Raw genomic sequence first — 103,845 nt, forward strand, 5'->3', positions numbered from 1 at the left:
AACACACTTCAGGTAACAGACTGCAAAAATTCCTTCCTTTCCTGCTATCAGGGGTCCTTTTGCTGATTCTGCTTAACTTCATTTTACCATGGAAACCTGCAAATATGGTGAGACATACCTAACAGGAAAAGGCAAATCTTTCTCTTCTCTTCATAGAAACATACCAAAGGCTACAACGTCTCTTAATAACAGTAAACTTTACACAAAAATAAAAAAGGATGACTTATGTCAGCAACAAACTAAATGGTTGTTAGTTATGAAAATAACAGGGTTATTGTGATTACAAGTAGTTGTCTCTCTTGTTGTCGTCACATTTTTCAATTAACAAAGGAATTCTAAACTGAAATTACTATAGTTCAGAGACAAAAGATATCAGTACTTCCAGTCTGTTCAAGAGCAATACACTGTCTTCAGAATAACGTACTTCACGAGGACATACTTCAGCACACCCAAACCTCCTCAGATAACAGTCTATCCAAGGTTAGACTACAGGAACCTGCAACTTCTACAAATATTATAAAGCGTAATTTTACTTTTTTTAAGATACTTGCTTTTTTTTTTTGAGCAATGGCTTATGGCCTCAGAGAAGTGACTTAGGAAGCACGCCAGCTGCTTTTAAGAGTACGCTGACTGGTTTTCTTTCGCAGATTCTTTTCTCCACTGAGAACCAAAATGTTTTATAGCTGAGTTTCTAAGAATTTAGGTCCGTGATTTCCTTGTTAACAAGCCAAATGCATTATAGGCAATGATGAAAATCTGAGGATCAAAATATATATTGTGCACCTGCTGCTGCTGTGCTCTACATGGGGAATAGGTTATTTGTGTCCTTTGGTTACCAGTCTCAAGGACTTCAACTGCTAAAGTTTTTGATCCTGATAGGTAATAACCACTGCCGCTCTAACATTTCTGAATTACAAACTAGAAATAATTGTTCCACTTAAGTGATGGGATACAGCCTCCTTGAAGCAGAGCTAATAATCAAAGAGCAAGAATCACAGGTTCTTTAAAGCATAGGTATGCCAAGACATCACACCCAAAGGACAAAATCCTGTTGCAAAACTGCTGTAAAGCCACATGAAAGCTTGTTTTTAGAAAAAAAAAAGGAAGTTTAAACTTACAAAATGCTTACAAACAAAAATAGGAAGAGAACGCAATTTCTCTAACCAAAAGTGTTCACAAAACATCTAGCCAGCACTTCACTTTCTCTCTGAAAGAAACAGCATGAAAATACAAACATGTATCCACTTTGATGGTCTGTTTCCAGCTGTTTTATGGGATAGGGGATTCATTTTGCTCACTGATTGAATGACCTATATGGTCTATTTCATTTATGCAGCAAGTCGGTATCAACATTCCGTTTTGGGGGTTTAGATTTTGCTAACACACAACACTGAAACACAAGATTCTTAGGGACAAGGATGAGTACTTTTTGGAAAAAAGGTAATTAGAACAAAAATAACAATCAGACACCTAGCTTTCACGTACCCACAAGTTCAGACGTTTCGAATTACTTGTTGATTCTGAGTGGTCAAAGCTTCAAGTATAATGCTCTTCATAAAAAGAACATGCATTACTATGAATGGAATTGGGCAGCTGCAGCAGAACTTCTCACAATTCACCTGCTTCTCTAAGTAATTGCTACAAATTTAAACTCCCATAAAAATAACAGAAAATTTGGTGAAAGTTTCACTTTAAAATAAAATAGACAAACCATAAGCAAGAAATACTTATATGACACAAAATATGCCAGACTGCTACACAATGTAATATATGGATCTCCTTTCCCGGGAGGAAGAACATTTTATTATCACAAGTACAGATGCTAAGGCTGAATCCATAAGAGTTTTACTATGCAGACAAAGTAATGTAACTGCGTAAAATTGCTTCAGTAAATCAATGCCAGGAAACCAGTGTTAATTTTTAATTGTTTTGTTTTTTTTTATCACATATTTTAGTGGTACTTTTGGAGTTACTGATATCATTAAGGACTGTCTCTGTTGCTGTATCAAACTCTGGAGTAGCTACTTTGATTAGATAAAGTTTGCTGTGGGAAAAGTTTTCTGGTGTACTCATGCTGGAGAACTACAATGAGCAGTTCAGTGTAAGACCGTGTTGGAAAAATATTTATCATGAACTGGTGGTCAAATAAGCTAGTCTTAGAAATACACCTTTAAACTATGTAAGTGCCACTAGAGAAACGTCATTAGGAATAGCTACAACCCTAATTACTATATAAGCAAAAGTACATAAGATGTACCTGACCTAAGAAACCCCCTCTGACTCAGCTAGTGATGGATCACAATGTTTAGACATTAACTTGAAGAAAAAAAACCCTACATATCATTAAAGTCCATCCTCCCCAAGTGGAAGATAACAAGGGAATGTTAAAAAAATATCTAAATGTCATCTAAAGAGCAGTATGACAATTAACTGACCAAAAGCCCTTTTAATTCTTTTTGTTCTGCATTAAAGTCTGGAATCTATTAATAAGAGTGGAAAATTGAAACACTTGTCTTTTTCCCACTCTACACCAATGGAAGTCACTTCAGAAAGTTTGCTTATGTTTACTACTAGCTGTATCAGTTTGATTTCAAAATCCTCATATTCTTTATTGAAATTATTGCTTCCTTTAATTATGCAACACTTAATCCCTAGCTTTTCAACAGGCTTCTAGATCCTGACAGTTACAGAATGATCCTCAAAAAAATTCTGAAGTGATTTCTTCACATTTTAGTCCATTGCCCATGCTTAGTCTTTCTTTTGTCACCAAGCAGGTTGTATCTAGCATCATCAAGAGCTGCACATGCAAGACCATGCTCTCCAAGGCTATATAGCACTGGGCCACATACTCCCTTTTAGGTAAAGTCTAAAACTTCCTGTGCCCTGGTCTAAGAATGAGTCCAGTCCCACCCTCAATACAACAAACTAGGGCATTTAATTACTAATACAAGACGTGTTTGAGTTTGAACCCAGGAATGGAGAAGATAAATAATACACATTTTAAATTAGTCAGCCATTGTTCAGGGGGAGGGGTTGGGATGCGGTAATGGTTCTGGATGTTGCAATGCTCTCATAACAAAGAGCTGAACTGCGTAAGAATACAGAAAACTTGTGCCTAAGCTCTACTTCAGAACAGCAGAGGAAATCACAGAAGAAGATGAAAATATATCTATAGCTTTATTATCTTCCGAATACAAAATGTCTGTTGTATTGTATAAGGCAGTAACTCCATAGTTTCTTTGTATAAATATGTGCAAAATAATCTTTTATAGTTTTAAAAAATAAATTAGTGTTCTGTTCTCTTCTTGTTGTCTTTCCTTGTCTTTTTGTTCTTTCCTGTTTGTTTAGACGACTCTTCCTGAAATGAAAAACAAGCATTTCAAAATTTAAACAACATTCTTATATACAGCGAGTATTCTCTCAGGGTCACCCATGAGAACTATTTTTAATATGAACAGTGTTCACAGTTCACTGGGATTTATGAAAGTTTTGAGTTGTATAATACTAATCCACTCAGTTTTATTAATTTGTTTGCTTGTGTTGTTATTTAGAAAATTCAGCCTTCAGCAATGATAAAATATAGACACGGCTATGCCAACAGAAGCATATAATGTAAAAATAATCTAAGCCATTTCCACTCAAAGAAGAGGTTACCAATAAAGGAATACTTCTCCACACTATACTGCAGAACTTCTACTGTGGATAGGGCCTTATCAAGAGATAAGACTGTACACCAGTGCATTAAAACTGCTTCCCTAAGTAAAACAAACCTATTGTGGGAGAAACAATAGTCGTGCTGGATCAACACTGTGATATACAGCATAGTCTTGACTGCCAGTTCTGAAAAACAAGACTTTTCTTCAGTAGGCATGCATTGCAAGCACTCCGCAAAAGGGTAAAAGAATCGGCCACTACATCTGACAGAACGTGAGGTATTTTCATCGACTTCTTTTTACCTTTTGCACATGGGAGGGAAATGGACCCTAATGGGATATTTGAACTCTACTGTTCTGAAGAGAGTTAGCTGAAAAAATACTCTTTTCAAGAGTCACATCTATGGTACTAGAATATTAATTACCACAAGTTCCATCTGCTATTTTTCTGATAGACATTGCTAACAAAACATGTTAATACACAATGAAGAAATACAGTCTGGTTTGTTAAAATGGGGGGGGGGGGGGGGGGGGGGGAAGAGAAGTAATTTTTGGTACTAAACCTTCTCATGAGGGTAAATGCTTAAAAATCTGGTTAGTTTCCTTTTATTTTGTAAGCAATGCTTTCAAGTAAGAGAAGACTGATAAACTGCTGAGAAGGTAAATCAGTAAGTACATACAAGCACCTCTAAAATGCAAAAAGTACATACCTAAAAGGTGCAGGGAGGGGAATGGGGAAGAATGCTCAGCTTTCAGCCACAGCAATCTTAGATGCTTTCGTATGTAAAGGAAAACTGACAGTTGCATACTTTTTCAAGTATTCATCAGTAATTATTTCCTACTGTCTTAAACTTTATTGTTAGCAATTACCTACGATAGACATACCTAATATGCCGTTCTGAGGATGAAGAAATGTTGGAAAAAGCAAGAATATTAGATGATTAAATGACCTAAGTCCCTTAAGAAGCAAAATGCCATTTAAAGACATTTGGAACTTTGTCCCCTCCTTATTTAAGCTCCCTTGGATCATTTTCCCATAATCTTTTTTCTAACAGTTAATGTTACTTTGAATTCTTCTAGTTTAGATTTTTTTTAATGGTGTCTATCATCTACAATTCTGAAAACTTCTTTGGGTCCAACAAAGCTTTCGATTTTCAAAATGCCTACTAGTTAGAGGAATCCCCAAGCTCAGTCTGCCTACACACTAGAACTGGTGGCACAGCTAAGCATGAAGAGCAGCAGCTTCCAGTTTTCTGAATACAAAGAAAGAAGCACTTCTCTTTCCCATCCTCTTGCAACCCTCAAATTTGTCTTCTGGATCAATGTCCTCAAATGCTGCTACCCCTCTATTGCACATCTCACACTTATAAACCAGGTCGCTAACTTCTTGGAAGTTCTTTGTGAGTGTTTGCACTGATCCTATCAGTGCATCAAAACAATCAGGGGATGACACAAGCAGAATTACTTTACTTCTTGCTTCATCAAACAGTGACAATTTACTCAAGTTCATATACAAATGCCTTCATTCTAAGTAGCAGAAACTTACCACTGAAGGTACATAGTTGTATTCTACAAGTACATTCCTTGCACAATTGTTTATATGTTTAAAACGATCTGGTCCCAAGAGAATACCTCCATACCAGCGGGACACCACAACTAACACATTGTGGACATTCAAAATCTGTTTGAAAAGAAAAACGGAAGAAAAGATGTTGTTATTTTTTTAATTGAATTAATTTTACTGTGGACACCATGTGGAACATGGAAGTCTACTATCTTACATTTTTAACAACTTACTGTCAGGTCTGTGTCACACATGTTATCAGAAGGTAACAAATAAAGGCAAGTCAGCAGTTAAGTTTCCCTCTAAAGCTCACACCCAAAGATAAATTCAAAGTAAAAAGAGTCAATATATCCCTCAGAAAGGGTGCAAAGCTAACTCCTGTGCACTAGTTGCTCATCCATGTGTTAAAAGCTTCAGGGATTACTTCAACGGAAAACTACTGTGGTACATTTATTATTCTCTGATATGATGAACTATTATTTCCAGAGAGCCTGTGTCACTAAGCAGGCTGTCTATCCACATTTTTGGAATCGGTGGTGGATGAGGCCAATAACAGCAGGGGGAGAAGCATTATGCATATGGATACCTAAAATGCCATAAGCTAGTACTGTTACCATGTGCAGGACTTAGCAACTTAACCTAGCATGTGGATAATACATATAAAACTCTGCATTTTCCAGGTTTGATGCCTAATCACTTACAACCAAGCAGTTGCTTTCTGAATTCAAAAAGGCATATATAAAGTTCACACAAGTTAAAATAATTGTATTAGCAGTTAGGACTGAAAGGAACTCAATGACCTTTATATAGCTTTTTTAAGACTGTGAGTAACAAAATCAAGTAGAGCTAAGCAGGAGTGAAAATTCCTTTTACTGCAATTAAGGGCAAGAAAAACGGAAGGCCTTCAACAGCTTTATTTTTCACAACATCTAAATGTGATTTGACTAGACTTGAAAACCACGTTGCATTCCACCTTGCAGCAATTCCTTCTTCAAGATCTCCCCATCATCAGCAAGCACTAGTAACACTGGGAATGCCGACTGACTAGGTTTCTGAGAGAAACACATCTTTGAGCAACCTGGTCTAGTGGTAGTTGTCCCCTACCGTGGCAGGAGGCTTGGAACTAGATAATCTTTAAGGTCCTTGTTCATAGTAAAAACAGGATGCCAAACATGGTTGCTAAAATTTCTAACTCTAAGTTTGAAAGAATTAATCTAAAATACAGTTTCTTGTAACCAGAAAGTGCTATCTTGACTGAAGTGTTAGGTTTATCTGGAGTGAGACAAGATTTCTATTGCAAGAGAATAATTCTAACTACAGCAACAATAACTGTATTAAACCAACTAATTTTCATGCCCATATTGTATGTCATAAGTGCTTATAACAGAAAAACTACAAGACCTATGACCATATGTAAATCAGTCATAAACTACTTTAATCTTTTCCACAAGTGAAAACTTCTCTGATCCCTGTAGCAATACTTTTCCAAAACAAAATCATTCCCAGTAACTAGGACTACAGATTGAGAGAGATGATCCCTATAACCTAGACACATTCACATTTGATAGGGGAAACTTGATGTCACTTCCTAAACTGTATTTTTATGGAATGTTAAGTGCCTGGACACTTTAAGCCTGACAGCTCTCAAAAGTGTACATTAATATGCTCAGAACAAGCTGATAAGCTCAGAACAAAATGAAGTACAGTAACTGCAAAATTGTTTCTCCACATTATTTTCATTACAATAATGTTTTCACTTACCACATATACCTACATATATTATATAACATAAGTTTTCCTTCCCAAGTTAGGTTTGAATTACTTAGGAAGTTTCAAAAAGTTGTAAATGAAAAATCTCAGAGTATTTCCATCAATTACTTTTTTTTTTCAATTTTTTCCAGAAAAAAAAACCTTTGAAGTAAAAAAAAAAAATTGTAATTTAAAAACACTTTAATACAGTCTCCAGGAATAAGAATACAACACATGAAGCAACAGAAAATGTAAGCAAGCAAAGGACAGGAAAAGAAAACTCCTGTTTGTGACAGCGACATCAATTTAAAAATCAAAATTAATAACAGTACTTAGTGTGCTTCTATAACTGACCTGAGGCACTGCATAAGATGTATCCAGCTGTCCCCTGTAATTATATTTAATTTATGTTTTCACTATGGCTCACATCATGCCAGTGAATCAAAATTTATCAATCTCAATTCGCATTTAGTAGCAACTTTCTCAAATAAATATTATTTCAACATTAAAAAACTAAAGTATATGTAAGTATGAAGGCTAAGATCCAGAACCTGAACAAAGAAATAGACAAAATTGTTAAAACAACTTAAACCCTTCAATCCCACTACCTTTTCCATTTTAAGCTCCACACTGCAAGTTCAAATATAAGTGTTTTTTTATTACAAATATTTGAGGAAACTAAATGAAAGGCTGTGCATAGCTCAACTCTTACATTCTGTCAGCTTCCTCCCGTCTTCATTTTCAATATACCTTACACCACACAGTAAGCACAGGAATCAACACTTATTTATCTTTTAAAACATCCAAACTATTACTACCACCACCTGTTCCTGATCCAAGACTTGGAAAGGCTGTAGGCTGGGGTTTTTTTTCACTTTTAAGAAAGAAATCATCTATTTGTCTACAAGCACAACAGTAATTAAAATAATCATGTACAAGTTTATTCACATTACGGTGGTTTTAAAATCTGTTCAGGACTTCCAGAAGTGAAAGATTAATTTCTGTAACCTGCATAAGATGAAGAAGGCGTCCACCTGCTGCTGTCTCCCCATCATCTTCACAATCCTGTAAGAATGTCTGCTTATCTTCACAGTATATCCTTAAAAAAATAAAAGAAATAAAAAAAACTAACATGAAATAGATTTTAAAAAAGTCAAACAACTAAATAATATTTTGGCATGATTAATGATGTATCAGAAATGATGAGGGTGGTGAGGCACTGGAACAGGTTGCCCAGAGAAGTTGTGGATACCCCATCCTTGACAGCGTTCAAGGTCAGGCTGGATGGGGCTTTGAGCAACCTGGTCTAGTGGAAGGTGTCCCTGACCATGGCAGGGGGGTTGGAACTGGATGATCTTTAAGGTCCCTTCCAACTCAAACCATTCTATGATTTATGAACTTTCATACACACGTGTATGAATTCTATTTCTCTGCTAAGGACACTTACATGAAAACAGGATGAGGCTCAGGGTAAACCACAAATACTTATCTGTACAGCAGAACAACTTTTGAGAAGTCTTTATTTAGACTTCAGCTACTTCACATTTACAATGGTAATGACTCTGGAGTTAAGTCAGAAAAATCCTCAGGTTTTTAGCCTAATAATTACACCTAGCTGAAACCAACTCTGTCAGACACAGGTTCAAATTATGGTACACACAAACAAGTTGTAACAACTTGGACAAAAGCATTGCAAGTAATTAGTTAGGTCTACATTTCAGCAGTAGTGTGAAACTAGTAGTGAAGTTCACCTTCAGATTCTCCATGCCATCTCCTTCATCAGGGATCACTCCAGGAAATTTGGGGTGAGCAGGACAGCTGCTCAGCTCTAATTTTCCAGAAGTAATGCTCTGAGGTCAACTGTTTGTTACCAGCTGATTTCACAACTTTCAAACTTAGTTAATAAACACATGATACAATGACAAAGAAGCTTTCAATGAGGAAGATGTACTAAATGACAAATACGAAGCAAAGTTTCTGTTGCTTTTTTAAAGTTTATTTAGATAGTATGAGTGAAAGAAGCCAGATAATAATCAGCAACAACAGAAATCCCTTCTCTTCAAAAACATTCTGCTTAGGTAGATTTTTTGGTAAACTTTCACTTGCTCTCATTTGACGATTCATTAGGATCACGCCAGAATGTGTATGAATGGATCAGTCTATAAATGCTTTAAATGTCTAGTTCTCCAGCAATGAAAGGGGCTCCTTTTACTGTAATTTATATTCCTCAGAAAACTCACATCACTATCTGGACTGAGACCAATTCATTTCACATAAGCTGTGCTCACAAAAGTTGCCAGAGACAGACCACTACCAAACTAATATTTACCTGTTTCTCATTTTCCCTGGAGTTTCTGGTATTTCAGTTGAATTTCGTATGCCAGATGTCTGCATCAGGCTTTATGTTTCAACTCTTATTTCAACTAAAAATTTTAAGCTATTTCTAAATATAAGGTTGGGGGGAAAAGAAGTTACTTCACCCACGTAAAAACACATTTAGTTAAAGATGTTCTAGCATTTCCATATTCACACATACTATGCAAAATATAAAAACACATGTTCAAACCCACTTTGTTTTTTTCACTAATGTTGCTTTACTATCTTAACATATTTCCTTCTATATGTTTAACTTTCTCGACCTCAAATTCAAAATAAAGCCTAAAACTTTTACCATACAAATAAGAAACTCACTCCCGTAAAGACTTAACAGCAAGGAATTATTTGATGAATTCATCTTTCCTCATGTTCTTTACTCCTTTATCAAAGAATGCTAAAAAAAACCAAAAAAACCCCAAAAAACACAGCCCCCGAAAAACCAAACCACTTTTCATCTCTCACCTGTATGCATGTATGTTGTGGGTTGCACTTGCAATTTTCTTATTCTCATATAATTTTTCAAGAACTCTTTTTACCTTTAAAAAAACAGAGATAAGATTCCTTTTAGAATGGGAATTTCATACACACCATCTCATCTCTATGATGCTATTATTATCTCTGCTAAACAAGTATCTCAATACCAAAAAGAAAATTTTTCTTTTTTTTTTTTTTTTTACACTTCAGTGTAAAATTAACATTCAGTGTTGTAACTCAAGAAGTGGCTTCTCAGTACTCTATTGCTAGTTTCAAATCATTTTTTTCTGTGATACTGAGAACAGCTGTTCCTTGAAGGAATGTACCTTCAAAGGTCACCTAGTCCAAGCCCTCTACAATGAGCAGGGACATCTTCAACTAGATCAGGTTGCCCAAAACCACATCCAGCCTGGCCTTGAATGCCTCCAGGGGTGGCTCATCCACCACCTCTCTGGGAAACCTGTGCCAGTGTTCCACCACCCTCAATACAAAGATTTTTTTCCTCATATACAGCCTGAATCTCCCCTCTTTTAGTTTAAAACAATTAGCCCTCATCCTATCACAAGAGGCCCTGCTAAAAAGTCTCTCCCCATTTTTCTTACAGGCCTCTTTTCCTGAAGATGCAGAAGTGTCAAATTGCTTTACTACACAAGAGATGGTAAGATCTAGAAAACTTTTTTAATCATTATGAAGTATCAATTACACCTGATGACTTTTTCTCAACTATAACACTAAGCTGTAAGCTGGAATATAACACAACTGCTTTCACCTATTTCAGGAAAACGTGTGATGTTTAGAAAGCTCTATTACATTTTGAATTTCTCCCTCTCCTCAAATATAATTTTTTCCTCAGAGTTTCCATTTCACAGAAAGAATAATGATTACAAAAAAGTTCCATTATGGGTCTGAAAGAGTCAGTATTTCCCAGAAAAGATATTTCCACCATGTTCATCCCTCTGATCTTAAGAAGTACCAAATTCAAAACATTTATCAGTATTAGTTCATCTTCTCTTTTAATTAAACAAGCTAGCAATTGTTCAACCCTTTCCAATTTCGTCTAGCAAAAAAGAAAGCTTTGATCAAGACACTGTTGTAGCACATAATAAAAAAATCAATATTACTTTGAACAAAACATTACTGAAGTTGAGAAAGCTTGGGAAAACATGCTTGGTGAACAAATTGCCTTCCGTTCCAGGGAAAAACGTCTCTGAGGAGCAATCAATATACATATTTAATTTCTATCTTAGCTATACTGTGCTATTTGCAATTCTTCTGGCAAAAATCCACAAATTTGCAATGACAAAAATCACCTCAGATATGAGACCTCTATGAAAAAACTCCTATTATTAACAGAGAATGTTGCTTCAGACACCTGTTTTTTCCTTTTCCTGCGCTCCCAAGGGGAATATGGACTTAGGGTACTACACATATTAAATGATCATCACCTTTGACATTACTTATTTGTCACCTACCAGGCTCCTAAAAATATACCTTAATGATTCATTACATGTATTAGCAATGAGCCTCCAAGACAGGCATCTTATAGCTAAGCAACAGTTTATCCTTTTTCCCATTGTAGCTCCTGAGCCTTTTTTTTTTTTTCTTCTGTTCCAATCTCTATTATTCCTGCTTTAGGAAATTAAGGGATGCAATTCTTTACATGTCAGTGAGGCATCTGCTCATAAAAGATGTAAGATGCTTAAACAGACCAGTTCTTCTCACTTACTAAATCAATGTCAAATCCAAGAACCACATAACTGTCAAATTTCAGAATAAGCCAAACTGAGACAAGGAAAAGCAGTGGCACCAAATTATAGCCTACTACCTGAAATATGCCTATCACTTTCTGTTGAATGCTAGCTAAGGTATCTAACATACCAGCTAGAACTCTTCTGCAACAGACAGTCACTGATGCAATGCCACCAGCTCAGAAGCTCTCCATGAAGGATGCAGGGAACTAAAGACCAACAAGTCTTATGTCCATACTAGTCAAGATAACAAAGGGGAAGCAAAACCAAAAAAAAACCCCACAGCTCAAAATATTACAGCTTTTGTATACAGAAATATACCTCAAAGCCCTGTCAATCTGTTAATACTCTTTCAGGGACACTGAACATGTAGTAGATCACCTGGAATTTTAAAACGCATTTGACAAAATCCTTTACCAAAAATTCTTAAAATAAAAGCTAGAATTGTATAAAAGGAAAGAGAAAGATTTTCTCAAGGTTTAACTCTCAGTTAATGACAAGAAAACATGAGTAGTTCAGTACTTTCTCCACTAAATAGGGATCATCAAATGAGACTGATGTTAATGAATGCAAAGTGATGTACAAAGTGACTTCACACTAGTTATTAGCATTTGCAAAAAGAGATCCTGGAGTTATAAAAGACATTTCTATGAAAGCACCAGCTCAGGGCTCAGTAGAGGTCAAAAAAGTAAACTAAAAGGTAATACTAGGAAAAGAACATGGAAAACAGAAGAACTCTTCAGGCCACTATAAATCCTTGGAGTGACTGCATCTTTAGTGCGGTGCATAGTTCTGTTCTGCATCTCAAAGTTAGAGCATGCATTATATGTACCAAAAGATACTGGGAGTCTTCAGCCCATAAAACCAGAAAACTAAGGTCTATTAAAACTGATAGATGTCTATGAAGTCCAACTGCACAGAGAAAGTAGAGAGGGGCAATAAAGTTTTGAGTGACTGGATCACAGCAAACATGGGAAGTCATATTTTCATACAATGCTGTGGATTCTGAAAGTTAATTCTGGTGCTAGAAGCAATGGAATAAATTCCACCTAACAGTAAAGAATAGCAGGATGCACTGCAGAGCGGATATGTAGAGCTATTTATTTGGCAGTGACGGCGAGAAACTATGGCCATTCAGACAATATTAGCACAGGAAGATGCGAATACAGACAGACTGACATATCTGGCTAATCCCAAGTATCTCAGTAATATTTTGTCAAGCTCAAAATTCAGACAGAAAGAGTAGTATTGATCTTACTAACTTGTCTGGGTGTCACCACAGGAGCCAGATGTGCCTGGAAAGTACTCCTTCGATCTGTAATTGGGTTTCCGTGATGTATGGGTGGCAGTTCTTCATCTACTGATCACAAATAAGGAAGTGTTTGTTTTAAGAGTACTGAAAATATGCATATGGCTACATAAGTAAAGAATGTCTCAACTTTATAAAAGGGATTTGTTGAAGTAAAGTACACAAGATGATATACAGAACCATTTTCTGGTTTATTTTCTTCTTACAATTGTTTTTAATCCTTAATATAATTTTAATGTTACTAATTTTACTCGAAGGCTGCATAGACAACCAGAATCTTAAGGGCTCTCTCTTCTGAACTATTAATCAGAATTAACAAGGGCATATTTTTTTACCTTCTTGACTTTCAGATGTAATGTAATTTAACATTTTAATTGGATCTTCATGAATGGGCTGAAAATCTAGGTCAAAATCATCTCCACCATCTTCATCAACTTCTTCACTGGTTTTCTTAATATTTGGTTCTGTTAAGATAGAAGTAGCAGAATTTATTACACATTTTTTTGTGAGACAAGTAAGACAAAATTCCAGTCTTTTTCCCAAAACCTCTGGCTTTTCAGTTCAAAGTCTGTCATTAAAAAATTATGAAACACAGAATAGTAACTTGATTACAACAAATTCCAGAAATTCTGAATTTGGAGTCCAAAATAATCTGGTGTTTCACAAGAACTCCAGTCATTTACTGAACACCTGGAGAAAAATGTGCAGCTGTCTTTCAATAGCACTTCATGAGGTTATAAAATCATTATGTTTGAAGTATCTCTTTGGACATGCTTAAAGCACTCTGTGATTCCCAAAATGCTATTTATCTTCATGCATAGGACATACAAAAAATAATAGTCAATAGCAAAAGAGTAAGTATCACACAAAATTTGTGCTCTGACAACTGCATTTATAGGGAATCTACCATACACACATGTTAATTTAGAGTGCCTATGATGTGGTGTTGATGTAGTTTTTGTAACAGAGGTATTTCCCATAAAAAAGCAGACAGGTGATATAGCATGCTCAAAAAGCCTAGAAAAATCATTAGATGTATTAAGTAAAAGCCACAAGGCTGCTGGCAAATTAAGCAACAAATTTCCAATATTGTCAGTAAAATTTTCACTTCTCAGTATCCACTCCTTCAAGTTATGTCAATGAAAAATGACTTTTTAAATATCTGCGATGTAGCAACAAAATGCACAGCTTATTGAAAACGAGACCTTATCATGAAGCAGCACTGATTTTTTCCACCCCCTCTTCAGTCTCTTATTCCTCACAGGACTGAGGTAACACCCATGACACAGAAATATACTTCTATTTTCTTTTGCCACAAGTGCATGGCACTCATGCATTTCACAGCAATTTAGCATTTTAACACACAAACCCCCAAAACAAAAATAAACCCCACCACTTTCTGAAAGTAAAACTGTGAATCTACACAAATTCTATCACAATAAGAATAACAGCAGAAGAATCACTGCAACTCTAATGATGATATACTTCTCATCCCAACATAGTAAAATTCTATTAAGATGGAATACTTGGTCATTTGTCTGTATATTTCACTGAAGTTTATCTTCACTTGAGGCTAATCCAAATCCCCCAAGAGTACACTCAACAACAGAAATTAATTACTGTTATGAATAATTCCTTTACAGAACAGAGGACAATGCGTTGTACCTGTATGCAGCACTCTGCTTTCATGCAAGTAATTTCACTTCCAAGAGAACTAAGGACCTTGTTCTAGTTCACAGAGGCCACCCCCTTTTGTCTCTGCTGCTTTTTAAAAAGGGAAGCTACCACTGTAAAACAACAAGCCATATGACACTGGAGACTGTTGTTCTATGTTATTTAGCTCCGATACAAAACTGGGCATAAAGCTTTAACTTGTAATGAAATCTTACTTCGCAGTTTAACAAAAAGTAAACTGAGAAAAAACATGCGTTTTCTGAAGTACCTGGATCTGATGACTGTGCCTTTTCAATCAGAACTTCTCGTATCTTCTCCACCCATAAATAAAGTATACTTTCACCAAGGTTCTGTCTGGAAGTTAAAACTCACAGTGAATGATAATTTTTGCAGATTTCACTTGGAAAGAACACCAAATAACATACATGTTTCAGACACGTAGAAATGTAACACTAAAATCTAGTGAGATATAGAGCTTAGGCTTGTGGAAAGTCCTGTCTCAGTAGTTCACTAAGTGAAACACATAATACCTGCATCACTATATACTCTTTGTGGCTTGCTTTATTTTTTATTTTTCTTTAACATTAAAAGCACCAATGCTGAAGGAAAACAGGCAACTGACAGAAGCTTTATGGCCATTAAGGAAAGGAAAAGCAACTGTGTAATTAAAAAAATAGATGGATGGTCCTCAGTATTTTGAAAATAATACTAAGCTAGGATGCCTTACATCTTGCTCTGGACCAATTTTCTCTACAAAAACTATCATATCCCAGTGGTGAGCTCCTTCAGCTGCTCTGTGGCTATATGGGACTTTTCCCCCTCATCTCTGGAGAGGGCTCTTCTTTGGAAGTCTCCTCACAAACATCTCTTCCCTTCTTCTCTTCTCTTCCCCCTCAAGCAGTAAGTGCACATGTAGCAGAGGTTGTTCTGTTAAGGCTGGACTGTAACAGCAAGTCAGTTGCAGTAGACACAGTGGAGCATTGGACTGATATGCTAGAGTATGGGTAACTAGCAGTCCTATAGGACAGAGAAGTAAAGATTTACGTCTAGGAGTCTTTAGTCAGGGGGCAGAGGCGTGTATTAAGGTCCTGGTGAAAGACAGGATGCACATATTTTTTATGTGCACATTCAAAGTTAAGAAATGCTGCCTTAAGGTGCAGCAGGACCCAAACATCTCAAAATACATTTAAAATGGTATCCTGAAAAGTTGTCTTCATATTTTAATATGTTTATGAATGATGCATGTTTGTCTCAAAAACAAAACTAAAGATTTAGGACTGTAGGTAACTCCTGGTTTCTCATTAATTTTATTCCTACTGCCACCATCTGGGGTACCACGCAACTACATACTGGTGACAAAATTACCATAGAGCTTTTCACTTAAAATCCTCATGCATTTTTAACACTTTAAATTCAATTTTACTCGCTTATCCGTTGCTTAGTTAGAAAAGAAACCCAGTTAATCAATGTAACTGAGTAATTACATTAAAAAAAAACAACAAAAAACACGCAAGGTAAGTGCTCTCTTTTTAATGGCATTAAAAAACATTTCTTATGTTCAGATTTCAGTATTTTGGGTAGTCATGAGAGTCATGTGCTTCCTTACGACATATTTTCATTTCATGTAGTTTATATTATCTTTGGGATCTGAAAGAATTAAATAAACCACATAAAATACCTAAATTTACTGTTCCAATTTCACTGCAATTCAAAACTATGTAATTTGAGTACTTTTAAATGTTCCATTTATTCTCATGCATTCATTATGCATTGTTGTTGGCTACACACTGTGATAATAAACAGTCCGTTATGTTACAGATCTAATTAATAGATTCTACATGAGTTTAATTTGCCTTAAAATCTACTTATCCCTTGGCTATCTTTAAAGAAAGACTCTTTTGCCACTTACACTCTAAGACAAAAATGTCCTACAGTTTAACTTCCAATTAAATAAATGCAGGAATCTCATACTTCACAGCACCAATTCATAAGCAATCTCACAGATTCTAAAGGGAATCTATTCTATTAGGAGTCAAAATGAAGACTTGTCCTTACAGAACACCAGGTCTAAAGAATATAAATTTGTCTGAGTTTAACACAATTTGTCCTTGCAAAATGCTTAGTAAGTACACAACATCTTTAAATGTTAGATTTATAAAATAAACTTGCTGGTTTATGGCTATTGCAGCAATCACTTCACAAATACTAGTTCAGACAGATACTTCAAAAGCATACATTGAGTTGGGCACGAAACTGAAAATACATTGTCTCCTGTCACTATATTCCAGAGTCTCTAACTTACATATATATTTCTTCCAAGCTATTTGCTAGTTCCATATAATCTTGTCCTCGAAGCCAAGGAGCACTAGAATGAAAACAAATACAATGAAAATTGTGCCTATACAGCGATTCCAACATCTCAACAAATATTCATTTTAAAGTAAACGTGATAAACACCTGTCCTGGGTTCAGCAGTAGCAGTCATGTTTTTCCTTTGTGTTAGCTGGTGCAGTGCTGTGTTTTGACTTCTAGTTTGAGAACAGTGTTGGTGAAGCCGATGTTTTCGGTTGTTGCTAAGTGATATTTACCCTGACCAAGGACTCTGCGAGGCTCATGCTCTGCCAGGGAGGAGGGGAGGCTGTGAGGAAGCAGAGACGGGGCGCCTGACCCGGGCTAGCCGGGGAGGTATTCCATACCACAGCACGTCATGCCCAGGGTGGGGGGTAACTGGGAGTTACCCGGAAGGACAGGGGCTTCCGGGTGGAACTCGTTTTCTTGGCCGGTGGTATCGTATTCTCTTCCCTTGTTATTTTCCCTTATCATTGTTTTAGCTGATAGTAGCGGTGGTGATTTGTTGCTGGACTGTTCTTGTCTCAACCCGTAGGAGTTGCACTCTCTCGATCCTCCTCCCCGTTCCTCCGGGAGCGGGGAAGGGGAGAGCCCCGGTGCGGGGGGGGGGGGGGAGGCGGACACGGACCTTGATTGTTGTCAGCTCGGCACCACTCACTGGGAGTGAGTGAACAAGTTACCTGACTGGGTTTAAACCACGACAACACCTTGAAAAAAAACACTGTCAATCACTGATGCTTCCCAAGATTCCAGTTGCAAATGTCTTGGTAAAAGCACGATCACGCAGTTCTTCTTCAAGACTCCTTGACTGGGCTGCTTTTTCTTTCTTCAGATGAAAAAGCTAGACTCATTTTTCATAGTAGGCCATTGTGACTCCAGAGTCAGTTTACATATTATTTGCTTACATTTTCCAACTCCTTCAGCACCATTGAATCTATTACATTTAGAACGTCCATTCAGTTCTGTATCTGTATCTTCCTGGTCTCATGTTAAACTATAAACTTTGCCTCAAGTTTACCAGCAATATTTTGTATTGCCCTGACAATACTGATAACCAAAACTCAGCAGATATGCTGTGTGTCATGTCCTACAGGCCTATCTGTCATCCACATCAGGGACTTGACTTACATGTCTCCCATCCCATCTCATGTACATGGTCACGAGACACGAAGAGAGCAGGGTAGGTAAACAGGAAGATAGTACATGCCATGGCTGCATCCCAACAAAAGTCTGCACTCAGGTGAAAAGGACGTACTTCAATCTGAAACAAGTACCCAAACAAGAGGGGTATACACAAGGAAGAGACATCACTCCAACACAGCAGGCAGCAGCCACAATACCTCCATAGTCCAATTGCTACCTTGCCACAAAATAATCCTGCAAGAATTAGAGATGAGGGATGAGAGCAACCTGTCACAGGGAGCTCCATAATATGGCTAGCACAGGAGAAAGAATAGAATATTCTTGCTGGAAACATCCCTTACCCCACTATACTTTAATTCAAGGATTCATCTTAATTAAACTTCAATTTATACTGCAAGCAAGTAAAAGTGGTAATTCAGAAAACAAATACAAATGTTTGAAAGAAAACTTCACTTACTTTAGTTGGTAAATAGGTGGCTCTGCAGTTGGATATCCTGGCGGCAAAATCACCTAAAAACATTCAAGATGAGTATTCACTCGACTACACTTAGTTAGCTGAGCTCTACTGATGGACTCAGAGGTCGAGCAGTAGGACTACAACCAGTGTTACAAATCAAGAAAATAGTTGGCTATGTTGTTGCAGAATGACAAGAAAACCTGGATATCTGTATTTGGGATTCCAGTGATGGTAACGCATACAGACATTATATTTCATGGTGCAATTTTTGTGGAACAAGTGCCATGAAAAATTAAGTGCAGAACAAATTTTAAAGGAGCTGCACATGTGGTTACTGGACTTAAGTGGCAATACACTTTGGCATTTCTTCCACTACATAAAATTACTGATTTCAGTTCTATGATCATAAAGTAGCAAGTTACTCAATTAAGTTGATCCTTTTTTTTTTCTTTTTGCCTCCACGTTTTCCATAAAGTAAATCTAGAAGCAACTGCAGCAGATTCACTCAGATGTCTGACACAAAGTCAATATAAAAAATATTCTAGAAATTAGTCTTGGGAAAAAATACTGAAATTCATTTCTGTCAGGTGTGGAATTAGGATATATAACTATTAAAAAATATCACAAGCATATTAACGTGTTACAGGAACAACCACTGAAGTCTATCACAGATTCCAACCAAAAGCTCCTTAATACGTCTGAATAGATAACGAATCCTATTTAAAGGGGTTTCCTGCATGCACAAGACTTTGCCTGCATTAGTCAAATTCTGCGCCAGACTTAACACTGCTTTACCTGAAGACAGAGGGTCCATTTTGGTTGATCCAGGCAATCATTAATCTTAATGCAATAGATTTTTTCATCTTCATCAACAACACACCAATCTTCACCATATATGGATGAAAGGGCTTCAATTTCATCAATCTAGAAAAAAGCATTATGCAAAAAATAAATAACCTCTCCCAGGGCCCACAGCCTTGTGTGCCAGCCTCAGTTTTAAGTCTCACTCTTCCACAGCTTATTTATAGACCTGACAAGATTTATTGTACCAGAAGGCCATAAATACTGTGGATCCAGTCCTGACTCACAGCGCAAGTTACCTTTGCTCAGTTTTCTCATACACACAACAGCTTTTGTATTTCTATAGGTAATCCTGTAATTCTCAGCAATGACAAGGTGAGCAAAGCCAGGTGGATCAGCTACAACACATCCCTGCGCCTCCCAACCAGCGCTGCTCCTGCCTGGGCCATCCATCCCCCTGAAGGAAAACACCCCAAGGCCTTCGTACGAGCTCTTGCTAAGGAACAGTGATTAAAGTTATCCAGCAAATTCCCACAGAAACCGGAGAGCCACCTTCCACCTGGAAATTAAACACCTGGAATGGGTCTTCAGTGCGAATGCGCGGTCACCCACCGGCGCTGAGTAAAGACAGTCCTGCTGCCGCTCGGAGAGCACCGCAGGCCCTGGGCAGGGAGCTCTTCCCTACACGGCCGGGGCTCACCAGAAGCCACCGGAATCCAGTGCTTTCAAGGCTGCGCTCACGCTGCCCGCCCGAGGATGCCGCAGCACGTCAGGACCCGCGCTGCTCCCCGCAGCCCTGTCACCCTACCGCCGCTCACTTGCTGCTGAGCCACCTCCGCGTCCCCCGCCGCCATCCGTACCCGACGGGAGCAGGGAAAGGGCATGCGCCGTAGGAGGAGGTTGCGCAGTGGTAGCGGTGAAGCTGCCAGCCCTTCCTACCGCCAGCGCACCCCTCTCACCTCTCTGCGCCGGGTTCTGCCATGAGGCGCACCCAGAGGTCCCCCAGCCCTGCGCCTTGGCTTCTCTTCTCTCGGAACTGGCTGTGCTTATCCCGTTTGTCCCAGCGCCCCTACCTTCCCTGCCAGCGGCCCGTGTTCCTAATGCATCTCAGGGCAGGACTGTTCTATGATCTAAACCGTCTCCTTTGAACACCAAAGCATACCTACCTACGTCCGAGCTTGACTCCCAAATAACTATTGAAGTATCATCTCCTTCTATGCGGTCCACAGCGTACTGCCATGCGGTTCCCTAAACCATTCTTGAGTGTTGCTGAAAGAAGAGTGAAGTTGAGTGATCTGTTTCCAGTTAGGTTTAACTGCTGTCTCGGGTAAAGGAAACTTAATGAAGTACAAAAATACCCCAGTCAAGATGTAGCATTAATAAACTGTTAACAAAATCTACTTCTGTTATGCATAGTCATAGAATCAAGATTACACTTGTGGTATTTTTTGCCTTACTCATTTCATTATTTTTAAAGGATATAAGCAGTTATATTTCAGTGACAATTTTACAGTCATTTTAATCTTGCATTCATGTCAGTCAAAATGAGCGATTTGCATTCTTATAATTGCATCATTTCTTCTAAAAAACGACTGACCAAAGACATAGGTTTTCCAAGCAGGTTCCATTAAAGTTACAGAAATGCAGTTAATTTATTTAACATTGACAAGCTTTATGTATCTATCTCTTTTAGACAGCACTGATCAGGAGAGATCTCTTTTTGCTTGAGTGTAAAGTATGGATGTCATCTTTTTTGCAGTTTGTAGTTCATATGTTTTCTTCCAGTGTGTTTTTATAGGTGTGAGGAATACAAGGTAAGGTTTGTTTTCCCTTTCTCAAAAGATGGAATATTCTGTGCCTGCTCTGGAGAGCAGGATTACAGTTCAGAATGATTGTGACAAATAAGTCACACCTTCTAAAACCAAGAAACAGCAATACAAAAAAAAACCCAAACCCTAGGATGCAACAGAGTAGAGACAAAATCAGCACTGTGTTATCTACTGCATATATGCAGGATGGAGAAATACTGGTTTTACAGCAGTTCCACAGAAACTATTTGGGAGTTGCTTCCAAGCTAAACATTTACCAACAGTGCTGTGCTTTAGCTTAAAGGAGAACCATCATGGCCAGGATGTCCAAACACATCTAAGGCAATGTGAGATGTGAGGTAATCCTGCTTTGTATGGAACCACTAAAGCCTCAGCTGGAATTCTGTGTCCAGTTTTAGGGCTGCACTTCAAGAATGATGTGCACTAACTGAAGTCTGGATTAAAGCAATGAAATCAGGCAAGCCTGAATTCTGACAGGACTGGAGAGGAGTTTGTTAGTTTAGAGAAGGTTGAGAAACACAGGCATCCTTAATATGCTACTGATTGCAGCAGAGATTACATTTTTCCTCCCTCTCAAATGCAGGAAAGATGTGATATACAAAGATTTAATTTTGAAGGTTGTTGAGAGATTCAAATCACGCTATGGAGAATTTGCCAACAATGAAGTCAGTCATCCTGAGAGAAGGGGGGGGGTGGTGTGATAATCATCCTTATTTACACAGAAGCTGTTGCAAAGATGGGCACAATACTGTGTGCTGGTGAAGCAACATGTTGCATTACAGGAAGGAAGATTTAGATAATTAAGAGGAAAAGCTAAGCACTGAGGGCTTATATTAAGCCATCATCTGTGCAAGGTCTAAAAAAGGTTAGGCCTGAAGAAACTCGATCTTGTCTTGGGGCAAGAACATGGGATAGTTTGCTGTGAATGCAGCAATTTCTAGAACATTAATGTGAATGTATTCTTGTGCTTATAGTTCTATTGGAAATTAGATTACTGTTATTAACTATGACCTTAACTTGAGAGCTAATTTGCCTTAAAGAGAGAACTGTGATGCTACAAGATACTTCTAGCTTTCTGATAGCAACTTCTATATAGTGCTTGTGCTTTTATAAGTTGCTAGTTTTGACTTAGCTGAACAAGCAAGTTTACATGACTACATGCATTATTTGTTATTAAGTAACTTAAAGTTGTTACATTTCTTATGATTATTGTTGTCTATAATCCATATGAAAGCATTGATATAAAGTATTTCAGCAACCTCCCAGGAAAAAAAGTGTACTGGATAAAAAGACACAGAAAATAAATCACTAAAACTGTATGGACTGTAGGCATCTCTGACAGGTTTCTGAGGATTTATAATTTCCTTTCATTATCAGTCATATTTGTGATAAGTCTTACTAAATTGAAATGGAGATAAACGTAGTTAATGAATCTCCAACATGTTTATATATTCTAAATTAATAACAGAATAGCTGAATTGATGTGATGCACAGGAGCATTTAACAGCTAATTAATTTGTCTGTATAAAATGAATATTCCCTTAAAGCCAGATATGAATTATCCAAGAGCTTTCAAACTAAGGATAACAGCATAAGAGTGTAATAAAATATTTGGAGTCTTCTTTCAATACAAAACTGAAACTTACTATTCTTTATGGTAAGGCATCACCCAAACCAATACTCTTCACAGCAATCCATGAACTTTGATATTTAAAATGGTTACCAAATCTAACCTTTGGTCCTTCAGTTCTGTCTTTGTGAACTACAGATAGCAAACGAAAACACTTAAAGCTCAAATCATTTAAGCAAAAGAAGACCCTGAAGGTCAGGAAGTGACCCAAATTAATACCAGGAATTCAGATTCTTTGTTCTGTCTTGCCAGGGCAAGATAATACACTGGGAAATTACTGATGCCTTTCTGGAACCAGAATCTAAGCCTAGAGCACAAAAAGCTTAAACCAGATAGAAATAATATTCACATTGTTAAGGAAGCAATATTTTCACAGATGACATAAATAAGGACGTTATTTAAATGCAATGCATGTAAAAGCTCTCAAGAATTTTAAAAGAAAAATTCCAAAATCAGAAATGCTTTTTGATTTAATGAAATACTGCTCACATTCTACTACCAAATTTGTCCAGAGGGGGGAGGTAAATAGCCACATTTTAATGTTACCATGTTACAATTCTACTTTATGTATAATATAAATCTCAGTCTGGATTATGCAATGAGGAGAATATATCCATTTAAACATAAAGTAGTTCAGCTGATTTCATTTTCATAAGGATGTGTTTTGCTACAGTGTGGTCTACACTGACATAAATTAGCTATAAGCTTCATAGTTACTAGCTCTTCACATGCAGTTGATTTATTGCTTTGGAGCTAAAGCCAACCTGAACTAATTCAACCACTAGAACAAGAAAGTGCATTCAACAAGCCTAAATCTTGGTGTAAGACTACATGTCTGGTAAGACTAAGGGGAAGTGTGACTTACACCTTGGTTAAGAATGTTTCTACTCTTTCAGCCACAACCCAGTTGTATGCTGGCTGTAAAAGTATACAGTTGTAGTCTTTAGAACTAGAGAAATCCAAAGAATTTTCCATAAAGTAGTAAATGTATGCAGGTTTTAAGAGCCTCCTGGCAGAATACAATCAGTCTCACATTTTCTCCTGCCATACCAGTATTTAGATAAAAGGGGCATGTTAAAATGAAGTCTTCTCTATTGCAAAGGTTTTTATTTGTTTTTCTGCTAGAGGATACCTCCAGTAACTGCCTGAATTTACTCCTGCACTGCTTTGAGCAGCAAAAAGCAAGCATTCCTAATCTCAGCAGTTAATCTGGCTCATGCCATCTAAAAATTAACCACATTACATGGTTATTTCCTGCAAAGTATGAAATAAATATCAGCAACAGACTCACGTATGTAAAAATTCCTACAGAGTAGTTCAGAACAACATGAAAATTCACTTTCATTGCTCACTGGAAGTTGCTCTTGGTAATCCAAGAAGATCCACAGGAATCATGTCTAAGAATGAGAAAGGAGAAGGAAAAAGAAGAAAGAGGAATAAAATCCAAGAAAGACAAGTTATACCTAATAACATTGCTCACCACCTGCCGACTGATGCCAGCCTGTCCCCGAGTACTGCCAGTTGGTACTCGGACAATTCCCCCTTGTTTATATACTGGGCATGATATGCTGTGCTATGGCCCCTTTGGCTAGTTTGGGTCAAGTGTCCTGTCTTTGCTTCATACTTGCTTTTTGTGCCTCTCCTCACTGGCAGAGCCCAGGAGACTGAAAAGTCCTTGATCAGGGTAAGCACTACTTAGAAACAAGTAAAACATCAGTGTGCTATCAGCATTATTCTCATACTAAATCAAATACACAGCACTGTACCAAGTACTAAGAGGAAAACTAACTCTATTCCAGCCAGAACCAGGACACCAGTATGCTCTAATCTGAAGAGGAAGAAAACAGTGTCAGTGCAATAAAGAGTTGTTATATCATAAATAAAATTGTGACATTTCATCAAGGGTAGGAACACAAATGCCAAGTAATTCTTAAATGTTTTCCAGAAGTTCTTCCTTAGTTCATCCCTGGATAAACCTCTAGCAATGCAGGTCAACTCTCTTAGTAGAAATGGGGGTAGGGAGGTGCTGCTTGTCTTCTCTCAGCTGCAAATGGTACGTTGCAAGATGAGACATGATCAGCATCTTGTTTTGTATAGTTGCTAATGATGACACCAACCACAATAGTGTGGTTGGTTTTTTTTTTTTTTTCATTTAATGACAAAGAAGAGTGGTATTATTTCAAAATTTCCAGCTGAAATACTCCTAGTCATAGGGCTTGGTTGCCTGTAGCAATGAATTCAACTAGTTGATTGCACATTACGCCCAGCAGAAGCTCCCTCCCTAGATAAGTTTCTCCTCAGGAAGTGCCATGGCCTTACAGCTTCAAATTCTGCAGTCAGGCTGCCCCATCACCCCATGCCCCATCACCTCATTTCTGAATAGAAAGGGGATGTAAAATATACTATACCATGAAAATCATTGACAGAACAGTTCAGTGAGTTCTGTGCAAGGCCATTGCCTGTGCATTCAGCCCTGATGTGGGAAGCATTTCATGCTTTCTGCATCACTAACTTCAGCATGTTATCTGAAAGAGGAAAGACATGAAAGAAAAAAAAAAGATAAACAAAATGATAAGCTCAAAAGGGAAAGAAGCCTTGTTATCAGCAACACTGTTTTTTCTCATTTCCACTTCAAAGTCCAAACCACACTGGGTTATTACTCTGGGAAGTGCAAGGATGCAAAACATCGGTGAAAAAAAAGATGCTCCTTGAAGATGCTGGAAGCAGTGGAAGTATAGTGATCCTGACCAGGCCAGCACTGTACATCCAGGGGTCACTGATCTGCAGCACAAGCAACCTGAGCAGACCCAGGTTTATGCTGGCCTGCCTTCAACCTGTGTGGTGGGGCTGAATTCTTTAGCTGCAGGATAAACTCCACTAGCTCCTTATCCCTGCAGGCAACTCCAGCTCGGTGCAGGCAATTACACCACAGCCTGGCCTTGCCTTTAGCGCTGCAGCAAGAAGTCCTCATGTGAACACCTTTTATAAAGAGCTGGTTTTGTGCAAGAAAATTAAAAGAGCTCAAATGACCAAGGAGGAGCTTCCCTCCATGGATGGAATCTGTGCGGCATGCTGTGGGAGAAGTCCATCCAGGGCCAGGCCAATGCTGCAGCAACATGGGGTCCACAGCACCTGAGGGGACATTAAGATTTACTCGCAATGTGCATTACTCTTCTCTATTTTGTCTTTTTTAAACAGTAATTTTATTAAGCTATTTGTTGTCAAGCCTTTTTTACTGAGATTCAGAGAAAAACCCTGCATTGGCTGGCTGAAGGATAAAGCTCTGCACTGTAAACTGTTCTGTGTTGCAATGTTAGTGGAGTAGGGGGATGCCGATGCTTTCATTTTATTACAAAATTATAATAAATATGAGGAATATTATAGATATTTTAATATTTGTGTATGTAGTATTTGTGTATGTAAAATATGATACAAAATAAGAAAAGGAAGCTTGGTTTTATTGTGAAGTTTTATTGTGAGCAGTTACGGCATTATGAAAGATGGCTCAAAGCCAGATACAAGAGGAAGAAATAAAGGGAAAATAACTCAGACAGACTGATAACAATGGCCGAGAGCATAAGAGAAGATAAGAGCATGGGGATGAAACATCTAGTGCTCTGAAAGTAAGGACAGCAACTTGAAGACCTGCTCCTAAGGAAAGTGTGGTCCTTCACTGAAACCTCTCAGATGTCTTATTGCTGAAGCATCCCTGGAAGCAGATCTCTTTAAGATAATTAAGTGCCTAAACACAGTAAATTTGTGTTCTCTCTGCAGGTGTGGAGGTGTTCCTGTTCTTCTTTTGGTACTTTAGTATTAAAACAGCTATAAACAACACAGAAACACATAGCATGCCTCGTTATTTCTGTCGTAAGAGTTTCCCAAGAATTGCTCAGGTTTCAACTTGCCCACTTTTGGAGCAGGAGTTTCATCCTAATCTTTTGAGATAGTTTCTCATGGTACCTGTGGCTCCTGCCCTGCCTTTTCAAGCTCTCCTTCGGCATATGACACAGACTCAGTCATGCCCCAACACCACAAAGCTTCCTTAATAAATTCCTGCAGGATTTCAAAGGCACAGTGGGAGTTTGCAAAATGCAAACCCTTTCTCAGGTGCTAAAGGCAGAAAAACAAGGTGCGGGCTATTGACTTCAGGTGAAAGGTGCAATAGAGAATAAATAAGGGCAGCACAGACAGGAAGGAGGGATGGATCAAAGGGTCTTGAATGAAAGGAGTGCTTTACTTTTTCTGACCAGCAGTACAGAGTCTCTCACTCTTCCAGGTTGCTTTTGGCCATGCTGCTCTTAGGAGCAGTGTGTGCATTCACAATCTATTTTTACTTGCACCACTTTCGTATAGGAGACTGAAGCGATTCCCAAGACGACCCTTCCCCCCCCCCCCCCCCCGGTGATACATCTTTCTTGAACTCTCACAGTTCCCTTCCGAGACGTTTTGCCCAACCCCCCGCATCTCTCTGAACGCCCATCCGTGCCTTCGCTAACCCCGGGCTGGCGGCTCCCCTCAGCAGGGGCTGGGGCTCTCTCAGGGAGTCCATGGGGCCCTACTTCATCCTTCCCAGCTCTTCGGCCAGACCGATTCCGCCTAGGACCAGCCTCCCGGCCCCGCGGGGAGCGGGAGGGAGGGGGCCGGGGAGGGGAGGGGCTGCGCTGAGGGGGCCGGGCGTCCGCCCCGCACTGCCCGCCCTTCGCGGCGGGTTGTCGGGGGAGCGGGCGGTGCCGCTGGGACACCGCCGGCGGTCACGTGCTGGGCCGGTGCGTATAGCAACGAGGGGGGGCGGCGATGGCGGGAGCGGCATGGAGCAGTGGTGGGGGCGAGGTCGGCGGTGGGTCAGCACACCCGCCATGGGGGATGCGGGGGCCGCGCCTTCTCGGTGCGGTGTTTGCGTTGTCGCTGCTGTTACTGCGCTTCTCGCTTTTCCCCTCTCTCGTGCTCGCGGGGAGGGGGATTGCCAACTTCAGCCGGGGCTACCGGGCCGGGGGAGCTGAGGAGGAGAGGAAAAGGGTAGGGGGAGAAGTACGTCCCCCCGCCCTGGAGGACTCCAGTTCGATGTCCTGCTCCCTTCTGCAGTCGCTGGGATCGTGTTTGGAGCTGGGGGTTTCGTTGCTTCCCCGCTCGCACCCTCCCGCAGCGGGACACGGCAGGCCGTCCGCCGTGCGGCCCGGAGTAAGGCTCGGCTGTAGGCAGAGGAGCCGAAGCAGAGGCAGCCGGGGGGAGGTTGTGGCCTTCGGGAAGCGGTGTGAGCGCTTTTTGTGGGGAGCGGGTGGCCTTTCCTCCTCCTGCTCTCCTCAGCCTTGGAGCCTGGGTGTGAACGCACCTTTCTCCCAGGCGAGAACCTGCCGTGACGCGTGACCCTGCCGCCTTAGAAAAGCGTTTAATTATCGGTACTGGAGCGAACTGCTCGGTTCCAGCCGCTTGTAAGGAACTTGAAGGCTCTGCTGAAGTTGTTGCGTTCTCGGAACTGCCGTGCTTGCCTGCTGCTCCGGTGAGGGCTCGCACTAGCTGTGGTAAGCTTGTTGTGAGATTCTGGGCTGGAAAAAAGTCTTTGATGCTACAGGTCTAAACAGCGCGTACAAAGCAGCCAGGAGGTGCCGAAGAACAGGGATTAGCTGAAATAGCTATTGCCTTGCCAGTGGTATCGAGCAGATACTGTGTTACTGCATCTGTGTTCACTGTTACTTACTGCATTAATTGCTGTGGAGCAGACGGTAACTTTAGAGAGGTGATGGTTTCACATGAGGCTCTGTCATAGAAGCATGTGCAGGTTACAACTTCTAGATCTCTTTAGCTGAAGATTTAAAGAATTGCTATTAGATAACATCACTTGTGCTTCTAGTACAGCAGCTCTTTCCTCTTGGAGTAGCTCCTGTCAGTGCAATGTGTTGTGTGGGTTTGTAGGCAGGTTCTGTCTGTTTGTGCAGTTTGGTGCGTTTTGTCCTCCTCCTTTACTAGCGTTGCATTGTAACGTGTGCATGCTGGAACATGCCAGAAGACTTCCTGAGCAAGGATCATATTTTCCTATAGGAATCTAATTTTAATTGCTAGAGGGAGATCTCCTGAAATACTGGCCAGGGCTGTGCTTTTTACCAACCTTACTGTTTGTCACAAATAGCTTCCTATGCAACCAGTGGCAGCTGACTTGGAGCATTAATGTTGAATTGGGCAGTACCAGTACTGCTTCTGTGCTTGACTCTGCTTGTCAAGCTGCAGCAGAGTGAAAACCAGCCGTGTTTTGCTTAGTATGTTGTTGCTGTTCCAGGCTGTGTACATGGCAGGAGGCCTCAGCAGAAGTAATTAAAGCAAAAGCATGTGAGTCTTATCAGTAGTGTTGCCCCGTGGTTAGGGGTGGTGCTTTAGGTCTTTGTAGACTACTTTGTGAGAAAAGCAACTGGCTTTGCTTGGGCTTTTCCCTAGCAGTTGGATGAAGTTGGTATTTATATGCCAGCACTTAGGTAGACTTTTGTAGTTTAGTATTCTGCAGACCTCCCTTAAACAGGCATACAGGCAGAATGGTAACCTGGGCTCTCTACTCTGTGTTGGAAGATGATCTCTGTGTGGAGATGGGTGCTGTAATAACATGAGAAGATCACTCTGGCATAGGTCTTGTAGAAGATAAAAGCAGAGCATCTCAATGCTATTTTTTTATACCTTCTTAAAGGATAAAAGTCAATTAGCAGTCAAGTACTGCTCCAGTAGTCTTAATGAGTTCAGCGGAAGTGCTCTGCAATCACATCTCAGCTGCATAGGAGACATTAAATACTGTCCTTGTTTTTTGTCATGGCATACCAGTGACTGTAGAGGCTAGCATACAAGGCATAAAGCTGAGCTGTGAAAGGCAGTTTATCAGCTGCTTAATGGAATAAAGTAAAGGTGGCAACACCGCTGACTGAACAGATGTCTGCTCTCTAAGTGGCTAGTAGCTTTGCCTAATTTGTATAGGCTAACCTGCTAGTAGTATCATATGGCTAATAAATACAAACTAAACTTCTTCAGTGCTGATGGTCTGGTTTGGTACCTCAAAACTGATGGGTGGGGATTTTGGGGCTCTCTTGGTAGTCGGTTGTATGACCAAATAAACTCCTGTCTCCGTGGAAGTGCAGCTTATGAAGTAGTTGCATGTGAGTAGTGTTTGAGTGCCTGTGTATGGATTTCTTTCCATACTCTTAAACTTGTGTCTTGGACTTCCATTGGTGGTTGCTCATCTCCATTATGGAGTAAATTCTGTTGCTTAAAACAGTAATTTCAGGATTATGCTAAACTCTATTAAGAGCCCCTTTGCTGCCAGCTTTATTTAGGCACTTCATTTAGCTTGTTAGCTAAAACTTTGTTCTGTATTGCTTGTCTGATGAGTAGCTGCATGCAGATTTGCTTTCCAGTCCAAATTGTAGAAACGTTTTCATGTGAATGATCCTTCTGACTATGATTAATAATCAGTCATTCTGCATTGCTGCATGCTTCAAGCTTCCAAAGTCTGTTTGGAATCGGAGGGTTGGGCCAAACAGCAAAGTCTTTGGTGACTAAACCAGGGAAGCAGAGAGGTCTTTCTTAGCCATGCTGCAATGCATGCCACTCTACTGCTAATATTTGCTTTAAAAGTAAAAATAAATCAGTGATTTTAACCTTATGGCTATTTGTGGGGGGAAATATCCTGCAAGTAATTTTACAGTGATTCAGCTTTCCATATCTTGAGCTATTTAAGATTCTGCTCACACACATAACTGGCCTTGCCGCACACAAGAGTTGCGCATTTGTATCAGCTTCTTGGTTCCCTTCCCAAGCAACCTTTTCTTACTTCTCATCAATATTGGATGGAAACTGCAGGTTTTTAATGTGTCGAAGGTGCATTGCAAATCATACCTGCTGTGTATGTGGTATGTTGACAAATGATATGGGGTGATGATAGGAGTTTGTTTCATCTGAGACATTTGAAAGGTCGCTAAAGAAATACTGTCTGGGAGGGGGTAAAAATGAAGGATTGAGCTTTGCTTTCCCCCCCCCCATCCCTGATGGATAGGTCAGCAAAATGAGCTCTAACTATCCTTTTAGCTTTTGTCTGTTTTCTTAGTCCTGCGTTCTGTGCTCCTGAAACACTATCACTTAGTTTCAGAGAACATATTGCATACTGATATTAATACATGAACACATTTGAGTTTGATCTTTTAGACTCTGGTAGAACCGATTCATGGAGGATAAATATACGTACCTCAGTAACAACAAACTGTGCTGTGTTACCTTGGACAAGTGGATAGACTCCTGTTTAAAGAGTAGCTTCAGGGCTTGAAGGACTGCTACAAGAATTAGTACTGTTTTGCTTTTCTAGTAGTACCGAAAAGCAGGTGCAAACAAGAATATTGTCTGTCTGCTGCTGGATAAGGCATTTGTATCCTGTATCTGTGGTAAATCGCAGCTGGTTGATCCAGTCTGTTCTGAAACATGCTAGAAAAGGGCTTGCTTGGTGTCTGTCAAATTCTTTGAAAACAGATTCCCTCTCTCCCTTTCCTGATTGAGCAAAAGGTAGGGGAAAACTCTTCTCTGTGTTGTTAGTGCTTTGGTAGTCTATCCTAGAAGTTCTAGGCTTCTCAGTCTTGAGTATTGCAAAATGTCACTGCTACAGGAGTTTTGTTGCTTAGTCAGTGATCTTGCTGGCTCATCTCTTGCTGAATGGCTTCTCATTTTACGTGGTTGAAGAACTCCCTGCTTCTGTTGTAGCTATGAGTGTGTGTGGTGCCGTCAAGCTGCCTGTTCAATGCAGCAGAGCATAAACAGTTTGTGGGACCAATCAAAACCTCTCCTACTATAGGGAAGCTATCTATGCAAGGCCAGTAATGTTCTCTGTAATCATTAACTGACTATAGAAATCCAGATTCTGCAGGATCTGGTAAACCCAGTGTTGGGCGAATATGCCAATCTGCAAACACTAAAGATGGACAACCTCTGCTTTTACTGTTGTTTTTAGCAGCAATAAACTGTGTGTTGCAGTACAGCCTTTCTGAAGCTGCTTTTAAAATTGCTTTTGGGCACCTCTTAAAAGCAGTGTATTTAAGTAGGACATTAAAATTGGTTTTTGCCTGTGCTGAGCTGCATCTGGGTCCTAGTTGTTGTAATAACACTTTAGGGAGAAAAAAAAAGGGGGGGGGCAACACAAAGTCAGATTGCGATTCTGTCAGTGTGGAAGAGGATTGGTGAGGACATCACATAGTAACTGTATTCTGCAGGAGTCCTGGTAAATAGCAGTGTTGCTTGCCCAAATGTCTAAGGCTCACTGTCTAGTAGAGAGTTATAAAAATAGCTTTGATAACAGGTTTTGTTTTCTCCCTTCTTTGAAAGATGTAAATACTCTTTTTTTTTTCTTTTGTAGTTCAAGAGTAGTAACGAGACGAGAATTGGCTAGTGATGTGTTACAGTTAACATGTAACTTCTTTATACTGTACTGCTGTTTCTTAAAGATAAGGCCAAATCTACAAAGTTGGTTTGAGTATCTGACTCCTCTTGAAGTCAAGGTTGGATGGGGTCCAGTACCTGAGTGCGAGATCTGATAGTACCAGTGACTGATGGGTATCTGGGGCCTCCATGTGAACAGATTCTGTTCTGCAGGGGTGGAAGCCAAAATAAGACTCGGATATTTCTGAAGAAATAGTTGGGCTAATAGATGTATTATTATCCTTTTTCTTTTTCCTCATTGCCTCTGGAAATCTTAAGAGGGAAAGGTGAAAATTGTACAAAGAAAAAGTAAATGCTTACTGGTTATGCTTGTAGCAAAGCTTGCCTTGTTTGTGGCATGCAGTTCCAACTCTCCAAGCCACACTTAGAACCAAGAAAACATGTGTGTTTTGTTACAAATTGCTTTGTATGAGGAATTTTAATGCCTCTTAGTGGCATGACTGAGTCTGGACTGTTGAAAACAGCTTGCACATGGATTTGTGTTCCAGGGAGGAAATAATCTTTTTCATAACAGTGTTAGTATTAAATAAGGGAGAAAAGTGACCTAATAGTAAGCCATAATTTACAGCAGCATAAAAAAATTGCAAAATCGGTTCTTTCATGTCTTTATTAGAGATGAGTACTGAAGCAGAACAGCAGCTTCTCCATGATGCTAGAAATGGAAATGCTGAAGAAGTTAAACAGCTGTTGGATACCATGGACAAAGGAGAAATAAGTTTTGATATCAACTGTAAAGGTTAGTAGCCTTCCTCAAATGTCTGTAATCTTACTGTTGAAGCCACATGTAGTGAAACTGTTACTGACAGCATTATCTTACTTTCTTTGGAGTGCTCAATAGAGTAATAAAACCCATTTAAGCAACTGCTTTTACCCCATGACTTAAGGCCATACTTGCATAGGGGAGAGATCATAAAAGCAGAGCACACACTATTGTAATGCACAGAAAACCTCAGAGTAATCTGCAGAAGTGTCAACACACCAAAGAATCAGTATCTCTTTTTGCCTGTGTTCATGCTTATGCCAACTTTGGAGCTTTATAATGCTGAACAGAACAGACTGTGGTGCCAGGGGATAGTTCAGGGAGGTAAAGAACCTCTAACAGGGCTACAGAGATAAGGTCATTTGTTTGTGCTCTATTAAGTATGGTTTTGTTTTGTTTTTTATTTTCCTTAAAGACCCGTGTTTCATTATATAGTATCAGCAGCTACATCTTTTGCTACTTGCAGGAATGGTTGGAACAAATCATAGACTCATAGAATGGTTTGGGTCGGAAGGGACCTTAAAGATCATCTAATTCCTGTGCTGTCCTGTTTTAAAATAGTAATAATTAAAAAAAAAAAGCAAACACTTGTGGTCACTTTAAGAGAGGTAACAAACTCCTCAAGAGCTTAAGAAGTAACTGCTCAGCTAATATCAGAAATGCAAACATTTAGAGCAGATGCAGAACAAGGGCCTCTGGCGTTTTATTCAGAGAACTACAGATCTGGACAGGTTCCTGATACTTTTTTTTTTTGTCATGACTGAAATCCCTGACAGCAGCACTGCCTTGTCACTCCTGTAACTCATGACTTCCTTTGGCTAACTGTATGTATTCAGTGCAACTTGGACCTTTTCTGTATTCTTTCAAAGAGCCTTCTTCCCTACTAGACTGAGGGATGAATGCTGTCCATTTAATATGTTATCCAGAATAAAGAGCCTCAGAGTTAGTGATCCACACAGTATTTATCTTCTGTGGTACTTTATTTCCTCAGTCATCGTAGGGCAGGAACCCTGTTATAGGCCAGACTGGGATGAGGGAAGATACTAAATCTGGGGTTGAAACAAGAGAAAGAGTTAAGAAGAAAGAGAATCAAATAACAAAAGAAATAGCCAACAAAGGACAGAAATGTTTAGCTGGAAACAGTTACAAGAAATGGGAAGATACTTCATCTGTGAACCACATTCTAGTGTTAATTTGTAATACAACAGAAAGAATTATGAACTTGCAAGACCAGCAGTTCTCTTTTTTTCTTTGTGCTAATGGCTTGTCTCCTCAGGGTAAACTTACATAGTGTTCCAAGCCTTAGTGCTTGAGGATACACAAAAGGGAAAAACTTAATGGTGTCAGTAATTCAAAATAATTTCCAATGCCTCACTTTCACTTTGCTTCCAAATACAAAACGACAGCTTTTAGGTGGCACTTGGAATGCTGTGAGTCTGTTGCTTAGTAAAAAAAAAGCACAAATCGGCTTTGCTTATTACAGTTATGATTGGAAACTAACATCAGTTGTTAAAGTAGTAATCTCTAATGCTTTAATATCTTGCTTTTAAAGAAGTGATTGTAGGATAGTTTGTGAATTTCATTTATACAGCTGGTCCTCCACAGCATGCTTTAAATGCTCTTTAAAGCACAAAGAATAGTTTCCTTTGCATGGTCACTCCTGTGCCTACTTCCTGCCTGCACTTAAATCATTCCTGCAGAGGCTTAGAGCTGTAGGTGGTACATGAGTCCTACACTGCAGAGCTTTCAATTCATAATACGTAGTAAGGCTATCCTTATTAAAAATGAGTACAAGCACAAGGTAACAAAACCCTCCTAACACTAGGTCATCCCTCCTGTTTTCTTTTGAATCCTCTTTTTGGAAGAGGGGTTGTCCTACCTCTTATTTGTGTGCAGGAAATAAAATCAGGTAAACTTTTATAGATACACAAGATAAATGTGTACTTGCATGTGCTGTTTTCATAGTGAATGAAAGTAACTGAAGCTGCTGTTGAAGAACAAGATATTACATGGAAGAAATGTTTTATTCTCCATTATCCTACATGACTTTCTCCTTTCAGAAAGATTTTGTAGGTTTCAGTCTCATACTGTCAGACTGCATTACAGTTTACTAATTCAGATGATGAGAATAGATGCTTCCAGCCTCCTTGTTCGTCTGTTATTATGGAGAATGACCATCCATGCCAACCTCCAAGCACAAGACAAGATCTTTCTTGTATCGTGACCGAAACGTAATTTACCTGTTTTGTCTTTTAGGCAGAAGTAAATCCAATATGGGCTGGACACCACTTCACCTTGCTTGCTACTTTGGGCATGCTGTTGTAGTAGAGGATTTGCTGAAGGTATATTTCTACTTGCTTCTGTGTGAAGGCAGAAAATTCTTTGTTCTTGAAGTAGTTAATTTTTATACAGGTTTTTGTGATAGAAGAAATGCAGCTTTGTAGAGAGGCAGAGTGGCTCCTACAGTTTATCTGCATGTAATGGAGGGATAAATGATTGTTAAAACTAAGGAATGAAATAATCGTAGTATGGGTCAGCGCAGTTTACAAGGACCCAAAATAGTGACAGTGAAAGTCTATACAGTGGTATACAATTACACCGAACAGTTTTTACATTAATACTTAGTTAACTTTCTCATGAGTATGTGTGTTTGTATAACTATCTGATTGTAGGAATTAAAGATCTATAGTATGTAAGTATGCAGGCATGAAAGCTTCAGCCTTTTTCAAGCTTAGTGAATATCTGCATATAATAAGCCAGCATCTGACACTTGTAATGCAAATGTTTCAAAGGCCTGTTTAGCTTACTGTGATACATAAATTATATAGCTTAGGCAGTTACAGTCACTGAGTTGTGGGAAAGGCTAAAGTAAAAATAATAATCTGTTATCTAATTGTATGTTGTGCATTGAAGCATGTCCAGAATTCTGTGCCAAGTAACCTGTTTCTTCCCAGGTGCAGGCTCACATAGTATCATTGTTTTCTAACATCATTGAAATAATGAACACATGGTGAACTTGAAATGACGAACCTCTGTTATCAAAGCTGACTTATTTGTATCTTGGGAGCTATATCTGCACTGCATTTGCAATTGTTTCTGACTGAATTTATTTTTTTTACCCTCAGCTGTCAGGGTAGTTTCAACTAATCCTAATTGTATTTATATCCTATTCATGTTGGGAAAATTTTGCTGTCGATGGCAAGAACGTGCTAAGCAGCCTCAAATATTTGAAATTCACTCCAAAGAAAGGCTACCAGCCATACTTATGACTCTAAAGGAGGAAACAAAATTGGGATTTCTTTGAAAAGTTCTTCTCTGGCCTGCACAATTACTTAGATAATGCTGTTCTCAATCCAAGAGGGCTACTTTCTTCTTTGCCCATAGGGCTTTTGAAAGAGTATTATTTAAAGAATAAGTTAGTTAAAGAAATAGTAAAGAAGGCTATGCATCTCTGGAAGCTAGCATATATAGGTGTGTCTGTGTACTTGTGTCTAAATTTTGTGCTTAAAGAGCAAGTGAATGAGGAATTACCAGAAAAAGAACTCTGGAACTAGTCAGGTTCATCAGTGAACTTCAGGCAGGCAGCAGTGACCTGGGTAAATTGCATGACTTTAAACATATGTGACAAAGTTAAGTAAGTTCTGCCCTCATTCTGACCTTTTGAGGTTAGGTAAAGCAGTGTAGAAGAAATGCTTAAAGAAAGGATAGCATTTCTTGCTTTCCTGCAACAGTGCCTGTGCAATGTGGCAAGCAGTCTTCCTTTCAGATAAAAGGTATGAGATGGAGAAATTGTGTGATAAGAGGAAGGGACATTCAAGCCAAAGATTGTAGACGAGAAAAGTGAGAAAGTTTCACTTCAAGTGAAAAAACAGTAATAGGTTTCTGAAGGGAACGCCACTTGTTAAATCAGGAACATCAGGAGGCTGGTACTACTCTGTGCATCTGTAATAGTACATATATGTGTGTTATACAGTAGCACTGCAGTTCTTAAGTTGTTTGGGTTTTTTTCCAACACCTATACCCCCAGCCCTATAAATACCCCCAAAACAAACCAACAGTGCCCCCATTCCCTGTGTTAAACTTACTTTTCATATACCTTCTTCAAAGTGAGAGGCCTGAAAAACACACAGGAGGAATTTCCTTTTGAAGCAGTTTATAGAATGCTGGTTATAAATTTTATATATGTAGTTTATCTTTGCTTTCTGGGATGGCTGTATTACAGTTCTCATCTAATTTGCCATGAGGCCTACATTAGTGTCCTGTCCTCCCCTTGCCCCCAAGTCAGAGGGGATAGCTGTGTAGTTCTTGCTGGAAGGACGTTCAGTTGTCTTTGGGTTTTTCTGTTTAGGCTGGTGCAGATGTGAATGTGCTGAATGACATGGGGGACACTCCACTCCATCGTGCAGCTTTCACTGGACGTAAGGTAAAGTATGTTGGCTTTTTTTAAGCTTCAGTTGTAGAACTGGGGAAATACTAGAAATGAGATCACTTTGTAAAGATGTTTTTACAGTGTCGAAGAATGACTTACCTGTTTTGGTACAGTGCATTCAAAAGGATTAGGCATATTGCCTAGATGCTGTAACTCTGTCCAAAACAAAATCATGGTACAAAACCCATTTTTTTGAAAATGGGGGAACACTGGTCCATGGCTTCCCTTGGTATACTTATGTCCTTTTTTAGCTTTGTGTTGTAAAGATTTTGCTGGCAGACAGAAAAAGAAATCATAGATGCCTTCACCTGTAGCACTGTGCATTAGTTGAGTTGTGCAACTAATTTACATTGCTTCTGTTCTCCTTATTCTGTGTGTCAGACAATGCTGAAACATAGCACTGCTTCTAGTGGCAGGTTCTAATTCCTGTGTAGAAACCAGTATAAAGATCTCTCATCTACTATTGAAGTACAACAGATTAATTCATATTTGTCTGATATGTTTGATGCAGTAAAAGGATTAGGGATTGCTCCTCCCAACTAATTGCGTACTTACACAGAGAGTAACCACATTGTTTTAATCTTAGTGGCTTTTCGAGTGGAAAAAATAAAAATTAGGACACATTCGTCCATTTGGTGTCTGGAAGTGCTGTTTCTTCATAGAAAACTAGAACTAAAGAGTTTTTTTATAGGCCTGTAATGTCAGACTAGTTTGATTGCTTCCCACAAGCTGCTATCATTCCCAAAGTAGTACTGCCCCTACGGATAACCTCTTGGCCCTTCAGAAGGAGTGACTATAGTTGCTCATCAGAAGAGCTATTCTTTCTATTTTTATCTGTCAAATTCAGCATTTACTTCAGGTACACCAGCTTTTAAACCTGAGCAGGTCTGTTCACCTAAACCAGATCTGTTAGTTCTTTCAGCCTGACTCATGTGAGAGGGGAGGTTGCAGTTAGTCCTACTCTCCAATCTCTCTAAAACATCCCTTCCTCTTTTTGTAAGTCAGCAGTGGTGAGAAGCCGTTACACAGCGCATCTCACAGGATGTTAGTAGCTGCAAAGCCTGATTGTGGCCTTGCCATAGCAGAGAGAGATAAGCAGTGTTTTTCAAATTGTTTTCCAGGAGGTGGTGATGTTACTCTTGCAGCATAATGCTGATACCTCTATCGTTAATGGGAGTGGAGAGACTGCAAAAGAAGTTACTCAAGATAAAGACATAAGAACTATGTTGGAAGGTAACTTTAATAGGCCAGAAGCCTGTTGTTTTTTCCCAACACTTGTACGTTCTAAAAGCTGACTCTTCTCCTGCAAGTTACACAAGCTCAATTGATTTTTTTTTTCTTCCTAATGACCAAATTTAAAGGGAAGTCACAGTTAATGTCTGCAGTCAACTTGGAGAATTAAGTGTTGTCAATGCCAACAGCATTATTAAAGTAACTATTTCAGCCCTGCTGGGGTCATCCTTGCTACAGCTCTGAATGTTACATGGCAATCAAAGCCTTAATGGTGTCCAAATACTTATATAGGCTCACTGCTTACAGTTCTGGAGAGTTCAAAAGCTGTGTTGCTTCATGGGGTTATGTGATATGTTGCTGAAGGTCTGTGTCTAGTACATGTATGTGTGAAAAGTTATCTCTCTTCTGACTCTGTATGTAAGTGCTGCTTATCTGCTGGATTGTTAAAAGACTGTAATTTCTGTATGATGATAGGAAGAGTAGAAGAGAAACTGAAAAGAACACAGGAAAGATCTTATAGGAGTGTCACATAGTTCCACTGTTTCCCTTTTACTAGGGAATGGGGTTGGGTTGTGTTTAAGAAAAAAAAAAACACATGTACATATCTATATTTTGTTGCACTCGTGTATCTTTTCAAATATTACATGGTTTTGTTCTGACACAGACTTCTGTGAATAAATGCTCCATTTCTACCTGTTCCAAATAAATAATACTGGAAACTTGTGCTTTTCTAGGCTTGTTTTGATATAGTTTCTTGAGCACTCTGTGTGTACTTGCTACTTTATTGAGACTGACCTTAAACTTGGGTGGCTTTCTGTTTTTTTAATAGCAGTGGAAAGAACACAAGAAAGGAAACTGGAAGAAGAACTCTTAGGAGCAGCAAGAGAGGGGGAAACAGGGAAACTGACTGCCTTGGTAAGAATTCAAGTTGCTGTAATAATTTTATGTCAAGTGGTTCAAGCTATAATGTAACAACATATGACACTAGGCCTTGCATTTCTAAGTGCTGTGACTTCAGATTATAAGTGCTGTGCACCTCATTACCTTGGTGAGGTGTTGAACCCTCAAGGGTTTTCCAGCCTCCTTGTTGTTAGCTGCAAAATAATGCTTTTTCAGCTTCTTTCATGTTTCTCAATACTGTTGTAACTAGCAGTGTAATGGTTCTAGATTTACTGGCTTAAGGGAATGTTTTGTGGATACCTTAATTTAGTCATGGATGCCTAGGTTTTCACCACAACATGGTGTATTTTAAATCTTGAAAGTAAGGTTTTGTTATCATCTGTTGCAGCTGAAGTCTATTTTTTTAATGGACAGTCATCTGCCTAGCACAATTTTTGCTGGGTAGGAATTGAAAACTGTGTGTGTGCACGCAGTCATAGTAACTCAAGCTGAGCAATACCATGGCATGGTGAGTCTACTGGAGAAGCAAAACACAGAAGAATTGAGACTGGAAGGTGTCTCTTGAGACTATCTAGTCCAGCTCTTATTCCCAGAGCAGAATAAAATAGAGCAGGTTACCCAGGACCATACCCAGTTGGATTTTATTTTTTACGTATCCAGAGTCTCAGTGCTTGAACTAAAGCTTTTGAGAGTCCTGAAGAGTTTACTGGAAGAAAACATACAGTATTTAACACTTTCTACCTGGTTAGCACCTCTACTAATGACTTCTAAGTCATCAGAGCAGTCCGAATAAATCTATGTACTTCTAATGGAAAATTCACAAGCCCAAGACTTGTATATTGAGAAATTTGACATTCTCATCTGCCTATAAGCCACAGTGAATGCCCATTCAAAATCTGTTTCCATTCTCTAAATTCTTTCTTCTGGTCTGAAGAGGCCTTGTCCTAACTCCTCACATGAAAACTGTTTTAAAATCTTTGGTCATCCTTGTAATTTTTATTTGTACTTTTTGTACTATCCTCTTTGAATTGGAGAGGGAACCAGAGCTGTACACAGCACTCAAAATGTGGAAACGGTACATTAGTACACTGTCATGATTGTATTATTTGTAATTAAAACACTGGCATAACTGATCTGTTCTTGATTCTGGTAATTTTTTTTATACTTGCAGCATTTGATGCTGCATGCTTGCTGACTAAGCTTTAAACTGACGTAGAAAAATATGGCTCCTCATAGAAATCAGTCATTTAAGGAACTACCTTCTCTTATGTGCCATATAACCATGTAACTCTTGCATGCACATGTAACTCTTCCTGTAAACATTTTAATTTCTAAATGATTTTTCAAACTATTTGGTATCATTGAGCTCTGTATATGTGAGAACAACTATATGTTGACCTCTAAAACTCTTCAAAGTATTTACCACGCATTTGACCTCCATGCAGGTTTTTTTAGGTCAAGTCATAACTGATGTTTCTTGGAATTGTTTGGTGAGTGCTTGGACCTCTGCCCATTGACTTACAATTTTAAAACTCATGATGACTCTTGAGGAAGTCCAAAGAACTTTCTCTACTTGTAGTTCTATGGTGTAAACCTCCTTGACTTTCCTACCCTTAGGTTAGTACGTCTGTGGAGGATTTGTGTAGCTCTTCTGAGCTGCTCTGTATCTTGAGAATTCCTCATACTTTGCCTACTGATTTTTCAGGCCTTTCTGCTCCTACTGTATTATTTAATCTTTTTTCTTAGCTATTATGCTCATGAATAGCTGCTTACATCTACTTTTAATGTGAGACCTAACACACCAGAACTTATTCTCTACTGCCCTGCTTTTACATCAGAGTGCACTTCCATGAAAGATAGTATTTTATTACTAGCTTTCATGTTTCTTGATTATTTTTACCAGAAAAGACCATACTGTGTCTTGTAACACAATTTTCTGGAAGAGGTAGTTTAATGGGGCAGTTTATCTAAACCTTCTAATTGGACTTCACTTATTTTTCTGCCTTTCCTGCACACGCTTCATAACCTCTCCTTCTGTAGAAGTCAAATGGTAGTGGTGGCTTTGTGCTGCTCTTTGTCAAGATTCTCACTACATCACAGTATGTTTTGCTACTAAAAGCTAGACCTTCAGTAGCTGAATCTTAACCCAGGCTTTTTAGTCTACTTGAGGAAAAACCAGTATGTTTTTCCTGTGAGTTCTCAAAATGTACCATACACTTACTGAAATTACTGGAGAGCTTTTTATTTCAATTAGTTGACTATTAATTAATTGCTGCTCTGGAATCCTGTTATTGTGGAGCAATTTCTCTAAGACAGCATTTGGCCAGTGCAGAAGGCTTAAACTGAGTTTCTCTAAAACTGTTGCCATGCATTTGTGACTCTACTCTCCTAAGACTGCTTAAACTATAATGGCTGATTATTGTGTAGAATGGTTTTGGTAGGAAAAGACCTTTAAAGATCATCTAGCCCAGCCCTGATGTTTGCATCCAATACTGATGTATTTCAAGAAGTGCAGTGGTATTTTTAGGATGGTTAGTATTGTTATGCTTAATGACCATTCTCTTAGATGGCATCAGTTTCTCAAAATATGTTGTGTCCAAGGAAAACTCGGTGTTTTTCTTTTTTTTTCCCTCTATAACATTAGAGCAGCTATATAAAGTTCACACAGTAGTTAACACTTCAGAACACAGCTAAACTGTAATTGTGTAACAGACTGCCTATACTGAGAGCCTCTAAATGGCCTAGGATAGCTCAGTCACTGAGAGTGTCGTGCCTGCTACCCTTCTATACAAAGTTTTTACTCTCTGAAACAGGGTGGCTGCGCAAACTTGTTCTGAGTTTAGCACTAGCCTGTGCTAATTTTCAGACTGCCTGGGAGTCTTCTACAGGGAACAGTAGATTTTGATAGTAGAATCTAACAGGGCTGGTCTAGCAATGTAAGTGGCTGAACTGCAGTGCTGTGCAACTATCTGGAGCTGTGCAATTGTGCAGGATAAATGTTTCCATGTTGGGCAGTAGAGGTGAAAGGGGTACAAAAGCAAAAACCCTGAAGTTTGTTACTCTAGCTGAACATCTTGATTGTTGTAGCTTTTGCCCTTCTCACAGCACTTGCTACATGCCCTCTTTGTTGACAGATCTACACTGAAGCATCCTAGTTAGGAGCAGCTAACTTTGAAAAGAATACACATGGCATTTGGCAAGGGATCAAAACTGATAACTAAGTACAACTTCGTTTTTTCCAGCTGAACAGGCCCAAACCACCTTACATCAACTGTACAGATCAGATGGGGAACACACCATTGCATTGTGCAGCGTACCGTGCCCATAAGCACTGTGCATTGAAACTTCTAAAAAATGGAGCAGATCCTAAAATAAGAAACAAAAATGGTGAGTAGCAAATGCAAGTACACAAGGTATTTAGAGGGCACAAAAATTCAACAGCTTCTATAAAGTTATGTTACTTACTGCTCAGTGTTCAGGGAAAATCTTGTGGTGCTTTACAAGCTTTGTATCACTAATAAAGGAAGCCCAGCACTGACTAAATTGCAGGAGACTGAAGAACTGTAGCAAAATACTTACGTATGCTTTTATTTTTCAAACTTACTCATTTCTGAAAAGTTTACCTGCTGTCTGTCTTAATTATGAAATGTGCCTGACTTTTGATGCTAAATGGTGAATACAGGTAACAGAAAAGGCGTGGTAAGATTGGAGATGTAGCCCAGACAAAGTGACTCTTAAGAAGCCAGCTTCTAATAAAAGCAAATCCAGGAAAACTATGCAGATGTTGTGTGAACTGTGTACTTGTTACCTGATTAAAGATGCCTCTATTTTGATCTGGTTTTATAGCTAAAGAGCTAAAAACAAGTAAGAGCAAAGGCCTCTCTGTGGCAAGTAGAACTGTGAAGGATGGTTCAGTGCACTCAAGCTTAGAGCCTTTTTAGCCTTCTGCCCCTGAGGAGCTTATGTTCCCCAATTCCAAGTAAACAGAAGCTTGTGGGACTAAACTTTGATTAATAAACAGAGTGTCAGAATATTTTTAAGTACATCTAGGTTCGTTTGCATCAAATTCTCATGCTTCGTCTTGGTTACTAAACAGATCAGACGCCCCTTGATCTAGCCCAAGGTGCAGAAATGAAACTGATACTGGGAGGTAAAACTGGAAAGGTAGGAACTTTTGTATCCATTTAAAATGCTAAGGCTGTCTAGTTGAAGCTATTCCTACATGAGCTTTAATTTCTATGCAGGTCATCAACAAACCCTTGAGACGATATGAAGGTCTCCTATGGAAGGTATATCTTGCTTGCTTTTCTAAAATAGCTTACAAGACCACAAAGTATGTCCTTTTCTATACTTAGTGAGAATTACTGTATGAGGGAGCTTTTCAATAATACATTTGTTAAATTATTTTAGTATAGTGGATAAATTATAGATGGGTTGGCTGAGTGGAGCAGTTACTAGATTCGTCACACTTTAATCTTAACCTTAGTTCCGAAAAACTGTCTTTTTTTTTTTTTCTTTATTTCTTTCCTGAATGGATGGCTTTGACAATGTATGACTGATATTGCTACAAGTTCAACAATCTTCAAGAAACTGGATGTCAGTCAAATGGTTGTTTAAAGCTTGTTTTGCTCTGATACTTAAGTGAATATTTTTTCCCTTGTTAAAAAAAGTCTCGGTATTAGATGAATGCTTAGGTTTTATATTCCTTAATGAAATCTTTGAAGTTTGCTTCAGTGTAAATTTTGCTATTCACTCACAATTGTAATAAAAGGAACTGATTTAAAACCAGAACTATGTACTGAAGATTGTGAAAGCTAAAATATTGTAGTGGGTATCTCAGAGTGTTTTATAGAGTAGAATTGCCTGGTGATTGTCAATCCCTATATTAAAAAATGCAGTATTTTAATACTTCAGTTTGTACTGAATAGCAGCCTCAACAAAACTTTTGTCTTTAGGTGTTTCCAAAAAAGAAAGTATGTTCTCGGTGCTGTGATCACCAAGATGTGTGAAACACAAAATGTCTTCCTAATGACTGCCAGTTTTGTGTAATAGCCTTCAAGCTATCAAACTTAACTAGGAATAAAAACCCTTCCTCTGTTAGCCTTACCTTGTCTTTTTTGTTATGTGAGGGGTTTTTTTGTTTATTTTCTTAATTATTTTTTTTAGAGCTCACGATTTTTTGGTTGGAAACTCTATTGGATTGTTCTAGAACATGGAGTCCTTTCCTGGTATCGGAGACAGTAAGTTCTGTGTTTCAATTTCTGAAAAGCAACTTAAGTAATTCCCATCTTCACTTTACTAATCTCTTTTTCTTTCAAAGAGCTGATGCAGTGAATAATGATCATCGCCAGGGATGCAAGCATCTAACACAAGCTGTCTGCACGGTAGGAAGTGAAATTACTTGTAACTACTGTTGGAGGGGAGGTGTTTATGTGATGGTGATCCAGACACATAGACAGTGAAACTTGAGGCAGGTTGGTAAGCATGCTTTTTCAAGAAGCAATGGTTCTTGTGAGGCAAATTATTCGTACATGGAAATTGTCCATAAATCTTAAATATCCTATGCGTCTTTCCAAAGTCTTGAAGATTCAAACAGACATAAGGCTTCCTAACAGGGTGCTTCTTCAGTTGTGCAAAACAACTGTTTAGAGCATGTGATGAAGAATAGCAAAGCTCTAGTTCCTCCTGTAGCTGGCAATGATGACTTGTGACCAATTGTGTAACTTCAGCTGATCTCAGTTAAAGAACTGATCAGTTCTGAAGGTGACTTTTGGAAAACTTCCTTAAATTCTGTTATGCCTGTGTGAATCCCTTTTGGAAGGGGTGAACAGAGGAAAAACAGATCATGTGTCAGAAAGATGAAATGCTTAAGGAAAATGCATTTAAGATAATTTCAGTGCTTTTTCTTCTGTAACTAACTTGTTCTATCTCTACAGATTGGCACCACAGGTTCTGCTAAACTATAGTTATGCTCTTACTATATGGAAAGTGACTCCTGCTTTTCTGTATCTGCAGATTCCTTAATATTGGTGATCTTACGTCATTGCTGAGATTTTTGTCTGCATCAAGTGATGTGAATATATACTATTTTGACATAAACCCCCTCTGTATTATCATTCATAATGGGAAGTACAAGACAGTGTATTTTGTAAAACTATTCTGTCCAAGGTTTTTTGTTATCTATAGTTGTTTTGCATCAAAACTGAGGCAAAACTAGTTCTGAGTCAAGAGGATTTTTCTACCTTGCTTAGTTTTAAGTTTTTCTTTTCTTACTGATACATTATACTAATTTTGTTTTCTTCTCATTGCTTTAGGTAAAATCTACAGATAGTTACTTCTTTTCTGTTAGATGTTTTGATGACACTGTTCATCGTTTCAAGATTCCTAAAAATAGCCTTCCATCTCAAACCAGAGAGGTAAGAATGACCCTTTATCAAAGGCTTAAAATGTAATAACTTCTGTAATTAATAATTTGCATACTACTCACTGTAGATGCATTAGTAGCAGGTTCAGTTATCTTGATCATCAGGACTTGGTAACATAAGTGCAGATAACTGAATCTTGTAGCCTGACTATAGACTAAATAGCAAAAATGGACAGACTGTCATTCTCTTTAAAATTAGTGTCACCTTGTTGTCCAGCTCTGTGCCTGTATTATGCTCGTAGTCTAACTTCCTCTTTTTAACTTCTCCATGTGGTAAATTCCTATTGCAGCTTCTGTTGAACTTTCATGGTTCATTATCCCAAACAAAAGAATGCTTAATGGTACATTCTACTATTAGCCATTCTCCGAGATGGCCTAGTAACTTGTATTTTCCTCAAAGGTGGGTCTGAAGCAAGAGAGTAACTTTTTCTTTTTAAGGGCTACTTGTACTGTAGTTACTTAATGTACTTCTGTAGGTGTATTAACTGGAGATGAAGTAAGGGTGCAGGCAGCTGGAGTATTGTGTCCACTTCTGGGCTCCCCACTGGGACAGACATGAACATACTGAAGAGAGCCCAACAAAAGGCTGCTAAGGTGATTAAAGGAGCCAGAGGATCTCCTATACTGAGAAAGGCTGAGAGATGGGACTGCCTAGAGAAGAGAAGGGTTAGGGAATCTTGTCAGTGTATGTAAATACTTGAAGGGAAGGTGCAAAGAGGGGTGGAGCCAGGCTGTCTTCAGTGTGTGCCCATTGCCCATGCAGAGGCAATGGGCACACACAAATACAGAAGGTTCCTTCTGAATGTAAGAAGAAACATAAGGGTGATTGAGCACTGGCAGAGGTTGATCAGAAAGCTTGTGGAACCTCAATCCTTGGAGAAATTCAGAAGCCGCTGGGATATGGTCCTGCTTGAGCTGGGGCGTTAGACCAGATGACCTCCAGAGGTCCCTGCCAACCTTGGCCATTCTGTGATCTGATGAACAGGAAAAGAATCTGCCTCACTTTTTATAGTGCTTGAGGCTTTCTGCACAGAGTTTTGTCATGCATAAGGCAGCAGACTTTGTCACAGGGACCTTGCTGTCTGAACAGAAACCCAAAGATGCAAAATACATTCCCTAAAGGCTTAATTGATGTGACTTTTTTGTGACCGTGGATAGACTGAGGGGTGGATTACATTTGTGTTTGAACTTTAATCAAGTAAGTCTGTAGCACTCTTAACATACTAAAGATAGTCTGTAGTGAATTTTAAACAATCTATTTTCTGCTTATTAAGGTGTCTCAATTTACTAATGAATGTCACATCAACAGACAACTTTCATTTGTTCTTTTGTACCTATGCATGTATGGGCATTTGTATGAATTCTATGGTTTGTTTTTTTGGTTTTCTACTCAGAGTTGGCTGGAAGCAATAGAAGACCACTCTGCATATAGCACACACTACTGCACACAGGAACAGTTGAGTAGTGATGATGAAGATGATGCAGTACCTGTTACATACCTACAGGATACTCTGAAAGTATGTACTGAATTTGGCTCATGCATCTAGGTGGCTGCAGATTAGTCCTGTTTTGAAATACTTTAGTGTACTTTTTATTCGCATGGATGCATAAATGTCACTTGTATTTGCACTGCCTACTTCAGACTGTATGTGGAAAATTACATGCTTATCATAGCTACAGGGATGTGATTTTCAGTTTTACTAGCCCTACTGCAAGGTAGAAAGTTGCTTGACTCTTCAGCCAGGAGAGGGAGCCTTGTGTACTGGGTGACACAGAGACTGGAGGATAACAAAGCTAACCTTTAATGAGCTCCACCTCTATAAAACTGACAGTGAAATGGCTTAGAAATGACTCTTTTAACATCTCAGGTCACATTAGATGTGTTGTAACACTGACTGTTCAGACCTGCAATGAAAGTGAGTCTTCCTTGATAATTCTAGTATTCAGTCTGTGATTAGTGCTTTTTGCCATACGTAAACTTCTGAAACCTTTAAGGGAAAGTTGACACTAATGCAAAAATCTTTATGTGGCTGAACTCCACATGGTTTGTGCTATACCTTGTGGTACAAGAACTCAAAGTAGCCTTTGGCAGAATACAGAAGATAACTGGTGGTAGCAGTTCTCAGCAGCCTACAGAAGAAGACAGTATTATCTTATAGATAACCATCTCCCAGTTCAAACACTGGCTTGGAATATGATCTTGGGCTGGATGCTTGCAAGTTGCTGTACTTACCATACATCAGTCAATCTATGCATTTGTTTATTTCGGCTTCAGGTTTGTCAAAGAATAAGCAAAGGCTCTTCCTGAGTTTTCAGACCTCTTAAGAAAGAGGTGGAAATGCAAAAGAGGTACATACAACATAGCTTTGGGGTTTGGTTTGCTATGCTAGTTTAAAGAGAAACCAGTCAGCAATATAATGTGCAGCAAACTTCTGTTTTGTACTTGAAGGTACTTAAAGTAATTTCTTTCAGCTTTAGTATAGCTGTCACCGGCAGTCTTTGTTAAGATCTAATGCTCTCCAAAGTTAAAAATTTCAGTATAGTTAAGAGTTCTTAGAACAAGGCACTTCTGAACTAGCTCTCCTTGCTGTCTTTCAGAAAGCACAAGCTTGCCAGCAAAGACTCAGTAAAGAGATTTCAGACTTTCTTGCAATGGTTAAATCTTTGGATGCTACAAAAGGTAAAACTTACTCTTGTAAAATTCATTTTGTTACCAGGCAACTAATTTTCTCTTTTTAAGCAGCACATGCTTTAATGTCACTGAAATTAAATTTTTGTGAGCTTGAAAATATACACTGTTTTCCTCATTAAAAAAGATTCTAATAAAGTAACATTATAGTAATTGCTAAGAACTAAGATTTCAGAGAAGCAGCTAGGAAGTAGTTTGAAAGAAATTTTATTAGTGGCTGTAAATGTAGTGAAAGTGCCTTTAGATACAGTGCTTACTGAGTAGTATCATAGGAATATAACACAGGGGTTCACTTTCAAGGTTTTAAAACATCTGTGGTTGGTAGCTTACTGCAGAGCAGAAGTCTCCTGGGAGAGACACAACTTGCTAGCTGTCTTAGTCTAGCTTTCCCCTCAAAAATCAACTTGTCTTTTAGTGAGTAGAAACACAATGGAATCTGAGATATGGTAAAGGGATGATACAGAGCAGCATGTTTCAGGGAACTGCAGGCATTGTGTGATGGGTTATACTCCACAGACTTCTGCCATGAGTTTCATGCCAGATTTGAACTTGTTTGGCTTCATTTTAAATAACTCTTAAATTAACATGTACCTGGATTTCCACACCAAAAATAAAAGTACAGGAATCAAACTCCTGAGATTAGAATATTTCAGTTAATGCCTTAAGCGTGTACAGAAGTTGCTTGCATACTAAGCACACAAAGGTGTTCTGTAAGAACATCTAACAGCTGTTCCTTTCAGCCCGAGTCTTAGTTACATATTGTGACTTAAATTTATGAAGCTTAAACTACAGAATAAGTTGTTTATTTATACAAATAATCTGTAGTCTGTACTAGAATAACAGTTTTGGGAGGAGAAAGGTTCTTCCTTCTGCATCCCTGTGCTTTCTCAAAAGGAGTCTAAAATACAGCTTTTTTTCTTTTCCCCATACGTTACTGGGATAAGTTACTGTGTGACATTGACCCATCTTGCACTAACTGAATCTTTATTTCACAAAGAAAAGATTTCGTAATAGATATTTTATTGGGAAGCCTTAATAATACAGTAAAACTGAATTCTTCACAAAAAAACAGTTTGAAAATTAGCATGAGGAGGTAAGTTTCCTTTGGTAGATGTGAGGGCAGTTTCTCCAAGCCAGTACTGCTGACCTGAAGAACCAGTAAGGGCATTTGATTTTTTTTCTTTACTAGTAAAGAACTTGAATAACCAAAACCTATAGCAAAGCAAACACAGGTAATCTTTCTTTCCTAGAAACTGCTAGTTTTGGCTGATAGCAGTAGTAAGTTCCTATTTTCCTCCCAGTGAATGTTTGAGACAGTGAACTGTTTCCAGGCTCATGTGTAACCTCGAAGTCTCAACAAGAAAAACTCTTACAGTTCTCCCAGTTCTCACACTGGGCTGATGTGGTATCTTTGAAGTATTTGAGTCCTCTGGCTCCAGAAGAGTGCAAATTTGAGTTAAAAGTCTTTCTATGTGGAACTTCTAAAAGCTTTTGAGTAATATAAAAGTAGTTATCATGGCATGTGATGCTTAAACTTCTCTCCCTAAATGTCTCAATGTGCTATTCTAATGTATCTTTGAGATACGTGCATCTTATATATTACAAATAGATTTATCCTGCTTCTGCACTCAGCGTGCCATCCCTTGCTAGATGTTTTTGATAGCTGCTCTAAATAGAGACTCCTAATTCCAGTGTAGTAGTGAACTTTAGTATCAAAGACAACAATCTGTTGATATGTACTGTATCTTTTCATGCACAAGCAGTACGAGTTACAAAATTCAAGAACTCTCACTGTCAGACCTCTTTTAATCTTTCTTGTTGTGACATGAGCTTGAAGCAGCTGAGTTACTAAATGGTGTCAACTGATCCTGGAGTCTGTAGCCACTAAATGAACACCAATTTTAATAGCAATAAGTATGCTTTCTGAGAGAATGGCTTGCTTGACTTCTGAGGAATTGGTGCACATCACAGAACTTCAAAGATGAACTCAAATTTTTACTAGCTGTTTGGGTTATCATGATTTCCTACTGGTTCTAGACATGTAGCCCCTTCTATTAAATGGTCATGGAAGTTGGGATGTAAGGTAGCATTGCCCTGTATTACTTATCCGGAAGATGAGTCCTTGAAAAAAAAAAGATCACCTTCTCCTTCATTTATTGATCAGTGTCTTTGTAAATCCCCATCTATTTTTTTCAAACCTAAATCTCCATCTGCACTGTGGTAAGCTTTTTCTCTACATTTCTCACTTTAACTTATCTAAAACCAGTGCCATATCCTTCATATTTAAATTTTCACCTGGCAACTCAGCCTTTAAAATCTAGAAAGTGGTTAAAAGGAGATTGCTGCTAGTCACTTTTTCAGTATCTTGCTGACATAGCTTACTCCCTGTGCTTTCTAAGTCATGCTGAAAGAGAAACTCAATCCATTAATATGCCATTTATGCCACTACTGGAGGAAGGATGCAAAAGAAAGAACATACGTTCCCTCAGTGCTACTGAACGGTTGCCCTTTCCTCACACAGATCTTGCAGTGCACCAGCCTTCCTGTAGAATATGAATGCTATGTCTGTATTACTTAAAAATAATTCAGAGTCCTGGTGTTTACAATGCCCCCCTAACACTACTGATCTTTGGTGTTTCAGGAATATCTTCTCCCATCCTGCAAAAAGTTGATGTAGTCTCTGAAGTATCCCAGAGAACATGTGAGGCCCTGGCTGACTGTCTCAACCTATTTACAAAGCAAGAAGGGGTATGTAGTGTGCTGTGTGGGTTTATAAAGGGTTGAATAACTTAGTGTATTTGCTAGTTCCCTACTTACCTCTTACACAAGTAAATTCACAGACCCGTAGAACTTCATATTGTTGGTAAGCTGTCCTTTCACGTACTAAATGTGATGAAAACTCATGCTTCTAGAGTAGCAAAGTTCCTCTAAAAAAGTATATCTTGGTATAGGTGTTTGGAAGAGGCACAGACTTTTCCTACAAACTACTTCTTGCAATGTTCAAACTGAATGCTTAAATTCAATAAAGTGGGTGCTTATCTGAAGGTTAAAATATTGAGAAAATCATCTTTTTTTTTTTCCTTAACTGGGTAACTGAAGTGTTGAACAATATTCTGAATTTATTTTTCAGACCATGTGCTTAGTGGGTGTGCGAATGCTATGTATTGAACTTCTGGCTTTCCCAGTGACAAGTATCTTTCATGGTGTTAAACATAATGCAGATGCTTCAATTGGGGAATATATGTCAAACTCATTAATTCCTGGAGTAGGAGGTCTGGTATTTTTCTTCCTTCTCGAAGATACCATAGTACCATGGAACGAACTTGCCTTCCTGTGTTATGGTAACAGTAATCCCTCAGTTAGCTTCTTGCTGTCATCAGTAGGCTGTGTTTCAAAATGAGGTTTGTGTTGGTGCCCATTAGTCTTCCAGTTATTTAAGTGAGCTCTAAACACTGGCTTCATTGTCTAGGTTTGCTTTAAGATCCCCCCCCCATTCCTTTCCAAGCCTTTTTGTCTCCAGTCACGAGTCTCCTAGACTCACTTGAGTCAAGCTCTAGGAGGGTGGAACAAGCACTGCTTTTTTACATTGAGTTTTTACTTTAAGAAAATCTAATATTAAAGTTTCCAGTGCCATTTGTGGATGTGGGGGAAATTGTTACACCAGTGGGTGTATAGTGCTAGTTAGTATTCCTTAATTGTGTTGGCATCTTGCTTCAAGCCAGACTAAAATAGCTTTCCAGAGTGGAGTATTACAAAACATATGGTGAAATTGTATTTCACCTTGCTTGAACTCGGATAATCTCAGTAGGTGTTACAGAGGCCTTATTTTAATGTGGAAGCACATAGATTTGGGCAGAGGGATAGGCTGATGTGTGAACTTGAATTTCCACCATAGCTACTGAAATCAGTTGGTTATGCCAGGAAGATGTGATCCTGGAGAGTTTTGTGCCTTGGTATTTTTAAACCTCCAACTGCTGCAATTCCAGAATATAATGCAGGCTTTTAAAGATGCCATAAGCTTATAAGGAAATTTGGCAATCTCTTCCTGAGACTTGAACCTTTACAAAAAGTTATGTTCCTTGAGTGTTGATGTCTTTAAACCCACCACACTTGGTTTACTTTTCTTCTGTAAGATGTTGCCCTCTTCTTTGCCATTCAGTGTTGATTTCTAGACTGTAATTTTGTTGGTGTTACAGAAGCATCATATTGGGTTCTGCATTAGCATGTGATAGGATCCTGATTAAATGCTTTAATATTCCTTCCAAGTATATTGAATGGTAAAACATAACTCTAATATGTCAAGCTCTAACATAAAATACTTGTCTAAAATACTCTAAGAAAAAGGTCTTTTTTTTTTTTTTAGTGTTTCTGTCCTGATCATGGTGGCAATAATGTAGGCTTATGTGATGTACATGTTTGGGAACAATTGCCATGAATGCCCAGCCCAGGGAAAAACTGGCTGCTGTGAACTTAAAACTGCCAAACCACATTCATAGAATCATGGTATACCAGGTTGGAAGGGACCTCAGGGCTCATTTGGTCTGAATTTTCTTAGCAAACCATGACCTAGACTAAATTGCCTAGCACCATGTCCAGCCAAATCTTGAGTGTGGCCACCACTGGAGAATCTACCTTCAGGCAGGATAACACTACAACCGCTGTTAAAAGCTGCTTTCCTGTATGTCTTCTTGTCTCTGAGCTTCTCTTGTTGTCAGCTGGACTGTTTGACTTGTGGCTTGTCTTGTGGGGAATCCCAGAGAGGCCTTCTGCTGCCTAGAGAGGAATTAATTGCTCCACAATACCTTTGAACTGTATTGTTGAAAATCAGTTTCTCTCTAGAACTGCATTCTCAAGCTTGGTACTTGTATACCTTGCCTCTTTAAGGCGCATTCTTGTCTCAACTTAAACGGTCAGCATACCAGCAGCTACAGCTTGACTAATGTGGAAAGGCTGCAAACTTAAGTAAGGAGAACTACAGAGCATGCACTCTTTACCTTTTAGAGAAAAGTTCGGTTTTGGTATTACTCATCTCTGCGCTGTGTAAGCCGTACCATAACAGTGCAGCAATCAGCACATGCAACCGCTAATCTAGCACTGAGATAAAAAAAACCCAAACGATATAAAGGTTCAGCTGTCCTCCACTCGCGTTACAAATGTGCGTGAGCGGCTGTCCGCCGCTTCTTTTCCCCGGTGTCGCCGTGCGGGGCGGGCCGTGCCCTGCGTCGGTGGTGGCGGAGCAGGGCCGGTTCCTCGCTGTCTCCGGCGGGGCCGGCTCGGCCCGCTGCGGTGCCGGCTCCGGGAGAAGGCGTGCCCTCACTGCTCCGCACGGCGTGAGCTGCCGTGCCGCCATAGAGGGGAGCGGGGGAGCGTCCAAAAATAACTTATTGCGGCTGTGGCGGGGCCCCGTGCGGGGCGGCCCCGGCGGGCTCAGGGACCGCGTACCGGCGGGGGGTGAGCACAGGGCGGGAGCCCCTGCCCCGGCGGCTGGGGCGGGGCGGGACGCGACGCGGCCTGTCAGGCCGTGTTTACCCGGGCTGGGAGCGGACTCGGTTCGCCGCCGGTTGCGGTTGTTCTTCCCGCCGCCCCTGACGGTGCGCGCCGCCGGGACGCGGAGCAGCGCGCGGGCTCTCGCGGGGCGCGCACGACTCCTCCGCCCTGCGCCGCACCGGGGCGTCCGCCCGAGTCCGCGGCGTGGTGCAAGGTGAAGGGGCCGACCCGGCAGGTGCTGCTGCTGCCGCCGGTGCTGCAACCCACGGCCGGGTCTGGGAGCGGCTGCTTGGCCGCCTGGCATCGGCGCCGCGGTACGTACTGTGCGCGGAGCGCTGGGGTTGGGTTTTTTTCTTTCCTGACATTGGGATGAACCCGTCGGTGTCCGGGGTTCTTGTCGGTACGGAAAATTCGTGTGGAACGACTGAAACACGCGAGGGGAAAAGGAAGGTAATTTGATTGCTCTAATCCGAGTGCGTATTGAGGCGTTCGTGTTGGAAGTAGTGCAACTTGAACCGTTTTCTGCAGTGACTTTGATACAAGGTTAGTAAGTATTGTTTCGAAGCAGGACTTCTCTCGTACGGTTTCAGGCAGATACCAGGACCTGCATTCTGAAAACAGTTTGATTCTAGTGGTTTTGTATCTGAAGGTATTTTTATATAGTTGTAGAAGTTTAACTTACACCGGTGTGCAAAGAATCTTATCTGCTGCATTTTCTGGGTGAGTTTAAAATTTATCTCCAGTACTTGAGCTGCATGCACTGAAGCTGTGTGGAACTGGTAGGAAAGGTACTCTTCAGAGAGATTAGCTGTATTGTCAAGTTTGCATCTTCATTAGCCAGTGCTAGGTAAAGTGGGCTGAAGGGTGCCTTGGCTCTCCTAAGTCATGATTTTACCATCAAAGGTTATATTGAACAGTAAATTAAGAGCTTGTATGAGTTGAAAACAAATAGTAGCTATAAGATGACTTCATTTATAGGCCGTGGCTTTGATGTTCTTCCTTTGGTTGTAGGTGTTGTCATTCTTTCTAGGTTTCTGGTGGTGGGTGGGTGGTTTTTTTTTGTGTTTTTTTTTTTTTTTTTTTGTTTGTTTTTCTTGGATTTTCTTTTTTCTTTTTGAAAGTGGATTTGTTTACAAGCTGATGAAAACCTTTACCTGATGAGATAAGGGAGTTAGAAATGTTTCTTCATGGCTTGGTTTAAAAAGTTGTATACTCAGCTAGGTCAAGTTCATCATAACAAATTAAGCTTGCCATTTTTACAGAGACTTTCAGGTCAGAATGCTGGGGTCATTGTCCTTGAAGTCAGTTAGCTTTACCACGACATAACACACTCTCTTGTATTTGTATCTGATGTCCTGTAAATAAAAAAAATGCGCACATGGTTCAACTAGCAATCTCTACAAGTTCAGTGTACTGCCTTAGTTTATCTCATATTTCTTGGAAACATAATGGAATGTCCGAGGGCCGGATGTGTCTGTGTGTGTTCTTGGCATGCATGCCTTTTGGGATCCACAAAGTTGTCTTTAATGCATGTCTGATTTGTGGTCTGGAAGATATGTACGAGCATGGCTGTTACCACTTAAACCTACTACCCTACTGGATTGTGGATGGAGAAGGTCCCTATAAGATGTGTTCAGGTAGCTCCTTAATGGGATTTTTTTTATTATCTGTCTCCTTGTGGGGCTGGAGGTGAGGGGAGCAGTGATAGTCTGCAGTCAAGGGAGAGAACTACTGGTATGGGCATTCTGAGCAAATCTGTCTAGGAAAGTCCTGGAGTCCATCAGCAGTCTTCTTCTGCCACCTGGTAAATATAGACAGCTGCATTGACCTTTATAAGGTCTTGGGAGCTGTTGGTGTGGGGAGGGAGAGGTGAAGAAGGAGTGAGTCAAAAACAGGGAAGGTAAGAAAGAGGTTAATTTTATGCTTTTTGAGTTAGGTTTTTGGGGCGGGGATTGTGCATTGGCTGGTTGTTGACTAGGTTGTTCCACCTAGAGCTGTGGAATCCTTAATCCCTTAAGTCATGAAACCAGTGCCTGTGTTTCTTTCCTCTTTCCTCCTTGGGTTTATGAAACAGGTGACAACCCTGTTTTTTTGCTTCTTCCTTTCAAGCACTGGAGCAGAGCATTTCTGTTGTCCATTCTGTCCTGGGGTTCTCTCTGAAACTCATGGAAATCAAGGCAAGACCTCAGTGTGTCAAGGCCTATAGTCAGTGCCCCAAATAATTGAAATGCTGTTCAGCTTGTAAATCTTGGGAAGAAAGTAAAGTAGTTTTCAGACAGTTGAGAGGCTTGAGGTGTGTCTGCATCAGGAAAACCTTATTGGCTATATTGAGTCTCTAACTGACTTGACCCTATTTCTATCTCTCTCCTCCAAATAAATAAGTAGAAATGTACTAGAAATGCTTAGTGCAGCTTGAATCCTGACTGCAAGAAGTTCATTGGAAGGTTCTCTGTGCTCAGGCAGGTGCCCAGGGTAAAGGCTGATGTGTTTTCCCTTCCGCAGAAGAGCATGGGATATAATTGTCATGGAGTTACGTATAGGTATGGCATACAGGAGAACAAAGCTACTGACAGGAAAGTCTTTTGGCAGGTTGTTCCTCCTGTTAGAACATTGGCAGTTCTAATCATGCCTTGATGATTCTTGATGTACTAATTTTTGGGTGCTGTGTATGCATATGTCTTTCATCTGTGCCAAAGCTCTAAGGAGATCTTCAAATTGGAGGAACTTGGTAAGTCGAATATTTGCAGATAGCATAGTGTTCTACCTCTGGAAGCATTTTTTTTTTCCTGCCATTGTGCTGCAGCCTAGCAGATAGAAGGCTAACTACAGTACTGTGAAGACAGCATCCTTATCAGTACTATGTAAAGGAAGCAGTTTAGTGAGTCCAACTTATGTAGGAGATAGGGGAGTTAAAGAACATAACTTATTTTCAGAGACTTTCCTAGAGCAGCCAAGGTTGAATAGGTCACCACAGTGAGTAGGGAAGCTAAGCAGCAGCCCATATGGAAGCTTGTTAAAATAACAAATACTGGGACTCTGTTCAGGGAAAAAATAAGTATTACTGCTTTTCTTCTTATAAAAGGGTACTATGTATGTTGACAGAATGTGTAAATTTTCAAGTAGCTGATAAGATCCTTGGTCAAGTGCTGTTTAGGAAAGGCTTCTGGGTGGCAGACAGTCCTGGCTGACAGAAGGATGCCTGCCTATTACTGTAGGGCTAAATGATGAATGTGACTGGTCTTTGTAGTACAGCACAGTCCCAACTTTTTGCTTGTTTTAGTTGTTTATTGCCTTTTTTTTTCTTAAGAACATGCGCTTCAAAAGTTAACCTTTTTCTTCATAGTTTGTGATATTTTTGAATAAAATATGGCAGTGACATACTAATTTCTGGTGACAGAGAAACTGTTCCTGACTTGTAGCTGTACGGGCCTATGTGAAAGCTGCTCACACAACTTGTCTGAGAGCATAGAGCATTCTCTTCTTGGTACTGTACCACCCAACTCAAAGCACGTTGCTAACATGTTCTTGCACTTTCCAGAGTGGATTAATGCTTTTACAAAGCTTGGCTTGTAGATTTTTTTTTTCTTGGCAGTTTTTAAGCAGCCTTGTGTAAACATAACTTGAAATCCATTCATAGGCCTCTGGGGAAACACAGTGTAAAAATGTGTTAGTTTGAAATGAAACTTCTCCTCACTGTTTCTGCAGCTCCCATTCTGAGGTTTACTTCTGAGATCTTGTCTATGACTTGTTTGGGGGTTTTTTAATGCAAAAGCATGGAGAAAAGGGGCTTTGCTGAAGCTGCAGTGGGGAATGATCAAGCAGCAGGTTTAAAGGGATGGTATTTGATAGAGCAAACTTCTCAAAAATGAATTGGCAATTCAGTTTTCTGTGAATGTATTTGAAAATGATGCTCTTGCCTCTAAGCTGATAGAGAAGAAAAAAGATATATTTAACATGAAAATTTTCTTTCTGTGTTTTTGCTGCTTACTGCTATGATATTGCTTGTTTTCCTTTCTATCGTGCTTGGAAAACAAACTGGAGTGAGAAGTTCTGTTCTGTTGTCACTGATTTCATAATGGGGTATAAAGCTGATCAGGTTGTCAGAGTTCTGGCTTAAGGTGTATCCAATGTGTTTTGGAAGAATGGATGAACAGCATTGTTCTAAAACTTCCTTGCTCCTAATGTGTTGTCAGCTAAGGACTGGTAACATTTCAGGAAAAAAATGAAACCGCAAAAAAACAGGATTTAAGGCTGAATAGCACCTTATGTGTTACTTTGTTTGCTGGAATTTTGCGTGTGAGTGTGTAAGATACTTGACTGCAGCGGCAGTCTGGCTAGGCGGTCTGGTTTTATTTCTCAGCTGCTTAAAACATCAGAATGCTGAACTGGATAACTGCAGTCACACACGTTTGCTAATTCTTTGGAGGTGTATTTTCTCCCTTGACCTTTCTTTCTTTAAACATAGGGGTTTTATAATTTCTTTTTTTTTCCCCTCTAAAGCTGGTAAAAGCTAGTTGCTTAGAAATAATAATTAAAAGATATTTCTACACATACAAATTTAAAACAAATTTTAATTTTAAACAAATTTAATGTAGCCTGTCCAGTACTGAATATTAACACGTTCTTTGAGGGAGATATGATATTTAACTTTGTATTACCCATATGTTGTTCTAAAGGTATTGTCTCTCAGTAGCATAAGTAACTTAAGGCTTCATGTCATTAACTGTTGTCAAATCATCTTAAATTTGCCGTGTGGTGGCATTTTTTGCATGCTTAAATTGGCTTCCTTAAATGTCAGTGATTTCAAATGTCTTGCCTTACGGCCTGGTAGGCTGTCCATGCGCAGTTGTGAGGTTGAGTGTAAAATTACTTTCCTGGTGTTCTTTGCAGTGTTTTTAGTTGGTTTATTTTAGTCACTTCTAGTTCCATGTGGGGTTCTTCTTTGTTTGATTGCTTTGTTGTTGTCTTTTTTAAACTTAAACTTTACCTGGCCACAGTCTTACCTTTCAACCCAAAGTGCATTTTTTTCCACTTTTTTATTCAATGACACCTTAGAGCTGATAACCATTTTTCTAACAGGTAAGGCATAGTGGAATTTCCCCTCTTGTCTGATTTTTTTGAATCTCATGAACCAAACGTGTACTTGTTGGCCTCCGTCTTCACCCCCCCAGACAGCCAGTGACTTTAAAAGCTTTTTTGGTTTTATTATTAATATTCCGAAATGTATTACCTATGCTTGTTATGCTGTCCAGTGAAGGAATGTGTCAGTATAATGCTGACTGCTGAGTTACTGAGGTTATCACTCGAATTAGTAAAAGGGCTGTGTTTAAAAAGTGTTCATGTATTGAAAATAAATCACTGTTCTTACAGTTTTCCTTGAAGGTACCTGCCAATCCTGGTCATCAAGGAATGTTAGTAAACTTCTTCTCCAGTTTTTGTATTGTTCTTGACATCACCCACTTTTAAATGCATCAATAATATCCTTTAAAAATTTGTTATGTACAAATGGGAAATGCAGGCCTATGCTATCCTATAAGGATAGTTGATAGGCACACACAAGGAAATGATGATTCATTTATAGTAAAGAGCTGAGTTGAATGTTGCTGTGGAGTGGTAAGTTAGAGAGCCTCTTACGTATAAACTTATTTGTTGTTATGAATATCCTGAAGAGTCCAGTATATGAGAATGCCCAGCTTTGATGTCATCATAGCCCTCATCTGAATATCTCATCGTTGTAGAACGCAGTTAGGAGCGACACCCATGCTGCGCTTACTTTGCGTAGTTTTATGTTAAGCTACTAGCAAGGTAACTGTGAACTCAGTCAGTGATTTTGATTAGGGATGTTTTCCCTGTCTCATACTTGTCGCTGCTACATTAATAATGTTAAAACTTGGACATCAGTGCAGTAACTCTGGGATCCATAGGTACGCTAGGAGACTTTACAAAATAGCTTTAAAACATGCCAATTTGAAGGAAGTGTGCAGCATACATCATAACATGGGGGTATTCTTTAGCTTAGAACAGCTTAGTTACAGGAGCAAGCTATGAACTACATCTTAATTGGAGAATTTTGTGCTGCCAAATCTACACTGCTTCCACAATGTGAGCTTGTTCAGGTACGTTGTTTGACCCTTGAACAGAAATACAGCTTCCTGCTAATCTTGTTACTATTGCAGGTCCCTTTTTCAAGTTGAGAACTATGGTGAGAGAAAGGGTAGGGAGAACAAAACAATTCTTGCCTTGTCTGGAAGCATTTAGTTTAGATGGTCAGAGCATCAGCCTCTAAGCCTTATACAGATCTGTTGTAACAGAAAAGCGTCTGCAGGAGATAGGAGAGTGAACTGATGGGGCATAGTCATACATGCGAATTTTATCATCATGGTAGGGAATAATCTCAAATTGTCAAGATAATGGTATAGCTCCTCTAGATAATGTGATAATCCATGTATGTTAGTATCTTATACCTTTCTGGAAATGCCAAGAAGGTCATTAATTGTGAAAACATTCCATGCTATGAACGCAAATTGGATTGTCTACTGTTCCAGTGAAACATTTTGCTGCAAGGTCAGACAAATGAAATTGAGGTGAAAATGAGCTGGCTGAGCCTTTTAGACAGCTTGAAACCTTAGACAGTTGCATTTGTGCTTTACGGATAGCAGAAATCTAGTTTTGTCTGACCTGCATCTCTTCCAGCTCTAAAGCCACGTTTCAGGCTAAGGGCTAAACTCTAACCTCACACAAGGTTCCCAGTATGGAGCTTGTGGCATAGACAACTGGCTTCAGAAGTGTTAATATTTTAATGGGAAGCTGGTTTCACTCTGAGTCAACAACGCATCCAGTTGTGTAGCAGCACTAGTAAGCCAGTAAGAGCCAACAAAAACATAGCGAAACCATGGCAGTTGCTTCAAAAGAGAAAAGATTAGTACATGTATTCACTGTGATCCAACTGAGTAGTTTGGGGAGGGGATACAAAGAGGTTGATCAAAGTAATCAGTGGTGTATACCGAAAAATACTTAAGGGAAGTAGTTAGATCAAAACTGCCTTAAGATCTATTTTCAAAACAGTCCTTAAGAATAAAAAGGAAATGTTTCCTGTGTGTGTTCTTAAGAACCCTTACATCTTTAAGTCTAGTCTCTCTGTTTGTGAGACTAAGCAAACTTCAAAGATGTCCAGAGTCTCTCAAAGGGAAAAGACGTCAGAAAAAAAGATCCTACCAGATCTGAAAACATGCAGTGCTCTACTGGTCTAGTCCTGTTAGCATCAGTGTAATGTGTCAGCTTAAATAAGACCCTTAGTTCATGTAAGGTTACTTGTGGCACACGCCTGTGAGGTAACAGAAGCTTAATCTCACTAGAGCAGCAAAACATCTTTGGGATATGGTGGTGAGTTGTTTTTGTTTTGTTTTGTTTTTTTTGTCTTTTCCTGGTAATCTTGTAGCTCTGAAACTTGAAATGAGCTTCTCCAACGTGTGCAGCGCTGCTGATGTCATTCAGTCCTGGCTTGTTTTGGCATAAGTGATTGGCAGATGTGAATAGCAGCCATATTTCATTTCAGCTTTACTCGGAATAGAAACAATACTTAACAGAAAAATGACAAAATCAGAAGGCTTTTGTTTGAACTCTTGAGACCTGACTAGTTGTTGTTGTTACAATACTGGAACACAAGTAGGGACAGAATGCACTCTGAAAGCTGGGAACTTCTGCAGCTCTCAAACATAAGTAGATTTCATGAGATTCATTATTTTACAGGCAAGTCATCAAATTAAAATGTAAGATCCTTTTGAGAGGAAGACTTGGAATTGCCATTATTTCACTTTACAAACAAACCAGAAAAAGCTCTGTTAATTCTTGACTGGTGCAGGATCACTTTGAAAAAGCAGTCTTTTCTGATTAAAAAGCTTAAACCCAATTAAGCTAAAACTATCTTTCTAATCTGCCATCAGAAATTAAGTATTTGCAGTTTGCTCTTGAAGTCCTAGGTGGGTTTTTTGGCTCAGAACTTCAACGTTCTCAGCTGGTTAAAACTGCTGTGCTTCATCAGTCTCCGAATAAACAAACTCTGACATAGCCAAATGTGGAAGCAGGAGAGGGAAAGGAAGGCAGCAAGGTCCATGTTGAGGAGGACATGTCAGTGCCTTAGGGGGAAAGGTGGTAAGCAGTCTTTGTCCCTAACATGTGGACAGTTGAGAAACCATTAATCCAGGTGGTCTTGAATGATGAATTTCTATGACAGGCTTGTATGTTGGACAGAGGGTGATGACTGCTCTTGGCATCTCCAGCTCTTCTCTTGAATAACAGTTCTCTTACTGCCTTGATGTCTGTATGTGTTGGTTGACATGATCCTGCCAAAGTCTTGAGTTTCTTCTGTGTGGATAATAGCTTGGCTCCTGCTTCTGGCAGTGGTTCCATTGTCTTTTTCTAAGTTTTATGATTATATCTAGTCCTTTCCTTCATTAGCAGAATTTTATTATTTTAATAAGCATAGGGGAATATAACTCTATACTCAGGAAAAATGAGGTGTAGTCTTTCCAAATCAGCCCTGCTAAAATCCTTCTCTTGAATTTTTGAGGTGACTGTTTGTAGTTGACTGACAATGATTCCTTGTGTTCATCTGGGGAAGAATTGAGGCAGAGTCTTATAACTTAATTTACAAAGTCTTTGTTTTCTTCTATAGGCTTTGAGTTGGGGTGTAAGTAGAGAGATTACCAGTCAAGTGGGTATGTATGGGGTTTGCTTGTGTGTATGGGGTCTTTCAGCCTTTGTACAAAAAGGAACTTTATTGGCAGTTCCCTACATATAGGCCTGAAAGAAAGCAAAATATTATGTTAGCCCTCTGGGTGTTTTTATCTTTTGAATTTAATGATCTTTGTCAGATATGGTACTCTGATGCTATAGCTGTAGAGTCAGTTGGCCAGGCTTCTGAGATGAAGACTGATGCTGTCTTGTGATACAGTAAGTAACCCTTTACCTATCATCAGTGAGCTCAGCTTACCTCCTTGATTAACTGATCACATCTTGTTTTGCATTTCAGTAGTGGCAGTAGCAGTAGTTCAGGTCACTGGCAAATGCTATCTAACTATTCTATTTTTAACTGGAGATCTGATAGATCTCTGGGTAAATGGTAAGCTTAGAGCACAGAGAGAGAAAACCTGAGCAAGAAACGATGGTTGAAGTAAAGCATGACTTTTTTGGATCAGTCCTCTGTACCCTGGGGTGAGACAAAGGCTGTAAGAAAGTTTACAAGAGCTAGTTTACTCCAGCAAATTAAGTTATGATACAAGGCCTTAACGTATGTTAAGGTAGCAGATATTTGTTGCAAGTTTCTTGTAGCTGATGATGATAGTTGGTGGTGAATCGTAGGGGGACCGTGTGGAAAGGCCTATGTGTAAACAGATAAGAACTCTAAAAGTTTTATATAAAATATTTACATGTTTTAGGGCTTTAGGAGTTTAGCGATGTGTTCATGAAGCTGACTGCATCTGTTTGGGAACACTTTGTTTTTGCTTTAGCGTGAGCTGTCACACTTGCAGTTTTAGGATGTGTCATAGGAATATTCATAAAACATTTGTTCCTTTCTCTAATAACTCAGATACCTGAGGTGTGCTTGCAAAGAAACATACTGAAACTGTTCCTGTTTTGGGGGGGTGGAGGGAGGGTTGGGAGAAAAGCAGGATTATACATACTCATATTGTACACTAATGCCTGCTTAGTGGGAGTTAAGTGCCATGAGTAGAAGTAAAAATTAAGCCTGTTTTAAAATTTGTCTTTCTGGAAAACTTCCTCTATTGAAGCACAAATGTGGTTAAGACTAGGAGAACTGCATGAGAGAAACTGGTTTCAGTTCTCACTTTGTTAGCAGCTTAAGCAGTAGCTTTTCCCTGCTCTAGGTAGCAAAAAAATCTAAAAGGTCTTTTTCATAGAAGCATATCCTGTAGAATTAGTGCTGCAGTAGCATGCTTCAGAGTTTGCTAGCAAAATATGTAGAAGTTCTCAATTTCTAAACAGATAGGCCTTCGGGAAGATACTCGGAATCTTTCACATTTCTTCCATGATGAAAAGGCAGATTTTCTTCAGGATGTGGAGGCAGACCTGACTCTTCTTGAAACTACATAGTTCTCATTCTACATTAAATGTAAAAGAATAAAAGATTTACTCAGCACTAGTTTAAACTGGTCACTACAAAGAGCTGGCTTGTGCAGAGAGGCCCTAGAAATAGGGACTGTATTGTACTAACAGTAAAATTGCAACTATGTGAGCTTGTCCATTAGAATAGACAAACAGTGTACATATCAAACTGTGCATTGAGGTTGTGATTTGCACTGTTAGCCTCAGAGTTTTGTGGCAGGGGTTTTTGTTTGGTATGAAGATCACAGAATGAGGGAAGTGATCTTTGCACTGGATTCCAGTGCTTGCTGTATCTCCCCTTAGTGTGATGTGTTACAACGCAGAACATGTAGGTTCTGTCTTTCAGGGTCGTGTGTCCTGTTGAAGTAGCTGACCTGGGAAACTAGCAGTTTCATATAAGCAGATGTAGTGTGAAAGAAATGACAGGTTTTATTGGCATTTACTTCATTACAGAAAGCAGGTTTACATTTCCTAATGTCAGGAGAAGTCCCCAGAAAACTGTCAGTTCTACTATAGCAGCATTTTTCTAATTCCCTTGGTTACATGTTAATTTTCAGCCAGGTGTGAGACTAGCCCTTAGCTTGCTACTGAAATTTGCACCTTGAGTCTGTGCTTGGTGGCAAATGTCCCATAAGCAGTGACGTTTCTGGGAGGATGGAATTTCTATGGCAGTTGGACAAAGTCATTCATTTTTGAAAACCAAAACCCCACTTCCGGGTAGTCGGCAACACTGGTGAGGCAGTGTCACACGCTGCACTCTGCACTCAGCTTACTGCAGAGCAGAACTGGTACGTGGTGTACTGGCAATGCATCAGAATCTGGCTTCAGATCCCCTGGTGGTTGCTGTATGAAAGAGGTGGTTCTTCCTTCCTACACAACTCGAAAGTCTGCATATTTGGGCATTCTTATTCCTAACACTGAAGTTGAGTGGAAAGTAAAATGCAAGTAAATCACACTGCAGTGTTGTGAAGTCTGTCTTCTCTTTCTCAGTTCAGGAGAGCCTAGAACTAAGGTATGTTGTCTTTTAATTTACTATTCTAATGTTAAAGGCAGGTAGCTGTACATATTGTTGAGGTGTCTCTATTTGTTGTATGCCTTGCTTGCTATGTGTTGTTTCTAGGATTTACTTGCAGTTGCAGTAGCATGTAGCTGAGATGATCATTTATTAGCTGGGCATGCAGTGGTGTGACCCTTTCCTACCCCACAAAAGTGCCTCTGTTGTTGGGCATTAAATTAAAAACATCCAGCACCAAACAAAGCAAGTATTTTGTGTATTGTGCTGAGATGTCTTCAGGATGGACAGAGAAGCCTTGGTTACAGCCTGTGCCAGTAGAGTTCAAGACTTCAGGCTTTAAAAAAACAGGATGGGGGTGAGGGAAATAGTGGTTTGGTGCAATTACTGGTCTCTCACCTACCTTGTGGATGTTCAGGGTACAGAAAGGAATGGGTCTGGTGTTTGTTATACACAGATAAGCTTTTTGATATTTTGGAATAGGCATGTGAACTTTCTGCTAGTAATACACAGTGAAGGAGTTAACTTTTAAAACTTCCTCTTGTGCTTAGCAGAATTTCTAATGGCATGGAAAGACAATAAAAGTGCTGCAAATAACTTGCTGCTTTCCTTTAAAAAAACAGAGGTCTGGCTGCTAAAATAATTATACTACTTAAGCTCCCACTTCAGTGGTTACAGCCTGAGGGACTCAATTTATGGGTAGCTGTTGGAAAGAGATTCCCATTCAGTTAAACCAGAAGTGAAACCAGAACTTGGATATCAAACCCCTTCAGCTGGAGAGTGGGTTTTTTATAAATTGTTGTGCTGACCTAGATCCTGAAGTCTTGGTGGTTTTGTGTCAGTGTATCAGGCTATAGCTGAGTCTGTAGCTGTAAGGTTAATGATTGAATGATTGTTTACTTCTGTGGGACAAAGTTAGATAGTTTCCATCAATAATTATGAATCTGAAGTTTCACTATAGTAATAACCTCTTTAGAGGTTAAGAAGACTGATCTTAACTGTCATTGTCTAACAATGCAAGCAACAAGCCCAACTTTATTGATAACTGTAATTGTACTTGTGCAGAAAGCTCCTGACAAGGATAAGGTAGGAAGCCTGACCAGTTGAACATTGGGAACTTGGCTGAGCTCATGCCAGGCTTGCTAGGGTGCTCTGCGCTGTGAAGCTCAGTGGGAATTTTGTGATGCTGATGCTGGTACTGGCATTGTGGGGACCAGTGACAGGGATCAAAAAGAAAAAAGCTATTCCATGGCTGGAGGATGAGGACTGAACCCAATATGATGTGAACTGCCATCTGTCTCAGCTCAGGCCCCACTGCTAAAGGTAGAGAAACCATGACTGTATCACAAGCTGTGCCTCATTCAGGTTGCAGTAAAATGTCTCTTCTGATATTTTCCTGTATATGCTCAGGTTGGATTTCCAGAGCTGTGTATTCGGATATCTGCATCATTTTGGTGTGGTATTTACTACCTTGTTATAAATATTTGTGTTACTGTGTGCAGTAGTGTCATATTCAAGTAATGCAACTTCATGAAATCGTCCAGTATTCCCCTGAAAAATGTTGGTCTGTCTGTGTCCAGTTCAATAGACTGTAGTGTGAAAGCAGGTGTTTTCTTCATTGTTTTGTGTGCATCTTTCTTCTTTATATATAGATCCTAAGGATTCTGTGTTAATAAACATCTTCAAAACTAGTTTTGAAGTTCCTTCTGTAATCTTGCTGTTGTTTTTCTATTGGAACGCTGAAGAAAGATGGGATGGACAAAAAAAAACTTGAAGAAAAGGGGTAAAGCTGAAGTGTCATATCCAGAAATGGTGGTGAAGTAGCCAGGAAGATGGAATAGTTCATCTCGGAACTTAATCATAGACCGTGTCTTGTGAATGCAAAATAAAGTATGGCAAAATTATGCATAATGGCAATCTACATGCATTTTGGAAAAACCTATCACTCAACTGTTCAATCCTGTTGTTCAATAAACCTGTGCTTTGAAAATAGTAACACTCTGCCTGTATATTCCGTGCTAAGCTTTAGTTGTTATTTATTTATTTATAGTTCTCACATTGACGCTGTGGAATTGTTATGATGCTTAAGGACACAGTGTAGGTACACAAAGTATTTCCAGATCACTACCTTCAAAGAGCTGCTACTGTAAAACTTTTACCCTTCAGCAGGTACTGGGCTATAGAGGTTTGCACAGCCCACCCCTTGGCTCTCTGAATGTGTGTCCGTCCCACAAGCTCAGTAGTGTTGACAGAAGCTTTATATTGGACTTCAACCTCCAGCCCCCAAGTACTGAATTAAGGTTACTTCAAAACCAGTTCGTTCAGATAGGAATTAGTATCCCAGAGGTTACAAACAACAAAGTTAAACACATTTCCTTTTTTTCTTTAGCCTCTAGCCTCTGGCTAGCATCCTGCTCCTTATGTAACAGATGAAAAAGCTTTGTTTTGTTACCAACTAGTAGTGTGTAATTGCTGTACTAGTCAGTATTTGGCAGCTAGGAAGCCTGGAAGTACACAGAAAGTCAACCGGACTGTAAAAGCTAGTTAGCTATTTTCCAAAAATTGACTTTATTTCTAGTACACCTGCGATTCTGCATAGCTCTACATTATAATAGGGCAGAGGAACCTTCAAGTCAGTAAAAGATTTTAGGGGGGGAGGCGTGGTATCTTAAGCCTGTGTCTGTTGTTGCTACTTTAGTCACACTGCTGTGCTTTTAGAGGATGCAAGCAAAAGATCATCTGGGTTTTGTTAGATAGATTTTGATTTTTTTTTTGATTTTTTTTTTTTTTCAGTTAGCTGTTAAATAACATTGAAAATAGTTTTAGGTAGGGCTTTAAATAACTTAATCTATGAAAACAAAATATTAGAGCATAAAGGCATCAAGTTCAGTGCTGCAAATAAATTTGCAAATCCCGTTTTCATAATTCACTTTGCTGTTTAATGAGCGAAAAGTATCATTTTATTTTGTCTTCCACTCTCCATCTTGGAAGAGTGAAATACTGGTGTTCTTTCTCTATATGGGCAGTTTCTTGACTGTTTGTTAGCATACAAAAGGTAAGCCCTGCAGAAGGGCTTAGTAACAAATTCTTGCATGTCTGATTTGTATGAAACATTGCAGTAATTGACTTGGTTGGTACTGTCAGAGTGAACTTTAAATGAAAGTGACAGTAACTAGTCCAGACCATTTCTTTCATTTTGTTCTGGGTAAAACTATTAGGCAATAAGTGACTTACTGGTTTTATTGTTTTCAGTGAGCAATCCAATTTTATACTCTTTTAATTAGAATTTAATTACATTGCCCCTTATACTCAGAGCCTGGCAGCCAAACCAGCTGCTTTAGTGTTTGACACAACTAAGGGGGTGAAAATTTCTTCCATAAATCTTTCTCCAGAGGGCATGTTGCTGCCAGCATAGAAACTCTTCTCTGTGGCAAATCTGAAGTGGCAAATCTGCTTTAATACCTCTTTTCAAGCCTCTGAATTTGTGCCTGACTGTGCATCTGCTGTTTGAGTGGTTGTTATAACTGAGGGGGCTGAAGCCTCCAAAGTAAAGCTTTAATATAAAATGTAACCAGATAGGACATAAGAACAGATCTCAAATTAGATTCAAAAAAGTGATGTTGGTGTGTATGTAAGTTGTCCCTGTAACTGTTCCAAGAGATTAATTATCATGCCTTTGCATGCTTTTAGTGGAAGGGATTTAGCATTGTAAACTGACCTTTGAGAGTAAACCGGAGGACAAGGCAGGGGTTGGGGATGCTTTTTAAAAAGTGACTGAAGGGGATGATGAAAGAGAAAGGAAAAGAGTCGGTGCTTTAGGGACTGAAATAGTAGCACATTGAAGTGTTGCTTGGCTGGGAGAAGAGGCCCTTCAGTTACAGCCCTCTTCCCTTCCCTGACAGAAAGAGGAGGCGGGGAAGCACCACAAAAAAAAAACCAACAAAACAACAAAAACCCAAGGAGGAAATAGGAAGGACATGGTGCTCTCCCGTTACTAGTCCGGGACTCAAAATGTGGATAACATCATCCTTCCTGTAGCCAATTGCATGTGTGGGCTTAAAAAAAGTCGTCCACCATCTGGTGGCTGGGCTGCTTTTTTTTGTCAGCTTCTGGCTCCTCTGTAAACTGTTTTGGGAGTGAGGAGGGAGGGCTGTTTATACTGATGTTAAATCAGTAGGGGAATCTCTTTTTTAACCTCCTGTAATCCTCAGGGTTAAATGTTTTCAGATCATTGTTCAGTTGCAGTTATTTGTAGCTGGCGTTCACATTTGCTCTGTAATTCAATTTAGATGATGCTGCTTGGCCCAAATTAGAGCAGACTAGTACAAGGAGCTTGGTGCGCGTGGAAAACGATTACTAACTCTGTAGTTAAGGTCATCCAAGTAGAGCAGGAAATATTTCTCCTCAGTTTTAAGGTATGATTTTCTGGTTTGAATTCACTTGTGGAATTGTGATTTATACTGTCAGCTGAGAAATCAGACATAAGATCTACTGAAAATGCTGAGCAGTAACCTTATTGTCATCACAAAAATGCTGTAACATTCTCGTTAATCTGTGTAGTTTCAGTTCCAGCTGTTTGCTGGTTATTTGTCTATTTTCTGAATAGCTTCCAGCTGCACATTCTTCAGAGAGATGAGATTTTATTCATACATGTATCTACTTATAGGTGAGGAATTTGAAACTGGAGCATGAGCAGGAGAAAAACAAGATCTTGTCAGAAGCATTAGAGACACTAGCTACTGAACACCATGAACTAGAGCAGTCGCTGGTTAAGGGATCTCCGCCTCTCAGCATCATCAGTGAGGAGCAGTTCTATGATGCTGTTTCAGGTAAGCAGGGATGTCCAGAATGCGAGTGCATAGCCAGAACATGTGTGGTGAATGCGTTGCGGGGAGGTGAGGGGTGGGAAGAGTCCCACTTTCAGTGAAGTCTCTGCCTTTCTAATGTGGAGCTAATTTTAGGAGAATGCTTCATGTGCTGCTTTTAGCAGCCCACTAAAAATTTGCTTGCGTTCACCTGTAGAATTGTGTTGTTTCACCTTAGCATGACCAAAAAAATTCCTATGAAAACCACAGGGCAGTCATGAAAGGTCTGATTGCTTGTGTGTCTACGCCCTTTTTTAAAATAGCAAAACTCAAGGCTCCTATTTTAGATGTAACTGTATCTGGTAGTCTTCTGACTTGCTTTCTCCATGATGGTGGGTGTTTTTTCTTTTGTTTTTTTAAGATCAGTCCATAAAAATCCCTGCTTTTGAGGGATAATGAGGTTAATAAAGGCTTGTACTATTTTTATTTTGTGTACCATAGCACAGATGGACTAAAAGGATGAATCAAAGTCCTTTGTTCATTTCTTAAATAGCTTTTCTTCCCCTGTCTGCTCTTCAGTTTACTATCTTTCATATTTGCATGTGCAGACCAAGGAAATAGTGATTTTAGAAAACTCTGAACTGCTCAAGATAATTACAGCACGCATTTGTATAGAGAGGCTGTACAGTGCAGGTCAGTAATAGCTGTACTGTTTACATCTCTGTAAGTGGGTGATCCTAGGGCACGTAGCTGTCTGCAACTATGAAGGACCTGGAAGATCTTGGGAGTGAACATAATCTGACTGTAGTAGATAATTAGGCTGTGATGGTATGTATCACAAGCAAGTATGGAGTTACTTTTTGTGCTGAAAGGCCTCAGGCTCTTTTGCTTGTCTCAACAAAGCAGAGAATAGTTGTTTCTCTGGTGCTGCTAGAATGTAGTCTCTCCAGCCAGGCTTGCTTTGTGTATGTGAAAGAATATTCAGTTTTAAAGAGCTATTAGTCTGTGTATCTCATAACTGACCCAGTCTCTAAAGCTTTCTTAAATGAAGGTGTCCAAAACTGCCTCTCTAGCTGAGAGGTGGTATTTTTTTCTCTTGAAGCTGCAAACAAATCACACTGAGTGGATTTGTATAACTGTGAAACTTGTTAAGCGTATATATACACATACAAGAATCCTCTCTCCTTTGGGAGAAATCACTTGACATAATTCATCTCGATTGCAAGTTAAATAGTTTTTCAGGACAGGCTCACTTTCTTGACTGCCTGTCGACTTTATCAGGCTTGTGTTAGATTCTCTTCTCTAGGTTGTTCACATTCAGTGCTTTGCAGTGATTAAGGTCCTCTGTCTCTGAAGGCACATGTCTGGGGGAAGGGCACTCTGTTTTCTATATTTTTTTGGGAGGTGGACATGGATGGGGGACTAGAGAAAGGGAAAAGTGACATCTTTTCCTGGCTTCTTGGTACATGTTATGACTTCCACCATAAACACAAAAAAAGAATTAGTTTTTTGTGGGTGTGGTTTGGAGTGGATTTTTTTACTCATTACTGGAATAATGCTAATACTTTCTAACTTGCTTTTCTGCCATATCTGTGGAGTCTCAACTAGAAGGCTTCTTGTCTCTGTGTGACAAGAATACAGTGAGAGCAGAGGATATTTGGCACTGGCTCAGAGTTTGGGCATGTGGGTCTTTTTTCTTGGGCTAATGAGAGAAGGGATATGATGGTAAATATGGTCATAACAGAGAGCAGAGACTAGGCCTAATTGCCAGAAGATAAAAATTTCTATCTCCAAGAATTCTAACATATTAAGACTTTGTTTTTATAGCTTTTGCTAAACCTTATTTTCTGTCTGATAGGATTTTAAGTTAAATGATTTTGAATAAATAGACATATTCATGACTTAGCTTAGTAGGCTGTATAGGAGATTGAGCAAACACGGATGTATTTTAACAGGGATGTAGCAAGTCATAATGTCTATCAGTGGAAAAATGCCACTACTTTGAGAGTATTTTTTCTATTAGAATCTTTTTGCAATTCTAAATCTCCGCCACAGAAGTGATTTTAGAAGTGAGAGTATTGCATAACTCTTTGGCTTGCATTTTGAGCTGAAGAGTTGTTAGCTTTGACTTGACAGGGTGAAAGAAAAAGCCACTGCTGCTTTTTGTTTTTTAAAAGAATGTTATCCACATATTAGACACTTTTGCTTGTTTACTCTCAACAAAGTAGAACTACCTGTGACAATTCAGAGCAATGGAAGACTTTTAATCAGGTTTTTGAACAAGAAGTGTATTAGAAAGGGTATGTTCACAACAGCAGCTACTTGTCCCCATTTACCATGCTCTGATTCACATTGTAGAGGAATCTGATTGCACGAACCTGACTCCTGAACGAAGCTGAATTGGAAGACACAGGCTGGTTGCTATTGGACACTCAGTGCATGGAAGGAAAGTAGAGCTAATCTGAAGAGAACACCACCAGAAATGTTTTTAGTTCAAGTGTCAAGTCCTCAGCACCATCTGTTTGGCTTGCAAATCTGCTCCAACTGAGCCATGCTACCTGCTGATGTTGGCATACACCGCATTGGTCACTGATAAGTCTGTGTTGCGTAGTTTTGTTTGTGGAAATTGTGGGCACAATTGCAGAAACATCCTTCTTTTCCAAAACAGGGGTGAGGAAAACGTTTGAAATGTGGTAGGATTGCTTACTGAGGCAGTAGTTTATTTGCTGAAGTCTCTCTTCTTTTTAAGTGATACGCTGTTACCAGTGCTTCCTGGCTGTTGAGGTAAATCCTAAATCTCTGCAATTGGAGAACAGTAGACACTGAACATGAAAGGAAGAACCTACAGGAAATGGGAGTTACTTGTGTAACTGCAGTATGGTGTCCAGTGTTAAGAACAGCCGAGTTAAGGGTGTTATTAATCTGAACTCTGATGGCAATAGGTCAGTTAGCAGTGTTTTCTTGGTGTGCTGATGGTGTGCTGATCTTCTCACTATGGGAGTGGTGGAAAGGTGTAATTAAACTTGATAGCACATGGAGTGCTGGAGCTCTCAGTTTCAGGATTGGATGCTATGTTTAAAGCACAGTGGGGTGGAGAGGGGGGAGTTTGGGGAAGGGAAGCAGCACTAAACAAATAGCAGAATTTAATAAGACAAGTGGCACCTCCTAGAGAGCTGGAGAAGTTATTAGCCTTGATTAAGTATATAGACCTCAGGAAGCTTGTGAAAACAATACAAATGCAGAGTCTATCCGCAGTGCTGAAAAATGGCTAAGCAGGCCAAGAATTAAAAAGTAGTTGATTTTTGCCTTGCAGATACGATTCCCTGATTATATGCAAATTGCACACTTGATTTGGGAAAAGCTTAGAACTGTCCTGATTTTTTTCTTTAACAGATTTTATCTGAGAAGTGGGGGTTTTCTACAAGCACAACTTTGTGTGTGTTGAGTTGGGTATTGATGTTTTTACATAGATGGGATCTTACTATAGAAGCAGTTATTTAGCTGCAGGAATATTTAGATTATACTAAAGCTAGCCCTTAATAGTACAGCTTCAGCTGTTACGTACCACTAATGGGTGCTGTGTTTATGAATAATGCTTCTAAATGGTACAAGAAGAGTAGGCCAGTTGTGTTGCTTCTGCTCGCTTCCTAGTTTGTCACCAGTTACCAGCTTACTTAAAAACTGTACAAAAAGCACAGAAACTTTTCTGCTCTTCCTTCCATTTTTAGGCTAGTTTGTCAAGTGGCTTTTTTGGATAGTATACCAAAAACACTGCCCAACCTCTGTGAGAACACTGCTGCCTGTGTTTTAACTATATTCTTGCCTTGAATATAATTAAAAGAATGAATTCAGGTGTTTCAGGGAGTGATGGGAAACACCTGGTCAGTATTCAAACCCAACTTTGCCAGTGGTTAAACACTACCTTTCTTAGGTGTATTTATTAACCAAATACATTGGCCAATATTTTTTATCTGGAACTGAAGAGGTACCAGTTGTTGCAATAGATTAACTTGCCTTAAGTTTCTTCTGTCATTGCTTCTGCTGTTTCCCCTTGCTCACCCACTCTTGCAAAATGTAGCTGGTGTTTTTACTGTTACCTTGACACTTCAGGTTTCATGAGCTGGAGAGCTTCCTGCTCTTGTCTCAAAGATCCCTTAAAAACCTTGGCTTCTGAACAGGCCTTATTCCTTCTCCCCCCCACTTCAGCCCACACCCCCTTAAGTTCAATAGGAAAAAAAATTCATTTTTCTCCTAGTCATCTGTTTGACAGCTGCTCTGTAGCAACTTGTGAATATAGATCTTTTTTTGCAGTGACGGGGGAGTATGCAAATCTTAATTCAGAAAAGAGTTAGCTGCAAGTACACAGGGAAAAGCTCAGTCTGAATTAGTTGCCTATTGATCTGTGCTCACGATACAATATTAGGCTTGCTCATTCCGATGCCTAAACAAACACTCAAGGCTTGTGAAGGTAATTGGGTCAAAAAAGGTTGCTGAAGTTAAGGGGTTGAAGATTGAGATCTTTGGCAGGAGCTGTTGTAGTCATACTTTCTCAATGAGAGCCATTTCCCAGGAAAATGGGAGAGATGTCTCTGGAGAGCAATTTCTCTTAATGGTGTCTGGTTTCTTTCTTCTGCTGTTCTTTATTGTATAGCATGCTCTTGCATTAAGCAAGGCACATGCCCTGGAGAGGGGTGGCTGGTCATTGTCTACAGCTCTGGAGAGGTTTGCAGGTGCTGAGCTCAGTCCTGCATAATTGTGTCTCTGCACAACATTAGGAGAACTGATCACGTGCAGTATTAAAAAATATGAGAAGCATATCAGAGAATAGTCAGTGGTTCTGGTGAAGGTAACCTGTTCTTCCCTTTCCACCTCTGGAGTCCTAGGTCTGTTTCAGAAGCTCAAATTGAGGGCATTTGTCTTGTGACTCTTCCACCGTCCAGGACTGCTTGTTTGCAGACAGAAGAAAGGAGCTGTACAGAGGGCAGGCTCTGCTTTATGTTATGGGTTTGCTTCATGGTTTTCTTGTGACAATAACAGTTGGCACAATTGAGCAGCTCTTTCAATAGAGGTAGAATACTTACCTTGAAGGGGTTTGTAGCTTGTCATACAGTCGGGATACTGAAGCTCAAGTTGCGTCACACTGCTAGAGTGTCTCTTCCTCTTGATATTTGGATAGGCAGAGTGTTTTCCTGGCTACCTGAGCTTATGATCTCTGGAAAAACCTGTATTTTATGTAACAGACTTGTCCACAAGTAAAAATGCTTCTCCTTATCCTACTTGTTATATATAGTACCCACCAAACTAATGCTTTGATATGTTATACCATAATTTGGAACAGAACCAGACAGACAAATTTGGGGAAACTTGTGAGAAGATTCTCTGGAGTGCCAGTCCACTTTTTTAGCATATCCTTAGCACCAGCTGGCAGTTCTTTTCATTCCCTAGCAACTGGCTTAATTTCAGTACTGTCTTGATGAGGAATAGGGATAGATGCTTTTAATGAAGTGGAAGATCTCCTTTATGCTTCTAGATCTCGCTCTGTGTAGAGAGGGTTGAGACACTGTGGTACAGCCCATCCATTCAGCAGGATTTTGTCATCTTCTTGACCCTTCTGTACTCTGGATGTAGTAGAAAGTGTTCTTGTCACTGGCCACCAAAGCAACTTGCAATTTACACGTTCAGGAGAAGCTGCTGGCGTAGTTTTCTTAAGAGAAAACAAGAAAGCACCTGGCAGTGGACATCTGTGACTGAGATGTTCTTTTGAATGGACTACTACTTCATCAGGTTTTCATTACTGGTTTTGAATTAGAATCAGTGTGTGAGAGATGACTAATCTTGCAATTATTTCTCTGGGTATTTGCAGCCAAGAGCAGTAGCATATGCTGAAAGAAGTACATGGCAGGAATGGTGTCTACTACAGTTTGGGTGTGCTTTTTTTCAGAAGCAGTGAGGCTTGATTTAAGCTCTGCCATTCAGTATTGTACCTGGTTTCTGCTAAAGGATTTCCCAAATGGGATAGAAATTAGTGTATCATTACTTGTCTTGAGCTGTTCCCTTGTTTCCTGGAACTTGCAATTGGATAATCCTTTGACAGTGTTGTCAGGTTTGAAGGAAAAACATGGAACAAATATACAGCTTTTTGCCAGGAAATTTTTATTTTCTGATTTGGGGCAAGCCTGTCCCTTCTCCAGAGGTAGTCAAGCTCTGCCTAACCAAAACACTGGTTGGAAATAACGTGGTGTGTTGATATTTTTAATTTTAGATGTGATATGGATTGTACTATTAACCTACCTTCCAGAGTACAACATTTATCTTATTGATTGCTGAGCTTATCATTTAGACTTTACTGGGACTTACGTGGCTAATACAATCCACTGCATACAATATCTCCTTCTGTTCTTTGATTCTTGTTCAGTAAGTTGGGAAGTGAAGGTTGTGGGCGGCCCAGACTGTCCAGGAATTCAGACCAAGCTTAAATCTTATCCAGAAGAAGGAGTCGATGCTTGAATGTTGAGGTAACATAGGTAAGGTGCTGGCATTTGTGTGACACTGGCACTTTTCCTGAGCAAGTTGTAGTAGCTTCAGTTTAATAACAGGGTCAAATTTTGTCTCTGACAGAGGATTTTTAATGTTCTTGCTTATCATGCAGTCTCTTTGTATCTGGATACTGATCTGACTGCTGCAGCAGTCAGTGGCAGTACTAGTTACTTACCAAATGGATGCTCTCATTAGGACACAGTAGCCTACTTAGGTTTCAGTTTTGTACAACGAGGGAAGATCTGCTAGTGACTGAAGTCTAGCACAGGTGGTAGATTCATTAACATGCACCTGCTCTTTTGCAGATTCAGAATCTGAAAAATCATTAAGTGTGTTTGAAACAACAGCCTACTCCTTGGAGGACATGGATTCAAAAGATACAATAACTTCAGACATGCCTGAAGAAAAGGTTTGTGGCAGTGGAGAGTCACTGTCCAACGGGATCAAGAAACACAGGTAAGATGTTGTCTTTTCTTAATGGTGAGTAAAAGACCATAGGAATCTCTGGAAAGCTAACTGAAAACATTTTAAACTTTGTTATGGATGATTGACAAATGGTTGGTAGTGCTATGGTTTTATAAAGAACATTTTTCTAAGGATAGTGTGCTCCTTTGCATTTGTTTTTTTTTGATGATCGAATCTGAATAAGTAAAAATAAAATAGAATGTGCTATGTAAAAATGGACACACTTGGTTTTTAATAGATCTTAGTGAAATCTATGTGGATTTTAATTCCTTCATGTATCTTTAATGATCTATGCCTCCTATTGCCTCTTTACTTTCCAGACACTTGATCCTCCTGTTGGTATGGGGAATGACTGAAAAATATTGTTAGCCTGGCATCAGAAACTCAAATGTGAACAAAGGGAATCTTATTCCAAAAGTCTCATCCATGTTTTATGTGCTTATTTTGTGTTGTCAAATGATCCATTTTTGTTTGTTTCCCTGCCGATAACAGAGGACAATAGGTCTGGAGTTAATGAGATGTAATAGACACCACTATGCTCGAGTTTCAGTGAAAGGGCAATATAATGTTTATGCTAGAAATCAAGCCAGACTTAAGCATGTTTTCAGAAAGAATACTTTGGAAATATTTTGGATGTGCAGAATGATCATGGGGATTCCAGATTTGTGTAAAACCAGGAAATTATTATTTAATTTTACAGAAGCAAGCAAAACTGCTTTAATTACTTGGTATCCCAAATAGTTAAATTACACTGACTGTTGAAGTATGTGGTAATGTCAGAGACCTGATGTTTCAAGGTTCAACCTCTGCATGTGTATCCCTCCCACGCTAGGCAAAGACTAAGGCAAATAAGGGCTTGGGTGGAATAATGGGGTGGTTTGGGAAGGTAACATAAAGCAGATGACTAAGTGTGTTGCTCTGTGCTCTTGTGCTATTACCAAGGTGGTATTTATGGCCTTGGCTAAGTGCCTTTGCTAATTAGAGCAGGAAGTTCAGGGTTGGGGGGAAAGCGCTAGGTAAAGGTGGACATCTGAATTGCATTTATTGCCTTGGAAACTGAGGAAAAAGGAGGCAATTCACAATCAACATGAAAATGTTGACATGCATTGTCTTGAAGAGTTCTAACAGGAATCAGTCTCTTACTATATATCATTTACTATACAAAAGAAATAATTTGGCCAAGTTCCCATAACACTGTGTTATGCTGTAGAACTGTAGGGAGCAGATGACTGAAGAAGCATTTAAGATCTGGTGGTCTTATAAAGGGGAAAGAAAAGCAATAAGGGAGAGGGACTTTTTACAAGCGTGTGTAGTGATAGGACAAAGGTAATGGCTTTGAACTGAAACAGGGGAGATTTAGGTTAGGAATTAGGAAAAGGATTCTTCATTATGAGGATGGTGAGGCACTGCAACAGGTTGCCCAGAGAAGTTTTGGCTGCCCCATCCCTGGGGGGCCCGGTTGGATGGGGCTTTGAGCAACCTGGTCTAGTGGAAGGTGTCCCTGAGCATGGCAGGGGGGTTAAACTAGATGGCCTTTAAGGTCCCTTCCAACCCAAACCATTCTGTGATCTCTGCTTATGTTGTTTCTGAGTTGTGTGTCTTTTAGCAGCAAAGAGAGTAGAGGATGTTGGAGTAAAATGAGTCTCTGGCTAATAATTAATTGCTAAACAGAAGTGAAAACTATGATAAAAGTAGAAATTTTTGCATGTAGATAAGAATGTATGGTCATATTTTAGCTTTTTTTACCTGACATCTTGGTGACACATGGGGACTTGTCCACAGAAATACTGATGCAAACTGTTTCTCCTCAGAGCTCAGCCAATTTAAACTTAACCTTTGAGATAACTGTTTCTGTGGGTGGGAGTTGTGTGGAATTTCTGGCCTTGTTTCTAAGGCTCTTGGTGGCAGTGGTGGTTGGCCTGGTACAGGATCTGTTTGACAGGACTTCAGGAACGTTATCTACCTGGAGCTGCTGGCTTCAGTTTGTGCCTCTTGGTTTTGGGGCTAGTTAGAGGGCATGTGGTCTAATATGCATTGTCTGTGATGTTACTGGTGTCCTTTTTGGAGCAGAAACCTCAACTTCTTGATGCTGTGCAAAGTGAGAGGTCCAAATGTTTTGACAGCTGTTAATACCACCTTTACACCCTTGGGTTTGCTGTAACTTGTTTGCTTAACTTCCGTTTCTGGTAATCACATGGAAACAAGTCACTTGGAGAATAGACCTGATTCAGTTATTTTGCTTAAAATCTTGTTAACTTCCTGTAGTACCTCAGATGAACTGCAGCTGCGTTTGGGTTGGGTATGACAGTACCTACACTGTTCAGCAGTCATAGAATCATAGAATAGTTAGGGTTGGAAAGGACCTTAAGATCATCAAGTTCCAGCCCCCCTGCCATGGGCAGGGACACCTCATACCTAAGCCATGTCACCCAAGACTCTGTCCAACCTGGCCTTGAACACCACCAGGGATGGAGCATTCACAACTTCCCTGGGCAACCCATTCCAGTGCCTCAACACCTTACAGTAAAGAACTTCCTCCTTATATCCAATCTAAACTTCGCTGTTTAAGTTTGAACCTGTTACCCCTTGTCCTATCACTACAGTCCCTAATGAAGAGTCCCTCCCCAGCATCCCTATAGGCCTCCTTTCAGATACTGGAAGGCTGCTATGAGGTCTCCACGCAGCCTTCTCTTCTCCAGGCTGAACAGCCCCAACTTTCTCAGCCTGTCTTCATACGGGAGGTGCTCCAGTCCCCTGATCATCCTCATGGCCCTTCTCTGGACTTGTACCAACAGTTCCATGTCCTTTTTATGTTGAGGACACCAGAACTGCACACAATACTCCAGGTGAGGTCTCACGAGAGCAGAGTAGAGGGGCAGGATCACCTCCTTCGACCTGCTGGTCATGCTCCTTTTGATGCAGCCCAGGATACGGTTGGCTTTCTGGGCTGTGAGCGCACACTGAAGCTGGCTCATGTTCATTTTCTCATCAGCCAACACCCCCAAGTCCTTCTCTGCAGGGCTGCTCTGAATCTCTTCTCTGCCCAACCTGTAGCTGTGCCTGGGATTGCCCCAACCCAGGTGTAGGACCTTGCACTTGGCATGGTTAAACTTCATGAGGTTGGCATCAGCCACCTCACAAGCATGTCAGGGTCCCTCTGGATGGCATTCCTTCCCTCCAGCGTATCAACCGAACCACACAGCTTGGTGTCATTGGCAAACTTGCTGAGGGTGCACTCAATCCCACTGTCCACAGTGACAAAGATGTTGAACAAGACCGGTCCCAACACCGATCCCTGAGGGACACCACTCGTTACTGGTCTCCAGCCGGACACTGAGCCATTGACCACAACTCTTTGTGTGCGGCCATCCAGCCAGTTCTTTATCCACCGAGTGGTCCATCCACCAAATTGATGTCTCTCCAATTTAGAGACAAGGATGTCGTGTGGGACAGTGTCAAATGCTTTGCACAAGTCCAGGTAGATGACGTCAACTGCTCTACCCCTGTCCATCGGTTCTGTAGCCCCACCATAGAAGGCCACCAGATTGGTCAGGCAGGATTTCCCCTTAGTGAAGCCATGCTGGCTGTCACCAAGCACCTTGTTGATTTTCATGTGCCTTAGCATGCCATCCAGGAGAATCTGCTCCAAGATTTTGCCAGGCACAGAAGTGAGACTGACTGGTCTGTAATTCCCCGGGTCATCCATTTTCCCCTTCTTGAAAATGGGGGTTATATTTCCCTTTTTCCAGTTGTCAGGAACTTTACCTGACTGCCATGATTTTTTCAAATATGAAATCAGCATAAGTATTTCCTACCTTCATCTAGAAAGCCTGAGTTCTAATCTGCCTCTCCCACTTGAGTGGTGAGGCTTTTGCATAAGGTGGTAAAGATCAGGTTTTGACTGCGGGGAGCATGGGTTTTAGTTTTAGAGATGTAGGAATAAATCTGTTGGCTCTGAGAAATTCAGTGTTGGGATGTACGTACAAATATAGGTGAAGACATCTTTGATTATAGTGCCACTTCTAATCTGATGTCTTATTCTGTTTTTTTAATGTAGTTTCTGTCCTACTGATTGCTCATAGAGTGTTTTGATAGAGGACTTAATTCTAAAAAATTTTTGGGAGATGGTTTGAGAGATAGGAGAATAATACATGAAATAATCTGCAAGTATTCGAATCACTTCTGTTTAAGAGGGAAACCTTTAATCTGAGCCAGACTTTAAAAACCAAAATCAAAGAAAAACCCTCCCCCAAAACCCCACAACAAACCCCCAATAATAAACATCCTTTTCCAAGCCCAACCAACCAAAACCCAAAAAAAACCTTGTGCAAAAATGAGGCATCAGTCTTGATAAAGGTGTTGCAGTAGCAGATAAGTATTGGAGGTAACACAGGAAGTAGGACTACTGAAACTAACATCTTAGCCTGAATAGACTACATTTAACATCCACTTGTCACTGCTGTTTCCCTGTTATTGCTGAGTTTTTGTGGTCAGGTTCCCTTTGGTCCCCTCATTGGGACTTTTCAGAATGCAGATGTGTTTGTGTGTAGCTTTGGGGAGCCAGGACTTTGCTCAGGTTTACATGAAGAGCAAGCTAAACATGCCTTTCTTCACAGCATGTGTCTCCTTCCCCACAAGATTCCTGTAGTAGCTGGTCTACTGTAGGTGATGGACAAATGTTTTTGTTTAAGTGAATGATCTTAAATACATCTGATCTGTTCTACTGCACAGAGATTCCAGCAGATGTTTTTGTCACTTAAAGCTAAAGTTAACTTCCTGAGTTCGTTCTAAAATTGACCTCTGGAAGGAAATTTTTGCATTCATAAACCTTTCCCTTAATCACAGGGAGTGTGTCAAGGTTAGTGGGCCTCAAGTCTTGGCTGCCTGTCATTTTTCCACATGTCCTTACTTGTCCCTGGGATCTTTCTTGGTGACTTAAAACTGGTTTGTGTTTTCTGACTCCCATATCAGGTTTGGCTGATGTAGGTAGGAAGTATGGGTAAATGGCTGAAATGGAATGCTGACTTTCAAGTAATTAAACAAATTGGACAGGATAACTTTAATGAAAACTTGAGTTTTTTTATATGCAGGGGAAAAAAGCAGTCCCTGTATATAGTTTAGCAAACTAGAGGCATGTGAAGGGCTTACTCAAAACACAAATACTGGGTCAGCTAACTGCCTTCATTGAAGAATATGCAAAAAAAAAATAAGTTATCACTACAAATGAAGGTAAGACTGACTACTTGGTGGACACTGTCCTCTCCTGGACATATGTATCAAAGCGTCTACAGAAGTGTCTTATACCTGATATTATTTAAGGTAATCTGTTGCACAAAATATTTTTGTATTGGTGGAAAGTTAGAATATGGAGTGAGTGATATCATGTTGGTCAATTAAAATAAATCCTCCTACCCACTCATCCCCTGCATGGGAGCCGAGTGGAACAAGTCAGTGTTAGGCTGTTAGCTACTTGCTAACAAAATGTAGTTTGCTACTGTGAGGAGTTCAGGCATATGACTTGGGGTTTTTATTAGATAGGGCTGCTTGTATTTTAGGGAGCATTTGTTTTAGCTTCGTTCTGAAAACTGAAGCATCAGCCCTGGTAAAGGAGGTGTTTCAGTAGCAGGTAAGTATGGGAGGTAACACAGCAAATACGGCTACTGAAACTAACATCTTGGCCTGAATAGAATTTGTTTTAATTCTCATTTCTTCTTTTGGCACTCTGTTTACCAGAGAAGAGGCGTGGAGGAGGCAGCTACAGCCTGTTCACACTCTAAAAATGATACTGGCTTAGCTAATTTGAGGGGAAACAAAACCTTCTTGGTTAGAAGGGCAACACAATCATTTAAATAGAGTTAGCTAAATGTTGAAATTCAAATAGGTCATGCATTTTGAGTGTACAGGAGGCAATAAATACCTTTTGAGAATTTTTCTCATTGGTAGTAGCTTCATGATCCAAACACAAATTTTAGTAGTGATGTGGACAAAGAACTTCAACCTACATTTATGCTTTCCTGTAGGTAGATTGGATTAATAATTGATCTGGTGAGTAGCAGTATGAAAACTGAACAAAATCTGTGCCTGATTTCTTGCAAAGCTGAGAAATACGGGCTATGTTATACAGACTTAATGTTGGTTTTGAAAGTATGCTTAAGATTCACTTCAGGATATGTCAGCCCCCCGTATAACAGGCTGCTGTGTGTTCTGTCCTTTAATGATGCTGATTCTTCTGTTGTACCTGAAGGCTGATCTTAATATAGGCAATAAATGTCATGGCCTTTCATTGTCAGTGTTCAGGTGACTAGCAAAAAAACAACTTCACTCCTTAACTCTCAAATCTGTTCAGACAGTGAACATACTCAGAAAGAACTTGCACTGTTGTAATAACTGATGTAGAAATTCTCTTCCACTACTCTTACGCACAATGAAAGGAATGGAATTGTTCTGGTTTTGGAGAAATTCAGGTTTCTGTGCAGGTAAAACAGTTTAAGTGCTCCAAAAACCCCTTGGGTTTTTTAATTTAAAAATTAGAAAACTGTTACTTTCGAAGAAGAGTATTTGGGTTTCTTAGTCATGGTTAGTAATGGAACACTTTTCTTCCTTCTGCTTTCTTCCCTGTTCCTTTCTGCAGAACAAGCTTGCCATCTCCAATGTTTTCCAGAAATGACTTCAGTATCTGGAGTATCTTAAGAAAATGCATTGGAATGGTAGGTAATCAGAAAGCTATGATAAAAGATGGGAAGTGATTGTTTCACTTGGGGCCCAAAAGGGACCTTATTAATTTGCTGCTTATGCTTTATTTGCTTTCGCAACTCAAGAAGGTAAGACCTTGTCAGAGCAATATTCCTTCAATAAAAGCATTTTCTCTTGATTTTTAAGATTTTTTAACTACTTTAATTTTGCTCTTCTCCTTTTCTTTTATTATCTCAGTCTTTCCCCTGCCCCCCATGGTGTTTACTAGCCAGGCGGTTGCCAGATCAGAGGTTACCTGGTTGGCACCTAATCTGCTTCCAGCTAAGGGTGGATTGAGAAGAGTTCTTTCCATTAGATCCCTGCAGTAGGCTGAAAGTACTTACTGCTGATAAACCTCTGCCAGCCGGTAATGTGCATTTAGTCACTGGTTTTCTCCTCACCCCTTGGCTGTAGCTATAAACAGCACCAAGCAATGGGGTGTAGAAGTGCTGGGGAATACCTGTGTCAGCAGCTCCAAGTCTCCTGAGTGGTTGTGAGGCGTCTGAGCCTTCTCACAGTGGCTTTAGTGTAAAAGTGTTATAACTGTAAAATACAAAGAGCAGATTGAAAGCCTGTCTTGCGTAAGGTGTGTGCAGAAAAAAAAACACCACCACCACCATAAAGATCTTAATTCTGCTTTGCAGAAATGCTGCACAGAAGTTGGTGGAGGGAGTGGAACTTAGCGTGGATTGTATCAAAGCGTCTGACAAAGCTGTTAGTGCCATATGCTGCTATTATGGTTAAGAACAGTGCTGTTTGCCATGCACAGTGCCAGTGGTGGTACTACATGCTTTTTTGCAGGCAGCTTAAAACACTGCTATGTTACGCCTTTAGGGGGCATGCTTTTTAAAAATGGGAAGGAGAATAAACTGCATCAGAACTGTAAGACCTCTGTTAATATTTTTATTCCTTTCACAAAAATTCCCCTTTTCTTCTGAATACAGAATCCTGGTTTTCACTCCTGTGCCACCATGTTTCTCTGTCCTTTCTCATCGTCCTTCTCCCCCTGCCTGCCTACCTGACTCTAAAGAAGATAATACGTTTAAGTAATTAGATGGCCTATATCTATTTTTAAAGTAATAAATAATTCAGTCTTTAGAAAGGTCCTTAATACACCATTCTGTTGTTTCATCTCACCTTCTTACCTTCTTAATGCATTTTTTGATATTAAGTTTATTTGATTGATGTTTTGGTTTTTGTTTTAAAAGTAGCCTTAATGTCAACACAGGCTTATCAGGCTCATAAGGGATGTACAGGGTTTTTTCCTTTTGGCATTAGCAGAGCCAGGTCAAGCACATGGCATTAGCACTTAAGAGCATCATTTTTTTTTTGTTTTATAAGCCAGTTACACTTTGGTCACTGCAGGTCAGTGTATTTAGTCATTTGGTTTTTAACACAAGTTTCATTTGTGCATCAGGAGCTGTCGAAGATCACAATGCCGGTTATCTTCAATGAGCCGCTGAGCTTTCTACAGCGACTTACAGAGTACATGGAGCATACATACCTCATCCACAAAGCCAGCTCAGTTTCCAGCACGACCGAGCGAATGCAGGTACTTTGGGTGTGGGAACTTCTGCAATTTAGCTCTTGATGAATGGGTTGGGATTTTTTTTCTTTGTAGATAGTCTCGTCATAGGAGGAACTCCCATAATTTGCTGCGTGTTGGATTCTCTTATTCATTAACCAGTTTTGCTGATTGTCCTGGTTTCAGCTGGGATAGTGAATTTTCTTCCTAGCAGCTGGTATAGTGCTGTGTTTGGGACGAGATGTTGATAATACATTGATGTTTTTGTTGTTGCTAAGAAGTGTTTACACTAAATCAAGAACTTTTGAGCTTCTTTTACCACCCCACCAGCAAGTAGGCTAAGGGGGGCACAAGAAACTGGGAGGAGGCACAGCTAGGACAGTGGTCATCTCCAACAGTTTTTAATTTCACCCCATAACAAATGCAGAATTTGGAAAAACTGGTAGAATACTTAGGAAAGTGTGCTATCACCCTGGAATTGCAGAGATACACAAATCACTGCAGCATGGGGCTGGGCCATGTCTTCTGAGCCTTCAACATTATTCAGTACCCTCAAGGGGAAGAGAAGGTGTCTGGATCTGAAGACAAAACAGGCAGCTGCTCTAAGCCCTGCAACTGGCACAGCAGCTGAACAAAAGAAACAACCCATGCAAGTATCAATTGCCTCTATACACAATAAGAAATAGGGGAAGCTGAAGTCAGCTGGTTTGTTAAAGGAATAAGGAGGTTCTTCTAAAAGGCGGAAGGCAAAAGTAGTGGACAAGGCAGACTGCTTTGAAGCAGGGCCATCATGAGAATGGGAGGAGGGAGAGAGGTGGCCACTGACCTGGGTGGAGGAAGAGGAAGAATTCACAAATGATCATTCATAAACGATCTCTATCCATGAGTGAGCCATGAGATACATGAAGAGATTTCAGCTTCATCCTGGTCAGTACATTATTGCCTGGCTACTCAGATGCTGGGATACCAGGGCCAGTAGCCTGGAATTGGAGGCTAAGGAAGTCAGACAGCTGGAATCCGTTTCTGGAGAAGAGGGGAGCGATAAAGTGTTTTGAAAAGTGGCACAAATCCTCAGCCTCTGGAGGTGACTCCTGTCAGGCATGAAGGAAATGTGTCCCTTCAAGGAAGATGTTTTATGTGTCACCCAGGCAAGCGGGCCACCATGCAGAAAGGTATCCAGTACCTGAAGGAATTAGCTGTGCTGGAGGTCATTTATGATGACCTGGTCAACAAGCAGGTTACCCGAAAGTCTAGGTGAAGTCAGGTGCATTCAAACCATGTGGCCAGGACTGTCATGGTTTAACCTGGCAGACAATTAAGGTAGCTAAACACCAAACCTGCTTGCTTACTCCCACAAGATGGGAAGAGAATTGGGAAAAATAAGTAAAATTTGTGGGCTCAGATAAAGACAGTTAAATAGAAAAGGAAGTGAAAATGATGATAATAAAATAATTAGAATATGCAAGTTATAATGCAGTTGCTCACCACCTGCCAACCAATGCCCAGCCACTTCCTGAGCAGGGGTTCCCACCCAGCTTTCCCTGCAGTTTGTATACTGAGCATGACACCATATGGTCTGGAATATCCCTGTGGTCAGTGGGGATCAGCTGTCCCGGCTATGTCCCCTCCCAACTTCTTGTGCACCCCCGGCCTGCTTGCTGGTGGGATGGGGTGAGGAGCAGAAAAGGACAGCCTTGGGTGACATGGTTTAGTGGGAGGTGTCCCTGCCCATGGCAGGGGGTTTGGAACTAGATGATTTTAAGGTCCTTTCCAACCCTAACTATTCTACGATTCTATTCTGTGATTCTATGACTTGACTCAGTTCTAAGTGCTGCTCAGCAGTAACTGAACATCGGTGTTACCAACTTTATTCTCATCCTAAATCCAAAACACAGCACTGTACCAGCTACTAGGACGAAAATTATTCTAGCCCAGCCAAAACCAGGATACTTATCTAGGAAAAGTTTTGCTTTTCCTAAAAATTGGGGTTTTTTAGCCTTTTGATGAATACCGTTTACTCCCCTGCCTTGCAAACAGAACTTTGCTAAGCTATTGTGGAAGATTCATTCTGTAATACCATGACTGTGGTAGGTAAAGACTAAGATACAGGAGATTAACTGTGTGCTCTCTTTTGAATAGTGTGTTGCTGCATTTGCTGTGTCTGCTGTGGCCTCGCAGTGGGAACGTACAGGGAAGCCGTTCAACCCATTGCTTGGAGAGACGTATGAATTGATCAGGTAAAAAAAAAGAAGATGCACTGAAGAGTCATATTATTCGGTGTACCTGATGTCTTATTAGACTTGTCAGGTGGCTTGCAGAATGCTCTTTAGCTTGCAGGATTCCCTCCATTCTCCTAGTAGCTGCTGGAGTTGCTTGCATTACATGTTGGTGGTCAGCAATACACCTTCCAGTGGAGGGAGAATACTTAACTTTTCAACTCATATCTGGCAAGTGAAATTTGTCAGGCTTAAAAACAAGCTTTATTTACTAAGATGCCTTTTTTTCTCTGAAACCATCCGGACAAAAAGATGCATGGTACCTAAGGAAGGTGTTACAATTGTAATATTCATTATATGAGTGCCCAGAATACAAATAGGCAATTTTAGTCTATTAATGTGCAGCCGCACTTAAGGTAAAGTTTTTCTCTCAGGTAAGGTTTTAGCCTATGTTTGTGTGAAAGTTTAAGAGGTCACTATCAAAAGTAAACATGGTGGCTGATAGCATTTGGTAATCCTTATTACCTTTTTACATTAGCTTAGAACCACAGAGTGGTTTGGGTTGGAAGGGACCTCAAGGATCATCCAGTTTTGATACTCCTGCCATGAGCAGGGACACCTTCCTCTAGACCATGTTGCTCAAAGCCTCATCCAGTCTGTCTTCAGTTATTTAGAATGAGGATGTTGTGTGTATTAGTTGATCTTTTTGTTTTATCCTAGGGTTGCAACTAACTCTTGCACTGAGTACAACAACTATGCATGGGCCCAACCATCTGTTTCACCCTGGGGAAAATAGCTGCAACTTCACTACGCTGATTACATAGATCTGTGCTTTTGGTTATCTTTATTTTGCAGAGATGATCTTGGATTTAGACTTCTCTCAGAGCAAGTTAGCCATCATCCACCCATCAGTGCTTTCTATGCTGAAGGTTTAAATAATGATTTTGTGTTTCATGGATCAATTTATCCTAAACTCAAATTCTGGGGCAAGAGCGTGGAAGCAGAACCAAAAGGCACAATGACTTTGGAGCTTCTTGAGTAAGTTGATAAGTAATAATTGCAGAGGCACAGTGGCCACATTCATGATGATTAGCGTGCATTAGTCTCATGAACTTGTTTAACACCCACATACTGATGTTTGATGGCATATCACTTTGTGGGGAGGAGTGCATGAGAAGATGAAAAGAACTGCCATCGTGTCTCCTAACTGCGTAGTGATAGTATTAGTAGTTGGGGCTTGTGTCTGTATGTTCTGCAGATTCCTGGACATCAGTACTACTAAGACTAGCATGCTTGGTCGTGTTTGTCATTCAGTGCTAACAGTGACTGCACTGAAGTGGCTGTGTTAAGGAATTGATAAAATCTGTAGCAAGAGGATAATAAATTTCTTGGGTTTCCTGACTTATTACCACATCCATTTCAAGACTTGGTGCAAATTAGAGATGGTGGCTGGTTGCAAGAGCGACATCCAGTACAACGATGCAGTATTTCAGTTTTTATTTCCCTCCTTTAGACACAATGAAGCCTACACGTGGACAAATCCTACGTGCTGTGTGCATAACATTATTGTGGGCAAACTTTGGATTGAGCAGTATGGAAACGTAGAAATAACAAACCATAAGTAAGTTAAGAGCATGAGTGCTTTCACTTGCTATAAGTTGAAAAAGAAAAGTATTTGGAAGTAATTAATGCCTTCTTGTTCTGCCTTCAGAACTGGTGAAAAATGTATACTGAGCTTTAAGCCCTGCGGCCTCTTTGGGAAGGAGTTGCACAAAGTTGAAGGCTACATTCAGGACAAAAGGTAACAGCTTCATTTCTAATAGGGAACAAATGGCTGTCCTCTGTTTCTGATGGCAACTTTAGAACTGAATGCCTTTTAACGTAGTCTGTCAAAGGCATGAACCTGCAATAGCAAGGGTATGAATTGTGCAATATCAATAATGGAGTTTTAAGAGTTGCTCTCAAAAGTTCTCCTTTCAGGTGTTTTTGCCTGAAACGATGAAATAAATCTCTTTAAGCTCTTTTGTAAACTTAGTTGTTTTTTTTTTTTAACAGTAAAAAGAAGCTTTGTGCGCTGTATGGGAAGTGGACTGAGTGTTTGTACAGTGTTGACCCAGCTACATTTGATGCTTACAAAAAACTTGACAAGAAAAATACAGAAGAGAAGAAAAGCAGTAAACAGGTATTAATCACATAAAGCATCTCAAAAGCATAAGGCAGCTAAAATAATTTTTAGTAGCATTTTAGAGCATTAAGATCTATTTCACTTACTCTTTCCTAGTAGGATACAAAATGTATTGGATGAATACTGTCATTAAGGGATGAAATACTTTCTTTTTCAAGGATTTGTATTCAAACTATCCAAACCTTGAAGTGGTCTAAATAGTGGCTGGTTCATTACCAGCATCTTTCTCTCAAGTCGCATGGAGGAAATAGCATATCCATTAGTTGGACCACGGTTCTGGTCATATGTGATAGCACTGATATTCTCATAGGAGGATTTTGACCTCTAGAGGCAGAATAGTCTAGTTTTTCATCTTGATAGAAGATCATATTGTACAGCTTTCAGAATGAATGCAGAAAATCCTTGTAAAAGAAAAATAAACCCAAACCTTCATTCTTAATTTCTCCAGATTTCTGGTCATCAGTATGCTTTTTGTTTAAGGTGAATGGTGATGTGATAACATACAGCTTGATGAAGAATCACACTCACATAATACCTATAAGCAGGGATTGCTACCCTTTGACTGGAGACAGATTTTTTTTTGTTGGTTTGGGTTGTTGGTAGGTTCTTTTCTTAAGAAAAAAGAGATAGAGAACTCTGAAAGCAGTTGTTTCTGTGCAGGTTCAGATTGTTGCTGTATCTGAGATTGCACCAGTCCTTGTCATCAGGAGAGCACTAAAGCACTGGGGATTACTGCTTCTCTTCGAGTCTGACCCTGTGAGCTCTAGGGAGAAGGAACAGAGAAAAACACACCCTGTGTCTTTGTTCAGCTACTGCTTTGCATTTCCCAACGATGCTTAAGACTATTACTTCAAAATGAAGCTCAAGCTGCAGTGTTGCTCTGACACCAGAAAAGCAGGCTTTTCCTACTCATTTAACAGAGCTATTTCTGCGTAGAAAACTGAAAGCTTTGTAATGCACGCTACAAGTCAGGCAATCTGCTGAATGTGTATTCCCACTGCCCCCTTGTGTTTGAGGAGTTGATATTGTTTATGGGTTTTGAGCATCTACGTGAGCCAAGTTTTATGTATCATGTCTGGATGTGGTTTGTCCCTTCATAGTAGTGAAAGATTCATTCAAGCATGAACGTACCTGTCTTTGAAACTTCTCTTAGAATTTTCAGATTTATTTAGTTATATTCCAACTATTGTTCCATGCTGCATTGCTACAAATGAGGAATTGCTTGTTTCCCTTTAGGGGACCTGCTTCAATGTGAGTCCTTCTGCAATTGCACTGGATTTTCCCCCAAGTCTCTCTGATTATTTTTTTTTTAATAGGGATAAAATTTAAGGAAAAGTAATTTTGCAAGAAGCAAGGCAAAACCTCATGCATGCGGAGGTGACGTTTTACCAAGATCAGAAGAGTTATAGAGCTGTGGTTAGACCAGGGTGATTCTGTTCTTAATGAACTAGAGCCTATTTTAAATCAAGATAAAGCACTTTGTGCAGAATTTCCAATGGAAGTATATGGAAGAGCATCATGTAAAGCAACAGCACCTCCTCTTTTTTACAGACACCAGAAGTCTTGCTTTGGCACAGTCTATCACTACCCTCCTAACAATATACCGAGAGCACATGAAAATCCACTTTTTAACAAATTCTCTGTAATTCTTACAACATTATGTATCCACCAGGGCACAAATGGCAGTGTGCGTTGTAGGCTTTCTATGGAAGTTGGTTTGGAGTTGGACAGTCTGGTATTGAAGTGTCTTTGTTTTGATATAAGGATACCTTACTCATCTGTTCTGCTTCAAATTCCTGACTTCTGCAAGATTGATTGGTGTCCTTCCAAGGACAGAATGTCAGATTGCAAGCACAGTTGAGATACAGTTGGCTAAAACCCTTGTTTATCTTCCTGATAGCTGAGGCACTGAACCTGGTCTGCATATTGTTCTGATTACTTTGCAAAGTGTTCATTATTAAAAACACTGTATCCAAGTGCTCCACAATGAAACAGAATCCCTAATTTTCTCAGAGGCATGACACACAAATCATCTCAGAGGACAGTTGAGTCTAGTTTGGGTACTGGATTTGTTTTGCACTAAAACATTGGTCTGTATTATCTGATGCAACCATCAGAAAGCAAAGCTTGTTAGCAGCAGGATTAAAGCTGTTGGCATGTAGCCAATGTATTTAAAGTATTAGTTGCCTTTAAATTCAGCTTTAATCTCCAGTGCTGGTTTTAATCCAGTTAGGTTTTAATCTCTTAAAACATGCTGCTGGTTTTAGCTGTGATAGTGACACCAAGTTTTCTTGGTAGAGCCACGTTCAATGTCAAGCTGCCTTTAGTTCAGGATTGTCATGTAGCTTGTGTGGCAGAATTGGTGTCAGCAGCATTGGACCCCACCTGCTTTAAAGCTGTGCATAAAATGGGCGATGCTTTAGAACTAGTTCAGGTCACATCTACAGCAGTTGTTCTCTACTGTCCTAGTAACCCTGGGTAAGTTTTTCCCTTTCTGGGAAAAGTATTTCACAGTGCTGTGGCTGCTGCTGCCTCAGGCTGTAAGCGTCAGCCTTCATAGCATACCCTTCCCAGAAGAAGTAGCTCATCTAGGATACTCATTTAATGTTTGCAGTTTGCCACTGTAGTAGTGTAGTGGTGAACGGAAAGAAACGTTCCTCTGAGCAAAGAGCACTAGTGTAGGGCTTTGTTGTGTGCAAGCTGAAGACAGCTTTTGCATCACGTGCTGGTGTTTCTTTGATGTGGAAGGATGAGGAATGTGACTTCTGTTCTTAAACGTTAATGAAATGATAGTGGAGCTAAATGCCAGGCATGGGAATGCTTGTGTTTGAGGAAACGGGGCATCTCTGTGGTAGAAAAAATGACATTTCTTAACGCTTGGAACATCCAGGTTATAGATAAGAGATGCTGATGCAAGAAACTGTTGATAGTCTTCCACTGGGAGGGAACTGGGAGTATGTATACTATGTTAATGCTGCTATCCTTCTTGACAAGCATTTAGAAAAGTCTTTTGTGGCTGAAATTACTTACTTTTGGTCAAGGATATAATTTTATGTAAGTTCCAGTGTTGGAATGAATGGGTCTAAATGGTTTATGATTCATATAACTCCTCCTCTTCTATTTGCTGCTTTCAGATGGGCAATACTGAGGAATCAGATGAGATGCCTTTGCCAGATTCGGAGAGTGTGTATGTTATTCCTGGAAGTATTTTGCTGTGGAAGATAACTCCAAGACCTCCAAATTCAGCCCAGGTCAGCTATGCTTCTGCTCACTGAAAGTGTGTGCTGTCCTGTTATTCTCTGTCTTCAACACAAAGCAAACCCCTTTGTTATCTCTTCATTAACAAGTCTGGATTTGCCTGTTTATTGCAACAAACTTTCCCACTACAACTGTAACTCTATAATGTGGGGTTGGATGGACAGACATTTCCTAGGAGATGCCTGCATAGCTTGAGTTGGTGTGTGCAGGGCTGTGGAGCTGGAGAGCCAGTGAGCAGAATGGAAGGAAGGGTATGTGTGCAATTGGAAAGACCAAGAATTGGAACACAGAAAGGTGCCTTCAGTGAGTTTATCAAGGAGGAAATCTCTCTACAGAGATAGGGAAAATACCAGTAGGACTGGAAAAAGAAGATAAGAGAGAAATAGTGCACTGAGTAACTGGATGCCTGCCTGCTTAAACAGAACCACCGCAGATCACCTACACTCTGCCTGACAGTGCATTTTTGCTGGTATCTTGAGTGATTGAACAATAAAAAAAGCACTTAGGTGCTGTCCAAAAACATCATAAAAACTTAAACATAGTAAAAATCTTTCTTGTGTATTAAGACTAGCTGCCAGAGACATTGTAAACTCACTTTTTATCTTTGTCTCTGAATTTTAGATGTATAATTTTACTAGCTTTGCTATGGCTTTGAATGAGCTGGACAAAGAAATGGAGAGTGTCATCCCCAAAACTGACTGCCGGCTACGACCAGATATCAGAGCCATGGAAAATGGAGAAATAGGTAACTTCAGTTATTGGCAAAGGTGGTTGTTTTTTTTTGTTAAAACTGAGTGATGATAAAAAAGTAAATTCCACATTTAAGTTTTTAGATAAATTGTGAATAAGTAGCTACCCATAAAGATATATTTCTCCATGCTGCAGACAGTAGCTCTTTAATACAATACAGCCTTCTGCAGGCTGTGGTATGCTTCTAGTGAAAGATGTGTCACCCACTTCTACTGGGGGTGCTTGGGATAATTTCCTTCATAGCAGCCCATATATGATGCTGTGTTTTAGACTGGTGACCAAAGTAGCGTTGATAACACATCAGTGTTTTGGTTATTGCTGAACAACATGTGCACAGTGTTAAGGCCACCTCTGTTTCTGGAGTTGGCAAGAGGCTGGCAGGGGACACAAGTCAGGACAGCTGACCCAAACATGACCATATTCCATGCCATGTAACATCATGCTCAGCAATAAATTGTGTATGTCAGGGGAAGTAGCTGTGGCTTGGATACTGGCTGCATATACAGTTCTGCTGGGGGAAGGTAGTAAGTGGTTGCCTTTGCATCACTTCCATACTTTTTTTTTTTGGTTTCCCTTCACTTATTAAAATGTCTGTATCAACCTGTTAGTTTTTTTGGGTTTTTCTGCTTTTGCTCCTTGATTCTCTCCCTTAACTCATTGGGGTGGATGGGAGTAAATAAGTGGCTTATGGGCACTTAGTTGCTGGCCAGGAACCCAGCACATCATCTGCTTGTTTATGTTCTTCCATATAAGCAAGAATCTTAAACTTCATGATGCTGTGCTTTTTATTTAGCTTTAGGCCCTCTGTTTCCAAACACTCTGTGTTTGTGCTCCATAGTAAGCCCTGTAATTAGAAACTAGTCTGAGGAGACTGAGCATCAACAACCAGCATTTGTGAACTTCTCAGTTTTCTGTTTCCATAAGCCTGATGCAAAAGGAGTATTTTGATGTACCAGTTCTGAGAAATGCACTCAAACTGTTTTAAATGAATCTGTAAAACCAAAAAATACACTTGATGCAAAATTATTCTTCACTGAGAGTTGAACATTTCTGTTGTTTTAGAACAGTGAATTAGAAATACATTATGAAGCTTTCAGTGAGTAGAAATAGTGTGCTTTTTAGAAATGTCATGGAGACTGTTACTGTAGATACCATAGAATGAAAAGTGTCTTTTAGTCTTCTGGCATTTGGTTCCTCTGGCCCTCTTTTTGCTTCTTTTTCTTCGGCATTTTGCATATTAAAGCAGGGTGCTCAGCTTTGTAGACTAAAAGCATTGGGGCTCTTGCTTTCTCTGGATTGCCAAGTGATTGGGCTAAGTCACAAAACCTCTGATCCAGTTTCAGCTGTGTAGTAGGGCAATGACTGTGACAGTCTGAGATCTGGCTATGAAAACAAAACAGTGACACAGGGGTAATGCAGTACAGCTGAACTGTGCAGTTTTTTTCTCAGAAGCTGAAAACCACCTCTTTGAGGCTTTTAAAAGGCAGATCAGTGAATTCCCACAACCAGTCTCTCCTGCCTGTATGATTCTTTTGTGGCCATCACGATGGATGTACTTCATGCAGACATCCCCAGTAATTTGTCTAAACTTGAAGTGCAGAAACTATGCAGTTGTCAACAGACCATATTCCTTAACTATACTAACAGCTTAAAGTTTGTCTAGCAGATAGGCTGGTAATATGTACTATGTTAAGAGCTGGCACGGTAACTGGGAATGCCTTCCAAAAATGAACTTCCAAAAAGACTACTTATTTCTAAAATGTCAATGAAATGCTTTCTGAGGATTCAAAAAGGTAGGAAAGAGATCAGCCTTCACCTGATCTCCTTCTTAGTGTGACTCAAACTTTCTCACCACCCTTTCTGCCAAAGAGAAGCAACTGTTCCGCTTGTTTAGGACCATGAGCTGTGCTACCTTAGTGTGTTAAAAACTGAAGGATGCTGCAGAGTGACAATTCTTTGTGGCTTGGAAATGAATATTCCAACTCCCTGTTGATCAGGAACTAGGCACTAGTAACAACTTATCCCAAACCTTAAAAGAAGCAGGCGGCCAGGCTTCTGAAATAAATCCAGCGTATCTTAGTTTCCCTACTGAAATAAATTGTAGGTATGCCACCTCACCTAGCTCACATTTGGTGTCACATAAACACGTTTTCAGGGCCCTCAGGTGATGGACAAACATGTATTTAGCAGTCTTAAAGACTGGCATTTCATTGACTGATGTTGTGCTGCAGCTGGCCTGGCTTTGCTCTTAGACAACCAGAAGCATTTCTGTGGTTTAAATGGACGATGTTTACTGCTTTCCTTATTTGCTGGGTCGGATGGTAATGTCCATCTTATATTATGCTTTAATGTCTTCTGTATTTTTACTTGTGTGTTCTTATTATTTCAAGACCTAGCTAGTGAAGAAAAGAAGAGGCTAGAAGAAAAACAAAGGACTGCCCGCAAAAATCGTTCAAAGTCAGAGGAAGACTGGAAAACGAGGTTAGTGTGTGCTCGCCTCTGTGTGTGTGTAAAGTTATGTAGAGGCTCTGAACAGTCCATGCTGGTGATGTGCAGTGCTGTGTCAGCATGAAGAGCTGACATCATCAGGTTTGGTAGTGCCACTGTTCTATTTGCAGACTTGGTCCCTGCAGGCTGTAGTGCTTCCAGAGAGAAGTGCCAGGTTTGGTCTCACTCCTTTCCCTCTCGCTGCTTGCACACACCCATATTCAAATTGTGCTGTCTTTTCTGAGCACCTCTTTGTTCTGACACCAGGAAGAGGTGTTGCCACCGATAGCTGCTTGTAAGGACTGTTGTTGCTGATTAATTTATAATCGCCTCAAATTTGCATGCTTGGCCAAAGGGAGGAGGAAATGTTTCCTCCAGTGAACTTGATAGCTTTTTGCCCATGACTTCTCAGATCGGTTGCTTTGTGCTGGCAATACTGTATTCCCACTGCATATAGTTATTCTCAAAACTAGTGAAATGACTGTATCACCCAGCTATCAAAATTGTGGTCCTCCTTCTGAAAGGGTTACTAACTGCTAAAGTTAGAAGAGATAAGGGAAACGTTAGCTTACAAGGATGTTTGTTTGCTTTTTTACTACAAGATGAGAGGGGTCATTTGTGAACCCTTGCACACATGCTAAGTAGAAACTGCAAACATGACCGAATTGAGTCTAGTTTGACCAGAAAAGGTTTATTTAAAAGAATAAATTTGTGGTCTCTCCTTCTATAAGGTCTCTCCACAGGAAAAAGTGGTAGGGCTAAAGTCTCTGAAAGTAAGCAAGCTTCGTCTTTTCTCTATTAACTAGCTGTTAATACGCCCAGACACTGTGGATTAAATCTTTAAAATGCCTGTTTATAACTATAAATCACTTTTTTCTTTTTTTCAAATGAAGTCACCCATCATGCCAGAGTCCCAGGTTTGGACATGTCTGCCTTTGTCTTTTTCCTGTGCCTGCTCTCCTGAAGTGTTTGGGTTTGTTTGCCCTGAGACTGGTGGAAAATACCATCTTTGTAATGCTTCCAAGTAAACGTGTTAAGTGCTGGACAGTCTTGCACCTCCTGCTTCCTTTCCTGAATTCAGAGTGCTTGTAGCTCTCGCCAAGTGTTTTCCAAGCAAGGGAGAGTCATATTTTGTTCTTCCAGGTGCCTGACGTAGCTTAAGGTATAGCCCAAAGCACCTGAGGTTGGTATGGGAAATTGGGGAATTCCCAGGGGGCAACGCAGAGCAGTGGTTTTCAAGGTATATAATTAGTGCAGAAACCATTCACAAGGTTCTTCAGTTGCTGTTGTGGAGGTACCATAGACCTGCTCAGCACTGGTCTTGCAATATTTTTTTCCAGGATTTTTCTTTCTAAAGCTTCAGCAGGAAATTCCTAGTCTCTGATCTCTTTAGTTGGAATGCCAGGTGTGACTCCTCCAAAGGATGAACATAAATCCTGTAAAGGAAGCGTTGTGCTTAGGGGGTGGGAAAATGCATACTGTGAAGGAGAATTCTGTTCCCAGATCAACTGTAGGTCTTACCTTCAGTGTAATACAAACTCTGGTGTGAATTAGTGCAGTTTCGTTGCCTCAGAAAAGCCAGTTTCTTAACTCTGGCTAGTAGAGTTCCTTCCTTGTAGGACAGTTCTTCAAAGCGCCGAGTGATTTTCCTTAAGTTATTTCGAATCCACTTAGAAGGGTGGGTCTTGGTGTTTCTGAAGAAGTGATTCATATTGAACACTGAATGCTTTAGAGGCTGACCAGTAGTCTCAAGTCTTGAGTTGAAGACCTGTTCTGAAACTAGATTATCTGATTGGTCTGGGTCTCCTGTGTCTCTCAGACTCAGTTCTTCCTATTGCTCTTCCCCATTCTATTGGAGTAGGTGACTGCTGGAGGAGGGGCACATTGACCTGAGCTGTACAAGTGTTGAAGACACACTAGTGAGGTACTGGGTGGTAGAATGAATTCTTTAATCTGAGAGATGAGGTAATTTATATTCTTGCCTCCCAGCAAATGCTTGGGTTTGTGCTCCAGTGTGAGCTGCTACTACCTGTGAACTAGACATATGCACGCACTTTGGAATAGCTGACTCATCTTGTGTGGAGACGATGCAGCAGTTAACCATGGACAGTACTGGGGTGAATGACTTCTTTTGACTTCAGTTCACTTAACCAGGACAGCAGCAGAACTGCTCAAGTGTGCTGCAGCTGTTCAGTTCACCACTGCAAAGATGGTACAAGGCATTTCTTGTGATGCACATCTTGAGTCTTTTGAGACAAGCAAGACTTGCCCGTTAGCTGCCCTGCTTTGTAACACAACCGCAGTATTAGTGGCCTTTATGATGTTGCAAAGAGATCAAGTCATATTTTGTCCAAATGTGCTTTAATTTCTGTTCTGAAACCTTATGGTACCCTGGAAGGGATGAGTTAAAATGGGCTGCCTTGCACGTACATGATTTGAGTGTGTTTGCTGCGGTGAGGGGGATATGAAGGAAGTACTGGCTTTTGTGGCCAGAGAGGAGGTGAAAGGAAGCTGTGGAGCCTGTTAACCACAGAAGCAGCTTCTAGCAAGCTGACTTGTGCCATAAACGCAGCTTAACAAAATGTAGCAAGAAGTTAAAATGTTGGAGGTCTGGTACTGTGCAGTGTGTGCTGTTGAGGCAGAAGCTTGAGTAACTGGGCCCCAACAGAAAGTGGTGTTCAGTAACAGCTGCAGGAGTGCCAGAAACAGCATAGGAGAGAAGGAAGAAGAACTTCTGGGCCAGGGTGATTTGACAGGGTCGTTACTCCCTACTGGGGGATACTTGCCCGTAGTGTGGCCTTGTAAGTGAACCTTATTTTACAGATAGTCCTCCACAGCAAAAGGCTTTACACACATGGAGGTGTAATCTGTGCACCTCCGTAAGAGGAGAGAGGGGAGGAAAAAAAGAACGAAGGTGCTAAACTTCAGCATTTCTACCCACAACCATCTTAGCAAGTGCTTGCAAGTAACTTCCTACAAATGGAATCAGCTTTCTGGGCATTCAGATCAGGCTCCCAGCAGTAATGGTGTAATGCAACACAGTGATGTTACAATAAGCTGTTCCTGCAGCCTGTGGGTGATACTTCACCTACTCTAAGGATAACAGGCACACTTGTTCTGAGTGTGCAAAACAAGGCTGTAAAAAACAAGGGGCGGTCTAGATCCCTCGGAAATAATGTTTTCCTGTTTTCAGGACTGCAGTGCTTGTGGTGTTTACATGTCTTGCAAAAACTGTTGATGCTTATGCATGCCAAAATGATTGTTCACAACTGCTTTGAAGTAAAACTGTACCTGCCTTTTATATGCAATAGTCCGGGCTGCTTGAAGTGACAAAATACTGGTGTCAGTAATTCTATCTGGGAGGCATTTTAAGCTGTGTGGTGGTGAATGGGGGGATCCACCCACTGAAGATGACTTTAAATTCACTTACAAATTGCAATGCGAGAGAGCTCCTTCAATCACAACAATTACTTTGAACAATAAACTGCTGAAGAAGCAGCAAAGCAGTTCTGAACTTTTATAAAAGTGGGTGTTAATAACTTCACTTACATGCTCTGTGTTTCCTTGCAGGTGGTTCCACCAAGGTCCCAATCCCTACACTGGTGCACAGGACTGGCTCTATTCTGGCAACTACTGGGATAGAAACTACTTTAACTTGCCTGATATTTATTAAAATGCAATAAGGAGCCTGTGACTGATACAAATAAGTCTTAATCTGTTTTAATGTTTTCCCTTGTTTTACTTATCTCCTGAAAAAACCTGACAAGTTATCAAGAAGATTATTAAGCATCTCTCCACAATAAATCTGCTGGTACATGATCTGCAGTCCCATAGGTAGGGGAATAATTTTTCTGGCTGATGGTGGGTCCTGTGTGGACAGAGTCACCACAGTTTCAAGATGCCCTGTTTGCTGAATACACCTATATTAGGTTGTGGTGTATGAGGAGTAGAACACCTTCGGCTGTTCTGTGAATACTTTCTTTTGTAGAGAACATTGGCACAAGTAAAACTGGTTTTATTTATTGTGACATGGGAATGCTTAAAAGAACGCAGAGGAACTGCAATATTCTGTTCTTAGGTGAAGAAGGAAGTGTCACTTTTGTAAAGATGTAATTTTTCATAAAATTGACTTTTCTTTTACTAAAGTAACTCCCTTAATCCTGAGCTCTGGTCAGAGATTCCAGAAGCATTCTGGTCTCTGGAGCATTAATGCAATTGTTTAAGCTGGTAGCATTACTCAGAGGTATTTATTCAATGTTTTGTGCAGTGTGTTCTGAATTTTGCTCTCCTGTTTTGCTACCAACCTTGAGGTTTAAGGAATTAAGAGCCATTCAAGTATCTACAGATTTGATTTGAACTGCACACTAGTGACAGGTTTGAAATGAATCTGTTTCATGCACTAAAAGTTCTGGTGCCCAGCACCGCTGTATAAAGACAAGAACCTCATCAGTCCAGACGGTGGAACATGGTGGGGAGGGACAGGACCTGTGTCTGTACTGTGCAAACTCCCTGCAAGGAAGTCTTGTGCATTTCAAAGGTAGTACAGCACCTCAGTGAGGCCTCCTGTGCACAGCTGCTTTACCCCTTTTCAGTGGGGTGCATTCAATCTTAGCATGTAAGTTTATATTGAACTGTGTACAGAGCTTCTAGAGGGCAAGCTGCTCTTTGTACAATATTTTAACTGCTGCCTGGAGGTTAGTGTTAATTGAATAATTTAATCGCTGGTAAATAAAGGCTTCAAAATTTCTTGCATCCAGTCTGAAGTGAGTGGTGTTTGACAGTGCTGCTGCTTTCTGAGCAAGCCTGCTCCAAAAGCTGCTGTGATGAAGCTGCAGAGTGTGAGTCCCTGCAGTTAGGTGGGGTGGGGATGGTTGGGGAACCAAGAGCATCCTCCTTGAACATGCAGGCTGCAGCTCTTGTTTTGATGGTGTGCTGCTGAAACTGTTAATGAGGCAGAGAGCTGCTTCCTATTTTTAGGCTGTGCACTACTAGGATTACCCAGGTAGTGATGCTGAGACATATTTGCATAGATAAGGGAAAGCCTTTTCTTTGGCAGCCTTTCATGTGAGGGCCCAGTTCTCACAGTGACCCATATCTCTGAGGCTTATACATACAGTGAAGAAGCTGGGCCACTGCTGTGAAATTCACACAAAGTTAACATTCAGGATGTGCCATGCTAGGAAAGTATAAAATGAATGAGAATGCTATGCCAGTTGCTGGCTTTATTGGAGCATGTGCATGATGCATTACAGCGTAGACTCCATTCTTCCTGAAGTCCAAACAGCCTGTTTAAAAAAGTAACATGGATTTAGTGCCCACAGGAGGGCAGGAGACCTAGCCAGAACACTTGGAACAGATGTCAGCGAGATCTAACACAAGCACTGGAGCCAAGCAAATCGTATTGGTACAGTAGCTTCTTAGAAGTCATCTCTACCCTGCATTGTACTGACTTTGGTGCTTTCCATTTACTGACCACTGATGAAGCTGTAGAGCTGAAAGCTGAAACAGGAAGATGACACAAAGAGCCACACTTTCTTACCTGACAAGGCATAAGCTTGCTCAGATGATTCCACTTGTGCTGTAGATTCCATTCTCTTAGGATGGCACAATAAATCACCTGCCGATGGGCCTACGGTTGTAGCAATTGAGCCCTGCATATAATTGCTGCCCAGTCTTTAACAGAACACTCTACAAAGGGAATGGTTATTTTCTACGGAAACTGCTCTACATAAGGTGGAACCTCTGCATCCAGCATCAGCTCAACATCCCAACACAGTGATACAACCTCAGTGGCTGAGATAACCTCAGTTTTGCTGCAGGAAGGCACAGCCTAGAGTGGATTGTTAGGAGCAAGTGACCATGGTGGTTCTTCTCACGTTAATTTACATCATTTGCTGCATCAGCAGCACCTTCTACTAGTGTTACTGCATTCTCTGAGGTCTGAGAGCCTTCACAAACAATCTGCAGACTGGTTGCCACATGCCTCACATAATAAAAAGAATCACTGCTATCTAGGACATGGGCAGCAAGCTGCATAGGCTCAGCAGGGATGTACACCAACCATTCAGGTTCCTCGGGGGATGAAGCCCCATCAGATCCAGGGTGGCATTTGCTTTCTGCAATGGAACTATCAATTGATGGGTGTCGAGTTCGTTGGAGCTGTATTAAATACCATGTTCTTCAAGGAGCTGGTCTGCCTCTATGTCAGTCTATGTCAGTGCACTTGCCCTTTTGCTTGGGCTCTGCAGAAAGCAAAATATCTATGTACTCTGATGGGTTCTCTTTCAGTTCCCTCTGCAGTGGGAGTGACAGCAAACTAGGGAACCACAACGTGAATTCAAACCCATGCCCTGAATTCACTTTTTTAAAGATAAATCCCACCAAAGCACCCTGTGGTACGTGTAATGTGCTTAGTCTTGGATTACTTGACGAGACCCAACACTGTAGTGTGCGGAAAGCAGAACGGCTGAGTGACTGACATAACAGACCGAAAAATACACCTGAGAAGTGATGTTCCATGGTGACCTCTGCCAGAAGCTCAGAGCAAACAGCTAGGGACTGTAACCTCTTCAGCCACAGCAGTATGTGAAAAGAGCAACAAGATTATTCCTTAACTGTTCATACTGCAGAACTTTATGGTTGCAAGGGCAAAACCTGAAACAAACCTCAACAGCCCCAGGGACAGCATTTGCTTTCCAGTTCATGTTTTCAGTGGATACACGCAAGATCATTTTCTGTTCCAATAAAGCAACACCCCAAAAAAGTAACTGTGTAGTGCTGTAACTTTCAAGGCTACCGGGCATTTATGACAATCACAAAGGCACGAAGATTGTAGGGGCAAGCTGTGATCAGAGGAGTCTGCTGCGGGATAAAAGCTTATTTGCCAACAGTGCTACAGTCTTCATCAAAGTTGTAAAACCATCATCTACCTACCTGATGTTGCACTGCTGGATGTCTGCGCCTCTAAAAATCCCCAGGTGAATTCCAGCAGCACCGAGGATTTAAGATTCAGCTGTCTTGCTGCTGAAGTATTCAGACTATCTACAGGAACTTTCTTTAATAAGTAACATATCCACAAGAGGTCATTCAAAATTAGCAGAGTATTTATATCACTTTCAATCTGGTTCACTGGAAAGTATGTTAATGGTAAACTTACCACAAAATACTTCTTCCATAGAAGAATCCTTAGAAAGCAATTTCTCATTAAGAAAACTTCCCACATGAGAGCTCATCAGTCCTGGGGAGTGACAAAATGCAGATCATAATAATAAAAAGTTAGATATGAATATGCTATGGACTTACTAAATTAGTAAGAATAGCTTTCCTACCAAAAGGATAATATATACTTCAAGAATATATATGAGGACTAGAAAATATATCACTTCTGGAGTTGTGACAGTAATCTGAAGTGTAAATTTCTGTATGGAAAATATATGGAAGCAACAGGACTTCATAAAGCCATTCAACATACCTGGGTACAGAGGCAGTTACTTTGAGACCATCCTCAATGAGCACAGATGTAGAAGGTAACTTGTAAATTTGCTTCTGCTGAAGGCTTTCAGAATTCCAGGTCTGCAAAGATTTGTATAGCAAAAGCCTCAAAGATGTTTAAGTATA

General features: G+C 40.1%; 2 protein-coding genes across 9 annotated transcripts; one reads left to right on the forward strand and one right to left on the reverse strand.

The window, feature by feature from the left end:
• Positions 1–3,158: 3,158 nt before the first annotated feature.
• Positions 3,159–20,278, reverse strand: IMPACT (impact RWD domain protein). Of its 5 annotated transcripts, none has more exons than XM_061448631.1 (11): positions 20,116–20,277; positions 19,292–19,420; positions 18,497–18,549; positions 16,850–16,912; positions 14,816–14,901; positions 13,209–13,337; positions 12,827–12,924; positions 9,805–9,878; positions 7,975–8,065; positions 5,200–5,334; positions 3,159–3,358 (listed from the first exon to the last, which is right to left on the reverse strand). In XM_061448631.1, exons 1-11 carry the CDS (start codon positions 20,179–20,181, stop codon positions 3,287–3,289), a joined length of 996 nt encoding a protein of 331 aa, XP_061304615.1. In that variant the 5' UTR covers positions 20,182–20,277; the 3' UTR covers positions 3,159–3,286. The 5 variants fall into 5 exon arrangements, with proteins under 5 accessions (XP_061304615.1, XP_061304616.1, XP_061304617.1 ...); XM_061448632.1 differs by having other exon boundaries at positions 12,827–12,921; positions 20,116–20,274; XM_061448633.1 differs by having other exon boundaries at positions 19,527–20,196.
• A 7,174-nt stretch (positions 20,279–27,452) lies between these two features.
• On the forward strand, positions 27,453–100,980 carry OSBPL1A (oxysterol binding protein like 1A). 4 transcript variants are annotated; one of them, XM_061448638.1, is made up of 28 exons: positions 27,453–27,522; positions 32,823–32,945; positions 35,226–35,311; positions 37,318–37,392; positions 38,520–38,631; positions 39,461–39,546; positions 42,774–42,918; positions 43,628–43,695; positions 43,776–43,820; positions 44,698–44,771; positions 44,852–44,915; positions 45,846–45,947; positions 47,350–47,472; positions 48,554–48,635; positions 51,286–51,392; positions 69,935–70,097; positions 76,916–77,066; positions 83,707–83,782; positions 85,225–85,359; positions 87,472–87,569; positions 88,404–88,586; positions 89,062–89,169; positions 89,260–89,349; positions 89,604–89,730; positions 92,868–92,984; positions 93,613–93,736; positions 96,132–96,246; positions 99,799–100,980. In XM_061448638.1, the coding sequence occupies exons 2-28, from the start codon at positions 32,825–32,827 to the stop codon at positions 99,899–99,901; spliced, it is 2,880 nt and encodes a 959-aa protein (XP_061304622.1). In that variant the 5' UTR covers positions 27,453–27,522; positions 32,823–32,824; the 3' UTR covers positions 99,902–100,980. The 4 variants fall into 4 exon arrangements, with proteins under 4 accessions (XP_061304622.1, XP_061304623.1, XP_061304620.1 ...); XM_061448639.1 differs by lacking the exon at positions 27,453–27,522 and adding an exon at positions 28,230–28,253; XM_061448636.1 differs by lacking the exon at positions 27,453–27,522 and having other exon boundaries at positions 32,810–32,945.
• Positions 100,981–103,845: the final 2,865 nt, after the last annotated feature.

This window comes from Pezoporus flaviventris, unplaced genomic scaffold (assembly GCF_033815535.1).
Source record: "Pezoporus flaviventris isolate CSIRO_AGI_PZ_B2104156 unplaced genomic scaffold, CSIRO_AGI_Pfla_v1 ptg000007l, whole genome shotgun sequence".
Lineage (NCBI taxonomy): Eukaryota > Metazoa > Chordata > Aves > Psittaciformes > Psittacidae > Pezoporus > Pezoporus flaviventris.

Excerpts from the sequence above, each read along its gene's own strand:
- OSBPL1A (XM_061448636.1), top strand. The coding sequence starts at position 32,810 with ATGTCTTTATTAGAGATGAGTACTGAAGCAGAACAGCAGCTTCTCCAT. Across the intron at positions 44,772-44,851 it reads CTTTCCTGGTATCGGAGACA|AGCTGATGCAGTGAATAATG; the intron begins GTAAGTTCTGTG and ends TTTCTTTCAAAG. Across the intron at positions 77,067-83,706 it reads AACGGGATCAAGAAACACAG|AACAAGCTTGCCATCTCCAA; the intron begins GTAAGATGTTGT and ends TCCTTTCTGCAG.
- IMPACT (XM_061448631.1), bottom strand. The coding sequence starts at position 20,181 with ATGCCCTTTCCCTGCTCCCGTCGGGTACGGATGGCGGCGGGGGACGCG. Across the intron at positions 18,550-19,291 it reads AATGGACCCTCTGTCTTCAG|GTGATTTTGCCGCCAGGATA; the intron begins GTAAAGCAGTGT and ends GAATGTTTTTAG. Across the intron at positions 13,338-14,815 it reads GGCACAGTCATCAGATCCAG|AACCAAATATTAAGAAAACC; the intron begins GTACTTCAGAAA and ends CTATCTTAACAG.